Source organism: Gobius niger (genome assembly GCF_951799975.1).
Source record: "Gobius niger genome assembly, chromosome: 2".
Lineage (NCBI taxonomy): Eukaryota > Metazoa > Chordata > Actinopteri > Gobiiformes > Gobiidae > Gobius > Gobius niger.
Genome location: NC_136853.1, coordinates 16,519,498 through 16,663,676, shown reverse-complemented (window position 1 = coordinate 16,663,676; position 144,179 = coordinate 16,519,498). Strand labels below are relative to the sequence as shown.

The 144,179-nt window shown below is 41.5% G+C and overlaps 2 protein-coding genes across 3 annotated transcripts in view; one reads left to right on the top strand and one right to left on the bottom strand.

The window, feature by feature from the left end:
* rabgap1 (RAB GTPase activating protein 1) overlaps positions 1–11,028 on the top strand; it is a 33,161-nt gene extending 22,133 nt beyond the window's left edge. For both annotated transcript variants that reach the window (XM_079582564.1, XM_079582563.1), the window contains 13 exons: positions 761–874; positions 2,413–2,487; positions 2,984–3,109; positions 3,351–3,494; positions 3,716–3,757; positions 3,832–3,960; positions 5,293–5,385; positions 5,798–5,908; positions 6,077–6,181; positions 7,003–7,086; positions 9,759–9,830; positions 9,957–10,157; positions 10,239–11,028. In XM_079582564.1, coding sequence (XP_079438690.1) covers positions 761–874; positions 2,413–2,487; positions 2,984–3,109; positions 3,351–3,494; positions 3,716–3,757; positions 3,832–3,960; positions 5,293–5,385; positions 5,798–5,908; positions 6,077–6,181; positions 7,003–7,086; positions 9,759–9,830; positions 9,957–10,157; positions 10,239–10,361 — 1,419 coding nt within the window. In that variant the 3' untranslated portion in view covers positions 10,362–11,028. The remainder of the gene's footprint in view (positions 1–760; positions 875–2,412; positions 2,488–2,983; positions 3,110–3,350; positions 3,495–3,715; positions 3,758–3,831; positions 3,961–5,292; positions 5,386–5,797; positions 5,909–6,076; positions 6,182–7,002; positions 7,087–9,758; positions 9,831–9,956; positions 10,158–10,238) is intronic.
* A 20,253-nt stretch (positions 11,029–31,281) lies between these two features.
* Positions 31,282–135,431, bottom strand: strbp (spermatid perinuclear RNA binding protein). Its single transcript, XM_079582592.1, has 19 exons — positions 135,316–135,431; positions 103,379–103,473; positions 70,910–71,090; positions 56,281–56,549; positions 54,597–54,783; positions 51,931–52,240; positions 46,917–47,029; positions 46,239–46,334; positions 45,834–45,945; positions 44,603–44,700; positions 43,831–43,936; positions 42,898–42,981; positions 42,197–42,405; positions 40,333–40,485; positions 40,127–40,261; positions 39,510–39,650; positions 39,066–39,210; positions 38,269–38,325; positions 31,282–32,151 (listed from the first exon to the last, which is right to left on the bottom strand). The coding sequence occupies exons 3-19, from the start codon at positions 70,910–70,912 to the stop codon at positions 32,057–32,059; spliced, it is 2,313 nt and encodes a 770-aa protein (XP_079438718.1). The 5' UTR covers positions 70,913–71,090; positions 103,379–103,473; positions 135,316–135,431; the 3' UTR covers positions 31,282–32,056.
* Between the last annotated feature and the right edge of the window lie 8,748 nt (positions 135,432–144,179).

Genomic DNA, 144,179 nt, shown 5'->3' with positions numbered 1-144,179 from the left:
TGTGGAAGTCAGACTCCCAAGTCCTGAGAAAAGTAGTAGTTCAGGCGACTGAAATGGTATTGAAAATAAAGGGCAGCGATTAACAGTTGTCTATTCAGCAAGACTTGTATGGATTAATTTAGCAGTTATCATGATGGTAAATTGTTTAAAAAATAGTACTATTGTAATCGTTGCATACGTTCTGAATTGGTTGAACATATAAACACACAAATAATGTTACCCCCTACAAGCAGCCAGAAACACTTCTCTCATTTTATTATTTATTTAGCCAGGTAAAAAATGTACAATCTCTTTTACAAGCGTGAAAGGGGTATTGAAAATTAATGAAAGTATTTTACTACAGCTCTTTCTGTCATACAGCTAAGTACTGTATACAAAATATACAAAGATACGAAGTAATAATTCAGTTTTACTCTGAGTGGTTACATTAATCTCACCCAGACGACCATATTGAGTGAGTTTGTGAGCTAGTATTGAAGTGTAGCAACACAAAACATAATCTTTTAAAGTTCAAATGAAACACTGGGATGGACACGCCTGAAGCCTGTGTGTTAGACTCTCTGTCCTATGGGAGAGGACGCTCTGCTCCAGTTAGTCATGCGATCTTTGTGATAGGCCTTGTGCTGAACCACAAGATGCTGAATTTAACTGACCTTTGATGGGGAAGTTAAGTTTTACTTTTAGTAACGATAACACAGTACACTCCTTGTTTGAAAGTGGATCACATTTGTTTACCTGTCATTGTCTCTTCTGTTCCCAGGAGTCCCCTCAGGACAGTGCGATTACCAGAGATATTAACAGGACGTTTCCAGCTCATGACTACTTCAAAGACACTGGAGGAGATGGACAAGATTCACTGTACAAGATCTGCAAGGTGCCAAACACAATGAGTGCTTTATTGATCAAATTATTTCATCAAAGACACACCACGTAACATATCACCCAATAGAATGAGATACAAGCAATTCTTTTATTACAGGTATTTTTATGGTTGGAAAATCCCTGAAATGAACAAACAAACGTGTGTTTACTCTGTGTGGTTCACCTCTCCTAAAACCTGACTGTAACTATACCAGAGTGGAGGTGTCCTTGGAGATGTCGATAGGCAGCCAAATATGAGATTTGAATAGCTTAGGTCCTCATCCAAATCCATTCTTTGATTACCCCATCATTTTCTGTCGAGCTGCTCATTAGGAGCATGTTTTGTGCAACAGTATATTAAAAATGTTACGCAGTGTAGCTTTAAAGGCCTTGTACCTCATTTTTGCCTGTTTTCAAGCTAAATAATAATGGAGCTTGTTCTTTTTAAATGGGCTGCGTTCAGGTGACTTTACAGCATTCTGAACGGCCTGTAGTTTAATTACGGGGGTGGGCAGCTACAAGTTCATTGGTGGTATCTACAGGTGAAATTTGGAAATCTGGAATATCGTCTTCATTTAAAGTTCATTTATTTCTGTAATTTAACTTAAATGGTAAATGATAAATTTAAAATGTGAAACTAATATATGATATAGACTCATTTCATGCAAAGTGACATATGTCAAGCCTTTGTTAGTTATAATTTTGGTGATTATGGCTTACAGTCCGTTTTCAAAATATTCAAATTTTATTTTTATTTTAGGGTTTTTACAAGCTAAGCCATAATAATCTCACTTTGCATTTAATGAGTCTATCATATAATAGTTTCAGTTTAAGATGAATAACAGAGATGAATGCACTTTTTTTTTTAAACAATTTTCTAATTTTCCGAGTTTCACCTGTATGGTAAAAGCAATTTGAAAATGGCGGCTGTCTATCTGCATGAGAGTCTTCTCTGTCTCCATATGAAAAGCAGAAGAAAAATTTCTAAATGGTCTCCAAAAGTGGTGGCAGTATTTAAAAAACAAACTTGCTTGATGTTGGCCAGTGGAAATTCATTTCAACTTTAGAAAAAAAACAAAAAACAGTTTTGTGGATCCAAGTACTACCAAATACTGATCAGGACACACATTTTATGAAACTTTTTTTTATTTGAAGATTGTTTGAAGCTTTCCCTCCCGCTAATTTCCATTTGCCCCTCTCCTCCGTCTGAAATTATGATTATCAAATTCTGGAACAGGAACACAACCTAATGTTACAGTAGGTGTGGTTGAGAATAATTTCCAACTTTCTTAGCGTATACTTAACATTCCAACGCTTTATTGCAATATTTGGTGAAAAGAAATATGGTTCTTCTAGTTTTTGTTTGAATTTAATTGCATACTGTGTTGAAATGGTAAAGTAATACAATATATAATATGACAATTAACGAATAAGGCTTTACATTCCATTGAACAAATCAACGCAAGTCTCACAACTACAGTGTAACAACATTTTAACTCTGCCATATATATTTTTTGTTTTTGAATGATTCCCTCTTTGTTTTCTGCACAGGCCTATTCAGTCTATGACGAGGAGATCGGATACTGCCAAGGACAATCCTTCTTGGCTGCTGTGCTGCTCCTGCACGTGAGTTCACTGGATGCTGCAAAAATGTCTGCATTTCCAAATATTTGGAGAGGGGTTGTTTTGTTTTCATTTCGCATTTGTGACATTCTATTGGGATGACCAATGCTATATCTATCTAGCTTTGTCTTGTGTCTACTCTGGTGATAATAAACAGGACTCAGTCATTTTAGGCTCTGTTAACAATAGGATGGCATTATTTTCTATTCTATAACATATGTCTCTCATATTGAAAAGTGGCTCTCTGAATTACCCTCTGAAGTACTTATCAAGATAAGTCGCCTACAATTGATTTTGGGGAGGGAAAAAATCCTATATAATCAATTATAAGTGATTCTTTCTGCCAACATTATCAATGCTGTGTAGATGTCACATGTTATTATGATTTTTCATTTAAAGAAATCTACTTTCTCTATCCTACCAAATCAATGGTGCTCTCTAGTGGAGGTGTGTGGTAGTACGTTTCATAATGATTGACACTAGTGTCTTGTTTTTTCAGATGCCTGAGGAGCAGGCCTTCAGTGTGCTGGTCAAGATTATGTTTGACTATGGCCTCAGGGACCTTTTTAAGCAGAATTTCGAGGATCTGCATTGCAAGTTCTTCCAACTTGAAAAACTCATGCAGGTGTGTATTGTATTTTACAGAGTCAAAGTTTTATTTTCCCCACATATTCATTATTAAATTCTCAGTGGTCTGCATATCTATGCAATTAGACACTAAACTGACGAGCCAGCAAATTATTTCCATTGTCAGGTTTTTAGGACCGTCATATCACTCAAATGACCCCATATCATTCCGTAAAATCGCGTTTAGTTGTTCTGTTAAACACATCTTTTCTCTTCCTGTGAACGTGTGTGTTGAGCAGGAATACATCCCAGACCTGTATTCCCACTTTCTGAATGTGGGTCTGGAGGCGCACATGTACGCCTCCCAGTGGTTCCTCACCCTCTTCACGGCCAAGTTTCCCCTCTACATGGTCTTCCATATCATTGACCTGCTGCTCTGTGAAGTAAGCCACAACACACTCATCTACTTGGTGTTTTGACAGCATGCATATACTTTTATTAAGTACTGTGGAACACTGGATGATAGAGTTTGTGCTAGTTTTGTATCTTAAAACTGCTATTAGTTAGGAGTAGCAGGAGAAGCTTGTGTTTCCCCACCACGAACAGCACTGAGGTTTTGTGACTGACAAAATCCAAACACTGTTTTCTTTTCTTTACTTTCTAGGGAATCAGTGTCATCTTCAACGTTGCTTTGGCACTTCTCAAAGTAATTCCAGCTCTCCAATTTAATGAAAACTGTAGAAGTGATTTATTTCTTCTAAAAACATGTATATTTGGCAGACCTCAAAAGATGACCTGATTCAAGCAGACTTTGAGGGAGCACTTAAGTTCTTTCGGGTTCCAGTCCCAAAAAGGTACCGCTCAGAGGAAAATGCTAAGAAGCTGATGGAGCTGGCTTGCAGCATGAAGGTGAGAGAATATACACACCTTGACACTTGTAATTGCATCGACATCCTCTAGGGGGAAGTATTGGATTATCGGATGTTCTGTGGAAGAATAAAAATGGATGCAGACGCAGTGTTAAGAATTAATTTAAACTGATTTGAGAACTTTGTGGTAACTTCGGAGGCTGAAACTTTTTATTACTTTATTTTAGAGTTTTAGAGTTTTTCAAAATAAATATAAACAGTATACCATGACTAATATACAAAAACATACACACAGATATAAAAGAAACAAGCAAAAACGAGCAAAAAAAACCTAAATAAATCAAATCAGATCAGATCAAATCAAAAGAACAGCAATAAAATATATAACTAGGAGGAAAGAGTTTAGTTTGTCTTGTATACCATTGTTGATATAAATAATATAAATGGCCTTAATATAAGTTACAGCAACCAACTTTTCTGTAGAAACAAATTTTAGTAATTGCTGCTGTATAGCTTTTCTCGTTTATAATGTGCTATTTATAATAGTATTATTAAAGGTGCACTATGCAACTTTATATATTAAAAAAAGTTGATATGAATATGTATTTGACCTTTCAGTGACTTTATGGCCTTTATTTACCACCATCCCGATGTCCTGTAGGACGCTCCAGGATCAATTGTTTTTTTCAGGTTTTCACTGCTAATTTTACCATTTCCATGGTATCCATTCCATTCCGAAAACCTACCAGAAACCCTAAAAACCTGAAATGAGGAGCCACCAGGATGGAAAGTGAAGGTGCTAAACTAACCACCCATACAACTACTTGGTCACTGAAAGGTCAAATACGCACTGATTGAATTGTCTTGAATAAAAACAATTTTTGTCCAGATTTCATGATTTCTCCAGCACAAATATGTACCATGAACCATAGAGAGTTCCACACGCAGCAATAGGTCATGCTCTTCCCATTATGCCATTGTCGTTAATTAGGTTACCGTATTTTTCGCACTATAAGGTGCACATAAAAGCCTTTAATTTTAGCAGTGCGCCTTATATCCCGGTTTACAGGTAAACCAGCATTAATGAATGCGCCTTGTATTCCGGTGCGTCTTATTAATGCGCCTTATAATCAGGTGCGCCTAATGGTGCGAAAAATAGTGGCACATTAAACTCCCCTATCAGTTCTATATACTGCATTAGTCAAAGAGTTGTGTCATTGTGTTATATATTATTATAAAACAGCCTCAAGTGGAGACCAATATAATTTCACACTTTGATGATTAGCATGGTTCCGTTGCTGTCTCTTGACCAGTGATTTATTTATTTTTCTGCTCGGTTATTTGAATTCCTCTTTGCCCTTTACATTCGCAGATCAGTCAGAAAAAGTTAAAGAAATTTGAGAAAGAGTATCACACGATGCGAGAGCAGCAAGAACAGCAGGAGGCGCCCATCGAGAGATACGAGGTAACGTCACATTTTCACCATTATCGACTGTAGGAGTTTATTGATTGCCCATTATGAACCATTATTGAATCCCTGTTTGATAGAAGCTTAGGATGGAAATGCGGTACACTCCTTAACTTTCATATATTTAAGTTGTTTTTATGTTTCTATAATTGCTTGGTGATGCACTCATATAATAGTCTGCCTGTCTCCTTGTTTGCTTCCTGTAGAATCAGGGCGTTAATGAAGAAGCCTGGCACTGTTAATGATGTACAAATCAGTTAAACATTACTGACAACCTTCACTGTGTCGTCGTGGTCTTCCCCTGTGAACTGCTCCGCTCTCCATTCACACTCCTCCATATTCATCAGACTCTTATGATTAACTTCCCATTTCGTTTTGCCGCTTTCTCTTCTGTCGTGATTCTGTCCAGCGGGAGAACCGGCGATTGCAGGAGGCCAACATGCGCCTGGAGCAGGAAAACGATGACCTGGCACATGAGCTAGTGAGCAGCAAGATAGCCCTCCGCAAAGACCTCGACAATGTAAGTTTTGACATACACATCACATAATAGTAGCAATGGTGAAGCCCTGCTGAGGGACCTTGTGTTGTGTGTGTGTCCCCTTGATAAGAGAGAGGTTGGGAGAAGGCAGTGGTGCTGGGGCGACCTTGTGTGCAGAAGCTTACACTGTGGTGGTGTTGTGCTCCCCAGGCCGAGGAAAAGGCTGATGCCCTGAATAAAGAATTGCTGCTGACCAAACAGAAGCTGGTGGAGTCAGAGGACGAGAAGAGGCGTCTGGAGGAAGAGTCGGCGCAGGTCAGGGCTCTCTTTGAACGACCAGAGCACGTCACAGAATGCTTCACAAGGGATTTTACCGTATCATGTAATGTTAGATGCTTGTCTGAGAATGAAACGTTAAACATTGAACAAAAAATGTTTTGAACACAGATAAACTTTTACAGAGCTGGAGTATTTGAGACCACAACTATACGGACAAGGCTCCCGGGTTTGATCCCTGCATGTTCACCCCGAGTCTGCGTAGGTTTCCTCCGAGCACTCCGGTTTCCCCTACCACTAAAAACATGTACAACAGGCCAGGATAAATGCAGTGTGTCAGTGAGTGGCTGGTGGAGGTCGGAGGGCCACCACCGAGTAGCTCACCACGTGAATGTATAATGATTACGCTTTGAGAAACTTGGTAACACAGGCTTGTAAAGCACAATTTAAGTGTATTGTTGTTGTTATTATTATTATAGAGGAAGTTACTGTCCATCTCATCTAGTGGAAGCACGGATTCTTTTTGCTTCCCTTCTTCCTCAAATGAGCAGACATGATATAAAAATCAATCCTCCTCTCCTTAACATATAACTCTGGAGGTCACGCTGTCAATCACAGACAGATGAGGCAAAGGGACCTCAGGGCAGAGGATAGGTCCCATAGGTGCTCTCTCGACCTCCAGGTGTCCGTGTCTTAATGAAGGCTGATGTATGTGCAGCACAGGTCTGCCCTAAGCCTCGGCCTGCCAATAGAGCCTTTCTGTCTTCTTTACATCTACTGAATGTCACATGGTCTCTGGGGCCCCCAGTGTCCTTGCTCCCTGCCCTGCACACACCTAAACCTAAAATGTGTTTTCACAGCTGAAGGAGATGTGCAGACGAGAGCTTGACAAATCTGAATCAGAGATTAAAAAGAACGGCTCCATCATTGGAGAATACAAACAGGTAAGAACATTATATTTTTAAAGTCAAGAATCTGGAGTGGTCTTTGCACGATACAAACATGCATTTATCAGGCACAACATTAAACGTCTAGATCAGGGGTGCCCAAACTTTTCGTCTCCGAGGGCCAAAATGAAAAAGTGCCTGTGGGTCGCGGGCCAAACACGGCCATGTCAAGCGTGAAACATATAACTGCAAATAATACAAGTTACTTTATTTTCTTTTTTGGTTTACCTTTGCATTTATTTCAATCTATGCAATTAACCTCTTAACTCCCGTCTGAACCGAGAGGATCTTTTTCCTCACGTCATCACATTTTTTTTTCCATAATTTTTTTGTTGGGGATTCAACTCATTTTTGTAACTTTTATGTAACTTTTATGTCATTATTTTGTCATTTTTTGTCACATTTTGGGCATTTTTTCGTCATTTTTTTCATCAATTTTTGGTCACTTTTTTGTCATATTTTCAACATTGTTTTTTCCAGAAGCTTTTGGATTGGGGTAAAGCCAAACTGGAGAAAATGTGCTCGGTTCAGGTGGGAGTTAAGGGGTTATATGCTACAAAAGCCTAGTTTTAGTAGAACAAAATCAATTATTGTAGCAATATAGAGCAAAATGGAAACAACACCTACAGTGACTTTAGCTCATTCATTTCTTTAAGTCAAAGAAAATGCCACATATCATTTTGAAAGTGTCAGTTCAGCATAAATTCCTTTATAAGTCATAGATGTCAACGATTTTTGCAAAGAAAAAGTTGGAAAAATGGGAAAGCTGATGCTACGACGCTCTGTGATTGATAAACACCAAAACACCAGAACAGTGTTTCCTCAACTTTGCGAAAGGAGTGAAACAGCGCCCCAATTTGACGCTGGTGGACAAAAAGTGAACTGCCCCCATATTTGCCATTGAGAATGAACGGGAGAGAGAGTTATTAACCAGATGCGGCGCAAAAGTAGGTCACCCTCTGGCGGGCCAACATAATTGTTCCGGCGGGCCAAATTTGGCCCGCGGGCCCCACTTTGGGCACCCCTGGTCTAGATGAACCTAAAGTAAATGAGGCAAAGTAATGAAAAATGCCTTATACAGATGCTGTTGATTGTGAGTGTTTGATTTAATCCCTGGTCAGACGGTGAAAAGTCATCAAGTGTAGCTCTAAATATAACTGAACCCTTACTGAGTTGAGTCTGTCATAATTTCTCTTCCGGTTGTTTTCATCTGTATTTGTAGCTTCTTAAAACACAAGCCAGCCCTGATCAAGTTCCATTAGCGCCATTGCAGCAAAATTATGCAACGGTTCTGCAGTTATACAAAAATATACGAGCCATTTTTAGAACAGGCCTCATCTCCACCTGAGTCTAAAAATATGATCACAGATTAGACCTGACAGCCAATGTGAAAATTGGAGACAAGAGGATGCTATCATGTCATTGTGAGCCAGGCTGAGGGTGTTAAGTGTGTTTGTTCAGAAATAGTTTGACAGAAGAACGGTGATAGACCCGAATTCGAAGAACAAATCTGGCAGAGGCAGGGCAGCGCCATTCACTGCTGTTGGATTGACAAGATTAGGGTTTCTCAAAATAGGCTGCACTGTTCTGTAACTCTGAATATCTGATATAATTGTTCCAATGCATTTTCCCCTTTTGGCTACAGTGAATAATTGGATTCTTTTGGTGGGATTAAGGCAAAGATGGCTTTGGGTGCTAATTGCCAGGCTTGCCCTCAAAGAGCCTGTTGATGAAGCAGCTGAAAGGGCCTTCATTCAGCAGTGTGACGTCATTCTGTTTTGAAATCACTTCTGATCGATGACGACTCTGTATGTTCACAGCACTGGGTTGGGAGGCTTTTTAGTTGCCGTAGATATAATAGTGTGACGATCTGGAAATAAAATGGAGCACTGACTTTAAGTTAATGCTACCAAATCTCAGACTGTATAGTAGTGCAGCTTCCAACTACAAAGTTCTTAATCAGATTATATCAATACTCTGCACATTTGAGTCCAATGCTTTCGCCATAGAAGATTTGCAGCATGTGGAGTTTTGTTTTTAGTAACAAGTGGAATTAGGGATGGAGCAAATGAATGATCGAGGGCAAAGTCGCAGCTCATGGCGGGCAGCAGGAGAAACCGTGAAGGCATTGAAGAAGAAATGAAGAGGACAAAAAGCACAGATCAAAGGAGGATTTGGGCTTGGGGAAAAAAAAAACCTCACACAGAGATATCAGATTTCCACGAGGAAGAGAAATGTACAGCGTTTGCCACAGGGGATGAGGAGAGAGCAGCTGGAGCTGTCTGCTGAGAGGTGGGACGACCCGATGTACGCCAGGATGACTCATGTCACATTGATCTGCGTTCAGCGCAGAGTGCACGCTGTGGGTGTACGTCTGTGAGCATCCTCAGTATTTAAAATCAACAGAGAGAGGCCACAGCAGCACAGATATGAAAGAGCTGTCCACTCTGCAGCAAACATTAAGCCTAGAAGTAAACCAGATTTCAACTCCCTTGCGACACAGTTACAGTAGTGTGCGCTGTATCAAAAACGTGTCTACATTGGTTCACAACTGTCTTATCGTAGAAGAGGTTTTCAAATCTTGCCAACTGGATATTATTTGTCCAGTCGACCATAATAGAGCATGTACTACGATGGATAGACATTACATTTGTCTGTCATTTCTGTAGATCTGCTCTCAGCTGAGTGAGCGACTGGAGAAACAACAGACTGCCAACCGCGGAGAGCTGGAGAAGATCCGGGTAAGTCTCCAAGCACAAAGTAAGCTCTGATGAACACCAACAACTGCACACAGTGCTGTCTGAACCAGGCTATATTCACTTTAGATAAAAGTATGTTGTATGTTAACATAGAACTTGTTTTATTAGTCCAAAGTAGAGGGCTGTGAAAAGTGCAGCAGTCTTTTCAACAAAGAGGGTCGTGTGAGGGCCACGGTGAACACAGCACCCCCTGAAGGCTCTGAGGAATCTGATGAGGAGAAGGAGGCCCTGAAGAACCAGCTGAGAGAGATGGAGCTGGAGCTGGCTCAGACCAAACTGCAGCTCGTGGAGGCAGAATGTAAAATCCAGGTATGGCTCATTATAAGCACAGCCCACACATGGAAGGGGGAGCTTGAACCTAAACCTGAACATGTGGGTGTCTTCTCACAGGATCTGGAGCACCATCTGGGGCTCGCCTTGAACGAGGTGCAGGCTGCCAAGAAGACCTGGTTCAACCGAACGCTGAGCTCCATTAAGACGGTGACTGGGACACAGGGGAAGGAGACATCCTGAAGTGCTAACCCTCCACATGAACCACTCCAGATGGAGAACCTGTGGACCCCTACATTGTGCAGCCGCTTGGGCCATTCTTTAAAGTCGGGGACTGTACCTACAGATTTTTCCTCTCCTGAAATCCTCTAATATTGCTCCGCTAATCCATTTCTGTCCAAGTCCCAGACATTTCTTTCCCAAAGCCAAATGACTGCAGCGGCCTGCGCTGATGAGGAGGGGCCTGGAAAACCTGATGAGGCACAGTGTTACTTTAGTGTCACAGAGAAAAGTGTCAAGAGGACAATAGTTGCTTTGATTTGTGTCGGAACTGCTGAAATCTAACAAGACATTTGAACGAGGACACTCCGGTCTCACAATGTGTGGCGTACTCCCCTCTAACTACTGGCACAAACTAAGGTTAATTATTTTTAGGTACAGGTGATGATCGTCGCCTTGTCAGAGGTTTTCTAATTTACTTTGAACAATACTTTTTTTATGTTTGTATGTGAACGTGAACCGAGAATGTGTGTCTATATGTTTTCTTGTGAGAAAGGTTGAATGCATAATGACTGAACTGTTGTATATACAAGATGTGTACAAGTCCGAGGAAACTTAAAGCACTAATCTGAATGAAAAGCCTGCATGAATGAGCGACGAGGCTGTTCCGCCATGTTGCGTACATGATCTGTACGTCTTGAAATGGAGAAATGTCATTTGAACAATAAGGTTGAAACAAATAGAGAAATACAACACATGTAATTTACAGGAAGTGCAAATGCTGCTGTGGCAGATTAGGAGTTGGATTGCATTTCTCGCACAAGATGAAGATTTCCAAATCTTCCAAAGTGTGCATGTTTGGATGTAGGTGGAACTCTTGGTGCACATGTACAAATATACGATCCTATACATAAAGAACATACATCTCTTAGTACATTTATGATCCCTTTGATCTGTTCCTTAATGACCTTTGGCATTGTCACTTTGCTGCAAATATTTGCTCTTTAAAGTCACAACTGGACTTCATATTATACTGCGTAAAGGCTCAAAGTTCACCACATAAATAATTGTTTGAATCCACTCAGATCTCTGGTTGCGATCTGCAAAGACGCTAAAATTCCGATAATTAGGTCCTTCCGTTGTCTTATTTTATTGCAGCCAAGTGCAGAGCCAGTTTTGCGTTCGACATTAATAATTAACATGTCTCCTTAAATATAAAACATTTAAGGCTGGTCCTAAACCACAGTAATGTAACGTCCATTACATCATTAGGCCTCTCAAATGCTGCTGGACAAAAACTAGATGTGGCTTTTAATGTCTTTGTATTCAACCTGAAAGATCCCACAGACAGGGAGAAAATATTGACATGCCTTAATTCAATCATTACACACAGTTATTGTGCTAATAATGTGTGCTGCAATTTGTACATTTCAAATGCTATTTTTCAAATGTATCCACAAAGCCACCCCATGTTGCTTAACAGCATTCCTATTTATTTCAGCCCACACACACTTAACTGTAAAGTGCATCTGTCTTGAGGAAGGCTCTGAGTGATTGGATTCAAAGACAAGCCAAAGGAGGTCTAAAGAAACAAAGTGTTCCTCCAACAGCACTGAGTTTTATAAACTATTTACTGACTTTTGTTGTGTCTTTAAGTGTAACTATAGTGTTGCCCACTGTGTGCTACCGTTTAACCCACTTTTTATGTTTTTTTAATAATAGTTTGATCCATGCTTCTCACTCAGACTGCTGTTTGATTTAATTAACGCCAAAACGTAGCTTTGTCATTCAACAACAAATATATATCAATGTGTGACATTGTTATAGTGTAGATTCATTGTGTACATCATGACTTTAAATATAAAGATATATCAACACAAATGATCTCTGTGTTTCACGCTGTCGCTACAACACTGTGCTGAATAGGGGCATGGAAAGTTAATATAACCTGTTTTTTAGTGGTAAAGAAGTTAGACCAGAGCATGTTCTCTAACCACAGGTAAAACCTAGATGCAAACTCCACACAGAAAGCCCCCACCTGGTCCAGGAATCAAACCCTGCTCCTGAAGCAAAGACCTGTATATAAAAGATGTCAAGAATACAACACAGTTTGCTGTTTGTGCCTCTCAAAACACGCGTAAAGGGGCTAGATGAAAGTTTGCCATTTTATACTCACTACTGCCATCTCAGGTCATATGTGTAACTGCACCTTCTATATTAAGCTCGTGCATGACGGCACTTTAGACCCGAATTAACACCTTTTTGAGTGACAGTGCAGGATTTTAGAGGCAGTTGTGGTGAACAGGTCTGAGCTCATTCTATACCTTAGGACATTGTTGAAACATGTAGGGGGAGGAAAATACTTCATTTTGACATTTTTAAACTCAGTATAGTCCCTTTAAGATCTTTACGGGGACTGATGTTAAAATGAGTAACAATGTATTCCAACCATTGACAGTGGATTGCTTCCAACCCTGCAAGAAGGATTTATTAGATCTAGTTGCACGAGCAGAAAACTTTTACAAATGTGTTATTTATAGACTCCTCTTGACATGAAGCAGGAAGAAAGCATGTTCATATAACCCATTAGATTTAGTGAAAGGAGGTTCTGCCTGCTTTTTTTTTTTTTGTGCAAGGTATGAGCTGCTTTCTGCTTTGCGAGGTACACTTTACTGTCGCCCATTTGTTTGTTTTGAACATATCAGGTTTAGTGTTTATTACTGGGTGTGAGTCCATAAAATTAGCACCTCCTGTGATGATATCTAGGGTTTGCACATAGAGAAAAGCAAGGAGCCTGTAACCCCAGTACCAGCAGCGAGACGGTGAGCGTCAGCAGACCCCTCCTCCCCCGACACACACACACCTTGACCCCACTAATTTCTCTCCACTGTCCTGCCTAAATGCTAAAAATACCCGCTGAGAGGTAGCAACAGTCACTGGCGCTCATGTTGATGACAGCAGGGATGGTGTGTATGAGAGGAAGGGCGGGGCGGACCCCCGACACACCTGACCTTGTGACCTCTGTCAACTGAGTCAACTGATCTCCTGACAGCATGCACGCAGCATACATTTAACACATGAGGAGTCAGGAAGTCTTACAGTGGGCCAGCTCAGTGTTTCTCAATGGGTCGTCAGGAGTAGGGATGCAAAATTCAGGGAATTTTCAAAGTGGGGGATTTTCCATAGGAATTATCAGGAATATATGGGATTAATGGGAACAAACAGGGAATGAACACAACAGTCATGTCTGAGCACCAGGGTTTGCAGGACAGTGTTTTAGGTTGTGGTCAGTACAAAGAAAAGATTTTGCAAATGGAACAGACTCATTTCTATGTTTGTATCAATCTTATATATATTCATCATTGTATTACAGCTGTGCAGTATTACAATATTACATAGTTTTAAAAGTAATTTAGGTTTATTAAATGCAGATGCGCGTACAGTTCTGATCAGCATCTGTCGTGATCTGAGAGAGAGCGATAAAACAAAATCACTTCATAAGACTTTGCTGTTTGTCCCACCACTTATTAGAACAGGTTTTCAGATGAATGTAGGCTTCATTTAATAAAGTTGTGTTACGTTTTGACTAGGGCTTTAATCGCAAATAATTGCACTTGTGGAATTCGATTATTTGCGATTAATTGGGGGTTAATTTTTCTCTAACTATTAGATTCATTTTTAATACTTGTTCAACATAAAACACTTACATTTAAAGCATTTGATTATTGATTGCACATTTCTTTAACCAAATATTAACAGTTTCATAATGATGGGAAAAGCCCAACAGTTAAAGCCGGGATCTCTTCAACCCAAGGCTTTGATAAGTCACATTTTAGAAACACTTTCTTTGGTGCTGAACACAAACTTTTAGGTTCATACTGTAGAGTATGAGGACACAATTAAAGTCATGTTTGTTGAAATAGGATTATTAGACAAGTCTTTTTGATGCATAAGTAGCTCTTTGTCGCTATTGTTTCATAAAAGTGCCTCATCGTGTGAAAATCCTGGAGACTCAAGAGCTCTGTCTTTCAGGTCGTGTGTGCTCAGATACAGAAGTGTGTTTGGTCAAAACATATGATGTGATTGATCGCGATTAATTTTGACAGCCTTAGTTTAGCCATGACTATGTCGGGGTGTAACATTACTCAAATGCATGTTTTATGGTTCAAAAACATAATTAATGGGCACCTAATAGTTCATCAATTGATACTTCAACAAAACAAAAAAAGGTTTATTTAAGCATTTTGAGTTTTTTTTAATTTTGGAAATTCCAATTCCCAATGTTTGGGAATGTGTAAGTCCCAGATTTCATCTGTGTTTTGTTCCAACCCAAACTCACGTGGCTGTGGTATTTGTCAGTCTCCCGGCGGAGGTGTGGGTGACAGGACTGGACCTTTTGTCTTCTGGGGTGACTCCTCTTACCCCCGCCCTGCAGGTCTCAGGTGGTGCAGTGCATCTCGTTTGTTCTGGGGTCAGAGAGGTCCACCAGAGAGCTCTCTACTCATCTCTGTGCTCCAAAAAGAGACAGGCAAGTGTGGACTCAGACTGTTGAGTAGTTTGAGGCATAAAGATGTGCCTCAAACTTTACCTTTGTTTCCGAAGGAAGACTGAACCCAAAGGTGCTTTAGAGCAGTCATTGCTGAGAGAGTTTGGGAGTGTGTCGTCAGAGCACAAGGATTTCCAGGATTACTGATGCATTCCATGAAACAACAACAAACAAAAAACTTTTTTAAATGGGAAAAATTGTTAATATTAATATTAGTCTATGGACATGTTAATGTTCCTCCTGAAATGATGGATATTGATGGTAACAATTTATCCAAAACGTTACCACCACAGTGTGTGTGGCACTGGCATCTGAATGAGAAAATACTGCAGCAAATTTAAACGTTTTCATTAAAGAAAAGGAAAAAAGCCTTATGGTTTATGCTTTGAAACACAAATACAGGTGTCACCGTGTGCCAGCAGATTGTTTTTGTTTTTTCTCTTCCCACAAACTGGATTAAACGCATAAGCATACGTTGGCGGAGATTTGGGTATTTTATTGCTAAATAGCTACATACTGGGATGGCTGTGACTGAGAGGTAATGCCCGACAAATCCAAAGGTTGGTAGTTCGATCTCAGCTCCCACATATGCATAGTGTTGTTGTGCCCTTGGGCAAGACACCTCTCCAACCTTAGAGGTGCTAGATAATCAGCTACAGTTGTGCTCAAAAGTTTCCATACCCTAGCCGACTATTTTTCAAAGTTTTTTCCACTCATAGTTAGTGGTTGTGTGAAGCCATTTATGGTGAAACAACTGAGTTTACTCTTTCTGAATCCTAATGATAATTGAAAGTACCAAAATTACCCTGATCTAAAGTTTACATACCCCAATTATTAATACTGTGTATTGCCTCCTGCATCAATGACAGATTGGATTCTTTTGTGGTAGTTGTGGATGGGCCTTTTTATTTCCAGCTGGTAAAACGGACCATTCTTTTTGGCAAAAAAGCCTCCAGCTCCCCAGAGTGGCTCAATGATATTGAGGTCAGGACACTGAGTTGACCACTCCTGAACCTTGACTTTATTCTGCTGTAGCCAAAGAGAGGTCGACATGTCCTTGTGCTTTGGATCGTTGTTATGTTGGAACGTCCAAGTGTGTCCCATGTGCAGCTTCCAGGCTGATGAGTGACACTTTTCGTCCAGTATTCTTCAATAACATGCTGCATTCATCCTCAAATCAGTTCTGATCAAGTTCCCTGTAGCTCACACATCCCCAAAACATCAGCGAGCCGCCTTCATGTTTCACTGTAATAATGGTGCACTGTTCATCACAGGCCTTGTTGACTCCTCCAAATCATTCCTAATGACATTTACAGAAATGTCTAGACTTGTCTCTGTGCTGTTTGGCTTATTGTAAGTGGATATTTTGTGGGATTTGCGAAGTAATAGCTTTCTTCTGGCCATGCTGTCCATTTTTCATCAAGTGCCTCCTTATTGTGCATCTTGAAACAGCCACACCACTTTTTTTTTAGACAGTCCTGTATTTCAGCTGAAGTTTGTAGGCCATTTAAACCCCCTTGTGTCCACTTGTGTGCCTATTATCAGGCCAAGATCACCAGGGTATGTAAAACTTTTGATTAGGGTCACATTGGTACTTTCTGTTTTCATTATGATTTAAAAAGAGTCAACTCAGTTGTTTGACCATAAAACTTTTTGTTATCATTTATTTTCTTTGAAAAATTTGGCCAGTGTATGTCAACTTCTGAGCACAACTATACATTGATTCAGAACATTTGAGTAGCTTTTTAAAGAAATTGCAACTTTTTAATCTCTCTTACTTCTACTTGAGGGACATCACTTAGAAATATCAGTACTCTTACAAAAAGTTACTTTTCCCACAGAGAGTAAATCTTGGTGTGACCATTGAAATGCTTTATGCCTCATTACATATGAAAAATAATGACAGTTGGTCCTTCTTGTGTCTCATCTTCAGAATCACATGTATTATTGTTATGATGTAAAACGTATGAGGAACTGAAAAAGAAATAAATAGATATTTATTTGTGACACAATGCCTGTATAAATGGTCAGCATGGCACCTTTACTTTCCATCACAGTGGCCTCTACAATGCTCCAGGATCAATTGTTTTGTCTGTCCAGAAACAGCCTCTACCAGGGCTGCCCTTTGTCCTGTTCATTACCTTTATGGACAGAATTTCTAGGCGCAGCCAGGGTCCAGAGGGTGTCCTGTTTGGGAACTTCAGGATCTCATCTCTGCGATGTTGTTCTGTGGCTGCATCAAATCAGGACCTTCAGTGCGCTCTGGGGCGGTTTGCAGCCGAGGGTGAAGCGGCCAGGATGAGGATCAGCACCTCCAAATCCGAGGCCATGGTTCTCCACCGGAAAAAGGTCTTCAGGTCGGTGGGGAGTCCTTGCCTCAAGTGGAGGAGTGAAGTATCTCAGGGTATTGTTCACGAGTGAGGGACGGATGGAGCGTGAGATCGACAGACGGATCAGTGCGACGTCAGCAGTGATGCGGTCGCTGTATCGGACTGTCGTGGTGAAGAGGGAGCTGAGTCGGGAGGCAAAGCTCTCGATTCACCTATGGTCATGAGATGGTCATGAGAGAAAGGACAAGATCACGAATACAAGCGGCCAAAATGAGTTTCCTTCGCAGAGTGGCTTGGCGCACCATTCGAGCTTGGGTGAGGAGCTCAGTTACCCGGGAGGAGCTCGGATTAGAGTCACTGCTCCTTCACGTCGAAAGGAGCCAGCTGAGGTGGCTCGGGCATCTGTTCCGGATGCCTCCTGGTCGCCTTCCTCCAGGCATGTCCTATTGGGTCAAGGCCCTGTGGAAGATCCAGGACACGCTGGTGGGACTATGTCTCCGAGCTGGCCTGGTGTCGCCTCGGGGTCGCCCCAGAACAGCTGGAGGAGGTGTGCGTGGATCAGGAAGTCTGGGCTGAGACTGCTGCCCGGCAACCCGGCCCTGGATAAAGCGGAAGAAAATGGATGGATGGATCATTATCTTCTGAATATTTTGGTTACTCATCTCTGATATATCTTGGTGTGGTTAGTAGTGGTTTAACCTCTTACCACCCGCCTTAACTGAGCACATTTTCTCCTGTTTTACCCAAATCTATAAGTTTATTGACTGGAGCTTACATTGCATTTAGAGCAGCACTATGCCTCATTTGAAAGCTAAGACCAACAACAGGCTGCTGTGCAGTTCGAAATGATTCGAGCGCACACAGCAGTCTGGCGTTAGCCAGGTTATGTTTCACCTCTATTGCTTTATTTGTAACGTTTCGGTCACATTTTGTTACTTTTTTGCTCTATTTATCACCCTCATTTTTTTCTTGTTTGCGCTATGTTGTTTTTTACAGCCTATAGGAGAGGCAGGGTAACGCTTCATTTGAAAGCTAAGACCTACAAAACTGAACTCTGCTTCTTCTGTTCTTGTTATGATGTTTTCGTCCTTTATGGTTGTGTTTTGGTCACATTTTTGTGGCTTGATCAGTTATGTTACACACAAAAAAAATGTGGCCAAACGCTACAGAAAAGCTATGAAAATGACTAAAGTCAAGAAGCTTGGGTGACTGAATATTGTAATATATTTGGGCATCTTGAAATGTCCCATATAAATTCAAGGCATTGAACATAATGCAGTGACACAGATCTGTCATTAACGAAAGGGTGATTACGCTCATATTTGTCCATAAAGTGCGCGTACTGTAATAGGATCCAGCTGGCGCAAGCAGTTGGTCGCGGGGAGTAAATCAGGCTGGTAACCGAAGCCGGGTACAAAGACTTGTTAAGAATTTAGATGTGGTGCACTTAAATTGACATCAAACACTCACGCACTCTCACAACAAAATAATTACTGTGGATCTTCAGCCTTAACCCCGCAAGTGCCCGGGCAACTCAAACCAGACCACATTCACTATGCATGACTCTTCTTACGGGTATTCAAGGACAGTAAGTGGCATCCTCAGATGGATTAAGTTCTGTACGATACAATTCAACCCTGAAGGTGGTAGAGCTTCAATAATTTAGAGCACAAATGACTTTGGTATAAGGTGAAGATCAGAGGTAAGGAGAGAAGCCGACATATTTACTTCAGGTAAACACATTGGCTGATGAAGAGGTAGAACGTATTTACCCGAAGAAGATGAAGAAGAGGAAGAAGAAGAAAGAACAAAAAAAGAACAAAGAAAGAACAAAGAAAGAACAAAGAAAGAACGAAGAAAGAAGAACAAGGAAGAAGAAAAAGAAGAAGAAAGACGAAGGAGGAGAAGAGGAAGAAGAAAGAAGGAAGAAGAAGAAGGAAGAAAGAAGAAAGAGGAAGGAAGATGAAGGAAGAGGAAGAAGAAGAAGAAGAAGAAGAAGAAGAGAAAGAAGAGGGAGAAGGAAGCAGAAGAAGAAGAAAGAAGAAGGAAGAAGAGGGAGAAGGAAGATGAAGGAAGAAGAAAGAAGAAGAAGAAGAAGGAAGAAGGAAGAAAGAAGAAAGAGGAAGTAAGATGAAGGAAGAGGAAGCAGAAGAAGAAGAAAGAAGAAGGAAGAAGAGGGAGAAGGAAGATGAAGGAAGAAGAAGAGAAAGAAGAAGGGAGAAGAGGAAGAAGAGGGAGAAGTAAGAAGAGGGAAGATGAAGTAAGAAGAAGTAGAAGAAGAAGGAAGAAGAAGAGAAAGAGGAAGGAGAAGAAGGAAAAGGAAGAACAGAAAGAAGAAGGAAGAAAGAAAAAAGGAGAAGGAAGAAGAAGAAGAACAGAAAGAGGAAGAAGGAAGAAGAAGAAAAAGAACTTCATTTATATAGTGCCTTTCACAGACATAGGAGAAGGACATGAACTCTGGTCTATACAGAATGTAAATGCTGTGGTAATGTAGCAAATCAATAATAACCATCAACATCATCATCAACGTTCTGGTATTTTAATTTCATGTTTTCACTTCCTTGAAACGTTGAAAAAGGTTCACACATGACAGTAACATAATGCTGCCGCTGCTGCAATTGAATCTTAAAATGACGATGTGACAAATCGACTGTATTGAACCAGATGTAATGCTGACACTGCCTCTGTGATCCTTGAATATCTCTGGGTTTCTAAGCCTTCTAATAAATGCGTGGAACCACTCGCACGCTGGCGGAGCATCGTGACCGGTGGCGGTGTCTGCCTCTTGAGTGCCGGAGACTTGTGGCAGATGTCAGGAGTTTCTTAGACAGGCCTGTCACCGGTCTCTGTGGAGAGGAGCTGCGGATGATTGGCAGGTCATGGTGCTGAACCTCCATGTGCTCCTCATCCTCCGAGACACGCTCACCAATTATCGGCCATAACCCTGACTCTGTGATTACACTAATACCTGCCGTATTCTCAGCGAGCGGTCAAAATGCTATAGGTTTCTTTCTTTCAATATTTTTCTTCGTCTATTCTTCTAGGTTTATTTTGTAGGGAAAATACAGTATTTAATATGATATACAGCAAATTCAGTTCTTATTTGGGTCGCGACTTGCCATAATAGGATCCTGTGACAAGTTAATACTACAAAAACACTTGGAAAGCAGCCTCTAACTTAATAAAAGGATCGAGTCTCAATCCTGGCAGTCACCAGTGAAGTTTTCCAGCCCTTGTGTCCTTTCAGCGACACACTTAACACACGTAGCTTCCAGGTTTTCTCATTAGCCACTCATTGATATTCCCTCACCGTCTCCCATTCTTTAAAACCAGATTCTGTTTTATCTATTCATTGATGTCCATCTCAGATCAGGACACAGACTTGGCCACGGATAGCATGGCCAGCCAGACCAAAGGAAGTGGGCGTGGCTGTTGAGGCCAGGTGTCAAGGGCAGACCACTCAAAACACTCTGCAGCTACGTTTTGGTTCCACATTATAAGTGATGACAGTCTCACTGCATCAAAGGCATCTTTATACCACAGACTGCACTCGCATGAAGTGATTTGAACACATAACAATGGCTCAAATTTCCTCTCAAGGACTGTGGAAGCAGCTGGACTCCGGCCGCCCATGAGGGGTGTGGGGTGATGCAGTTTGTGCTGCTGACAGCTGTCTTAGCATTTTACTAATGAAATACCTGCAAGTGATCAAAATAACACTGTCCTCCTGAGATGTCAATAAGCATTAGGCATAGAATTAGTCATGCTTGAGTTTTTTAACCCTTTATAAGGCACTCATTGAAATACATTATTTCAATTTAAGAGTGTTATTGGGGGACACATTTTCATTATCATGCAGAAAATCTATGTGAGCGAAATTACAATATTACAATATTTAGGTCATTGCCCTTTAAGTGGTAAAAAAAATACAAAGGTTTATATATAAAACACACTAAAAGCACTTTCAGATCTGGGGTGTGCTGGTATTCAGGAGACGTTGTGTTTTGTGATATTGATGTTTGAATGATCACACCTGTCATAGGTAAGAGTTTTTGTAATGTGTAATAATGCTTTACATGCAGTGGGCAGGGTCAGTCACCTCCAATATTATTTGCCTTAAAAATCTGAAAATAACCTTTGGCAACATAAAAACATAGTCCTAGGGTTTATTGGTTCTTTTGTCAAGAAAATACTGTAAGTATGAATAATAGGTGCAATGGGCAGGTCCAAATATGGACAAAACGAAATAACCTTAAAGGAATAGGCTTCTGTTTCTACATACTGAGATATGTTCTTACCTGAGCTTAGACAAGTTCTTTTGTACTTGTCTGGTCTTCACACGTGCCCTAAATCACGTAAACACAGCACAGACGGCGTTAGCATTTAGCCTCTCCTCCTCTTTAGCTCCAAACGAGGTGAAGATAGCTCACGTTTTCCCTATTTTAATATGGCTATGTGAAGTGTTACACTACAAAAGTATAATTACACAAAATTAAACAATGTGGATTTTCTAAGCGGATAAAAGGGGAACTATATTGTAAGGTGCAATAATACCAGGAGTAGTTCGACATCCGCACCATAAACTGAAGATATTACTGGGCGGACTACTTTTGTAGTATAAGTGCAGTGGGCGGGGTCAGTCACCTCCAATATTATTTGCTTAAAAATCTTACTAAAAATAACCTTTGGCAGCATAAAAACATAGTCCTTGGGTTTATTGGTTCTTTTGTCAAGCACAAACTGTCATACTGTCAGTATGAATAATAGGTGGAACAGGCATGTCCAAATATGGACAAAACAAATTAACTGAAGGTTTAAGTGACCAGGGCGTATGATCAAATATGGTGCCTGCCTTTTTCATGCTGTAATTTCACTTATTTCACTACGTCCTCCAAAACCAACACATATATCATCAATAAAATGTGTGAGTTTCATCAACTTACCAGGGTTAGTTTTCAATTTATGCAAAGAAATGTACCATGAATTTAGCTAGACTTGTGTCTTTTACAGGAAGGTGAGAGCGCGACCGGTCTCTGCTGATTGGTCAAATGCCACAGCAGTAAGAACTGTGATGTAGGGTGATCTCTTCTGATTGGCTGAGTGAGGACTACATGTTTCTTTACCTTGCTGATGTGCAGCAGGGAGGCCATGTAAAGTGTGCGGAAATGACCAAAAATAGTCACTTGCCCTATAAAGGGTTAAGGGAAAGAGCCTGACCAAAAATAAAAAGTCACCACAAAAAATGTCACACGCTCATATATTTTGTTGGACCGCCTTTTGGTTTGATTAGAGCACACATTTTCAATAACCTTCAGCGATGTCAAAAGATCCAGCGTTGCATTCATTTCGCCAAGATCTTGTATTGATAATGGGAGAGTGTGGCTGTGCAAAGCCTTCTCCAGCACATCCCAAACATCAGAATCGGAATGCTTTATTCATCCACATGGGAAATTTATCAGTTGTTGCTGCTGCTCCAATAAATACAAAAACATTAAAGCACAGTACAAAACAACCATCAATAATAAAAGCCATAATAAAGTGCTACTGGGACCATGAATTTCAAATTAAAACGGATGATTCTGAGTCAACGTGTGAATAATTAAGGGCATCAGAGAGGGGAGTTGTACAGTCTAGTCTTTTGGGAGGAAATCGCTCCTGTAGCGCTTTTTGGTGCATTTGGGCAGGAGCAGTCTGTCACTGAACGTGCTCCTCAGACCCCCTCCCCCACCCCATCACTTGCCTTCTCAACGGGGATAAGATTTGAACTCTCCATGTGTGAAAATGATGTCACACACACATTATGTTGCTGAGCCTAGACCAACTGCGGCAACGCCAGATCATACGTTAGTTCAATCCAGGTGATGATTTTTGGTGTTGTTAGGTAGTGTTTTTGTATAGTTCTCTTCCCATCACAACCAACCATGTGACTGTATATGCAATACATGCTTTTCCCATGACATCACGCATGGTTTCAGCGGCCATTTTGAATACTGAAATAGAATTATGCAGTACCACAACATGTAAACATATCTCTAGTCAGGTTGAAAATGAAAGACAACTCAGTCTCAGTCTGTCAGTGTTTAAGCTGCTCAAGACGTTAGCATGTTACCGGTTAGCAACTGTCATCAATCAACTGTCAATGGCTTCAACACGATAAACACATGTTTGGCTCACATGTATGAACACTGAGGAAATACTACAGTAACAGCTCAACTCTGACCTCTGTCACATGTTGTATCCAAGGTTTGGAGTGTGGTTCAGGGCTTTCTCTGTAAATGCTATCTGGTAGCATGCTAACATCTTAAACACTGACTCACTAGTTTCTTCACATAAACGTGCATCTCTGAGGCCGTGTTTTAACTGTTTTCTTCTTGAGCAATGATGAGTATATACAAATGCCACTGTCAATCAGTTTTCATCCTGTGTAAAGATATTGTTACATGTTAGAGTACTGCATAATTCTACTTCGGTATTCAACATGGCCACCATAACAAGAAAAGTCACATGACTGAAAGGCATGTATAGGTACAGAATGTCATCCATAGTAATTGTATTCAAGGTGTGACTGTGAGCAGAGTCTACAACAGAACACCTGTGTTTCCCTCAGTTGAAATATCGTTTTGTGACAGAGGAATGTTGCTTCCGTGAACAACCTACAAATAAAACACACAATAAAGCTGTTGAATTTTCTCTTCTCTTTTTATTCCCAGTTTGTCAAGCATAGAATATGTCAAGAGCAGTGACAACTTCAACATCATCACTGTGGCAAATGTTGCTACTAAATTGAATTTCAAACCATACATCCACTTCCCACCTCTCTTTTTATGATTGGCTTATTGTTATGTGTGAATCACACCCCACCCTGTTCAATAAACATTTCACATCATGATTATACTCTGATAACTCAACCAATGCTGTGAACATATATAGCGTATTTAATAATAACCTCTTTTTTTTGTATTCTTTTGGGCGGCATCATAATTAAACATCTTTAATTTCACATTTGTTCAAAAAAAATAAAAATAAATAGAAAATCACAGAAAGAAGCACTCGTCACTTGTAAGACTCAATGTGAGATCGACGAAACAGAGTGGATACTAACAGCGTGGATGCGCCCAAAAACAGCTCTCACACAAATATTCTTAAAGATATATAGATGTATATATATGTATGTGGCCATATATATAGATTCTTTATATATGCTTTCTCTACGAAAGCTTTACTCTGGCTATGAGTAAATACATTCTACGCTACAGTCACAGAACAACAGTGTACATTCCCAACCCAAAGGATCCAAACTTATATAAGACAGATATCAGGGCTGTTTCTAGCCATCAGCATATAAAGCACATGCACCGGCCCCCCGAGCCAACAGGGGGGCTCAAGAATAAGCCTGTTTAGCATAATCTGTCGGCCATACTGTTTTTTGTTTTGTTTTTTTAGTTCAGGGACCTATATTATGCTTTACTTAGGATTTTTGAACTACTTTTACATTGGTATTATTTTACTTAGAAAATTGTATACGTGTCTAGAAAATACCACTACTTCTGAAATGTTGTCATAAAAAAACGCCAGTAGAGTGCTCAAACCTCCATCTGCTGCAGCATTGTAAAGAGTTAGTTCGAAATGCAAGGTAAAAACCGCTCAGAACGAGTCTGACGAAGGTGTCTGAGCTTTAAAAACGTGGAGAGGAGCTTCAGAGAGGTGTGCACTTTAAGTATAGAGTATTACTGAAACATGCTCGGATGAAGCGCAACACTGCATGGTTTTGAGGATTGATTATAACGTCTATTTTTGCATAATATAGGCCTTTTTTTTTTTTTTACCCCTTTCTTGTTACCATTATGTGAATGTAAATCTTTCCAAAACATAGGAGTTAGAAACAGCCCTGACGGATGTTGACCAAGAAGTGCGCCGAAATTCGAAATATTGTGTGTGTGTCGGAGCTTGACGGCCACGCAGATGCAGAGAGATGTGTTCAGCAGTTGGTCTGGTTAACTTTGCACGGCCGGTGGAAATGTGATCCACGGTCTATTTCTGCAGCTTTGCAAGGACTCGGGGATGAACTCTCTCAGCTCGCCAGCCTCTGCTCTCTCCTTCTCGCATGCTCGGGCTTTGCACACATAATTGACGGGAATTATTATTGCCTCAAGTCGCCCATAGGCCAGTCAGTGGTTTTCAAACTTGACACGACGAGAGCAGGATGCACCTTGGTTTAGAGGTGGCTTTCAAAACAAGTTAGATATACTAGAGCTAAATCAGGCCAAGACAGGACTCAAGGCCTAAAACAAGGGCTAAAAATGTCTTGGTTTAACCTGAAGAAGATGCAAACCAAAATCGGGTAGTAACAAATTCATGATATGAGTTTTGAAACGCTATACATTACCGGGACGAATACAAAAGACCTGCGTACCACGAGCAGCACACCCACCACCATTTGAGAACCACTGATGTCCTACTTCATAACGAATCCCCCTGAAACTGCCTCTCCCAGCGGATCTGTCCACCAGAAAACTTTGCGTCTTTGTTTTTTTTTTCCCGCGGATAACTTCCCAATCGCCAGAAACCGCTCCCTTCCGCGAGCCAATCCCCATCATCTTCCTCAAATTGCCTGACCTTTGAACCTGGCAGAGAGGATGAAGGGGGTACCGCTGGGAATGCCGAAACAGTCTGCCGCGCCAAAGCTACCTGGCAACGTTAGCCCGCAGAAGACTTCAAACTGCTGAACATATTGCATCTCCTGGCTCAGAAGATCGAAGCGAAAAGCGAATCTCCTGGATTCGCTGCCAGCAAAACTTCACTATGTTTGTTTTTTTTCTTCTTCTTCTTCCGCTTTCTGTTGAGTTATGTACACATAGCTGCTGTATCTGCCAGCTATAATGGCGAACTAAATTGAAATCTCAGCGCTACTTAGTGTAATAAGCACCAAGATAATAGAACAGGGCGAATGGGAGTGTGACGACTCATGGCTCAAATCCTAAACGTTACAAACAAGGCCAAACACTTTTCACTAGATACAGTACAATCATATGTGTTATAATATACAAACCACAGAGCAAGGTATACGCCATGCAGTCTCAATGTGCTCAGCTGTTATATGCTTGACAATGCACTAAATATTTACATGGTGTGTCTCTCTTTGCATACAGATGTGTGTCAGGTTAAGTAGCCCTGAGTTACGTGTGTCAATATGCCATGATCCCAATGGAGGAAACGGTTTGTGCTTTTTACATCTATTTCTTTTCTTTTCACAGGTGTAGCCAGTAAGGGGGGGGGGGGGGGTTGAATGTCAAGGAGGATGCTGAATTTTGGGGGGGGGAAACCATGAGGAAAATGGTAGAGCAAGAGTATCCGTCAAGCAAATCCGATCTGGCACAAACAGCTATTACTCTCCTAACAACAACGAAAAAAAAAAAAGATATTGATGTCGCCATTAACTGCGCGGCTACAAAAGTGACGAGACAGCGCACACTCATCACTGTTGGATTCAAGGACATTTCACGCAAGAATAATCCAAGTTTTGTTGTGATGCGCTCGCAATATGAAGAACCCCGGTGGAGACATCTATAAAAAAAAAAGATGAAATGATTATGACGCAGTAGCTTGCAACAAAGAAAGCAGAACTCATGTCCCTCCTCGCTCACGTTCTCTCTTGTTATATTCTGATAATCCTGTTGACTGGAAAAGGCCCGGGTCGCTCCACAGTTTTTTGAGCGCGCAAGCACAGAAACAGAATACTAAACAACGGTTTTCCTTTGTTCTCATCGATCTTGGGAGAGAATGGCACAAGCAGGCTGAAGAAAAGTGAGAACGTATGGACAACAACTTCATGGACGTTGGGTGAAATGAAGCGAAAGGACAACGCCACAGACTCATCGTTCAGATTTCTGAATAACTTAAGGGTGACTCAAAGGAGATTGCAGCGTGATCATCGGCTTACTTAAGAAATGGTACACAACAGAGCTGTGGGAAGATATTTTAGTTAGGGGGTGCTGAGGGACAAAATTTACCCCCAAAATACTTTTTCTGTGCATAAATCCTATTTATTAACCTCTTAACTCCCGCCTGAACCGAGAGCATTTTCTCCAGTTCAGCTTCACCCAAATCCTGTAGGCCAGTGTAACACCTCATTTGAAAGACTTACAAAACTAAATTAATCTTTTTCCTCACATCAGATTTTTTTTCATCACTTTTTTTGTTGGGCAAGTCATCTCATTTTTGTCAAATTTTCGTGACTTTTTTGTCACTTTTTCGTCAATTTTTTCTGCATTTTTTGTCAATTTTTTCTCACTTTTTTGTAAAATTTTGACCCATTTTTGTCATTTTTTGTCACTTTTTTCCGTCGAATTATTCACATTTTTTCGTCAAATTTTTCTCACTTTTTTGTACATTTTTTGTCCCTTTTTCGTCAATGTTTTCTCACTTTTTTCACATTTTCATCCTTGTTTTCGTCTCAGTTTTGTTGCTATTTTCCAGAAGCTTTTGAACTGGGGTAAAGCTGGAGAAAATGTGCTCGGTTCAGGTGGGAGTTAAGGGGTTGATATTGCCTGCAGTTCACTGCAGCGCCCTCAGCACCCCGGGTTCCCACGGCCTTGGTACACAATGACACAAATGTATCCTGTATTCAGCTTTTAGTTAATCAAAGTGGTTAGAGAGGTGGAATTTAATTGTTCAGCATCCAAACAAATCCCACAAGTTGTTCATCAAGGTCCATAAACCTGCTGTGTTAATCTACTGGCAGAAACAATGATGTCCAAACTATTTCTAATTAGACATTCATGTTTGTGCTGGAGTTTGTTGCACGTGATCTGGCGCAATAATCTCTGAGATATTAACCATAACAGCACGGCAACCTTCTGAAATCTTAGCTGCCTCCCATCCCAATATCGAACTAGGGGCTCCTTAGAGTATCACAGACTATTAAGAGTTCTCCCACATCGGGGCCAAAAGGGGGAAGCTGGAGTACATTGTAAATTATTGACACCACTCAGATACTAAAGGGCGCCCAATAAATGCAGCCTATTTTGACATGGAATATCGATGGAGCGTGTTCTGTCCGAGAAAGGAACAGCAGGTCGTTGTCCTGGGTGACCCCTTTCCCCCCCTCCCCGAATCTGCCAAGTCTGCGCGGTGAAAAAGGGACGGCTGCTGTCTGCGTCGCGACTGCCTGTCTTATTAACGCGGGCCATCTGGACCCGACGGGACAGGGCCAGGCCGGAGCAGAGCAGAGGGGAAATTGGGAGAAATTCTTTGGCCACGGGTGAAAAGTGCGTCTGTACGCTGCACACTGTCGAAACTCATCCACCGCAGCCAGAGCGCGGACCAGTCAGAGGGTGCAAATTTGGCCTTGCGCTCTGCTACCGAGACGCGGTGATAACGTACGGAATAGCAGCGGACCCAGTGGACATAGAAGAGGGCTTTATCACGATAGCTCGTTTGGAAGGCCCAGGGGATCCAGTTTCCGCAAAAGGCCTTCGCAGCAGGATAAACTTAACTCACTGACGCAAGACGATCCCGCCGCTCGTCGAGTCCCTGCGAATTCCGTCTGGATATGTTTCTGATAAGCAAGCAAAGATCACCAGATAAAGCAGAGATCTGTCTAGTCAAAATGCCTAGAGGTCTAAATGGCTGCTCGGGTTGCATTAATGGTTTTACATTTTAATGATATTCATGATGGGACTGAATATAAATAGTAGTTTGGGATTACGCTACTTATGAATAATATCTCATGCGCGTTGCTATGTTTTACGCACACAGATCGCCACATAGCGGTCTTAATTATGAAAGTTATTTTTGTTAATTTTCTGGGCAAGGCTCAATAAGGTATGTGGAAAGACAACTAATAAAAATAGGGGTGGAAATAGCATTGTGTGCGGGTTTAAAGGAGAAATAAGTAACTCGTGCCCCTACAGGCTATAAGCGCCACTGCAGGTGTCGTAGCATGTTGCGTTTTTTTACTCATTAATTGTCCGTGAGAGTAAATACTACGCTGACAGAAAAGACAAAGGGAGAGAGGGATATTGCACATCCAATTACACAATGGAGATGGGTTTTTTTTCTCTCAAACTTGGCTGTAAATACTGTTTAAGTGGTGCTAGCCCACAGATAGCTCTGCCTGTTAGCCTGTTAGCTTCTTCTTCGTGAGTCTATTAGTGAGTAATAGTTTTCTGGCCACAAGGGGGAAATGAAAGGTAAATAAGTTACTTACTGCCTTAATTGCGAGTTTCTTTTTTTTACTTAAACAAATAGCAACTTCTGAAGACTGAAAGTGGCCCGATCCTTGTAATAATATTTTCATTTTATCTTTTTTTTTTTTTTTTTTCCCATTGTAGCCTTGAAGAGATTCTCCCTTAACACCCCTTTATTTTAATCAAATGTTGCTCCAGACTTTGCCTCGCTTTGGGCAAGTTTGTTTGCGATGGAGCAGAAAAGCAGTAGTTTAAATGACCTTAAAGGAGAAAGTAAAGTGTAATAATGATGCAGCCGTTTGCTCGCTCTCGTGTGACAGAGAATATCTCCAAAAATTCAAGTGATGTAGCCGGGGGTCTGACGGCAGAGATCAAACTGGCGCCTAGATCAAGGTAAGCTTGAGAAGAATTGATTCTCATCTGTGGACCAAAGCGACTGCTATAAAAAGACAAACAAAGTGAACTATTTCTGTGGTTGCGGACAGTTCTGGGACACGCTGATTTGCTTTCAGCCAGATCGTTCCTTCGGAGTTGAAGAATATGGAAAAGGTTACAGCTATTTCCAATATTGCCACACTGTCCTATTGCTTTTACATCTAAACCAGACAAAAACAAACTCAACCATCAAGTAATCTTTCCTGAGTAATCTCCAATGGTTAAAATCTATCGAAGCATCCAAATAGGAATGGTGATGTTAGACATGCCAGTGTTAAAGGGGCTGCACCCATTTTCTTCTCCCTGTTTTCAAACCATGAGAAAGCATGGTAATATTCACAACAACTGGCCTGCTAATTCATTGTTTTTTAGCAATCCAACTGTCAAGAAATAGCTCAGAATATACACTGCATTATACAGTACATATTACACTACAAGCAGCCATCTCATTTTTTTTTACCCCTACAAACATCGACACACTACTGGGTAAAAAAAAAAAGGGAAAAAAAGAAGAAGAAACCGGTTCAGCCCCTTTGAGGCAGTGTCAGTTTTGCTTTAGAGGAATCCCTGCTGTCGTTTCTTGTTTTACTTTTTGCTGTACCACAATGGGACATGCATTGGCTATTCCATGGTATCTTTACTTTACAAATGAATAAAAACATTGCCAACACGCTTAGCATCAATGAGTGTCACCTTAAAATCAATAAATGATAACTAGAACACAATGCACCACATAAGAGAAGAGTTCTTTGTGGACCTCATTGGATTGGGGTCTTTCCCTGCTTATGATTACGTTAGATTACATTCAACAGGAGAGTACAGCCGCTCTCTCAGCTCATGCACATGTGGATACTGTTGTTCATTTAAAGCTGGACACAATAGGAGAGAGTAGCTGGGCATTTGCAGTAATGGCTGACTGTGGACTGTGCTTGTGGTCCAAGAGGTCAAGGGCAGAGCCGACCAAGGCTCTATAATGCGGACACAGAGAAGTGTGCACGTGGGAGCAACATCCGGATATTTGTAACAATAGTAGTTCCCTGCCAGCAGTGAGGCTATAGAAAGTGTGCTTTCTGACGGGGATACGGGTTGTGCACAGGTGGGGCGGGCGTGTGGATGTGAGCAGCGCCCCCTGTACCAAGTTTTATGTAAAGAAACTCGGGCTGCAGAGGGCATGCTCAGAAAGGCTCAGAAAAACGTCATGGAAACAAGAGGCATATAAAGCATATACTTGAGCAGAGGAAGAATAGTGGACCAACGCTCCTGTAAACTCAAGACGAAGCTGGTGAGCTATTGTAGATAATTCAACATAAATCAAACAAAGCATAAAAAAATTAATTAAAAAAAAAAGTGGTTAACTTGATTTATTGTCATTGATTTGATGCGGTGTGCATACTGTTTGGATACAAAAAAAAAGTGTGTTTTTTTTGTTTGTTTTTTTATAACTCTGACTAAAAAGGGCAATATTTTTAATATTTACATTATTCTGAGCTTGGAGTTTTCAGATGGTCCACTATAGCCCTCTGTGTATATGTCTACATCCAACAGTAGAGGTTAAAAGGGATAAACAAAGTCAGTATTGCATTTCCTAGGACTAGCTTCAATTGCTCAGTGTATATAAAATTTGAAGAAAGCTATATAGTGATATTACAGATACATTTCACTTTATAATCCTAAAATAATTTATAACAACATTAATAAGATTTGATAGAATATTTACATAGATACATCATACAGTAATATTATTGTCAACACGGCATTATAGAAACATACACCATACATATATGTGTATATAGTCTGTACTGTATATAGCCACACATACCCCACATACAATGAGTATACAATCAAATGAGATATTGCGACGATGTGTTGGGTAAAATCCGTAAGACATTCACATCTTGTTTAGAAGAAGTTCCCATGTATTGCTTTAAGAAAGACAGAATCCAGCCCAGTCTATTAAGGGTTGCAGCTGAACATTAGACTCCACATTTCCAAGTATTGCTTCTTGTACAGTCAGGCCCTTCTGAAGTGATAATCTGCTCGAGGGGGAAACAAAACTCAAAGCGTCAAAAGTCAGGCCAGGCTGCTGCTGCTGCTGCTGTTGCTAGACTGTGAGAGTATCCAGCTGCATTTAGTCTTGAATGGTTGAGTTCAGCTGGAGAGAAAGGCGGCCTGCGGTTAACCAGGCGAGCGACGTGAGCAGAGACGAGTCCATTTCATTCACTAGAAGTCGGAGAAGAGATCCTGTGGGCCCAGGTGGATGATGAAGGGAGCAAGGGTCCGCGGCTGGTAGAAGGGATTGTCAATGAAGAGGCCACCTGCAATGACACCACCGAGAGCGGACATTACAAGACTGGAATACAGCAGAAGTACAGTATCAGAGAGAAAGAATAGTTTTCATCTGGACTTCAAAATCTTCATTCTATTCCCCCCCCCCTCCCAATAGTAGAAATGAATGAGATTATCATTTCTTCTATTGGTGCCATCAGTCACTCACATACATTATTATTCCTACTACTATTTTTTTGTTATATATCTATTTACTGTATACTCACAATCCATATATATATATAAAAGAAGAACCGTCTGGCAACCAGTCATTTACCGATTTTACCAATATCGGTCCAATCATGCACCAAGAGACAGAAGCCGTCACACGTCACTCTTCCAAAAACACGGCCTGGCGACTGATACACTGTTTTTTCTTCTGCTCTTTCGTCTGTTTTAAATCATTAAATAAAAATATTAAATCCCTCAAACCGGAGCAAGAAACAGCTTTGGAAGCGTTCCTCATGAAAAGGACGTTTTTGAAAAGGCTTCCTGCCGCTTTTTCCTGCATCATATCCAGTGCTTCTTTAAGTGGTTGATCCCGTCTGTCTATTATGAAGCAAACGTATTTTATGAGATTGCTGTAAACAAGGTCGCAGTTCACTTCATCCAATGTATTCCCTTGCAGGCAGCGCAAGGCATTTGCATGCTCCAGTGTGGGATTGTGAATAATCATGTTATCTCAAATAATCTCTCTAAAGTCTGGTTTTGAGTTTCTGTGATCACCTTTTCGGTGCCCAAAGGCAGTTTGATACTAATGAAGTGCAAAAATAGTAACTTTTTTTTTTTACCAGCAGCAGAGAATAATAGAGGAGTAAAGGTTGGGCATGTTCCTGTAGTGTCCAAAGAAATCCAGTTACATTTAGTTTTTCATTGGATGGCAGATTTGGCCCACAACACCCCATGATGACGAGAGTTCTTGACTCTGCAGTTGAAATGTAGGACAAGAAGCTTCGTCAGCGACACCTAAGAATTTGGACCACACGAGGACTAAATATAGGCCACTGGGAGGGGTTGGTTGGTTGTAGTCCTACCCTTGTTTATTCAAAGGCAACTCTCAAGGCTGCTATTGCAACAACACATCATCACTAAGGAGCAAATAACCTGAGCTGAAAATCACGTTGCCTATTTGTGGGTGAACAATCCAACGCTTGGTGAACTTCAACTACAGAGCACAGATGATGACTCAAGAGCCCTCGTCTTATCCATTCATTTCATAACATTTGATTCTCAATAAATTTAGGCCTTTTTAAACACATGAGTACTTCTCTCAGGTACTCAAATAAAGGCTAAGTCTGATCTGAAACCTGTAGACTGACACTTTTCCTCTCTTACGCCTCCTATTGGTCAGTGTCTTCATACTCTGAGTGAGTTAAATGCCAAAGTAACCTGTGGAAACCTGTGGACTTTCGGACGTAGCAGTTCCCTTTGGTTTCCTCCTACAGTGTAATCAAAGCTATAAGAAAAGTGATTTTCTTTTTTTTTCATGTCAGATTGCCCTACCTTAAAGTAAATAAGGTAAAAGAACAACCAAAACAAATGCAGTGTCAGGTTTTCGTGTCAGGTTGATAAGCTGCTTCAAACTATAATGACCAGTAATGAAGAGGCAGAGCATAAATGTCTCAATCGGCTCTGGCGATTAAACAAGTGTAATCAATGTACAGAAATTAAGTGGCGCCGTTAGTATATTGATTCTAAATAAAGCAAACCAAGCATTGGACCAGCAGGTCCTTTTAATCCAATGGCGGTGTGTCACTGTAACCATGGAGATGTCACCAGCAGGTATCACTTGATGGATGTAGAGAATGATCACGTCTCTGTCATGGGAGGCACTGACCGGCGACTAAACTGAACAAAACCATTTCCTCTCTTAAGTTCAGTTCCTGGGCTGGGCTTTCATTGTGGACTTTGCATGTTCCCCCATGTCTGAGTGGGTTCCCTCCAGGTGCTGCAGCTCCTCAAAAACTAACACATGCACCATAGGTTCCACACTGGGGCCAGGAAAAGATTTGGATATTTGAGGGAAAGTAAAAGAAATAAAAAAGGAAAAAAGAGAATCTATTGATTCAAATTAAACAACATATTTGTAGAATTCAGTCACATGACCTTTTCCTGCTATGTATGCCATTTGTTGCAGTTCTGGCCATTCAGAGTAAAGATAACCAGAGTCTGATGGTTCGATACAGCGAGGGGACTCTGGTTATTCATACACCTGGATGTTTGAACTTTCCTGTTTCATTCGGAAGAGAGATTATTTAGCTTTAAACGACAGAACATGTGCTAATCCTGGTGTGATGAGATCGAGCGGCTGATGCATGATGCAGGACGTGACAAATGCTTTGCTCATTCAATCTGCGCATTTGCCTCTGCATGTGTAAAGCCCAGGGTCCAATGAGCCATCCACGATCGTGGGAGGATTATATTCAGCTCAAGCTGATACATCGTGAATTAGACTGATTGTGTGTACTCACTATGAACTAAGTGGGCTTCAGGCATGCAGTGATTGATGTAATAATCAAGCATAGTTCTCACACAGCTTTCTGTTTACCTGGGCTTGGAACAGACACAAAAAGGCAAGATTTGCGACAAAAACTTATAAATTTAACCAAAGCACAAAACATATTTAGCCCAGGCATTAATAATAATTATTTTCTATGAAATATATTTTCTGACTCATTACTTACCATGTAGAATTCTTTACATATAAACCTGTTCCTAATCAAGAAACTTAAAGGCCCTGTGTCTGATTGTCTTTTCCAGCTATGGAATAAAATTGGTTTTGTCCTTGGTATATTTGAAAACCAGATGCTTGTGAAAAAGATCGTACCTTTAAATTAGAAAGGATCTTTCTTGATAATTGACTAACAATCTCCCTGAAAGTTGTGAAAACAAAACAAACCAGGGCCTTTAAGCACTACGCCCCGACGCAGAGAGCCCTGTGTGAGATGAAACAGGCAGTAATTATTAATCAACTTGTAAAAGAGGTAAACTTTATTTAAATATTTCTTTACACCAATTACACAGCACACAAGTTTTACAGACGTGTGTTGTGTGTGTTTATTGCAAAGGCGATCCTCTTTGAAGCAAAAAGTAAAAACCAAACAAAAAGGCCAATATACAGTATATATAATTTAGACTCAAAGTGAGGTAACAATTCACAGTACAAATCCTTCAAGTTTCATCTTATAAGAACTTAAACCTGCAGTATTTTATATTCATAAAAGTTTTTTGAAAAAATAGCTAGAAAAAATAAAGCTTTTACAAACATTTATAGCTCATGTCCCAAATCCTGTCCTACTGTGTTGTAGAAAAGAAAAACAAAAAAACAGGCAGCGATTCCCTTCGAGAGAGTAGCGATAGGTGCGTCTCATTTCCCCTGTGCTAAAAGAAGTGGTAGTGGGGGACGGGGTAGGTGGGCACTTTCATGACAGGCAACAGAAGCATTCTCTTGGGCAAACCTAGAGGAAGACAACGAGAAGAGCACGCTGAATGAGTCCAAACACGACCACATGTTCCTACAGCTAAATCCATACACTACAGGTCAGCGCCACCATAGACAGAGCTCCCAGAAGAGGTGAGGGTGCAAAGGGGAGAGAGGTGCAAGAGTGTGAGATCAGCAGCAGGGAGTGTGAACAGGGTGGCAGCCATCGGCCCAGCGCCACAGACAGGCAATGAGGAAGACACACATTGAGCTATTTCGCACCCGGTCCGAGCTTGCCCGTTTGGTTCGAGGAGGTCAGGGGTCTCCGAGCTGTAGCGCGGGAGATGCCAGTTACCACCCACCCTTTTCCACTTCCATCCCCAGAGGCTTTCTACACAAGCTCAAGGAGCAAAATTGAATTACTGCCTTGGCAAACACTTAAACTATGCTTAATTGTGAACCATTTATTTTGTCTCTAGGGCTGGGATATAAAGAAGACCTGAAAGTTTGAAATAAAGAAGCAAACTTGCAAAATAAAGTGTATCAAACATTACCAACCATACTTTCTTAAAACTAACTATTGGATGACTTCTTATTTTTTGGAAGAGCCACTGAGGTCATTGCTCTCAGCGGAGTTACGCACTTGTCTCATAATAATGAAAAGTACATAATGGCAAGAAGATAAGAAAAAATCCCTGGTCCTCGGCCTTCCAGACACCAAGCCCGAAGCAGCACTGAACTACGGTCAGAGTTGCCCTCTCCATGAACTTTATACGAATCATTCCAAACTTCGAGTATAATAAAACCAAACCTTATGTCCATTGAGGGGGTGGAGAGCGAGAACGAATTTCGCCAATATCACATTAGCACACATAAATAATGGCTTACACTTGCATTGCACTTTTCAAGGCTGTGTTACCAAGTTTCTCACTGTCGTCATTATTCATTCACTCCATACTATAGATCAGGGGTAGGCAACGTGAGGCCCGGGGGTCAAATCTGGCCATCCAGTATAGAACCTCTGGCCCCCAAGATAATTTTGACAAATATTACATAAATCAGAGACCAATACTCGACAAAGCGCTTTAAAGATAAGGAAAATACTGTAATATGTATTTGATTTTCTTCCTGTAACCTCTTAATCCCCGCCTTAACCGAGCGCATTTTCTACAGTCGGTTTTACCAAATTCTAAAAGCTTCTGGACTGGAGCTGCCAGAGTAATGCCTGATTTGAAAGCTAAGACCTTCAGAAGTGATCTACGATTTTTCCATGTGTTGTTGTCACTTTTTCGTGTTATTTTTTCATTGCCTTTTTGTCATGTCTTTGCTACGTTTTCTGCATTTTTTTTGGTGTGATTTCTTTAAAAAATTTTGTCACGCTTTCATCCTTGTTTACGTCTCGTTTTCGTCGTTATTTTGTCACTTTTTTCCAGAAGCTTTCAGATTTGGGTAAAGTGTGGGAGAAAATGCGGGAGTTAAGACATGTATGATGTACAAAACTTGCAAAAAATGGTGCTTTACATGGGCTATCATTTTGAGGTTCGGCCCTTGGTGTTTTGGCAATGAAGAAAATCGTCCCTCCATGATGCAAATTTGCTTACCCCTGCTGTAGACTGACCTAAGCGAGGCTGCCCGACTGCGCCATCGGCCCCTCCGTCCACCACCACCCACTCACTCGCACTCTCATTCATTCTACCCTATTGTATATGTTTTTAAAACCGGTTAATTTGGCACAGGTGTAACAGCTGGTGCCCTTCCTGGATGTGACTCTGCCACAAAACACATCCTGTTCTGTTTACGTTAACACCTTCTTTCAGTATAGCTGCACAATGAGACGTATGGAGGAGGATGCGGTGGAGGTAACGACAACACTCTATGTAGTTACAAGCTTCCAATGTTAAACAGAAAGTTCTTCACGTACGTGGCTACTGAGCTCTCAGGGGGACAGTAAAATGTGCCTCAGGGCTTAGTCTACTTTCTGCCAACACAAGAACCATTCAGTGTCTGTCAGTGCTACACGTGTACAAGGCTCGGTCTGTTGAGGTGTCTGCAGTGTACATAGGGACGTATGGAGTCCACGTCGGACCAATCGCTGTATTTCCACCTATAGTCTGACAGCTCGGCAAGAGGTTTTTTTTCCCCCCCCCGCAATGTGACTCGTGCCCTGGGATAAGCTTTTAGCAACCGGAACAAAACAGGAGCGCTGCCAAACTGCCGTGCCACTGTGTCTTACATAAGAGTGTGAGCGAGGAAGTGACAGTCGGCTAAATCCCAACAGAAAAAACACTTAGAACCGGAGAACAAGACCACGTTTTTCTGTGGCGTGGATTTGTCTTGCATGAGCGTGTGGCATCTCGCGGCTATGGCAAAGTTTGGAAATGGACAGCAAGAGGTGAAGACGTACAAAGAGCGTTACTGGCAGCGGCGGGTCCGATCGCAAGAGATTAGCAGATGTGACAAAGGAGAAGAGCAAACAATTGTAAAAAGCGCAGAAACAGAGGGCAGCCAAACTTTAAACCCTGCTTGGGAGAAGAAGCATTGACTCTATTATTGAAAGGCTAACGGCGAATTGAATTGGAAGCACAAGTGAAGCGCCAGTGATGGAAGAGGGTTAATGTGTCTTAGTCATCCCTTGAGTAGCAGATTTGTTAAAGGCAGGGAGATGGAAGTGGTTGTTAGAGCTCACCATAGGCAGGAGCAGCAGCTGCAGCAGCAGGACTGTAGCCGTATGGAGTCCCAAAACCTGCGGGTCAAAGGTCACACACTTCAGGTCACATAGGCATTTCAAAGGGTGCACATTACACACACAGGCACTTATTTTTTACAAGAGCTCTGATCTGAGAATCATTATGCAGCGCATGCGCCTGCCACTGCACAACACTGTGGGCTACGGGAGACCTATTTCTGATATTTGCTGCTCAAATCAAGCATGACCGTTTCAAACCAGAAACATAAGCCTCAAGACTTGACAACAATGTTACACGACATTAACAAACTCCCCAAAGCATGTGTAAAAATCATGTCATTTATTTAATTATTTAATGTGGTACGATGTTTTAATTTTATGGTCCCAGAAGCACTTTATTATGGCTTTTATTACTGATTTGTTTTGTACTGTGTTTAATGTTTTTGATATTTATTGGAGCAGCAGCAACTGATGACTTTTCCATATGGATTAATAAAGTATTCTGATCTCATCTGAGCAAACTATACACCTGTTAATTTTCAATATATGTCCATAGGAGGCTTTTAGCTGAGTAGAGTTGTGCAATTTATACAATTTTAAATCAATTCAATCAGTTACTTTTAATACATTCCTACAAATAAATTTCAAAATAGCCTAAATGTGAGATGTTTTTGCATTAACGCTTAGCCCTAAACGTGTATTAAAATAAAATTAAGCAAGAACTGAGCACATCGCTAATTATGCAGCAGCGTTGGTACAACAGCAGGGTGTATAAGAGGTCAGCAGTGAGTGTGTACCTGGTGTGACATAGCCAGGAGCTGCAGCGCTCACAAAGGCTCCTCGGGCCAGAGCGGCTCTGCCTCGTCCTCTGGCGACCTGCGCTGCCACCGCCGAGGCTGCGGCCGCTGCTGCCAACGCACTCTTTGTCTGGGAATAAACACCCTGTGAAATGTATAGGATGTTAGTAACTCTTATACATGAGATACAAAAAAAGAGTCATGCTACATCGTGATAGTATGAGCACATGGAACATAAGCAGGTCTGCACACAGATTATCGACAGACTGCCGACAGAGTGATCTGATCAATGGCGCTCATTGATCTGATGCGACACAATGCATTGGTTACAGGCATTGGAAACAAAGAAGGAAAATACTGTGAACTTTAGTTTTTAAAGATCAAATGAGGATGTTTTACACTAATGAGTGTAAAACATCCTCATTTGCATGTGTGGGTCCTCACCTGAGGCAGGATTTTCTTCTTCTTGTTTGCTGCTGCGTTGGGCCCAGAGAACAGTTTCTCCAGAGCTGCCAGAGCAGCGCTGGCCTTTGCTACCTTTTTGTTGGGGCCAGCCCCTCGAAACTTCTGTCCATCTACCTCCACCTGGGTTAAGAGAGAGAGAACAATTATGGTAATGGGGTTTTATTATCACTCCGTGTTTTTCTTTTTTAATGGATGTATTTTAATGGATTTTGCAAAGCAGTTCATGGCCTTGTTGTTTGCACAGGGTTATCAAAGCTATCACAGGAACAACAATTTGGTTCAAAGAAATAGTATTTAGCAGTAAGTAAGCCGAAGAGTGCTTGAACCGGACAGCTTGTTAAGTGCAGCCCTGCTGTCAGGCAAACCTGCTAATCAGTCAGCCAGGCGATGGAGCAGAGAGGCATGTCTGAAAACAACACACCCCACAGAGAGCAGGAAACGGGGCTGCTGCAATACTCAACAAATCAGGCGCTTCCTGATACGAGGGGCATTTCTACCCTCAGACGTAACACTTTTCTCACACCCTGGTGTTTTTACATGTCTCAGACCTGAGAGGATTAGCGGCAGAGTTGAATATGCATTTGTGCGGCTCTCACCTCCATCACAAAGCGCTTGTCATGGCTGCCTCCACTCTCGGAGATCAGCTCGTATTTCAGACCTCGCCTCTTCTCGTTCAGCTCCATGACTGGATTCTTCCCACTCGCTGTCAGTATGGGACCCTGAGTTCTTACCTGGGACACACGGACAATATGCAAATCAGTTGAACACGTTTTGGGTTCAGAGTGCGGTTCTCCTCGCTTACCTCCAGCGTATTTGAACTGTCTGTGGAGTGTGTGGGGTTATTGCTTGAATGTGTGGATGTCTCACTCTTCCCCTCTCCGTCCGATTTCTCATCTGAACTCAAGGGGTCCAGGTCTGAGTCAAACCCTGTTGGATAGCCCATTGCCTGAAGAACCTGCCAAAACAGAACACATATCTAAAAGGAGCTGCAGACAAGTTATTAATAGATATAGCAAATGCAGATATTCTGTTTTTGACCTAATTTAGTGCTTGTGTTTCTGCAACTGAACTCTTCTTTCAGGTTGGAGGGTGAGAGTGCGCCGACAGCATATCAAATAGAATAGTGGAAGGAAAATGTTCAAAAGGTGAGGAGAGGGGAGAAAGGCAGGGAGAGAGGTGTATGAGAAAGAGCCTTTTATGGGAATGCAGCGGATGGGAGATTATCCCGGCTCTGTGCTGCGGAGAGCCTCTTTGTTCACCATCACTTTGGGATTACATGGATTTGACCACCTCCAAACCTCCACCACATACACACCCGAACACACATAATGCCAAAACACAATGGGCATGGGCTCACAAAGTACATATTGGATTGCAGACTAATCTTCAGACAGCCAAACCACGGATCAGACACGAATTTGGTGATTGTTTTCATTTTTATACAACGACCGTTATCACAGTCAACATCACAGAAATAAATTCATAAAAATAAACTGACATTTGAGAGGGCGCAGGGAAATCGACTTTGGTTTGGTTTAATCAAATGTGTTTCTGTAAATAATCGAGGCCTTTAAGAATTAGTCAATACTTAAAGTGAAGTGGTTGAGTTGGTCTGGATGTTTCAAAATCAATGTCATTATTTCAGATGGAGGGAAGGAGCCTGTTTATGGAGAATCAGAAAATCCATATATGTTGAAGCGTAGAATTTTTGTTACAGAGTATTAATTCTTAGTTCATAATTCCTTAGTTCATTTTTGCAGACAGAAAAAACATTGTGTAAAGGCCCAGTAATTATAAATACTAACCATAAATCAGGTCAAACATAAAATGAAGTTGGATTGGAGCATCCACATTACAACCGGCTCAGTGTGTGATCATCATAAAGGCTGTTTTATGTAGTTGTCGGTTTTATTGACGTTATTAGTGCTTAATACTTGCTTTCACCGGATTGATGCTAGTTGCTAATAGCTTGTTAGCTACAGGAGAAAACTGATTGTACCATTGTAGATGAAATGTGAGCAATAAACTTCAAAATGAACAAGCCCGGCTCGGTGATGACCACTGTTAAACTTTATGTAGATGGTGGTTTTATTGACTTTATTTGTGCATATTTCTCGTTTTCACTTAATCGGTCGGAGCTTTAGCTTGTAGCATTAGCTTTCTCTGATGGGAATGCTCTGGGTATTATCAAAGCCCAAACACAATCCCAGTGCAGATCCAGCCACTGAAATAAGTTTTCTTGTCGCCACTTTTAATCTTGGGTGTCTAGGTAAAAGAAACAGTGATGTGTGTCTTTGTAAAAGTCCCAGAGACCTGCTGTAGCTCCGGTTCACAATGCGATGAAGCTAAAATCCTGTTGACATCTGCAGCATTGGATTTGGTGGCTCCGCTCCAATGTCACTGTTGGGGAAAACTCCTGATTGGTCGACGCTCGCGAATTTCTCCAAAAAGTTCAACAATTTCAACTCTAGAGTCGGCCGCTAGAAGCATGTCAAAGCTTCCCACGCACGAAAATCTTCAAAACGTGCTGCAAGGGAGACGCGTGACGCACTACGTGGTCTCTCTCCCATGTATTTTCAATGTAAACTGCCATTACTTTATCTCACTTTTAATCTATGGGCTTCTTATGTATCACTCAGTAAAACAAATGCTTTGGCCATTCTTACTTTGACTGCCACATGGAGTTTTGCGGTCTTCTTGGAGGAGCCAGACGCCTCGTAGATGGTCCCGTCCAGGTCCACAGACATGGTGAAGACCGGAGCGTGAACCGGGCCCGACTGGGACAGCAGACGGTACTGCAGCCCCGGCCGGATCTGGTTCAAGCGCATCAGGGCGTTCATTGGCTGGTTGGAGTCTATGGCTTTGCTGTCCAGGACTGAAAGAGAAAAAACGTGAGATGTGTGTGAAATTACATTATAATAGATTTTCAAACAGGGTTTTTTAGAGGTTGTTGCAATTATCCTGTCGAAAGGGGACAGATTGAACCAATTTGTTGACACTGCTGGTAATAAATCACATTTTCTGGCCACTAAAGCAGGTTATCTAACGGTAAAAAAGGGGCTATTTTTTTCTCCTCTCCCCACCACTTTGTTCTATTCTACCAATATCTAAAAATGCCGTTCTTCTTCCATTAGCAGAGGCTCAACTTTGTCTGTTTGAAGAAGGAGCTGGCGAAGGCTGGGTGGCCTACTAAAACGTTTGCAATCAATACCATTGATCTTCCTCCAAGGGATGAAGGTAAAAGGGAGACAAATAAGAAGAAACAAATGGGCACAGTGGAGAGAAGTGGGGCTAGTTTGTGAGCGGTAGAAGCCAATCATTTGCACATATAACAGTGGCAGAACAATCAGGGCACAGGAGTGGATACCTTTCCGGAGATTTCTCTTCATCTTCTTGATGAGGTCCTTGTCATCCATCATGCCGTCCTCATATGGCCTCTTCAGCCCGAGCCCTGCACAGACACAGGTGACAGAGAGAGTTGCTAATCAATGGCTCCAGGAGTAGTTCCTCGGTAAAGGCACTTGTGCGTGACGGAAACCACAGTGTAACACTAAACACACGAGAGGCATGAAAATGGATAACATGCAGGGGAAGATAAGCGGAACACGGCTCAACAAAAGGAAGATGCACAAGGTTTTTTCCCCACGCGAATCCTAATCTGACCATCCTTTGGCAAGTTTCCATATCAATGACACAAGGCTCTCTTTCCAGGGAAATTAAAACGATAATGGGCTCTTAACATCTGTAGTTCTATTTGTGTTAATAATCTAACATTCATTCCGCCACTTGCTCACTACATCATAGATAGGCAAGGTTTGTTGAGTGTCTTGCCCAAGGACACAATAACCGTCTGCACCTCCAGGAGCCGGGATTTGAAGTTTCGAAATGCCAACCTCTCATTTAGAAAACGAGTCGACTGATGTTTTAATTGAACGTTTCATAAGATTGCTATTTTTAAATGTTTATATATGTCCCATAACATCTTGCCTGGGTAAATACGATCAGTCATCATGAAATCACGATCGACAGACCTGCCACTGCTGCTTATCTGATAAAACACTTCTAAATAGCGAAAGGTCATGCATTCTGTGTAAATGTTTGGCGTGCACCTTGTATTGACTTTATAGCACACACATGAGCTAGAAAACTGCACATGCTAAGGTTGTTGTGATAAGGAGACAGGAGGACAGTTTGAAAACCACTGCAAATAAACAAACAGGTAGAAACAGGAGACAGGAGACAGCGGCACTGACAAACAAGTGGGACTCAGAGACAGGCAGGTCGACAGCTGCACACACACCTTCTTTATCGGACCAGGGGAACTTCTGCAAGGGCTTGTTGTTCGGGAGAGGCTCCATCTCCAACACTTTGTAGATTTGTCCGAATGCCATGAGCCTGAGAGCATGCTGGAATTGACGCAAAAACAAGAAGTCGTTGTCAAAGGCCAAATTATTCATTAGTAAACTTGCACATTTAATTGGTTCAAATAGCAGGTATGCAGAACAGTTGTGTTTGTTTCTTAAGCCTGACCTACGCACACATCGAGATTTAGACAGAGGTGTGAGGTGGCACTCCTCCTATAAATCCATTAAGGAGTTGGAGTGTCTCAGATATTCATGAGGCACGCTGTAGCTCATTGACAGAACAGTTCTGCTCTCCTATCTGCTCTTGTATCTGCTCCAATACAATTATCCCCATTGACATTCAAGCCTTGTCCGGCCTGCCTTCAAAGGAAATGGACGGCAAGATCCGCTAAGCCATGCGGCTCAGAGGCTGCCCTGCTCACTCGACTGTGTGTGCGCGCCGGGTTATGGTAGCACACACATGCGAGCACTGTCCTCTGGATGTCAGAAATGGATTTATGGCTGGCACTGGCAGTAGTTTCTCACACTAATCATTAAAATTCAGTGCAGCACCTCTGTTAAGATGCTCCCTCAGATGTGTGAGTGCACGCCGTGGTGATAGGGCTATCTGTCTGGTAATAGGAGTGTTGCTTGTTGATTCTAACACACTGACAGCTCTGTGTGCGTGAAGCCTGCGATAACAGCATACTCAGACTGACGTGTGTGTACCTGTGCGCTGTAGGTGACGGCCTCAGCCTGCTGGTCGGTCATGTGGGCAAGTGTGTTTATGAGCTCCTTCTCACACGGGTCGTGTAAGCCCGGGCCACCTGCACAAGTGCCAGAGGAACACACAGATACGGCATGTCAGCTTCAGGTCAACCAAGGTCAGCATCATGAAATATTGAAACACACAATGTAGCACGAGATTTCCACTTTTTACAATAGTCATTCATGTTAATGTTCTCATTTACGATGGCAGCTGGAAGATTTTTCCTGCAACTATGCCGATTTAGAGACGGTCCAACATGCTATTGGGGCAGAACAGACCACATTTCAGTAAATATCCACCAAATGGACCAGTAAGCACTTCCAATTGTGCCATCCCATCTGATAACAGGAAATCCGCAAAACAATGACTATTGTGGGACTGCCAGGAAGTTATGAATCCAATGAATGAAACAAAACACAGTTGGATTTACATGATTGAGACACACTAAGGTATTACTAAGGATTACTGACTATGCTATACCCACTGCTACATGTAATGGGAGTCACAGCCATTAACTAAGCTCTGAAGAAGGTGCCAAGAAATCAAGAAAGTCCATTTGTGTTTTGCTTCATTCATTGGATTTATAGGAATGCCATGTACTTTCGTGCAGTGAAGAGTCATCATCTGTATTCTGTAGCTGAAGTGTTGCCTCTAAACACTTCAACACTTAAACTGCAACCGTGTACGACTCTACCATGCAGCTCGCTTTATGCCCTTGGATGAAGATCTGCTATAAACGTATGTAGTGATGATGCAAGAGAGAAATGTTTATGCACTAAAAATAGTTAAGGAATAGATAAATCAATAGGCGTAGGGCTTTTTGCTGATGCATCCCACGTTTCACATTTGCTAACACTTTTTTTGACCTTGAACTAAGTGTTTTGCCATTTAAATCGAACATCCTACACTAAATTTAAATGAGGTACAACAGCCATAATGAACGTGTCGTGCATTGATCATAAAAAGTCACGGCCTCCAAGTAATTTCTCAACATGTATAAAAAAAAACACCCTTGGCAATATCCCAAGCGCAGTCTAAATGAATCTGCGCTGTCCAATTATCACTTGTTTACACTCTCTCAAATGCGCGCATGTGCCAGGGATGCTAATGCGATCACATATGCGCCTGCTCTACCACTTTTAAGCCACCTTCAGCTCCACATTATCCAGCCGCTCGCATCGCGCCGCTTACCTGGCAGCAGGATGCCCGAGGCTACGCACTCCATGACTCGACGCAGTGCTTCTCCCGCCCCCAGAGGCCTGTTACAGGTCGCTATGGCCTTCTCACAGATAAGCTCCAAGGGCTGAGGAACACACACACAGAGCACATGCAACAGTGAGAAAAATACTGCTGGCTTGAATAGCTTTTCGCTCTCAGGGTTGGGTTGCCGTGGCATTCAACCGAGTCCTCGTGAGCAGCCACCACTGTTTAGGTTAATGTGCCTTCTGCATATAATACTTATGGGGCTGAGTGGTTATACTACATACACAAGAGCATGAAGAGACAACATGACTTCACAAAACGTACAAGAAAAGGTCAAATGATCGAGACAATTTAAGTTGAAGTCTGTGCAGGTAATTATAGACAACTACTCACCCATCCGTTGAGGGGTTCCCAAGTGGGATGTCTATTGCACATGTCTCTAAGTATCCTGAGAACTATAATGCAGGACTTGAGCCCGTTGACCCGAGCCTGGGAAAGGGAAAAATAGAGGCAAGATTAAAGTCACAGCAAGATAGACAATTCTGCAGAGTAAAAAAAAGTTAAAAAAAACAACTAAAAACAAACAGACAGCCTGCTTTACACCACAAAGGCACAGTTATAATGAAGTGATCTGAGCTTTCTACCATTTCCCTCAGAAACTGGATAGAGACACCCCTTCCCCCACCCTCATATTTTTGTTCTCTTGACTACAAAAGACTTCTTTGCAGAGCTATGTATGCATATGTTTTTGTAAGTAAGGTAAGTGTGCTGGAGACAGATGGGAAAGGGGGATGGTTTGGGGGGTAATAAAAAAGGGAAGCAATGGCATACTGTAACAGAGCAGGCAGGTTCACGTAATAGGCAAAAAGAAACAAAAAAATGAATATCAACCATTGCTTTTGTAGCCTTACGATAGAATCCACCGTTAATCTAACACTAAAATATTGGATATCTGGTGATTCGTTTGTTGCAACTACTGGTAGGTAAGCGTTCAATTAACTTTCCTCGCTAGAATTCGTCAGGCTACAAGAAGCGTCAGGCATTGAAGACAGGAAGTGAGTGGGTGCCGACCTGGAACCACTTGGCGTGTCGCAGCGCAGCCAGGGCCAGCAGACATCTGTGTCTATCCAGCACCTCCCCCTCCTCCTCCTCAGCCTCCACTCTGAGCGCAGCAGCACCAAACACTGCCACAAAACAATAACAACCCGATATAGAGAAGGTGAAACGCACACGTCCGCTCAGACAGACAGACGGTGTGTGTTTGAACGGTGCGTGTGTGTGTGAATGTAGGCACCCACACACACACACGCATGGAGTTTTGGCGTGTGAATGCGCACATACACACACACACATGCATGGAAATCTGGTACATACAAGGTGCTTCTCATGCCAGAAAGTTGCCCCCCTCTCGCCTTGTTCGAAAGTGCCGACTCTCGACGACCTACGATGAATGCTTTTTGGGGGGAAGGTTGCCTCGCATTTCTTTATGGAGTGCCATTTTCAACACCGTGATCAATCTCGGGCCGGTTAAGCGCAGCACACCTTCGCATCTCCGGTACGAGGTTTAAAAAACGGGGATGCGCCGTGCTTTGCTGCGCATTGATGTGTTGAAAATAACAGACATTACTCAACCCGGATTTCGCAGGTTCGCATCCATCCAGTCAACCGAAAAAAAAAATCAGTAAACGGGGGGGGGGGGGAAGCCTGGATCACAAGGTAGAGAGACAACTTTGTGGGATGGAGAGCGCCCCACGGACATACAACAAACAAATACTAAAAGAGTGCTTGATTTACAGGGATGCGGGCGCTGCTGAGACGTAGCCCAGCAAGGTAAATCAATCCCCTCTTTATGTATTTGAAGAGGATATTTTGATCCGGTCTACGCCAGGCAGGAGTCAAAATAGAAGTCGGCTGTTCAGAGGGATTACTTAAGGCGCACTTGATTTCACATTGTGGTATAGAGATGGTGTGGGAAGAGCAATTAAAAAAAGAAAAAGAAAAACAAAACAAAACCTGTCTGAGCAAACACAGAATCAAGCGCTCCTAAAGTAGAACTGAAAAATAAGGACAAGTCTACGAGAGTTTGGCCCAAGTCTGAGATAAACACAAGACAGGAGGGATCAAGGCAGGGTTTAGTCAGAGCATCATGTTTGGTACAGAGCATTTTGTTTATATGGAAGCGTTTGATGTATGCCCCACAGACACAATTAAACCGGCCACTATGACACCGCAATGTACAGTGAGTATATGAATGAGTGTGGTTACATGGTGTTTTTCCATTGAAGATTCTGGACATAGCGCTGGCTCACTTATTCTAGTTCGTTACGTAGCAGTCTCACAATAAAACCGATAGCAAGTTTATTTTATATTTATATATATAAAAAAATATATATAGACACTGATATCGCTACAATAATACATTATAAGTTCTGGGAAAAAATATATATTTATATATATACAAATTCACAGTGACTGAGGTAATCAGGCCCAATACAATATCTGCAGATCTATTCCATTGCTTTCATGGTTGTGATGATAAGGTCGATGCAATTCATTGTCTATCACACATAAATACCCATTATCTACATAAGTGTACAGTGGATAGATAATCTCAGACGCATCTTTGGACTTGCCCATATATGGTCATGTTAGAAGCAGCCAGACACCCTCTTCAGTAAAGGCCCATAAATAACGGCCCATAAATACTTAAAGGAACAGGCCACAGTTTTTACATAATGGAGATATGTTCTTACCTTAGCTTAGACGAGTTGATATATACCTGTCTGGTATGGTCAGCCACGCAAATGTTGTTAACGTTTAGCCCCTCCCAGCAAAGGTATAGCACGTAATAACACCAGCACCTCGACTTCCGCACCGTGATATCGTCAAAGTACTCCAGGTGTTCTTACGCCTCACAATATAGAGCCCCTTTCTATCCGCTTAGAAAATCGACATGTTTAATTTTGTGTAACTAGACTTGGATCGTGTAAAGGCTCACGTAACTGTATTTAAATAGGGAAAAGGTGGAACAGCTTGGTAGCTTCCAACTTCACCCCCCGTTTGGGGCTAAACCTTTGCTGGGAGAGGCAAAACGCTAACAACATTTGCGTGTCTGAGTGCACACACACCAAACAGGTACATATCAACTTGTCTAAGGTAAGAACATATCTCAGTGTAAAAACGGTGGCCTGTTCCTTTAAAAAAAACAATGCTAACCAGGAAGCTACATTAGCTTCATGCTACATTATGCTAACGAGTGCCGTTTTTCACTTCTACTGAATCCATATAGACCCGATCTTGGCTTGACTTAATTGGTGTGTGATAAATATGTTCATAGTCCGCCAGAAAACGGCTAAAAGAGGTATCAATTGTATTGTGTTTTCTTCCCCCTTGGCTAGACCACGCCCCCTTGTATGATGTGTTGCCATCATGTTTGTAACTATGTATTAAAAGCACATCCTTGAGGCAGCCTATATCTCGCATTAGCCCTGAGCTCATCTGGCCATTGCCGCAGTGCACTCTTCGTCTATCATCACTAATGCATGTTCTTGTGTGACAGTAAATCTCAAGGTCTACGAGGGTCCCGGCTGTGCATGGACCACTCTGCTGCTTCGGTGGATCATTATACTTCACCAGCCGCCCCTCTCGCTGGCGTCAGTGGCCGCTCGCTCACTCAGCGGGCCTTTTATCATTATCCTGCTTTGTGTTGCTGATAACATCTTATCATTTGGACTCATCAGAAAAATGTCCCGCTATCAAGTCTCGCCTAATATACTGTTGCAGCATGCAGCACAACTGTCACATGTAAAAAACTGTTCACATATATTAAAAGCCAGAAAGCACATATATATACATGAAGAGAATAGTAAATGCCTTATACAATCAACTTCAAGCTAAACCAAAGGCATCACTGTCCAACACCATTTACCAGCTAAAGCAATCACGGTAGTTTTCCTATCACTATATTGTTCTCCACTCACAGTAAAACATCGGACTGAGTTTACATTAACAATTTACAATAATATTTTTGAGTTTTAGTCTAGTTTTTCATCCAATTGTGTCAAAACAAGACCTATCACCTAATATTACGTTAATTATAATTTTCCAATATATTGTGCAGCTCAAGTTCATTTGCAAAATAAAAAGAACAAAGTAGCAACACTCCAGTCTCCACACAGACTAAAGATCATTGATATAATTTAACACAGCTAACTTGTGCAGGGTTTGCTTTATAAGGATTATAAATGGCAAACACCTTAAAGGGATATTTCAGGATTTTTGACGTAGGGTCTAATTTCCTCGTTATCCAAGGTGTTGTTGATTTCTGGATATATATTTCTTTTATTCATTCAGTCCTTATATGTGAAGAGCTTAGTGGTGCTAGGCTAGTGCATGTCTATAGTAACTAGTAGCCTGCATTAAAAACCTTTTCAAAATCATGGGGTAGTCCTCCAAACGTTGCCATATCTGATTTGCAGAAAGCCTCTTTGTGAATTCCACGTGTAGTAATGCGGCCGCAGGTAAACAAACTACTGTAGATCCGGTAATCTAGCAGATCACTCCGCCGCTGCGTAGCTTACAGCCAGGAATCTGATGCTGCTCAAATATAAGTTATTTTAAATGCAAAATGGTTATATTTCAAACATTATTCAGTCAACACAGACATGTATATGGGTGATCTGGTGTTATAAGTGATTTGCCTCAGGTGCTCTGTGCTTGGGTGTTTTTAATGCAGGCTACTAGTTACCATAGACATGCGCTAGCCTAGCACTAGCCTAGCACCACTAAACTCTTCAAATATAAGGACTGCATGAATGAAAAAAAAAAGAAAGAAAATCTCCAGAATCAACAACACTCTGAGTAACTAGCAAATGAGGCCCTATGTCAAAAATCCTGAAATATCCCTTCAATGTTCAATATCCGTAAACATGCAGCATGGAGTCCAACAGATGAACATGTTATTGTGGAATGTGTGGAAAGGAATTCAAGAAAATGTACTTTTAGCTTTAGCTGAAAACATAATTATATAAACCATACATTATCTATGCATTGCAATATAGTGCAATGAGCCCAAAGGTTTAAACTCAGTCAAAGAGGATTTAAAATATTTATTGCCTGGGGGATAGCTACACATTATTAGGAAATAAAGATTTATGATTGCATTGGATTTGCTGGACTGCCATAAACGAGATTAAGCGCATTGATTTTTTCAAGTGTTAAATTTAGTCCCCCTGCCTCTATCAAACACAGCAGTATATTTTCAAGGGTTATTTATACATTTGACAACCTCATAAAACATAGCTTAACCGCCCAAAAGTTATATTTGCTTGTCTATCTGAATGTTTTAAAGATAATATGGCTTCCTTCCTAGGACGTAACTATCTGAGACAAAGTACCTCTCGACCCCCTCCTGGGCTAATGAAGTCTGAGCAATTAGACCGCTACCGTGGTGTGACCGCCATCTTTACCCGACACTTACGAAATATGGATGTGTGTGAATTTGTCGGGCCCAGGGCTGCGCGTGTCTCTGATGGGTCAGGGAGAATATACGAGCAGTCATCTTCATCTCAGCGAGGCGCTTGTCGTGATGTACGGCTAACCTTCGTGCTATCGCTCATCTCAGACTGAACCCTGGATGTCTAAAAGGGGAAGGGGCTGCAGGATGGATGGGCAGCTGGCTACTGCTTGGTTATTGATTCGATTTGGGCTGCCTGCTGGCTGCTCTTCTCCTTAGCATCAACAACAAGCAATTATTACATGAGAACAGAACCTGCAGGCCGGAAGCAGGATTTGTTATAAGAAATCCTTCTACTTAATATCATTAATTCATCTAAAAATATTGACATAGTCAGCTAAAGAATGAACAACCTAACTGCTTCTCCATGATGAACCCACAAGGCAGTAATGGACCAATCAAACGTAAGCTGGAAGCACAGAAATATTTTACATACAGTATAACTATGCGACATAAGCAAACAACTAAACTGCGGTGTTTCTGAAACCTCAAGCATCTGTGAAAGAAATAATATGTGTCTGGTCGCCAAAATAAAGCAATAAGACAGAGAGTTTGTGTAAGTGTCCATACCAAGGCCATTGTTCATGTCCGGCTGCTCCTCTTCCTCCTGTACAGCCTCCTGTACAGCCTCCTGTACAGCCTCCTGTACAGCCTCCTGTACAGACTCCTCTACCTCCGTCACGCCTTCCTCTCCCTCCTCCGCCTCTTCCTCCACGTCCCCCTCCTCCTCCTCCTCGAGCTCTTCATCATCCAGGTCGTCCCTCATGGCAGGCGAGGTGAGTGTGATCTTCAGATTGAGTTTTGGATCTGTCGTCGTTTGTACTAAGATGGCCGCCTCGGGCAAACAGCTTGTGACCTCGTATTTCTCCTCTGTCAGCTTCTGCAGTGTGTCAAACAGACAGCGATGGATGGTCAGGGGCCAAGGACAGGACACAGAGAAGGAGGATCTCATTTTGTGTGGCCTTCATGGAGTCAATTTTACTATCTCTGTATACAGTATATGTGACATTGTTGTCATTGTAAAGAGGCTCCATCATTCAGTGTTTATGATGGGCCACCAAGCATAACCTAAGCTTGACATTAACACTTTTGTTTAGCTTTGGCTAGTAATTAATTTAATTTACAGAGATACAGCTCTATACTTAAACAGATACATGCCCTTTACATTTCCACAGCCCTATTGGCCAGCCTCCGTCATGCTCAGAGTGGATTTAACGATCAAAGTGAAGCGTGAACTACTCAAAGAAGAAGATACTAACTTTGAGATTGTAATACAATTTAACTCATAATCTAAGATCCAGTATTTTATTTCTACTTTTTGTTTGTCATTTTTGTAGATTAATCTTAATCAAGATGGAGCAAAATATGAAATTGTGAAAGAAACTAAAATCAATTAAAATGGGTTAATTCAGATAGCAATCCTAGTGGAATATCGTGGGCAGAACTGGGTCGTCAAAAGCTTCTTCTCGCTCTTGCTGTCAACTCATGAAGATCGTGCAGTTGATACTACAAAATTCCTGGACGACTGAGAGCCACCACATTCAGACACTAATGTTTCAAATGAATAATCCGAGTTAAAGGCAAATAAGTTAACGTCAAGCCTTGAGTATCAGTACATTTCTTGTGATATTTGTCTGAGGGAAGTCCACTACCACATTTTGAATTGCAGACTTTGTGCAGTTACGAATGGAATCTATCAAAAAGTGAGATTAGCAAGCAAGTGGTATCCTTCAAGTATTGCTTAGGTTGAAATGAGAAACGCAGCATCCCCTTGTGAGCTGTAAACAAACTTCAGTCAGAGAGAGCCTGTGATGCTGCCTAAGTGAACAGTGAGGCTGGTCTCCATTGACTTTGGCTCTGATGAGAAAATCAGACTGTGGTCACTGGGCCAAGACACGAGATTAGTCCTGCCCACACACCTCACTAAACACAAGGCTGCCCCCTTGCACCACGCGCCACTTAGCTGCTTCTGACAATCAGCACATGGGCCACATAATATTTACTCAATTCTGCCTATGATTTACAAGAATCACAAGGCAAGTAAAGTTTAATCGTGGGTATTTATTTCATTTCTTTCACCTTGTTGCACAAAGGCAAGTCATCACCCATATAGTTGGATTGGGAATAGCCTATAGTTTTTACAGTCCTCTTCAATTTATCCATGCATGAGGCTCGCTGTCACAAAAGTAAACTGAACTTCAGACCTCAATAGGTAATTAACATGGACATTATTAACAATCACCTATCAGTTAATATTGCCAAAACCACAGGCTGGTATATCTTAGTTCCTTCTCGAGTTCTTTACAGTTTAAAACATTTTGAAAGTTTTCATTTGAAAAATAAATACATTTTTGAGTATTGCGTAAACGTCCATTTGACGCACAGGAGATGAATCGTTTCTAACCTAAAAACACATCCCTCAGTAGCTACAATATTTGAAAAACCAAAATAGCATTCACACTATTTTCCCTGTTCTGCTGGCATGGAGAAATGACAGCTTCACTTTATGCCCCGACTCGTTAATGAAGAAACTCAACACTGATGTAGTGACGTGAGCTGTAATCACACATGACTCATCCATAATAAAACAGCTCCCAAGAACACCCACTTAATGATATTGCTGGCCCTTGAGTACGCAAACACTTTCAACAGACCGCTCTACACTTCTGTAATGAAACCGAATAGGTCATGAATTAAAACACACACTGAAGAAAGCGCCAATAAGACGGTGCAATGAGACAATTTGAAAATAAAGCTGTGTGTCATAAAGAGTAATCAGGGAAACTAAACTGCTCTACATTTCTGCTATCTGCTTTTTAGCCTCGCTCATCTAAGGCTCAAAGTCACCACAATATTATGCATCAGTCTTTATTCACTCCCCGCATGGCAATATGGCCACAGCTGCCCTAGGGTTCGCCGACAATATGAGGCTGCTAATCTGCACCATCCGCACACCACCAGCCACCCACTCATTCACACACCACACTTGAGCTACTTTGTATTCTAACACGGTCTCCTATCCCGCTATTAACCCAGCTCAGCCCTTCTTAGACAGGTCAATTGACAATTCTACCATAGAGATAGAGTCTTAGCCGTCTCTAGAGCTAATTTTTAAATCATATGTTCCTTATAATGATGTATTATCAGAGGAGTGCCACCTATTGGCCCCTAATTGCAGCTCACATGCTTCCCGCCTGCTAATGTGCAAGACTATTCATGCAGGGCGTGTCTCTCACCTCTATCTGAGCAGGTAAATTGTGGCAGACAGTGTCCAGCAGAGTCTGTGTGGGTTTGTCTCGACACATCAGCACCAGCTCCAGATCCATGTCGCCTTTGATCAGCAGGCCTTTAGCCACTAGGCCGATTCTCATCACGCCACACAGCACACCGCCGCCGCCGCCGCCGCCGCCACCGCTCGGCTCCCTGCGGGCGTGCAAATGACACAACACTTTACTTACTGTACTTTCAGAGCTGAAATTACAACTCAAAGGTTTTTTTCTCTTATGAGCAGAGGTGGGTAAAGCAGCCAAAATATTTAGTCAAGAAAGAGCAACGTTGCTTAAATGATATTGCTCAAGTACAAGTCAAAAGTAATGACTTAAAAAATTACTCAAGTAAAAGTAAAAAAGTCCTTTGAGTATATGTTACTTAAGTAGAGAAAGTAACTGCTTGTAAAATAGTAATAGTTTGTAAAATGGAATAAAATACAGAAATGACCATTTTGCCTTTTTTGGGGGGATCAGATTTAAAGCAGAACTAAGTAAGTCATGCCCCTAGGTGCCCCAGGTGTCGTAGCATGTTACATTTTTACTCATTAATTGTCCGTGAGAGTAAATACTACGCTGACAGAAAAGACAAAGGGAGAGAGGGATATTGTACATCAAATTACACAATAGAGATATTTTTTATTCTCTCAAACTTGGCTGTAAATACTGTTTAAGTGGTGCTAGCCCGCAGTTAGCTTTGCCCGTTAGCTTGCTAGCTTGTTAGCTTCTTCTTCATGATTCCATGTGTATTGGTGCTCTGGGTCGAAGCAAGGAAAGTGTGATTTTCTGGCCAGCGACACCAGGGTTAGATGAAAGACCCCCCAATCAAATCATTAACACTCGTATTACTGCCAGAGGGACTATGAAAAGGATTTATTAAGGTAAAAAAGTTACTTAGTTCTTTAAGACCAAAGGGCGACAAAAGTCCAACACTTTTTACATCAGACTTCAGAATTTAGGTTAATCACTGAATAACGTTGCAGACTTGCCACTCAATTTGCTGCTGTTGCCATGGTGAAATGCTTACTGCCATGCTGTTGCTATGTTATGACATCATGTGCATAACCTCTATACTGTGCAAAGAAACATAAAACCAACAGGGCAATTCTACATGTATGATTGGCCAAAGCTTGTTGGTACATGTCTTAATAGTCTCATTTGGTCCAAGGTAAATCAGAATATATCACCTACAGCCATCTTTAATGTAAATATAATAAGGTTGGGTCTTAAATTAATAAGGTTGGGTCTTAAATGAAAGTAATTTCCGGTCTGACAAACTTCATCCCTACAATTGCTGACATTTCTGTGTGTGGAAGCGAGAAATTGGGAAAGTCATTTCTAGTCTTATCTTGAAATATGTCTTAAGGCTTACAAGTCGGAGATGGTAGTTTGTTACATTAATGGTGAAATACATTTTGGTAATTGAAAGAGATCTTTTTAAATCTTGCTAAACCTGACATTGAAGCTCCAAACCGGAAAATGCATCCTGTCAAAGTAATAAATAAGGCCGGTTCAATGAAAGAGAGAGCTACAAATCATAGAAGGAAGAGACAGCCCCTTCAACAGCCCGTCAACGGTTTAATTGGAGTCTTTAAAATCCACTCACATCTGGTAACTTTATTTTTTTCACATTTGGTAGATGAATATTGCGTACCTGGGGCCCTCACTGGGTTCTTCAGCCTCATCTCCCGCCTCTTCACTTGGCTCCTCCTCCTTCTGCTCTTTGCTCTCTGCTGGTTGGCTGTCTGTCTGAACCCGCACATCCCCGCTGCTCTGGTCCAGCCAATCAGAGACGTGCTTGAGGGCGCACTCCACTGTGGACACCAGCGTCTGCACCGCCTCCAGTTCCGCGGAGGAGGGGTAGATGGTGGAGTGTTTCGCCATGACGTGGCGGTCATCGTTACTGAAGGAACGAAAGGACCTCTGCAAAGACAATATAAGAGATATCAATCATTTGAGTAAATTAGTGGTGCTCTACCAAAGTAATCTGTCGAAGTGGATTGAGTCATATGTATTATCACATTTCCATATTGTTATCTGTTAATGGGGGGGTGGGTACATGGGCTTTATTGGGATTGGACATGTGTGGGTTAGCATCCTCGTGGCAGCGTTTGGTGATGGTCACGCCCGATATCAGATGAGGATGCTCTTTGGAAGTGAAAAGGTTGGCAATCTGTCAAAACATAAGCCCAGTTGTCTCATTACAAGATTGAATTAAAGCAGAACTAATTAAACTCGTGCCCCTAGAGGCCATAAGCGCCACTGTAGGTGTCGTAGCACGTTGCGGTTTATTACACATGAATTGTCCGTGAGAGTAAATACTACGCTGACAGAAAAGACAAAGAGAGATGGTGATATTGTACATCCAATTACACAATGGAGCTCATTTTTTTCACTCAAACTTAGCTGTAAATACTGTTTAAGTGGCGCTGGCCTGCAGTTAGCTTTGCCCGTTAGCCTGTTAGCTACTTCTTCGTGATTCTATTAGCGTGTATTGCGCAGGAAAGTGGCAGGAAAGTTGCAATTGTGGTTTTCTGGCCAGAGACACCAAGGGGAGATGAAACCCCAATCATCCCATTAACACTTGTATTACCCCCAGAGGGACTACGGAAAGGATTTATTAAGGTAAATACGTTACTCAGTGCTTCTTTAACTACCTTCTAGTGAATACAGAATATGTCAACTTGTCAAACATAAGAGAAAGTAGTAATGGTTGTTATTATTCCTCATCACTCTGTCCACTTGTAAGCTTTTTCAAAATGAAAGCAACAATAGGTCCAAAAGTGTCCAAGCGCAAACCAAGTAAATTCACTTGAATCTCAACATTGCGATCCTCACAGAAGAGGAACTGAAGGGGACATGAACAGGTCTTACTCGAACCAATTCAAAAGAAAAGCAAATTACAAGGAACCAGCTTTTGTCAATAAGAATGTGAACAGGCAGAGAACCACTATTCATTTTGGCCCGGGAAGCGCAGAGGCAATTCATCATAGTTGGATTTCACTTTAACTCGAGTGTTTATCATGCAGCCTGGTGCTCTTCTCCGATACTACAAACAAACTCAGTCGGAACAGCCACGGGCATTTGCCAAATTTTACTATCAAAAACAGCGTGCATGCGTATTCGAAGTGGCGGAGACTCAGAGTGTGCGCATTAGCATATTCTACTGGAGATTTGAACTGGAGGGCGAGAGGGGGGAGGAAAGAGGTGGCATGAGGGTGACGGGGGTTTGTTTACTTCCAGTCTTTAGCGAAAGCTTTTTTCAAATTATGAAAAGGGTAGCGTCTAATTGCTTCTCATACCAAAGGGGAGAACTGACAGTGTTTAGCTTCGTTTCCAACAAAGATCAAAAAACACCTAAAATACTCTGTTGCCAAAACAAACAAGCGCTGAGACAAGTATTTAGAGATATTTGCATTTTTGTTCCAAGGCCTCCATTCGAAATCCTTTTGACGACAAGTATGATCTAACGGAGCGTCACTAGTGCATAAAACACTTGAGTCGTCTCCTGTCTAGTGCTCGATGTAGCGTATCAACAAAAAGCTTTCTGCTGCTCTCTTGAACGGAAAAGTATACATTTTTCAACCGGCAGGTCCATTTAGTAGCTCTGACCCAGCACATGCATGGACGGACACACCACCTTTATGCCTCCTCGCCCCCATCTCGTCCCATCCATCTGTCCTAATTCACTCAGGCACTCAGACCCTGGGAATACAAGACCACAACTCACTCACAGAAGAGAAAACAAAAACAAAAAAACAAGGAGGCTCAGGATCTCAGGTGGGCAACATCAAATGAGGCCAGCCCCGTAGAAGGGTAAGGAAAAAAAAGGGTAATAACGGAAGGAAGAGATGATAGGACACAGATGAGGACTGAAGGAGGGAAGAGTGCAGGGTCTTCTTGAGTTCTATTAGAAAGAACGGGACGGAGACGAGGAGCAGGTGCAGCCCAGGTCCCTCTGACATGCAATTTGCAATTAATCCTCCACAGATGGGCCCAAGTGCGTCTGCTGGCTTATCAACAGTCAAACGTTCTCGTACGAGGATGAGCGCTATGCCAATACTGGCCATAACAAATTAGAAATGACACACGGCGGTGCAACAATACTTGAATCGATTTGAGCGTAGGTGGACGACTGCAGAACCATTTTGATGTTGACAATGTGAAAGTTACAGGACGATTACATTTAAGGGGGGGGGGGGCACTGAAAGCTCTGGATGGACTGAGATGTGAGTTAATACAATAGATATGTGCATCCGGCAAAAACAAGTTGTCAAGACGCATTACTATGCCGACCACAATTTAAGATAATGATGAGATGCAACACAATGGGCATCGCTCCAATTTAAAAATCATTCAGAAATAAGTTTGGCTGGCGCTCGGTTGAATGAATCATAAACTACTACAGAGCGTAAACTGAATGCTGAAGTGTGCGTTCTCCTCTCAGCTGCCCCCCCCTTTAGTCATTTACATGCCGTACAGGGGCTCGCCGCTCTACAGGGAACATACGAATTCTTAGCACAGCATAATTACATTCAAATCGCATTATGATGTGTTCTTTTATTTATGCCAAACACTTGCCTTCAATAAAGGCAGCATTAATTCTAGGGGGCAGCTGCATAATTAATTACATAAATACTGCGCATCATGTAATTAATACTCAATAGGGCCTGTCACAATGCATTATTTAAAGTTAATTTATCAGCATGTGGCAAGGAGCAACGTCTTCTACAGTAATCCTATTGACATTATTACACTCTGATCTGCATGACTTCAATAAAACAGGTGTCGCGGTGCAGCTGCGCGCCTTATCTCTCGACTTAATATATTCAAGGTCACGACTTACCAAATCTAATTTCATTTAGTTGTTCTTTTATAACTTTCTGGCTTTGCTTTTGGAATATAAAACAATGGTTTGTTTATAGAGCAAGTTTGTATCAGTATCCGGAGTTGGCGTCATGCGGATTTTGACAATTGACAAATTAGCTCTTCATTATGGCGCCTACATGTAATGGATTTTAATTGGTTCAGGACAGTCCCACTGATATTTCAGATCTCGCTCTTTTTTGAGGTGAGATTGCCGACAAGTGATGCTTAATTGATGATCTAGCTTCTAAGGCAATACATAGCGGTTAGACGGAAAAGAAAGAGGTTTTTTTACTGAATTGTGGTGATCTCATCTCCTCATCTGCAGCTCTTGTGAGGGGATCTTTCAAAAGTGGCTCCATGTTGGATCAACCAGAAATTATTCATATGAACATCATTTGCGTCAGGGTGAAAGATCGATGAAAGAAAGAAGTTATGTTAACAAGGGTTTATATCAGAATCAAAGGCAATTTAATCATTTCAGACAGTCTATTAATGCACAAGCATAGACTCATGCATCTGTTGCTTGTGCTGAAAGTTTATGTGATGCTGCTATGCATGAGAGATGAGGGGTGGTTTATATAAGTTCGCTGAACTTCTTCCTACTCCTTTTGACCACAACAGTCTTGTTTTTGTCTTTTCTTCTGTAAAAAGATGTTTGAACTACCTTCTGCTCAAATGAATAAACACATGAATAACAGTCACAGGTGGAGGACTTGAGGCGCTCAGACACGATGGCAGCATCTAAAAAGTGTAAATAATCGTTGACACTTGTGTCATCGTCAGCCATGACAAGGAGCACCCAAAAGTGTCACTGCAGTTAGGAGGGAGTTAGGAAAGAAGGAGCTAACCCTCCTTAAGCATAAGAACCTGTGGATGTTCCTCATCAGCCCATAAGAAGCTAAGAACAATCCCACAAGCCACTGCGCTGCCTCCCTAAGGTTTCTGAACTCAGCCGATCTCTGCCTGAATGTGAAATGATTGACAGTTTTGCTGCATGATATTTCATTAAATAAAAACATAAGCTATATCCTATATATATATGAAAGTATAAAGCAGGTCATGCAGCACTAGAGCCACAGCAGCGTCTGAATGTTTTATTATAGGAAATGTATTAACTTACGTACATAGAAACATTATGCACTTGTTTACGTGATGTTAATAAAGAGTCTTTTATTTGTCATTTTCACATTTGTGCAGTTGCTCAGATTATATTTGTACTGTTGGTAGTAACATTCCATTCGTTATATGGAGCGTACATTGTGCGACGCAACTCCCTGGTTGTTCCCTCCGCTGGGTTAGGAGGGTTAAATCGTCCTGAAGGGCAGAAGGAGCAGCTGAAGCTCCTGTTCCTCACGGCAAAAGGTTCCTCAAGGTCGACCTCATGACGTTGGCAGTGAATGTTAAGGAGAAGGAGAAAGAAGCTGCCACTTTTTAGATGCAGCCTAAATTCAACAGGCTGAGGTAGTCCAGCTTTATCTGCTAACACACACTTCCTTTTTATTCAACACAGAACACTTTTTGTGTGCAGAACTTGAAAACCTGTCTGCGTAACGCATGGTGCGTTAGTCATTATAAATCTGCTCAGAGTCCAAGGCCTACCTGCACACTCACACACAAACACACCCTCCACGACCTGCTCCTAATTCAACCAGTGACATTTCCCAAGGTGGGAGCGAGATGAAGCCATTAACAGAGTGAAGTACAATTACTGCACAATGGGCCGGTGTTACTCAGTATGCAGAATGTGCCAAAACATTTGGCAGTTCAGTCGCTTGGGTTTGACTGGGACTTGTGTGCATCTCCAGCAGCTTGGCAAACGATACGCAGATGTCTGTGCAGAGAAGTGAGGAATATCTTACGGCGCACAAGCAAAGAAAAGTAAATGTTCCAGACAAACACACTAATAATGATCTCTGCCTCCCAGATTTAGGGCTAAGATTAATCATAAAACTGTAACTTGAATAATTGCTTATATTAAAATGCACTTACTAGTTTAGACCACTACAAACATGAACTAAAATGCCTTTTTGGAGTAATAGTTCAACAGCTAATACTTCTGAAAGTGTTGAAAATTTGCACCATGACGCACATTGCAATGCTAAAAATAAAAAAAAATACAAAATACAAACCTCTGAAAAGTGGAGGAAGTAACAAAGTAAAGCGGTTTGAACACATTATTCTCTAAGTGACCTCTTTGGTCGATGCGCTGCTGGTGAATCACATTTCTCTGAACAAATACAAAATGTTGGTGAGCAAAACAGTTTTTCTGGTTTTACATGGCATTCCATCCAGAAAACCTGCCCCAAAAAACACCCAAAAACCAATCAAATTGGTCTTGGTACTTATTATTTTTGCTCTAGTATCTGTACTATAATAAGCACATTTTGCCAGCTCCAAACAGGATAAATGGAAAAGGTTGCATAACAGCATCTGCAGTAAAACTGGGCTCTAAGACATAATGTCAGTCATAAATTTATATATATATTGGTGTATTTTCTCTTTTATTATGCAGGTAAATCAAATTACTACATCAATCTTTTCCCCTTAAAACCCCAAAACTAAACGTTAACACATTACAAAATGTAAAATCTGCATTTGACTTGGGAGAAGTGAAACATTTGCTGAGCGAAAAGGAAATAGTGTTTACTGTGACGACGTGGTGTGCCAGGCTGCATTTGAACAGTGTTTTGTGAATCTTAAAACTGGTGTGCCCGCACAGAGCTGTGTTTAACAGAGCAACATTCATGAATTTTATGAAGCGTTGCTAATAGGAGCTTCTGCAGCCATAAAGCAGAGAGCGAGCAGCGTGTATGGCGTGTGTGACTGGGCATTACTCGACCGTTGAGCTGTTAGTGCCGGCCGGCTCTGATCACCATGTAAATCACAGTGGTTAAGGAAGCCCCACTGACAGCAATCGAACCCCGAGGCCAACGGCGCTCAGATAACATCGTGGCTATTTAGAAAGGTGGCACACAGGGAGCGCTCAGGGTGAATGATGGATTTAGACAGGATTTTCTCATTCCCACTTTTCATTCATGCTGAGTGGGGAGTCAAGGGGTTGATGGTGATGTAAAAAACAGTTACTCAATACAAAATAGGGCTCGGCTGATATTTGTGTGTTTTCATTGGCTGACAAAAAGGCAGAAAGTGATAGAGATTTCCTGTGTTTCGCACTGTCTGGAGGGAGCTCTTAAATGAGCCCTCCCACAACCTCCTCTCCCTCAGGGGAGCAGAGGAACATCGCGTGAAAATGGGTCACAAGTTTGTACACCTATTTTGTGTCATTTATAATGTAGACCTCAAGTAGAGGAGTTCAAGTATCTCTTGTTCACGAGTGAGGGTCGGCAGTGATGCGGTCGCTGTATTGGACTGTCGTGGTGAAGAGGGAGCTGAGTCGATCGATCTAGGTTCCCACCCTCACCTATGCTCATAAGATTTGGCCGAAATGAGTTTTCTTCGCAGGGTGGCTGGGCGCACCCTTCGAGATCGGGTGAGGAGCTCAGTTACCCGGGAGGAGCTCGGAGTAGAGTCGCTGTTCCCTCACGTCAAAAGGAGCAGCTGAGCTGGCTTGGGCATCTGTTTCGGATGCCTCCTGGTCGCCTGCTCTCGGGAGGTGCTCCAGGCATGTCCTATTGGGAGGAGGCTCCGTGGAAGACCCAGGACACGCAGGTGGGACTATGTCTCTGAGCTGGCCTGGTGTCGCCCCGGGTCCCCCCCAGAACAGCTGGAGGAGGTGTGCGTGGATCGGGAAGTCTGGGCATCTCTGCTGAGACTGCTGCCCCTGTGACCCGGCCTCGGATAAAGCGGAAGAAAATGAATGGATGGATGGACATGTTGATATGTTGTTGTAGATGTTTGCATATAATTTCGGATTCATAAGAGATACAGGGCCAGATCTTGTGGCGGCGCACGGGGCGGCGCAGGCTCTTGGCGAATTATTTTCCGAGTGGCGGCGCTATATGTGCCATTCGCCTCCGCCACCTGTGAGGGGGCGTCACAAGAGGAAGTGACTGCACTGATGGAAACACGGCTGACATTCACTTCCTGGTTTACATTGCGCTGTCTTGCGTTCTTTCTTAAGCCTTAGGCTCTCACAGGTCAAACTAAAAACTTTATTTACCCCATCGTGAGCTAAACGATGTTCACGTCTTGAGAGAAAAAGAGCTACAGCGTCCGCTGTGGCGCGGATCGGCCCGCGCTTGGCGTGAACGCGAAGCAAAACAAAAGCACGTTCACTCCCACACAACCACTCTCCTGGACGCGGAGTCGATCTGGTTGGAGATAAATGTGTGTCTCCACCCACTTAAATGCGCTAAGTCTGGAATGGCAAGATCACAAAGTGCGCTACTACTGAGCGCAAAATGTCACGCTATCGTCTGCGTTTTGAGACACAAGATCGGGCCCAGAGACTTGCTTTGTCTTTCAAACCCCTCTCCCTGTGAAGTACCTACTAAACCTGAATATACAGCGCCCCCTGCTGTCACAGTTCAACACTGATACGTTTAGAAGCTTCATACACAGGATTATAGATGAGGCATTTAAAAAAAAATGTGGCCAAGCAAATCATCTGCGCATATTGACCGCAGCCAGATTTATTTCTATATATTTCTATGATGGAAAACTTTACTATAATAATAAATGCTTAACTACTGTATAGGCTATTTGAGAGATTACAAAATAAATGACATCAGATTAAATTACTTGAAATATCGGCCTATATATCATCATACAAGTATCGGACCCCAAAAACCCACAGGCCCTGATACAGCATATCAATGACATTTTGTCCATGTTGCATTTTTGTTTTACTTGTATTTATTTATATTTGTAAAAGCATAAGTAACACATCGAGTTTAGCCCTGTTAGTTGTTCCAAATACAGTCTCTTCACATACACAATAGGTTAATCCTTGATTCAAACCCCTCAGCCTGGAAAGAGACATCAGACGCAGAGGCCACTCCAACAGGTCAAAGATAGGCCTTACTTCAACACACATATTTTTTATACAATCAAATAATTCCAAAATGATTTCCCTTGAACAAAAGATCCTGCGCAAAAGGACAAAGTGCACACATACTCTATTGACCCCCCCCCCCTCTAACATCCCTTCCCTTTCACCGTTAACAAGCCTGTGTAGAGCGGCAGCCCTTGATATGGGAGTGGAGTATATGGTGCTTCAGACCACACGCTCACCAATTACACCCCATTTCACACTCCACTGAATGCAAAGCAGCGGCCGGGCCTGGGCCACAGAAGCACGTTACACAGCATTTACCGCTAATGTGTGCACAAAAGCCCGCCACAATGGCATACACAAAGACACAGGTGTCCTTTATCAAAACTGTATGGCCAAGCGTCCTCTGGAAGAAGTTCAAGGTGCTTCAGATAGACTTTATAACATCTATTGACTTTCCCTTTGGGTCGTGCTGCTTTCTCAGGCTTGGGCCGCGCCATCCGTCTCTCTCTCTGACCATCTGCTGTAAATCATCTGACCCCGCGCCAAGGACAAGACACGCTGGGGCAACATCAGCCTAGATTGGAACCATATTTTAGCACCATAAATTTGAAGGGAATTTACAAGGGAAGCAACTGTTGTGGATTAGCACAGTGAAATTAATTGTGGGGCTTTTTAATCGCCACATCTACAGCCAATTCTTCACCAATAACAACACCTCAGTTTGGGAAGTACGGAGGAATATTTGTGTTCCTGGAGCAGAAAGCGATGTTAATTTCGTCTGGAGGTCTTGGAGCTTGTTTTCAATACAAAACATTTAAAAAGGAACAGAAAATGAATGAAGATGAATCAATGTGATGATGTTTCTTAAATAAAGAAACAGAAAAGTGGAATGAGCAAAACAGACAAACAATAAGGAGCAGAGGTGAGGCTCATGAGACAATCCGCTGAAAACAGAGCAGCTTCTCTTTCTGCAGTTGAATATTATGTTTGTGGAAAAAATGCCCCAAAAAAAAGGACTCTCAAAACCTCTCGTGTGAAAAATATCAGCTTTTACAATTTGCACAAGAAAGGATTCTAGCAACAAAACCCCAGGAGAGCTCAATAACCCAGAATTCTACCTAAACTAGGCTCGTAGATTCAGGCACACAAGTGAGAAGTGTCCTCCGGCACCTAAGGGGAAGCCATGTAAAACATTCATGGTTTGATTTAGCTGTGCTCTGCCCATCAAATATCCGCTTTTATTGTGCGCTCAGTGTCTTGCACATCGGCACTCAGTCGCACAAACTGTCAAAAACCCTCAAAGGCCCAACATACTCAGCCTACGCCTTTAAGAATGATCATTTGACTCGGGCTGGGCATCTTTAAACGATACCAGGGTGGTATTAAAAAAGAAGGTTTAGGTACTACCGGTATCGGAAAAGCATCGAAAGCAGGTACCGAAAAGAAATATAAAATATTCATATTTAAGTTTTGATGCTGTTATAATCCAAATTAAATTAAAGCAACAAAAAAAAAAATTCAAAAGTGGGAAAAATTGAGAAAAACAAGTGGAAAAACATGGTTAAATTTGAGAAAAAAATTGAAGAAGAAACCAAAAAAAGAAAAAGAAAAATTGGGAAAAATTGGAGAAAAAATGTTAAAAATGGGGAAAAAAATAAGAAAAACGTGGCAAGTTTTTTCCCCGCCCTTTTGTCGATAAAGGAAGTTTCTTCTGGAAGGAAAAGGAATAAACTAATATAATTCATCTGTTTTATAGTTCTAAATAACAAACAATTTAGCATAGGTATCGAAAAAAAGCATTGTTCTGGTTTCGGCATCGAAAATCAAGCATCGTTAAAGGTGCATTATGCAACTTTTTATGTGAAAAAAAAGTTGATATTTGTGCGTGTTTGACCTTGTAGAGAGAAACTGTATGAGTGGTCAGCATGCCGCCTTTACTTTCGATCGCGGTGGTCTCTAGGACGCTACAGGATCAATTGTTTGGAAGGTTTTCGCTGCTGACGTAATATTCTCACCAGAAAACCTATAAAACAATTGATCCTGGAGTGTTGTAAAGACCACTGTGATGGAAAGTAAGTGCCAGGCTGACCACTCGTACAGACACTGGGTCACTACAAGGTCAAATACGCACAACCTTTTGTTTATGCATCAAAAGTTGCATAATGCACCTTTAAAGTACTGGTATAAGTAAGTAAAAGTAAAAATATGTAACGGTAACCAGCCCTACATTTGACATCGTTATTTTACTGCTGACCGAAATAAACTTAACTAAACACCAATACTGTTACTCATTAAGCCATTCACAAAAGATGAGCTACAATGTGAATGCCTTCATATTTCAGTCCAATAACTCTTCAATCTAAATACAATTGCACAGTCTCTTCAGTGTGCTGCCTTCAGGGAGGAGACTGCGGAGGCCAAGTGCCCGGTCCAGGCGACTTAATAACAGCTTCATCTACCAGGCTGCCGGGAAGCCCAACTCTCTCCTTCCCTAACAACTAAAAAAAAAAACATCTATTGATTTAACTTACATCTACAAAGTGACAAATGATTGCTGGTGAACATTGGTATTGTGGACCTCTGGAGACTCTTGGCCGGTACATGCTGAATTAGTATAACAAAACCACTTAATAAAGAAAAATCCCTGTCATATTGTACGTCGCGCTGGGACCAATAATCCATTCAATTGCACTATTGATTCTACTGGCACCTCTAAAGACAAACGAACCCGTTTTTTTCAAATCCATTATTTACATCTTTTGACCCATGGAAATAAAAGGCACAAAACGTGTTTGTGGCAAAGTTCCACTGGCTTCATAGTATTGCAGAGGAAATTAATGATGTTGCGTAGCCTCCAGTGCAGCAAACTCCAAAACACAATCCTCCAAAAACAGGAAATGAAGACCTTAAAGGAGCGGAGTCGGGACTAATTTGCAGCCTTGTGCAAATTGTGCTCTGACATCTTGCCAAGGTGACCCACACCGCATTTGCCGCATCACTATAACTTAAGACTAATCACTGAGCTGCGTGCGCCGAGTCTCATTACCATTGGTTATTTATATCCTCTCCGGCAAAGTCCGAGCTCAGCACCTTGGGCCACAATTTCAGTTTTTCAATCAGCTGTTTTTCTCTCTCTCTTCCTTGTTCAAACTATTTCCAGCTACCCTTTTATCCTCCACAAACCATGCTCTTCCCCCACCTTCCTTCTCTTGTTCTACTTTTTAATAATTCATCTTCTGCTCAGCCCCCCCTTGGGCCACAGCTCCCTCTGTCACAGGCTGAGCATTAATCAATTGCGCGTCTCTCTCTCCTGGCTCCAACCTCTCCCTCCGTTCCTGCCGTTTCTCCGCTATAGACCGCTCTGTTATAGTGTCCGCGCACCGCTCATTTTACACTGCGTTATCCTGCCTCGATGCTGACACTTCCTCCTTCTCAGTCCAGCTTGATCTTGCGGGACTATTCTTCTAAATTCATCTGTTTCCTAAGCACTGATTTTCAGCCGCAGAAAGGGACAATGTAGACGCATGCGCTGTGAAATGAACGAGCTTTCAAAAGAACTTTTAAGTGGTGCCTTGGCCGATATGGATGCCGATATGAAGGAGGATGGCATGACCGATGTATTTTAGTTTTATGGTTTTTTTCATCTTTTAACTGTGTGGGTGAGCAATACATCTGCTGAAGTTTGTTAACACTGATAATAGATGGAATATTCCACCTGGAGAACGTGACTACACTATGTACACAGTGGCACATTAGATTACACACAGGCACAAATTGAAATGCAGTATAAAGAAAATTATTTGGTGTTTATTACAAATGTGTGTCATTTAAAAATGTAATTGCTGATTCCTGAATGACATGACGGTACAAACAGGACACATGTTTCATATAAATCTATCTCAATCCATGCGTGTCCCGTTTAGGGGGGGGCCATATCCGCATCGCAAATCGTTATCGCAATACTATTTTTTTATATTGGAATTCTTATATCGTTGTGGACACGATATACTTGACGTTGCGCTCAGCTCCATCAGAGCAGCATAAACAGTGACTGCAGAACACGGGGACAGGTGCTTAAAAAGTGAAATTAAATAAAGGATTTAAAGTGCTTGAGTAGATTATACTTGCGAGGAAAAGGAAATTGTGTGCTGTTAAAAAAAAATCCCCCCAAAAAAATCACTGAATTAATCTTCCCAACAGGCGTAAGGCTGGAATTTTCAAGCAATTTGTCCATTGTCAATTATGTCGTCAAATATATCGTCATCGTGATGTTTCTTTTTTATATCGTGATATAGATTTAAGCCATATGGCCCCGCCCTAATCCTGCTATAGAAGACAAAGTGCATTTACACTGTGACGGTCCATTAGAGTGGCAGAAGTGTAAAAAGCACAAAAGCAGCATTGTTCTGGATAAATCATATTTAAAACATGTGTTTTTGGTGTAGACCTGTCGGTTAAAAAGCATCATGTCAATAATTGAGATTCATTAAAGGTGATAAGCAAGTAGCAACAACAGCGTCGTAACAGAATCAAACTGTGAGTGAGTGGAAAGAGGGAAATTCAGCAGGGATTCTGTTTGATCAGCTAATAAATGGGAAACTGCTAAATATGATATCTGTGAAAAATGAAATTCAACTTTAACTAATTTATTTTATTGTTGTTCCCTTTCACTGAAGATATGGACAGATTTAGAACAACTTTTTTTGCCCCTCTGCCCTTGGTCTGAGGTTATGAACAAATTAATTCCAATTTAAAATTCCAATAGCCACCAGCACAGCCCTCACTAAACACCACCTGGCAAACTCGAAAAGCCCCACTACCAATATCAATTGTTAAGACCTGTAAATGTGTGAAAATAAGATAAGATAAGATAAAATAAAATAATTCTTTTCTGATCTCATGTCATCAAATCCCAATCCAAGGATCAAACTTCAAACTGAAAGTCATATTCACCACCTTCATCTGCCTCCACACCCACAGTGAAAACAATAACACACACATCCCAAAAGCACATCGCTGACATTATTAATCTAATTCTGTTGTGGTTTGCTAAAATGTCAGACACAAACAAGCTTACCAGAGATGTTTAAAGGTCTTGCTTTCTGTTAAATCGCCCTCTTGCACTTTGAATCATATTACAATGGTGTTTCCTAAAGAGAAAGGCCCGGAGTTTTACTTCATTCTTGCCTGTCCTTGCCTTGCCTTATAAGCTGTCACATTGCAAAACATAGGGATTGTAAAATCACCTGTCTCACTGTAAGACCTGATTGTTTGTCGCAGACGACAAAAACCCCCGGCTTTGCAGCTGTACTAAGTGACTCATGCCCCTAGAGGCCAGAAGCGTCACTGCAGGTGTCGTAGCATGTTAAGGTTTTTTACTCATTAATTGTCCGTGAGAGTAAATACTACGCTGACAGAAAAGACAAAGGGAGAGAGGGATATTGTACATCCAATTACACAATGGAGATTATTTTTTTCACTCAAACTTGGCTGTAAATAGTGGCACTAGCTCGCAGTTAGCTTTACCCATCAGCCTGTTAGCTTCTTATTACGATTCCTTTAGTGTGTATTGGGGGGCCCCGGTGCAGGAAAGCCGCAATTGTGGTTTTCTGGCCAGAGACACCAGGGGGAGATGAAAGACCCCCCAATCATCCTATTAACACTTTATTACTTAGTACTGCTTTAAGTAGTCCATCTATATCTAGTCCCACTTCCTCAAGAGCTCACAACACTCCACCTAATCAGCTGATGGCATGAGGTGATGCCCTTGATCTCGAGTAGGTTTTCTTTTTATTGCGATTCTCATCGGTTGGTATTCTAGGGGGATCAGTTCAGAAAATATTATGTGCCAACCACCAACAGAAGGGACTTTTTCCTGGCAGCAAATGTTAGAATATTGAATAGTCTTTTTCCATCTGATGGGTTCCATTTCTATATTAGTATGAAGAATACTTCAGCCCAGGATCGCTAAGGTTTATGACAAGACCAAAAACAATGAGTGAATGTTCCCACATCAGTTTTACACAAGACACAGAGGTGGTTATCAGAGTAGTACTACATTTTCTATGGGACAGCGGAGACTGTTGAAAACGAGCAGCACTTGAGCCACCTAATATCCCCTCAGGTACACACGAGGCCTGTTTACTTTCAGGGATCTGAAGGGTTTTGAAACTTCATTCAACAAATTCAATCACTAAACAAATTAGTAAAAGACGTGTTTGTTTGTCCTTAATGATAAAAATCAAATGGAATCTTTATCATTTCGCCCTGCCCTATAGCTATGTAAAGCTCAGACACCCTACAACAGAAATCCATGCTTTTCCATCATGTTTTCACTAATCACGTATCTGCACCAACTCCCTCACTGACACACACTGTTACCACATCTCGAAGCTGTAATCAAATTGAACTCTGTGACCGTGCAAGTCTGGAGAGTGTGTGTAAACAAGTTCATTACCATGGCTGCAGCAGGAGTGGGCGTTCGTTTCTTCACTCGGGACGCCCAGGTCTGGAGATGGGGAGGTGGGCGCGGAACGGGTGGAAAAAGCAGAAAGTACTGGTCAGGATGCAGAACTCGAGCCGTGTCCGCTCCTCATGTGCTCTGCTGATACCCGGGCCACCACGCAGTCACTGGAGCTCTGGAAGTAAAGCATAAATGCAGGTCAGTATTTGAGAAGGATATCTAGTAGTACCAGAGTATTTCGTTAACGATCCCAGCTTAAATATGGGTCTGAGAAATTGTTAGTTGAATGTTTCACTGCATTGACCACCAATCTGTGGCCCTTCACAAATATGGCCCTCGAGGAAAAAAGTTTAGGCCCCCTGGTATAATGGAGTGATTTATCACTCAAGGAGTGTTTGCATAGACTGGTGCTGGGCTTTTGCAAAAATGCGTAAATCCATGGTATTGTTTATCCACTTTTCTCTAAGGCCATTTCTTCATTCATCTGCAGAATTAAACTTTTTCTCATACCAGGCAGATTTAATCTACATGGAAATCTTTCCTGTTAACCTTGCCTGCAACCGGCAAGGTGGGAGCAGCTCTCTCGCTTCACAGCAAGAAGGTCCTGGGTTTGATCCTGGACCAGGAAGGGCCTTTCTGTGAGCAGTTTGATTGATCTCTCCGTGTCTCCCACTAAAAACATGTACAGTAGGTTCATTCCTCCAGCCAGGTGATTCTGACTATTAGCCTCAAGATTGGTCCCTGGGCACTGCCCACTGCTCCTTATGTGTTACCACAGCGACATCAAAGGACAAACGTCCCTACAGGGTTTAGTTGTACGCCTTAAACTAAACTTGACAAAAAACTCCAAACAAACATAAGAACCACGTTGTGCTTCGTTTCAATCTGCACCCAGGGCGGTTTGAGCCAATTGCTGAATTTCTATTTCTTGACAACAGGCCCTTTTATCGAAACGATGATGCCAGAATAACACAAGGTATGCTGCAACACACTTAAAAACACAAAGAACATTTTGGAAACTAAAAATAATTCAAATAAATATTATGTTTATATGTGTATTGTAGTGGTCTATTGTTTACCTCCATTTTGAGAGTTTAAGCCTAAATTTTCACTGGAAGCCATTCCAAATGGATATTACAGAGCTGTTATGCCAATGTTATGCCAACATACCCTGTGTGAGAATACAAAGTGTATATAGTGCTATGGCTGGGGCTGGAGGTAAAGATACACACACATAACTCAGTGTTTAAATGGGTTTCAGTCACATGAAGTTTTCCGATCATGAATGTATCTTTCATTAGAATTCTATGCAAATCCAAGCTTAACATCGCTTAAAACTTAGCAGTATGATCACATGCCAGGGAAAATGGAAGTGCTCCCTATGCTGCAGGGAGGGCATCTGGTGTAATAACCTGCATAAATACTAAGCTAAATAAAAGCAGCTGTAAAATATTTTAGAAAAAAAGGGGGGGGGAAGGCTGGTCACAAAAGCAGAGTATTTGATTGCTTTACAGAACTGGTTAAGGATTAGGCCTATTAAGGTCACGATGAATAAAGTATTTGCTAGGTTTCGATTAACTTCACTCATTCACAAACACCCTCGCTCATACAGCCAAACACCAGGGCACAAGTCAGTTCAGAGTCAGTCAGTTACATACCAGTGGGAAAACCCAAAGAGCTGAACTCAAGGAAAAATCTGCCCAGCTAAAGGACAAATGAAAGACAAACATTTTCCTCCAGATTCCTTTCTAGCAAAAAACGAAACTCTCAAAACATAAGCAATTTCTGCACATAAAACGTATTGATTCTCTATATTCACATTGTCTCGCCTTAAAACCAAAACAAGTTTACAACTAAGCAACACAATTAAGGCACTTGCTGCGATTGCAACACAATGAAAAGAACCATCAACTGGCCTAACATCAAACCAAATTGGACCAAAGCCGGTTGCTCACGGGAGGCATTGGAGGTATAGCCTGTCCTCGTCCTTCAGGAAAGATCTGACAGAATGGTTAATCGTGCTGCACATACACATACCAACATACAGCCCCTCATTCATATTCCATGACCTGGCAGCGGCTGCTTTACTCTTCATCAGCCACACGCGCACACGAGCTAACACACACTGCATGCGTCATATTTTCATCACAAAAGGAACAAGGAACGGCAAGTCACAAGGTCGGACTAACATGAGGTAGAGATACTTCTATTCACGAAGTCGACAGGTCCGTATTTTGTTAAATGGACATTCTTGAGACGGCATTGCGTTGGGAAAACACAATTTTTCACTCTTTTTTCCATTTTCTGGCAGAATATAAACTTATTTATCACATACAAATGAAGTCAAGTCGGGTCGATATGGATGTTTTGTCACAGCAGCTTGTTCAGTAGAAGCGAAAAACGGCAGTCGTAGCTCGTGCTAGCTAGCGTTAGCATGCAGCATGATGCTAACATAAAGCATTGTGATAGCATTCTATGTAATTATGGGCTGTTGAACCACTTTGCTCCATCCCATGTCTTTGTGTCTTTATTCAGTAGAAAACTATATTCATAATTCAGCATTTGTTAGAGAGACTACATGCAAGGTGGTCATTTTATACTCGCTACTGCCACCTCAGGTCTTATGTGTAACTGCATCTTCTATATTAAGCTTGTGCATGACGGCACTTCGGACCCAAAGTAACAACTTTTTGAGTGACAGTGCAGGATTTAGAGGCAGTTGTGGTGAACAGGTCTGAGCTCATTCTACACATTAGGACATGGGTAGAACATGTAGGGGAGGAAACTACTTAGTTTTAACATTTTTAAACTCCGTATAGTCCCTTTAAAGTAGTTTTGAATAATTAGAGAAAGCTTAGATTGTTCTCTAAATTGTTTTCCCCCTCAACTGCTTCAAAACATGAGCATATATGGGCGAATCCAGAGATGCCGTCTGTATCTGTATATTGTAGCCACTTAATCAAAAACATAGTTCGAGTTTTGTTTCAATCGTGTACTGTATATTTGAGTAATTCTTTACATTCAGTTCGTCTTTTGATCAACAGCTCTAAAGACTGTGTGCAGCTCACCTCAACATTGACCTGGTATGCATTTCGGAAATGAAGAATTGTTTTTGCATTTTAAATGTGCAGTGCCAGGCGCTTTGAAAAAAATCAATTTAAATCTTGTGAATTTCATCTTATCTTATCTGTGTCTCGACAGTTTAACCAATAAACCATCAATGCAAATGTACATCAGGCAAGAGAATTGGAAGAAACAAGAATGCAATGCAGTAAGAAAGAGGAAGACGGCAAAGAGAGACATACAACTAGTTTAGTCCTGAGTGAGAATTGCAGCTCCATGCCCCTGGGAACAGCATTCAGCACAACATGTGACAGTAATGGTCCGAAGCTTAGCTTGTCCTGGTTTTTATTCTCCTTTGTGAACAATAACAGAGGTGACAGCACAGCTAAACTACCACTGAATCTACGGCCAAGCAAATCATTTAATGTTTTCAAAGTGGCCAAAGATGCGGGCTGCCACTCCATATAAAAGTGCAGAAAAATAAAGTTACTATAAACATATGGCTTGTCAAAAATAAGTGATCACCCACTTTCCATTTCAAATTTAATTTTTTTGTTGCATTTTATATCAGTTTTAGCTGGGACTGTCAAAGTTAAAGCTTTAACTCACGATTAATCGGAAAAATAAGAATGACTTAGGAATTGTTTTTACACAATATAATCTGTGAAATGGAGTCATGCGCCCCCCATCCTTTGCCCAGCTGTGGACAGTGGGCGGGGCAGATAGGCACCTGTCACTGTGAGCACCAGGCCTTCAGTCCACACAACTTACAGTCCGAATAAAACGCGGCCCTGAAACGACGCTCGGTTTATTTATTAATTGCGTTTCGATCGGTTTGTCCACTCCTCACAGAGTAGAAACAAACATTTTCACAGTTTCCACACTTCCACCTTGTGTGAGGGGCTTTCTTTGCAGGAAATAAAGCATCTCACCTGATCGCTGCATCACACGAATAAAAGAAGTGATCTAAGTACACGCAGCATTTATCTGTCAGATAAAAGCACATCACCAAAAAAGGACTAAGTTAGTTTCTCCTGCACGTCGCACACGAGTGTCCCAGAGACTGCCTCGCAGAGAGCGGTGTATATTCACACTGCCACAGAGCAAGGGAGAAGCTGCCTCTGTGTCTCACTGTGATGAAGCTGCTCTCAGATAAAAGGTTTGTCTCACACCTTGGTTTTGCTGATTTTGTTAAAACACAAGTCTTTTACAAATGCACAACATGCGCTCTGGCTCATGACAGCAGTAGGCCACCATTATCTGACTGTGATTTTTCATTATCATGCGGTTTATAAAGTGGTTTCATTTTATTGTTTAAAATAATATATTTTTAAAAACTGCAGGCAATAATGTGTACATGATATAACTTACACAACATCCACTTTGTTTGAAATGCTATCGTAATATTTTATTTTGAAAGGGAGGGACTGACAGAAAAAAAGGAGGCTTGATTAATATCAGAGGGAGCTGAGGTGAAGAGATCCACACAACACATCTATCCACAGCATGAAATGTCAACAGCATCCAGGCACAGATACAGTACACACAGATGCTTCTGGTCAGCCTCAAACCACACTGACATGTACACAACACTGCAGCGTCTGTGTTTGACTGAGGTATCGCGCAAGAACAATACAAGTGAAACCAACTGCATTTTGTGTGTGTTTTTTGTGTAGTGTTTATTAAAATGCATATACATTTTTCTTGTGGTATCCCTCCAGTCAACCACCACCAGTCACCAAGTAAACACTACAACATTATCTTTAATAATTAACTGGCATGCTTCTTATCAAAACAGATAAGGTAGGATATTCAATATTTACATACTTTTGTGATGGTTAAATCATTAAACTTATTAAATAAGATATTTAACAAGTATTTCATGTACAGTATATCTCGAAATCTAACTCTTTCCTTTGATAAAAATACCTGAGAATACAGTTATAATTGGTCTTTGGAACGACCAATTACCGTGAAAGACCGTTCACAAAAGCAGTCTTTAACAGTGCTGCTCAAAGGACTTAAGAGCCATATTCATGAAATTTCAATCACTTTAAGTTCACGAGTTACATTATTTCCCTGCTCTTATTTCTTGCCAAAAGGCAGGCAGAATAATGAGATCTCTACTCTTGAATGCTGCTTGATAAATAGTGGTGTCTGAGCTTTAAACCGTATCTCGACACCTATAGGGACTGCACACAGACTCGGGGCTTTACGAATGAAGCCTGGGGACACTGATAACCGTATGTGCCAGTGGCCCCAGTGGGGTCCTGGCCGAGGATTAGAGTGCGGTCATGGTACTGTCTCTCAGTTAAGGCTTAGTGGCGGAGTAAAGGGGGGGTAGGCGAACAAGGTGCGGGCAGACAGTTGTGAGAGACAGACACGAGAAGCCAATTGGAAATGGGCATGTACTGGAGCAAAAGGGCAGCCAAGGACTGCTGGCCGAATACAAAGTGGTACAGGGGACAGAGGATCAGGGATAAACAGCACAGGCTGATATTGAGCCGGCCCCTTGGGCAGACTGACTCCACCAGAGGCAGCTCTCCTTCTCTCTGCAGCTCTGCCGCTGGGACCACTGGACACCATCCCAGAACACTCCTGTTCTCTCCTCAGCGCCTGCACACACTGTGATTCACTGTTTTATATAAACAACAGTGGGGCTGCTGCGAGCGGTCTGCTGAGAACAATTATCCAATTTACTTCTAATTGTAGAAAGAGCGATCATTAAAGTAAAATTAAGATTTGTAATGATTTTGTCCAGCTTGTGTTAGCTGCCGAGTAAGTGCCAACCAATGCCAACATTATATTCATTTATGGGTCAGACAACTCATGGGCCAGTGAGTCACAGCCTATGGAAATTCATTCACCAGGGTCAGTCCGGCTTCACAAAGAGCCTACACTCACAACTTTGTAAGATTATTGTTTAGGCCAACTTCTGGCTGAAACTCATTACCTCCGTGGGCACAGTTAGTCAGAAAGCACTCGTCATCCAAAACAATGCCTCCTAAAACTACCTCCAGATCAGTGCTAACAGTTAAAAGCTGCCTTCCTCTCCAAAGCTGCCGGCTCACACAGTCCCACAGTATCTCACAACATAAGTCAAGTACTCCAGTACCAGCTCCCTCCGTGCTCTGTTTATTCACCGTTTGCTCCGCTGGCTGCCTGGATATGTCCTGATGGGTAATTATAGGTGATTGTGTGTTTTCCTCCAGAGCGGGACGAGAGAGGAGAGGAACACTAGCAGCCCCACAGCCTCATTAAAGCTGGCGCTGCCTCCTTCATGACGTTAGCATGCGCTCACACACCTTCAGCCACCAATACATACACATTACCGCCCTTCTTCAGCATGGATGCCTTGTTATTTAATAGGCAGGATTGGACGCAAACGGAGGCACACCTCAGCTTCGGCTCGTCTTCTGCAGGAGCCACTGATTAGATCCATCCAGAGCTCCACCTGCAGATGAAAAGCAGCGGACGACGTGGAGATATGTGGAGCCCGGGATATGCTGATGTGGCTCTGAGCGGCAATTTACACCTTTCTCTTCAGATAACCATCACAGGAGATGAGCAGTGCGGACGACAGCAGCTCATCCACAAAGGACTAAGTATGTGCTAATTAGAGACGGAGGAACGCTGTCACACAGAGCTGCTAGCATTTTTATTTAAATATTAAGGCTGCACAATCTATCGCAAACCTATTGTTATTCCACGTTTTGTCATATTCCCTACATAGGCCGGCTCCAGGGAGACTGACAAAGTGTGTGTGTGTGAAAAGTCATCAGTACAGGGCACAGGCACGTTGATTTAACCTGTCCCGACATGTGTCCAGATTGTGATGTCATCATCTATAAACTATATTTCTTACTAAATAGGTTGGCAAAGCCCAACTGCTATAAACTTGGATCAATTAGTAAACAAACTGTAATCTGTAAAGATGAATAATATAATGATATGTGCTTGGAGTAGTAAAAAAAGTCACGGCTAAAACTGTGGACATTGAGACCGATTTTAGACCGATTTTAGAGATAATTTTTTGTGTTTTGGGGTAGAATCCATGGGACTTTGATGATTCTGAGTTAGTGCAGGACATAGACTCATATAAATAGTCTTTTTTGCTTGATTTATTTCTTCAGCTTTTTTCCCCTGTGTAATGATTTTTTAAGCTTTTAAATAAACAAATGCCTCTGTCTTCATTCAGTGAGTGTTTCTGTCATACTAAATGTGATGTTACATGGTTAACTTTTTGCGTGCTGACATTCCATTGCAAGCATTTTGGTGAGGTTACATCCGGCTGTTCATGGTTTTCAAAATTCCAGTAAGCCTTGACCCCACACGGTCAAGTCTTGTGAACTGGTGTGAGCGAAACCACTTGTGCTTGAACACCAGTAAGACCAAGGAGATGGTGATCGACTTCAGGAGGAGACTACCACACACCGCTGAACATCCAGTACAGTTTCAAGTACCTGGGTGTTCACCTCAACAATAAACTGGACTGGTCCCACAACAACAACGCCCTGTACAAGAAGGGCCAAAGTCGCCTCCACCTTCTGAGGAGACTGAGGTCGTTCGGAGTGAGCAGGCCTCTGCTCAGGACTTTTTATGACTCTGTGGAAGCCTCTGCTCTCCACTACGCTGCCGTGTGCTGGGCCCCGGGCAGCACAGAGCGGGACAAGAACAGACTGAAGAAGCTGGTCAGGAGGGCTCCGTCCTGGGCTGCCCCCTGGACTCTGTGGAGGAGGTGAGGGACAGGAGGGTGTTTGCCAAGCTCACCTCCATCATGGACAACACCTCCCACCCACTGCACGGGACTGTAGAGGAGCTGAGCAGCTCTTTCAGTGGAAGACCGAGGCACCCTCAGTGCAAAAAGGCGCGCGACCACAAGGCCTTCATCCCCACTAGTGTCAGACTGAACAACAAGACTGTAAAGTAACATGTGCAATAAACCCTTTGCAAAAATACGTGCAATGATCTCTGTATCAGCGTCACTTCATCAACCACCTGCACTAGGACTGTACACTTTGCACTGCCAATGCTGACCTTTTGATATTCTACATTTTATATTCTGCTCTAATTCTATTTCTTATTATTTATACTTTTTGCCCCTTAAAGTTTTAAACTCATTGTATACAAGATACCTCTATTTACTATATAATTTTCACATTTCCGGTCTATTCTGCACACCCTGAGTGTTTCTCGAGAGCTGATCTAACAAGTGAACTTCTCCATTGTGAGCTCAATAAAGGATTATCTTATCTTATGTTAGATTCTCAGTGTGGCTTTGGCCGAGGTGTCCCAGCTCCTCAGTGCGTCTGGACCAGGCTCGGTCAGGACCTGGGGCAGAGCTGGTGCCACACTCGGTATGGCTTTTCCTGAGACCTCAGTCAAGTACAAAACATAAAATTGCTAAATTTTACAAATAAAATATATTGTAGAGTTATCACTAAGCATACTGTGTAAAACGTAGTCAATGAAAGCCAGTTGGATGAATGCGTTTCATTTGGCAGCAGTGGTGAGCACTCCAGCACTCTGATAGATGACTGGGAGCCTGCCAGAGGCTGGAGCACAAATCACGCTGCGCAGCCACAACAAAAATCTGACGCCGCTCAATAAATCACACAATTATTAACATCTCACTATTTTATGAAAGCACATCACTGTTTTAGGTGTTTCTGGGACAAAGAGACAACCGTAAAATTGAATTTAAATGGGCCAAAGAATGAACGAAGGAAAAAACAACAACTATTGGATAAAAGGGATTTTGCAGCGCTAAAAAGGAACAGGCTCAGCAGAAGCGAATGCCCTTTTCCTCCCAGCACATTGCTTGCTCTTCACAGATGTTTGTGGAGCTGCTGGTTGCTGTCAACCGCTCTGATTAATAGCTCTGTTCCATGTGACATCCGCAGAGAGCCTCCTTATCGGTGCCCGGGGTCTACAGGGACTGCACTATGGATTGGGAACACGGGGGAAGATAAAAGGTTCAGAAAAAGGGATTCCGTAAGAGGCACACAATAGACTTAGACGTATGTGCAGCTAAACAAATCAAATGCAAGCGTGTTTATTGCATTTACAATTTATACTTTCAAAACAAGATTTAATTTACAGTGCATAATGTGTCACGTTATAAGAATGAAACATGAACAGCTTTGTTGATACAAGAATCCCCTACAATTCAGAATAAGTTTAAATTAGTGTGAGCAGGTTTAAATAATAAGGCCCTAAATGCATAATAGCTTTGTGATTCGCTAACATTGCAATATTCATTCACTTGCAATTGATCTTGCAGACAACCATCAAATATACATCCTGTAATAATCCACCAGCTCAAAATGTAAATGTATTTCACATGCAAGGGCATCCTCGAGGCTTTATAGGCAACAAGAGAACAGTGAATAGTTCATTATTTTCTATATGTCGATGCCGTCATACAGTGTCTGATAAAGTAAAGGATGAAGAATATGTATACGTTGCATATAGTAATAATTGGGCATTTCAGGAAGCAAGTGCCAACAATCCAGACCATTTTTCATGATATTTGTAGCACCACAGCACATACTATGTTATAGTTATGGACACATGCTCTGGCTTGTTTGAAAGGTGAGACTTTAAGCTAAAATCCAAGCTTAACAGAGGCTAGTTTGATCAAAATCACTGTTTTTTTTTTCTAGAAAGGGAGAAAACGGGGGTTTTATGCAACTCTCTCCATTCTGGTTAACTCCTCTCTCCTCCTCTCTCCTCCTCTCTCCTCCTCTCTCCTCCTCTCTCCTCTCTGGACTGACACAAACGTGATGGGAAGAGGCAAATGTTATATTAATATTTCCGTTTCAAGTAAATTTTCAAGGACAACATTGTCGACACATTTTGAAACACCGCGTGTTATCAATCGCTCATTATCACGTGTGCATTTAAACAGCCTGGTTCTCGGATTGAAGACTTTAACAGGATGTTTCTCAGCCGTCCTTGGACCGATTTTGACCATTTAAAAACTCAGAGAAACGTTAAAATCTCAACTGTTTCGATCTGTCCATGGTCAAACGCGGTCCAGAGAGCGTCGGGTTTACAGCTTCGCTATGCAAAAACACGCCCCCCGGACTAAAAAAAAGAAAAGAAAAGAAACGCAATGATATATATGAAATGTCCAGATCTTGACTTTTCACAAGTTTTTGATCGTCATTTATTTCACTTCTGTTCATCACAGAGCTACCAAAATAATTTAAAAAACAAACAAAAGCAAAAACGAGTTTTTCCGTTTTTGGCACTCAATGTGTTAACTGCAGTTACCGCACACTTTCCTTCTGTTTGGTGCGTGCCGAGCATCAAGTCACAATCTTTTATTGCGCTTTCCCGATGAATCACCCAAACAAGACAGTAACCTCAAGAAGGTGTAAATTTGGATTTGGCACCTCTGACAACACTCATTTATTTCAAACCTATTTTAAGCTCAAGTGTTGTTGTTTGTTGTCACTATTCCTGACGGTGTATTTTTGGCCCCTGCCATTTCTCCTCAGATCATGTTTAAACACCCCAGAAGTGTGCAAATAGCCTGGACTGCATATTAAAGGGGCTTGTAAATGTGGCTTGCCCAAGGGTTACCGATGCCACAGTGTTTGCAATTGGTGAAACATCTACAAACACGGGGAGTAATGAGATGGACAAATACGCACACGCACAAGAGGAGCCAAAAATAATGAAACGGCGAGATCCAGTCGGGGCTCTATCAGCAGAATGCATGCAGGCTCACGCTCACATAAAGCTGTTGTTAAGAAGGCAGTCATGCGGTGGTAAACAGGTGGTGGGAGGGACAGGCCTATAGGGAGACAATGATCTGTCTTTGAGAAATGATATGGCATTACACAAAGACCATGCATCCATTGTTTACAGTGTGAGATAGAAATACACTACACTATATTCATCTTATTTCTCATACAATAGAGCTTTAAAATTACACTTAAACGGCTCAACTCTATTTGCACATGAAGTGTAAACAACTTGCAATATGAATGCATAATATACAAAGGGAAACATGAGAATTATCATTGTTTTGATCCTTTTTGTGATAATTGTGTTTTGTACAGTTCTCCGCTGTAGCTGTGTTTGATAAATGGATCCATGCAGGGCTGTTGAATAACAAACAACACTATACAACACACAGTAATACAATACATAAGAAATGTTTGTATTCACCGGCAAATGGACCACATCAATACAAATAGTCTGAATGGGCTAAAAAGTAAGTTGCATGTTGAGTAACTGCAAGTGTTGAAGATTCATGATCATACATGTAATTAGTGCCAGTGAGTGGCCGCCAGTGTCCATTAGGGCGAACGATATGGACAAAATTTCATATCTCAATATTCATGCCAGATATCTCAATATCGATACGATATAACTATGGGTTAGGTGAAAACCAAGCATTTTTTAGAAAAAAAAAACATAATACAAAGTGCAGTTTCATTGATGAAAATCTATATTGTCTATATCTTACTTTTTCGATTTTAATGTTTTTATCTCGATATCAATATGATAACGATATATCGTTGCTTTTTTAATATTAATATCTTGAATGTTCATATCTCTATATCGATACGATACATCTTTCAGCCCTAGTGTCCATATAAGGTAACTCATATTTGTTGTTGCCATCCTTTGTTGACACTGTGTACGACTCAGTGTGTCTTTAAAGGAACAGGCCACCGTTTTTCCATACTGAGATACGTTCTTACCTGAGCTTAGACGAGTTGTTGCGTACCGGTCTGGTCTTTGTGTGTGTGCTCAGTCACATTTAAAAAGGGATACTATATTGTGAGGTGTAATAATACTTTAGGAGCACTTTGACGTCCACGTAGTCAAGTCGAAGTGCTCCTAAGGTGTTATTACGCCTCACAATCTAGTACCCCTTTTTATCCGCTTAGAAAATCGACAGCTTTAATGTCGATCTAGTTGCGCGAATAGACTTGGATCGTGTAACTTTTCACGTAACTGTATTTAAATTGGGAAAACGTGAAACAGCTTTGTTCCTTCTAACTTCACCCCCGTTTGGAGCTATAGGAATATGCTGGGAGAGGCTAAAACAACGTCTTTGGTCTATTTAAGTATTTAAGCTCACACTCAAAGACCAGACAGGTACCCATCAACTCGTCTAAGCTCAGATAAGAACATATCTCTGTATGTAAAAAACGGTTGCCTATTCCTTTAAGTTGCCCCAAAGGGATAAATGAAGTATTTTTAATTAATTACTCCATTAGAAAATAGTTTTTGCAGACTTGAAAGGTGGTATTATAGGAAGCTGTGATCATCTGTGCCTGTACTTCTCTACTCCAACAATATTAGTGGATGGTTGCCCTCTAAACCTTTTGACTTCATGAATGGTTCAAGCTGAGAAAACCTAAACGAAATTCTATCATTTTTCCTTTCATGTTTAATGCCTTCATTAGGACTGTTTTGGCAATTCACACTGGGCCTCTCTGAGTGAGTAACAGCTCATTGTCTGCCTCGTCTTTCTGCTTTCTCATCTCAACTTTCTTTTGATGTTGACAGAATAAAAAAAACAACTACTTCAGATCCTCAGAAACCCAGTAATAAGAGATATTCAGATTGATGATAATGCATTGCTTTATTCACTATACTTGGGTTGCCTTATTTACTGCTATAAAAGTGATGGCTTTCTAATGATGGCTACGCTTTAAGAATATCTGATGCAATCACCCACATCACATGTCTACTTTGAAAAAACAAAACACCATCTTGTTTAAGGTATTAGACCCCAAGTACCAGCCAGTGTCCCTCCTGTTATTTTAATATTTGATTCATGTGCAGAGGCCATTCACTCTGAATTGAAGAGGTACAAGAGAAGCCAGTTCAATTACGCCCCTGTGGAGGTGACTCAGCCCGTCCCGCAGTCAGGAAAAGACAATGTGATTCACTGAAAGCGCAGAGAATCATTGCGAACAAGTGAATGTGCAAATGGAGCCATCAATGTAATATAAAAGGGATTTCAGAAGATTGACCAGCACCGACACAGGAGAGCTCACTATTTTTTTAAATTATAGACTGAAGACAGGGGCACAGGCTCTTCTGACAAAAGACAGAGGGGTTGTCTTTCTCCATTCATTTCCAATTGATGTCATGGGAAGGTAAAGCTCCTGTACTTTATTTCCCTCTCCTATTTATTTATTGACTTGTTTCTTTGACAGGGAAAGTGCAGCTGATCCAGTGCACAAAGAGTTTACACCTTGTCATCGATCACAACTTCAGTACCTTGTATCAGAGTACATTTCTTCCATAGAGTATATTACAAAGACTAGAGTTGGGCAATAAGTAAAAAAAACAAAACAAAAAACAAACACGTTGGGGCCACTGTGTGAACAATTTAAACTCTGCTACATGATCCTCTCACTGGAGAAAATAAAAGCATAGTGCAGATTTAAATGTACTTTGGGCATGAGGTGGTATACGGACATCTAAATCAGGGGCAGGCAATGTCAGGCCCGGGGGCCAAAACCGGCCCTCCATCATCCAACTCTGGCCCTCGAGATGATTTTGAGAAATATTGTGACCCAAATCAGAGATAAAATGCCTGTTAAAGTACTCTACAAATGTTAAAAATACTGTCAATTCCTTAAAATGTCTTAGCAAAGCACCCTTTTAGGCTATAATCCTAAAAGAATACTCTAAGAATACTAAGAAATGACTTAAATCTACTTGAATTAAGAGATAAAATCTAAAGATTGAGTGGATTTAGTCTGACCTTAAAGCAGATAAAACCCATTCTTGCCAATGGAACAAGCACAAGTTTTTTCTTAATTCAGATTATTTTGTATAATTTCAAGTGAAAATAAATATTCTTTTTTACAGTAAAAGTTGATTTCTTTGATTTCCAGTGGGATTTCTCTTTGTTCAATTGGCATTGGTGTTTTTATCTGATCTTAGATTAGTTCAAACCGACTCAAATTTAACATTAAAAAACCTTTATTCAAGCAATTTTAAGTAATTTATCTAATTTACGACAGACATTTGTCCAGTGTGTATGATGTACAACACTGGCATATGTAGAAAGTGATGCTTTACTTAAATTGCTTCAATTGGGGGGTCCGGCTCTTGGTCTTTTGACGATGAAAAATCCCGGCCCTACACCGAGCAAACTTGCCTACCCCTGATCTAAATCATTACCAGCTTGAAATATTAAAATACACAATCCTTTTGAACATCCAAATTCTCATCTCCTTGATATGTCCTTCAAACAGTCTATATAGCAGTAGACTGGAAAGTGGCTGCTGTAGTGACTCAATATTCAAATCAGGTGCTAAAATTAACATGTCCAACTATCAACCTATAAATAAACTTCCCACTACACCAAAAATAGCCAAGAAGTGGGTTGTCAAACTGTTGACAGGAAATTTGATGTCAAATCCTACGCAGACACGGGAGGAACATACAAACTCCACACAGAAAGGCCCCGTCCAGATGGAAATCGAACCCGGGACCTTCTAGCTGTGAAGCATGACCACAAACCGCTGCATCATCGTGCCGTAGCGATGTTGGTTAGTTATGCTAATGCGTGTCAATGTTTTGTCAACCACATTAGGACGCCATTAGAATGTGAAAGCTCTGGTGTCACCATGCAAACATACGGATGCAGTTAACAGGAACATACACAGTGACAGCCTCGCCAGCCGATACTGTAAGCGTGTTTACATTCAGTCTGCCCAATTACAGTCCCTGCAATGACATGTCCCTAAATGTGTATGGACAAAAGAACAAGGACACACAGGCAGCACACAGACACAAAGCAATTACGTCTTCCAATGACTATCGCACTGATTTCCCCACTGGTGTCAACTTATGCACCTGCTCGAGTCCAATTTATCCCATACTTCAGCCGCGATGTCGGGACACAGCTCCTCTGTGTTAAGCCGACAGAGCTGCTGCTTTCAACTGGATCGGCTCAAAAACAAGCACATCATATTATTTAAAAGGCAACATCAGTATGCATCTTTTAAAGTGGATATAATGTCTATATTATAGTAGTGGCTGACAATATAAACTATTTTCTCATAGCTATATATTGAATAAAAGATCCTCTGTAGCCTATTTCTACAGCTTCTATTACAAAAGTGGTGCTCTGTCGTTGTGGGCAGTCCCAGGGAAAAGAAACACGATGCTCGCACCACTGCAATACGCACAATAGACTAATTAGGGCAGCTGAAATAAAGCAAGGAAAGTCTGGGGGCTGCAAGCTGAACACTGGACAAATGCCGCCTTTTGATGGAGTTGATGAAATGATTTGAAAACATCAAGCTAAAAGCAAGCGGAAAGAAGCAGCTTAAAGGATGAACTATAAAGATGAGCTAACAGGGCAAATGAAATGATATGCTAACTGGAGCTGGCAGTCACATACTACAACCGTCTTCAGAGGCGAGCAGTCTGTTCACGTCACGTTAGAATCAGAACAGCTAAATGAGCGAGGATCAGCCCTGGTCTGACACACGAGCAGGAAGTCAACAAGAGCACGTGGGCACGGTGCAGTGTGGGTGGAGACATTGGAAAAAAAAGCTATTTGTCTGCATGGAGTTTGTTGGTCTTTATCTCATTGTTTAGTTGGAGCTCCCTCTTCAGGCAGCAGAGGGGAGTATAAATATTTAGGCTATCGAAAAGCTTACAAGCAGTAACCTTTTGATAGCTTAAGTGCAGAATCGCTAGAGCGGCCCCGGGCTTTTAAAGTAGACTTCAGTATTATGCAACAAAATCCAGGAGACAGATCGAAGCACTTCAGCAGGAAAAGGACGTCTTCAGTAAACAGGATTTACCAAAACTGTGTGAATGACCCAAAATACTACTCCAGGTATAGTGTAAAGTCGATTTTGCACAGTGTGTGAGTGCAGAGATGAGCCGTTTATGGATTGTCAAAATGATAAACTGCATAATGTATTAAAGATGGTAATGGGGATTGACAATGCAGCAGTGATTAATGTTGTGTAAGGTGAATAATGTTCAGCCCAAATCTTTTTTTTTTTGTTGCCGAATTGACATTTTCATCTACTCATTTTCTGTTTTCATTGCCGTAGTCCTTCAGTTAGAAGGCTTGTGGTATGCTCAGAATGAAATGCCACATTATTCCCTTATATAACTCTTGCATTATATAAATATCATTGCAGAGCCCATCTCTCTGCAGTCTGAAAGTGAAATCATAGCATGTATGTTCAATTTGTCTGGTTAACTACCTTCAAATTCCTTCCAAAATTAAAGGCAAAACTCAACGATTTTTCTGAATTGTGTCGTAAAAGGACTGGAGTAAAAGTGCAACCAATATTTTTGTGAGACACTGGCGTTGTTGACTCTTGGTGCTCAGTGAGAGAGGTCAAAGCCCTGTGTATTGATGAGACGGCAGAAAGCAGAGGAAATGCTGATGTAGCTGGAGGGAGGGAGATAGATAACATTGACAGGGGAGTGGAAGTCCCTCTGGTCGATTATTAAAATGGAGAAAGCTGCAGATCCTGCTGACACTGGGTCAGACTGGAGAGGATAGGTGGATGTATCCGGTACCACAAACATGTGAGTAGACAGGGGCAGGGGTATGTGACATCAGGCCCAAGGGCCAAATCCAGCCCTCTGTCATAGATCCATTATATATACTTTACTTTACTTCCTCCCACTCCTTTTCAAGTTTATGCACAGTATTATGTATTTATGGAAGCATGTGGAAATGTCATGAATGCATGTTAAAAATTTGCAAAAGCTGCACATGTTAATGTAAACAATAGACATGTGTATTATGTAATGTACATTGAAATAAATAATCGATCAATTAATAGACAATTAAATGTAAGCACATGTCAATATGATTACACCTGGCAGGGATCTAAACACCAGTTAAAGAACTACAAATAACTGAAACAGCATCAACCTCTAGTCAAGTCTACAACAACAACAGTGTTCAAAAAAAACAATTACAAGCCATTTTCATCACAAGATGCAATTGAAAATGCACAACCCGCAATCAGTCCTATTCAACCTATTTGTACAGTCCTGTGGAACAGTTAAATACAATTTCTAAAAGGTCACATACTGTATAGTTGTGTGGGGGCAGAAAACACAAAGAACTTCACAGCAAGGAGCCATTCAGACATTTATACATTACTGTTCGCAAGGCGGTTTCAGTGAGAGCTGGAATCAAACCACCGACATTCGCAGCACTGGGGGAATTCTCTACCAAATGATGATATTTCTATATTGTTTTTTTTCACAGAATTCAAATTAATTTCAGTAATAAGCGAAGGACAATAACACAATTACAATCCACCGATCACAGCACTCCGCTCCCACAGCAACTTCACTCAACAAGGGAACACAGTATGGACTCTTGGAGACGCGGGAACAGCAATTACCATTTCAGTTTTGAGACATGGGATTTATCGGTCTATCTGTGAGGAAGGTAAAGAGTCCATATTCATTTCATTGAGAGGTCCTGAAGTTCATTTCAGCGAACACGCTATTTTGATGCTACTTTTCTGCGTTACATCTGTGACCTTGACATTGCTCTACTTGTTGTTGTCATTATGTTTTTGGGAGAAGCTCATAAAAAGGGAATGCCGGAGTGTGTCCTGCGTCAGTGTGTACACAAATAGAGTGTATCGTACTGTGCGTGTCAGAATATTGTGTATATTGTGTGTGTGTGTGTGTGTGTGTGTGCAGGGCCCTGCTGTGCTGACTTTCAGCGGGAACAGATGGCAGTGCCAGGACTGCGTCTCTGAAAGGACGTGTGAATGTGTGTGCACTTCCTCCTCTGTAATTCTACAAATATCCGCAGCCCTCTGTCTCTCAAGTGTTTTACATAGAGCGCGCGCCCCGACATTCCCACGACGATTGTCACAGTAAGTGATATCCCAGCGGTCTGTGGCCTACTTGTCTCCTCTATTGACACCTAGCGGCTTAATCCTACTTGAAAGCCTTTTCATTGCTAAGCTTGTGTGTGCCAACACACAGACAGTCACATGACGAGCCTTTTCAGTGGTTGTGCCAGGGAGCCTAATATAACGTATTAATCACTTACACAATATAAACTATAGATCCAAATGGTGCGAGTCAACACGGAGAGTACATATGTTGAGCTGTTTTTTGCCTTGGAATCCAGTCCCAGTGAAAGAGCAACATGCATATATCGGAGCCAATACTGGAAAATACCATATCGGGTACTGGCTCCAAATATCCGATACTAAACAGATACCTATTTAGGCTCTTACTGCTTTAAAAACTGCTTTCACCAACTAGTTCTCAGTGAATATGGGCATGCTGTGTCTCAATTTAAAGGCCAGAAATCAATTGCAGACTTTTAACCTTGGCAAAGTTTTTTGATCGCTGGTGGCGGTCAAATGGTATGCCAATGCTAGCGACAACTAATCAAAGCTGGGACAGAAAAAATAATTGAATCACCGGATAAAATAAAATAGTCTCTGCTGGAGTGGCCAATGCACATTTTGTAATGATTTTATCACTTCACGCTGTGAGTTAATGTAACTTAAATAGCCTAAATAGGCTTATTAGAAGAAAAGTCCAGTGATACTTCTATAATGCTTTTTTTTTAAATTAGTTTATCAATAGATATAATTAATTATTGAAAGATAAGACTTTATTGATCTCACTCTAGAGAAAAGAGGGACATTCACTTTTTTCACTCACAGCAGCCATTTTTAAGAAGGTCTCTTGGTATTGGTTAAAATCAGATATCGGCAGACACTCAAACCCCCAGTATCGGCATCGGTATTGGAAGCAACAAGTCTGAATCTGTGCATCTTTTCCAGAAATAGAAGGATGACATTTAACATTTATAACAAAACAAAAGAATCCGAGTACCTAAACTATAGGTTTATATCATGGCTGTCAGATCCAAACTTGAGCTGAATAAGATCTACACAAGGGTCTAAAATAGGTCTAACTCATGGCCCTAGAGGCCATAAGCGCCACTGCAGGTGTCGTAGCATGTTACGTTTTTGTACTCATTAATTGTCCGTGAGAGTAAATACTACGCTGACAGAAAAGACAAAGGGAGAGAGGGATATTGTACATCCAGTTACACAAACGTGGCTGTAAATACTGTTTAATTAGCACTAGCCCGCAGTTAGCTTTGCCCGTTAGCCTTTTAGCTTCTTCTTCGTGATTCATCGTATTAACACTTGTATTACCCCCAGAGGGTCTACGGAAAGGATTTATTAAGGGAAACAAGTTACTTAGTACTGCTTTAAGTAGTTCTTAATGACTAATACAGAGCAAAAAAAAACGCAAGAGTACCGTCTAAAGCAGCCGGAGTAACTACAGTCGGAGAACACTGACCTATGCATCAGGTGAAATACATATAGAGTACATTACTTTACCTCCTTGTTAAAACAATACCTTTTCAAATACTCCACAGTCATTAAGGGGGCTGACCCATGACTCATACCGAGACTGCTGACTGGGCACAGAAGGTGCTGTTGTGTCAAATTTGAGGTGGCGCTTAACGTCCCAAATGGGTCAGAGTGGGATTAAAATACTTCATTTGGTGAGAATTGAGGTCACAAGTTCTGAAGTGTGCGAAGTTTTAAAGCCTCCTGGTGCCGAGACACCAGAGGACAGTGTGACAGAGGTAGAGACAGATGTGCACTGCTAATTCGCTAATGGATTTTACCCCTCGCACAGACCCACACACACACACCTACACACACACACACACACGCACAACACTGCCTTGTTCTAGTAATGAGGTCCATTCTCTCATTAAAACCAGCTCAAGTGCAGCAGATGAGTGGATTAGAGGAAGGCATTATGAAATCCCAAACACAAAATGATCAGACACAGGAAAAAAATAAACACTGATCACAGCATTTTAAAAGAAGGACAACCTTTCGTTACTTCCTGTAGAATTATTTATTAAAGTGGTCCAATTTAGCGGGTGCAAAAAAGCTAAAATGCTGTTCACACTCACAAATACAGCTTCTGCATTTTCTTGGCGATCAATGCTGTTTTCCCTGAATTTTGTCGTAATTTGTCAGTTGCTTTTGGATTATAAATTGCAATGAGTCATGAAGAGTCTGGGGATGTAAAATAAAATTGCAAAACACAAGAAAATTAACATCGAGACATCCATAAGAGCGGCACAATTATTGTAAGGAATAAGGGAATTGACTCACTGCCATACAGCTGAAAAAGAACCGTTTCTATAAAGCTATTCTGTTGGAAATAACAGGACAATAGGGTTGAGAGTGTGCGATGTTTACATGTTAATTAACAGAGAACCAGCGCCATTAGAGCTGGTTCAACTTCAAATGTTGCGTTGTGTGCCAGCTCGCTCCCAGCTCCAGCGCAGCTTCAGCAGGAGCACGTCAGTGACTCTATTCATCCCAGGTCAATTTGGGCAGTGTTCTGGGTGATAAGGCTGTTTGATTACACCCTTCCTTCCTGTCTGTGTGGCTCAGGGGCGAGGGCGGACCGGCCGTGGAGGAGAGAAGGAGGCAAGTAAGCCGTGGAAAAGGAAACCGGGGGGTCAACACAGAGAGAGGCGGAATAAGAAGTGACACAGATGAACATGAGGTCACGGGTGCAACGCGAGGACAGAATCTGTGAAGTTCATTATGTTGAGGCAGAAGACTATTGTGATATAGCCTGGCTAACACCAGACTAAAATCACAAGTGATATTTAGTCTGGGGACCACCAATTCATTTTCTCGTAGGAGAGGTGTGGTTTACGATCGTCCATACTCGTTTATTGGGCGATACGAAAAAGAAAAAAAAAGTCTATCATGCGTCTGCACGTAGCCACAGCCAATCGTATCATCGTATGAGATGACGTATGACGTATCCGCTGTAAACTTTTGAGCTAAATTATTTAGAACAAGGTCTAAAGCTTGATCGAACAATAGCATCGCGTCTGCTGCTGTCACGTTGGATCCGTAAAATAACTTTTTTTTTTTTATCCGTAAATAAACTACAAGCTTTCGAATAGCGCGTCATCGTCTTGCGTCTCTCCTCGTTCTGTGATTGGTTCCCAAATCCACCGGAAAATTGGGCCATGGTCTCCAGGCTGTTGTGCAGTTCGAAATAATTCGAGCGCACACAGCAGCCTGGTGTTAGCCAGGTTAATTGTGATATACGATATTATTGAACTCCTTAAAATGCCACAGAAACAAACTCTAAATCGTAAAAATGACAGTTGCGCTCTGTTTGAAAGCTTAATCCCACAATGAACATGAAATACAATGAGACACAGCTTACTTTTGCTAAAAAATAAACTATTGAAGTAGAAAAAATGCAAATAAATGTACTGACGATAAATATTGTGCCCAAAATTGCAGCGTCCATCTGTCGTTTATTGAATGATGAGTTGATATAGTAATTATCAGTCCTATAAGCAACACATGCATAATGGCTTCTGTTCCCAATACAAATTTATGTTAATAGACCATCACCTTAGCAATTAACCTCGAGCTTAAAGTTGTACAGCCAACTTAATGTAAAACGTTAGATAAGTATGTGAATATGTACAGGATTTGAATATATATTGTATATTTGTACAATTGTAAAGACTGCACATCAATTTGTCATGTATTAATAACTTAATAAATAAATTCAATCAATCACCCTCTTCTAGCCTTTGTTTGAACAGCGAGCTCGAATACTAAACAAACTGTGAACATATAGACAGGTGATCGGTCCCAGAAGCTAAATCTAGCCCTTTAATATTGATTCAAAACATTAATTCTAGCCCCAAGATGATTCAAGATATATAATTTCATCCAATTGTGAGCTAAACACTTGTTAGAGGACTCTCGCCTTGGAGAAACCCCAGATCTACCTATAAGGTGTCTATAATGTACAATATTAGCATCCAGCACTTGCCTACCCCCTGATGTAGAATAATGGTCCTGTTATTTGTCCATTTTATCTTAAATTACAATTTATTTATTTATTTATTTATTTATTTATTACTGAAATTGCACTTAATTTAAAATTTATGAATTACTCATAATGTTCAAATGTATGCTTTACAACTGCACTTCAAGTAAGCCAATCTGACATACAATATTTTGAAGAGTCAAGATTTGTACCACACCCAAAATATGTCTCAATTAGTGGTTGGACTCAAATAAATGCTTTAATCGAGTTAATATGGCCCTTAATTAATGAATCAATCACAATTAATTGCATTTAAGCATCATTCATTTAGGGGTTGCATTTATTTTTGATGCTTCTTTGTATTTTCCTGCATTTGAACTTATTGAAGTGACAATGAGAGGCCACTTCAAAGACAATAGCCGTTTATTCCGTCCTGCCCCAAGTCATTGGAGAATGTTCATTTTAAATACGTTTATGTAGGCTTAACTGTGTGAATGAACAACTCCGATTACATATACTCAACATGATAGTAGGGTTTGCTAATGAACATGTCACTGTCATCTTCCCAAATGGGGTAAAAACAATGAAGGATAAGAGGTCTTTCACAGTCATTAGAGCCCAGCACTTTAACGCCAACAGTTAATAGGATTCAGCCGGGAGAAACCATAACACAGTGACTCACACACCTCCTGTCACTGAGCGCAGAAAACGGATTCGGTTGCAACACGGCAGCGATAGACAAAGGAGGGAAAAGAAGCGCGAGGAAGATTCTGCCTCAACTTTTCCCCTTGGGACTGGTCGCCATGGATACGCACGCATTTTCACCTGAAGGTGGGACAGATCTTCACACGCACACACACAGACACACACACACACACACACACACACACACCTCACCACTGGGGGATGAGTGAGATACAGACGTGCAAATTCAAATGTTTCAGCACCTTGTCAGTGATATCGCTTTTGACATTCTGGATGCAATTACAACAGCACTTGCACCATATATAGTCGCGGCAGGCTGCGAGCCGCCTGCCTGCCACCCGATATCTCACAGATAGCAGGTAAAGAAGAAGAAAAAAAGGTGGCCTGACTTCAATACTATGATATCCGATGGAGTAATGGAGAAGGAACAGGAACAAATGGAATCGAAAGACTATAGGCTCTCATCTTACCAGCAGACAATCAGGCCCCATGTATATTTCAGAGGCTACGGAAAACTGTGACAATGGCCCGGCGTGATCCAAGATTAGTGTAGGGCACTTTTAATGAGGAGGAGGGCGCGGGGAGGATGGGGTTACCGGGACGGACAGGCAAACGACAGGATCACCTGAAGGCAATTTGTCCGCTTTCGGTAACAAACCTCAAGGGAGAGGGCAATGCTAAAACTAACTGATCTGCCCCCGCCGCGTATGTTTTAGTCGAACTCTTTTAGTGCACAGGCTTCATTCAAATACTTAGATGATGGAAAATAACTCAACAAGCAACAAAAAAAACCTATACGAAGCAAATATTGTAGATAGATATAGATAAATATATTCAAAGGGGCCGCACAATATGCCCACCGCGAAGTCTGCACTTATATAGGCAGAACAATATCTCGTCTCCGTTATTTATTATGCACAAAACATGACTGTAGTTGTGATTATTATATTAGTTTTGCAGGACATAGTTTTCTCTAAGTTGTTCATGTTTCCGAATTTGTTAAAGAAAAAAAAAAAAATATCTTAAAGGAACAGGCCAACGTTTTTGCATATTGAGATATGTTCGTACCTGAGCTTAGACGAGTTGATGCGTACCTGTCTGTTCTTTACACGTGTGCCCTCAGTCACGCACAAAGACCAAAGTGTTGTTAGCATTTAGCCTCTCCCAGCATATTGGAACCAAACGGGGGTACTACATTGTAAGTAAGGGGGTACTATATTGTAAGGCGTAATAACACCTTAGGAGCACTTTGATGTCTGCACAGTAAAAAGAAGTCGAAGTGCTCCTAAAGTGTTATTACGCCTTACAATATAGTACCCATTTTTATCCGCTTAAGAATATGGACATGTTTAATTTTGTGTAACTATACTTGGATTGTGTAACTACTCGCGTAACCGTATTGAAGTAGGGAAAACGTGGAAGAGCTTGGTCGCTTCTGACTTCACCCCCCTTTGGTTGCATAGGAATATAGGAATAGACCAGACAGGCACGCATCAACTCGTCTAAGCTCAGGTAAGAACATATCTCAGTATGGAAAACCGTGGCCTGTGCCTTTAATTGCTTGCATCAAATGTGCACCATATCTCTATGGTATCTATGGCGATGGTAATGATGATTATACAACTGTTAATCAGCTAATTTCATATACATAGCTTGTGTTTGCAGCGGAGTGAGTGATTGGACATTCTGTGCTGCTTTGGCTGTATTAGTGTGTATCATGTGTTTGGATGGCGGGGGGGTCGAAGGGAGAGGAGAGCAGCTGTGGGAGGATCGGGGTTTCGGGAGGGTGCGATTGGAATTTGTACATGGCATTTTTCACTTGTATTTGTATATGGTGACTTTTATGACATCTTTCTGACCTCACGATCACAGAAACACGTGTAAAAGGAAACTTTCAATAAAATTATAAAAAACAAAACATCTGCTACATGTCTTGAAGCAAGAAACCAAGTTCAAATTTCCACGCTCTTTTTAGTTAACAGCAAATTTGCATCGTTGTGTCTGCCTAAAAGCCTGGCACTGTAGGTGAAAGCAATCATTTGAACATCCTTCATAAAATGCAAAACAAATAGTTTCCCATTTAAATCAGTTCAAATTAATTTCCTGCAATGTCTTGGAGCTGTATCGTGTGTCAAGGCAATTTGCTGAGAATGGAGTTGTTCCTTTAAAGTGCGGCACACACAGAAAATACAGCACTATCACTTCTTGAGCTCATATTTGCATGAAAAAAACATCCAAACTTATAGCAGATGAATAATTTAGAAGGGAGAGGGGTGTGGTAAAGGTTGTGCTTGACAGCGTTGCAATGGCCGAATGTGAATGTGCGTATGTGAGGGAGATGGAGAGATGCGCTCGGCTGCACACACTGTCAAAGTCACTGCGTTCTCAAGGACACTGCGGCTCCGGGCGACCGTCAGAGAAGACACTGACGAGGTTGGATGAAGAGGAAGGAAGAAAAGCAGCGAAGGCCAAAGCAGAAAAGACTAAATACACAGAAATGGAAGAGCAGGCGGACACCGATTGAAAAGTGAGAGAAGGAAATTGACTAATCCAGCCCGATCTAGTTAAAGGAATTAAAGGGATTTGCTGCTCTAAGTAATGCAAAAGAAAGTAGTAGCACTTTAAAGGGATATTTCAGGATTTTTTACACAGGGCCTCATTTCCTAGTTATCCAAAGTGTTGCTGATTTCTGGAGATATTTTTTTTGTAATTCAAGCAGTTCTTATATTTGAAGAGTTTCGTGGCGCTAGGCTAATGCAAGGCTAGCACATTTCTACGATATCAGCTATCCTGCATTAAAAAGTGTCTGACCCGCTCCACAGAGCACCTGAGGCAAATCACTTATAACGCCAGACTAACCATATAAATGTCTGTGTCGATAGAGTAATTTTAACCATTTTGCATGTAAAATACCTTATATTTGAGCAGCAACAGCTTCGTGGTTGTATAAGCTACGCAGCGGCGGAGGGATCTGCTAGAAAATAGTCCCTCAAAATGCATTTATATCGTTAGTCTGGCGTTATTGTGGAGTGCGTCAGACTTTTTTTGATGAAGGCTAGCTGATACCATAGAAATGCGCTAGCCTAGCACAAGCCTAGCACCGCGTAACTCTTCAAATACAAGAACTGCATGAATTACAAAAAAAGAATATCTCCAGAAATCAGCAACACTCTGGATAACTAGGAAATGAGGCCCTATGTCAACAATCCTGAAATATCCCTTTAAGACCTTATAACAACAACTAATTTACATACACTGTTTTAGTATTCAAAAGACAAAAACACTCTTCATTTGTCATTAAAAATACATTCACGCAGTTCGGACAAAGCTGTTTCTTCTTCTTTTCTGTACTTCCTGGACATAAGTATTTGCAGTATTGTTAAAACCTAAAACTGTCCTCCACATTATACATATCAGACAAAATCGAAACCAGGGCTAATGGTCAGAATCACCTGGTTGGAGGATTCACCAATTTCCAACCTGCTAGGAAAAAAGCCCAAGAACAAAGCTTGTAAATCCAACAAACTCAAAAGTGATCCAAATTCAGAAACGAGTTCAACTGTATTACAACAATGGCGGCCATTACAAGGTGTTCCAGGTTGCCAAAGAAAACACAGCATAAGACAAACTACAGCTGCATAACTTTAATTTCCTCTGATTATTTCTCAAACTTTTATCGCAAACTTAAGGCAGGTGTCAGACCGCAGAGATTTCACTTCCACTCATCACTTCCACCAGGCATCACTGTCACTTTGTCTTTGTACACACAGCGGCACCTGGGCCTGTTGCGGTGATATTCATGAGTTTCCTCATTATAATTCCTTGTGTCATGCACGAGCACTTTTTTGTTGTTGTTATTTTTATGCAGTGTATACCCTGGCTTTGAGGCGGCGCGATTCATGCGGATGACTTTGGAGGACAGCTCAGCACATGACAGCACTTAGCTCAGTTTCCTGCATGGATTTTAGATTGGTTTATGGACCAAATCACTGCATACATGACACTGCATCCGACGTGGCTCTGACACTCTATGAGGAGCAGAGGAAGCCGCTTTTTTTGTGAATTGTTCAGACTCAACCCCGATGCACAGAAACCTCTGCAGAAATCAATTATTTACACCCGAGCGTGCACTGGCAGAACCCGCCACTCTCCCGCTGAGATGATACTGGGGAAGGCCACAGGGTGAATTGCATGAAAGCTGCTTAACATACACAACAAGGCAGTTTATCACAACAGTGAGTGACCCCAGCAGTCCACACCGTCCAAAGATTCCTGACCACGTGAGGTCTGATTTGCCACAGTAAGCTGCAAAACAAACCCCAGAGAACCAGGGCCAATCTTGGATAGACCGATTTATCCCTGGTGTTTACTAGTGGTAGAAAATAGCCAGAGAAGCGTTTTGTAAAGCTCGAGTAACCCTTTGTATTCAGTCTATCTCCTTAATTACCTCAAAACATTTATCCTCCACCTACTCATTTGTAAGTGCTTTGAAACGTGTTTACCATAATAAATCCTTTACGTAGTCCCTCTGGGGGTAATACAAGTGTTAATGGGGTAATGGGGGGTCTTTCATCTCCCCCTGGTGTCTCTGGCCAGAAAACCACAATTGCAACTTGGCTGCCTCCAGGTGAGAGCCACCAATACACACTAATGGCAGAAGCTAACAGGCTAACGGGCAAAGCTAACTACGGGCTAGCACCACTTAAACAGTGTTTACAGCCAAGTTTGAGGGAAAAAATATCTCTCTCCCTTTGTCTTTTAATGCCAATAATTTGCAGTACTTGCTATTAGCTATATTTAAATAAAATGATTCCTCCTGTGCCAGTTGAGAGCAAAGATGGGTAGAGTAGCAGTTAAGGCCCAAATATTTACTCAAGAGAAAATAAGTACTTGGAGAAAATGCTACTACTACTGTGTGTACTGAGTAACTGTTTGAGCTCCATAAAAAACATGTCTAAAGGAATCATAATGAAGAATTAAGTAAACAAAACACGAAATAAACCTGAATACACTTATGGGGCGGCGGTGGCGCAGATGGTAGAGCGGGTCGTCTCAAGATCGGAAGGTTGGGGGTTCAAATCCCATATCCTGAAGACGCACATTGTCGTTGTGTCCTTGGGCAAGACACTTCACCCTCCTTGCCTCCAGTGTTTGCGTGCATTGGTGTATGAATGAGAGTGTGAATGGGTGACTGGTTTCTTGCTGTAAAGCGCTTTGGGTCTAATGAAAGTAGAAAAGCGCTATATAAATGTGACCATTTACCATTTAAAGAAGTACTCATAGTGGCACGGGGCACTATTTTTTTACTCAAGTAGAAACAAAAAGCACTGTATGAAAAAAAATACTTGCAAAAGTAGTTACTTCAAAAAGTTACTTAATGTAACGGAATACTACCCACCTCTGGTCGAGAGTCCTGGCGTAATGCACAGGACAGTCATTCCGGAGGCCTTTTTATAATATTATCTCCCACAATTCCACACTGTTGATAATCATTGAAAAAACGATTACAGTATAGGCTAAAAAACTGATTCAAATGAGTGAATTTGAACACATCTAATTTCAAAATAGCTTTATGTGTATATGCGTGATGTGAAACCACTAAAAAGGACTTGTTAATATGTTCTTATTATAGCCAGACCTGTGTGTTATTTTGTACCTGACAGTTTCGGCAACTGTGGCCTTCCTCAGAGCTCGTTGCTATGACGCTGTAAGAACATATTAGCATCATTACTAGACGACCTAATGAACCTAAATGGAGGACTGCAAAATGTTAAATTATATGAAATGAATTACATGCTGCTATAGTGGAACCCTAAATGAAATTGGATTTTAACAACAACAAAAAAAGACAATTTACAGCCGGCCTAAGGCTTTGCATGAATTAGACACAGTGGTGACCTGCATACAAAGGTGGCAGAGTTAAGAACATGGAGCGAGTGGTAGCAGCAGTCCTTCTGTTAATTAATAAACACAATTCCAGGCAGTCATCTGACCATTCAAACTAACCTGATCACTGCACAGTCAGAAACCATGAGCTCAAAACACATGGCGGGTGTGCTTATCCAATTTGGGACGCGCTAAATGTGCGAAAGGTTAAAACAGTTTGGGCTCCATGGAGCTATAATGAGGTGTTTCCTAAGAAAATACCACGTTTTGACACACCACAAGTGCTTGGTTATTTTCGAGTCAATTTGCATGTGATTTCAACAAGGCCAACAGTGTTCCCGGTAGCGTGTAACTACACCACGTCCTGGCACGGCTCATCCCGATCGCAGACGTGAGATTCATTACAAATATTTTTAGTGCTGTATCGAGATGGCTGCAGGATTAGAAAACTAAATATTATTTCTGCTATTTGAAGAGTGTTGGATTACTGTGTTTTCAGATCAACATTCCTCAAAAATACAAACATGGGACTATTTTCAGCCTCGCGCCCAAAGAAGCAATATCTACTGAGACCCATCACTGCACTGTGTACCCAAACCGCCAATGTGTGCACCATGTGTGGAAGTCACTCTCACTGCAGCCTCTTCCTCAGAGATAAGCCAGTTAGCTAAAGACAAATGGATGCGCTTTATAGTATATTTAAAGGGTTACGATTACCGAACCGATACTGGTTTCGGATATCGGAGAAAAAATACAATATCAGGTATCGGCTACAAATATCCGATACTGAACCAATACCAGTTTTGGCTCTCAACGCTTTAAAAACACAACTTTTGGGCTTGCTGTATATAATTTTAAAGGGGAGAATCAGGAGAATTCAACAGCTGAGTTAGTTTTAGCTGTATTTATGATCGCCATGCAAGATTCCGTGGTTAGAATCAGTATGCTAAAGGTGCAGGAGCTAACGCTAATGCTAATGAAAACTAATCAAGGCTGGGTCAGAAACTATGGTATATAGAAATACCTAAAGTAGACGAATAAAGAAATAACTGATCTAACATATTTGTAATGAACAGATCACTTTATGTGAGTTGTTTATATTAATGTCACCTAAAGCCTGTCACATACCCAAAGATATTTTGTGTAGAAAAGTCCAGTGATCCTTGCTAAGGCAAGACACTGCAGGTGAATAGAGAAAAATAAAAAATGTAGAGACTTTTTTTTTTATGTAGAGAAACTTTTGCTGAATATTACTGATTACTGATTATTACTAATTCAGTAATTTTATGTTTTAATTTCAAAATAAGGCATTTTGTGCATGAAAATGGCCCAAATTGTGTATATTTTGTGCAACGAAATCTAAATAATGGACTGAGCCGGATTAAAATGTATGGTTTGATTTAATTGAGTTACTAACTAGTATTAGAAACTAATATTTTTTCAGAGCGGATTTTGGATATCTTCTTCATTTTTTCTATAAAATAATAAGTGAATAAGTGAAAAAATCTGTAAAAACTCAAATTCCACCTTGTTTTTTTCGGTTCAAAGCTCAATAAATCAGGCTAAGAATTAGATATTAATAAAAAAAAATCTTAAAAATCTGGTTAAAACCAAGACTGGAAGGTTTGGAGTCTGTGGGAGCAACAATAAGGGCTCACCTGCTGCCCAATTTCCTTCTAGATAGATAAATAGATAAAAATCTCCACTTCGACCACTGCGTGAAAAATCAATACTTTAACCTGCCGTGTCTCGCTTTAAATGCTTATCCTAGAGTTGATCAAGAGATGTTATTGATAATTGATCTGTCATATCATAACAATAAAATATGACTTTACTGATCTTAAATTGGGAAAAAAGACTCAGTGAAAGACATTTTTAATAAAGTCTCTTGGTATCGGTAACCTATTGGTAGCCTCCCCGGTAAGGTCTATTCCGGGGTGCTGGAGAGGAGGATCCGGCCGATAGTTGAACCTCGGATCCAGGAGGAACAATGCGGTTTTCGTCCTGGTCGTGGCACACTGGACCAACTCTATACCCTTCATCGGGTACTCGAGGGTTCGCGGGAGTTCGCCCAACCAGTCCACATGTGTTTTGTGGATCTGGAGAAAGCGTTCGACCGCGTCCCTCGTGGTGCCCTGTGAGGGGTGCTCCGGGAGTATGGGGTCCGGGGCCCTCTGCTAAGGGCTGTCTGTTCCCTGTATGACCGCAGCAGGAGCTTGGTTCGCATTGCCGGCAGTAAGTCAGACCTGTTCCCGGTGCGTGTTGGTCTCCGCCAGGGCTGCCCTTTGTCACCGGTTCTGTTCATTACTTTTATGGACAGAATTTCTAGGCGCAGCCAGGGGCCGGAGGGTGTCCGGTTTGGGAGCCTCAGAGTCTCATCTCTGCTGTTTGCGGACGATGTTGTTCTGATGGCTTCAACGAACCAGGACCTCCAGCACGCACTGGGGCGGTTTGCAGCCGAGTGTGTAGCGGCGGGGATGAGGATCAGCACCTCCAAATCCGAGGCCATGGTTCTCCACCGGAAAAAGGTGGCTTCCCCTCTTCAGGTCGGTGGGGAGTCCTTGCCTCAAGTGGAGGAGTTCAAGTATCTCGGGGTCTTGTTCACGAGTGGGGGACGGATGGAGCGTGAGATCGACAGACGGATCGGTGCGGCGTCAGCAGTGATGCGGTCGCTGTATCGGTCTGTCGTGGTGAAGAGGGAGCTGAGTCGGGGGGCAAAGCTCTCGATTTACCGATCGATCTACGTTCCCACCCTCACCTATGGTCATGAGATTTGGGTAATGACCGAAAGGACAAGATCGCGAATACAAGCGGCCGAAATGAGTTTCCTTCGCAGGGTGGCTGGGCGCACCCTCCGAGATCGGGTGAGGAGCTCAGTTACCCGGGAGGAGCTCGGAGTAGAGTCGCTGCTCCTTCACGTCGAAAGGAGCCAGCTGAGGTGGCTCGGGCATCTGTTTCGGATGCCTCCTGGTCGCCTCCCGCGGGAGGTGTTCCAGGCATGTCCTAGTGGGACAAGGCCTCGTGGAAGGCCCAGGACACGGTGGTGGGACTATGTCTCCGAGCTGGCCTGGTGTCGCCTCGGGGTCCCCCCAGAACAGCTGGAGGAGGTGTGTGTGGATCGGGAAGTTTGGGCATCTCTGCTGAGACTGCTGCCCCCGCGACCCGGCCCCGGATAAAGCGGAAGAAAATGGATGGATGGATGGATGGTATCGGTAAATATCGGATATCGGCAGATACTCAAATCCCAGTATCAGTATCGGGATCAGTAGCAAAAGGCTGGATTGGTACATCTCTAATTAGGATCAAAAAACAAAAACAATGGCACTTTGCTCATCACAATTATATTCTAAAACAACCTCCACAATTACTAGTGCTATAAAGGCTGATTTAGCAGGTGCCAGGCCATCCCAGCTAATATAAAGAGCTACGATCAAGGAAAAACATTAAAAAAAACATGCATATCTGAGATGGTCAGTAGAGTATCTGTACAGCTAAAAAGCTGATGCAGGAGGGACAAGCACCAAACACAAATCTGTAAATCTTAAGAACAGCCACCCGACCACACAATAATCTGTTACTGTCACATAACTTAGCCAAAAAGGAGGTTTCTTCTCCTCAGACGGGCGCGTGATTAAATTTAACCCTACTCTCACAGTAGCGCCCTGTCCGCTGGTCTGTGAATGCCCCCGCCTGTTCACGCTCTGCTTATGTTGCTTGTTGTGCGGCAGCGAAATAGGACTCTGCGTCTCCAGCTCAGCGGGGGTGACAGCCCCAGCTCCGGGCCACAGGGCCGCTCTTGTGTTCCAGGAGACGCTGATCGAGCTCTTCCCCTCAACCGATCACTCAGCCAGCGGTGCACCTTTTCACCCGCAACACCGGCGCAAAAGAAATCTCCACAATTGTCTGCAGTGCCAAAGATAAGGATGGATTCCCTATTCACCCGCTCACCTCCTTCTGTCCTCCTATCCCGATCTGATCTGTCCGCTCCTCTCTGAATGTCCCGCGGCCAGTGTGATGTCTCAGGGTGTCACCGCGTTCAGCACCTGAGAAGAGAGGAGTTTGGGATGGTTAACCAACACCATACTGACCGCATTTAGGGGTCATGTTGTTGCTGAGGTAACACAGGCGAAAGCAAATGTGTTTACATAAAAAAGCTTGGGGCATTTACCTCGCAGCAAGATGGATTACAAGAGGGGGTGAGACCCACAGGCCAAGCGGAAGCCCTAACAAGAAACTGTAATAAAGTGGTGCTGACTCACTTAAGAAGACACGCACTGCAGACTCATATTCGTTTCCTCTCTGTTGCCCACCGACAGCCAGGAGGTATTCAAAGCTGCCACTGGTTGGTAGTTTAAGTTAACTATTTGTAGAGTTGTTTACTAGCTTACGGAGCAGAAACTAAGACCATGTGCTGGCAGTGGCTCCTCCAAATTAGCATTAGCTACAAATATGCGCTTACTCCAGCAACTTTATTTTCACACCGACAGCCTGGTAATCACGTTACTGAGACCAAAACGATGTGAAGAAGAGCTCAGAGCCTTTTTATTTTATTCATAAACATGGGGATTATTCTGAATAGATAAATAATTTGCATTGGCCGGCTGTGTTAGTTCATTGCCAAATACATATTCAAAAACTGGATTCACTCATTTTAATTCGATCAGTTCATTACAGGTGATTCTGTGCTCTATAAAACAGTGGCTGTGGTGTTTTAAGTTGAACATATAGATTTGGCATGTAGTTAAGTTTGTTGTCAGGTGACCGTGACAGAAAGCCAAGCAGTACAGTAACAATTTAAACGGTTAAGCACGGTCCAACTTATTTTCTAGCTCTCACAAATCTTCTAGCCCTGGCTTTGACGTGCTGGAGCTCACGTTACAGCCGTGTCACTGAGACGTGAGGGTGGCCACAGTGGCACCTTGAGCTCCACTGATCCGGGCTCCGCTTCTCAATGGTAGCCAACTTATAAAAATAAAATAAAAAACTGAAACGTTAGAAAACTGTACCAGAGAGCCATTGGTAATTGTACTTTTGCAAAAAATATGCATATTGATGTAGCACAAAGCATCAAAAATAGATGGCAGAAAACTGGACATGGACTCAAACCCCTGACGCTGATAGGGGCTTTGTTCCTGACTGGTGAGATAGTGTTTTTGCTGCAGTCAGGCCTTCAAAAACAAAGATTTGTCACTTTTAAATGTCCTTAGACCAAGACAACTTCCAGCCTTACTCAAACTTCACATCATTTCAATTGACAGACCGAACAGACAACAACAGATGAACCCATGCATACCAACACTGCCTGCGAAGGTGCATGAGAGTGTGGGTAAAGGTGTGACAGCAATAATCTTGACAAACCAGAACCAGGACAAATAAAAGCGGTGCACCCTCCCACAAAGAAGACACACTCCCAGCGCCAAGAAAATCTGAGCAGAACAAATGAAGTGTTCTGTGTGGGATTGGAGGAAGAGGTCACACCTTAGAAAAGACTGCAGCATTTCTGAAGAGGGAGGTGGTAAGGTGTAATAGATGTAATGTCATGGTAGCACAAGATAAACTGGTTCCCCTGATAATAGCAGTGCCAACTGAAAAAAAAAAAAAAAAAAGGGACTCCAGATAAAAGCGAGTGGTTCTCAACTGGTGGGTCTGATCTGTGTGCCAGAGGGAGAGAGCAAAGTGAAGTTTCAAGCAAGTGTAGCAAAAATTTACACAATTGTATGTACTGATTATAAATAGGGAAAAGAAACGAGGACCCAAAGCAAACCTCTGCAAAGACACTGTCCCCACACACACAGCACATTCTTTATTTTCTCATGATAAAAGGAGTAAGTGTCTTGCAATGACAGTAATTCTCTTCAGAAAGTATCTTTGACAATACGAAAAAGTACAAAAAGTAAGCTTAGTAACGTTCATTCGGTCTAACTTCATTTGGTCAGACACTAGGACCAAATGAAGATAGCGCAGATAGCGGCTGAAACATGTAAAGGTAAAGATTTCAACATCTCTGGGTCACAGATTCAATGTGGGTTACATTATGTTAGCCAATAGCCATATAGGGGCAGTTTATAGATCAAGGATTAATAATTTACCAAGTCTTCAAAATGTCTGATATTACAGTGAGACCTTTACATGTCACTGAGGTTAATAGAAACACAGTGGCAGAGATAATGGTCTTCACAAACACAATCACAACTTATTTCTCAAAAGAAATCCTCGCGAGAGAATAAAGAAAGACCTTACTGACCTGCAGGTAATTTGTCATTCTGTGACATCTCATTTGTTAGCCATTACGGTCAGAGGAGCAACAATTTAGGTTTCAAACTGAGAGTCACTGCGATCACACATAAATTGCTTTAAACTGCTCCAGATCTTCAATACAAAACCAAATGCGATTTGTCATTACACTGGTGTTCAGGCTGATTTTACATTGTGCAATTATGAGATGATGAATTATAGTAGCTGTATTTCAGATCACCTTAATAAAAGTCATGGATGGGAATTCTTCACTGGGCTACTGCACCTTTGCTCTACTTGGAATAAATATGAATGCCAATTTTTCAAAAATATTGTATTTTATTGTATTTTTTTTTTTACCAATACTGTATATTATGCGGTATCCGCGTTATCAGCCCGTAGCAGCTCATGGACATAAAACACCCACTCTTTACAAACTGACAGAAGCCGTCTTTCTAGTATTTGGTGTTTTCTTTCTTGTAAAATATTTGCGATGTGGTCAGTTGTTAGCATATGGACAACTAGCCTCCATCATGCTTTTAAACTCTTATTACAAGAATTATTGTGAGATTTTGAAAGGGATTTTTACTTTGGGCACCAAAGAGATGAGTAGAGTAGAGAAACAATAAGAATGACTTTGAGAATCACATGGAAGAGGGGAGCTAAAGCTAAAACAGAGCACAGTTGAGCATAAATCACATTTTATTAAGACCATGAATAACTATCGTGAACACTATTCCCAAAATGACAGCCCATTTGGAGTTTGGCTGCAGCAGAGGTGCATTTTACAATAATGTTTAGGCATCATACAAAGTCTAGCCTTTTAATAGGCCTTTTGGAAATGTAGATCTCATTAGAGGTGGGCAATATAACTGCAAATATTGTCATTGCAAGATATTAAAATATAACAGATGGCCCCAAACAATTCAGAAAAACTCAGAAAAGTATAACTATCAAGTCCCAACTATGAAGCTCCAAATCTAGAGAGTGTTTGCAGCCTGATAATAGAAGATGAACAGATTGATCACGGACATTTACCACAGCATTTCAAACACATGTAAAGGTCTAGCCATAAATCCATGTACAGATATGTAAAAAAATGTCCTTCTGACACACCACCACAGATTTCTGTAAAAGTCTATCAACATGTACAGGAGATGGACACACGAGAGGACTACACCTACCAGGGTCATACGGACACTGTTAAACCGCCGCAAGAGCAACTTTCACAATCTCGCTCTTTCAAAAGCTTTTAAAGCGTATGTGGTCATTAAGGTCATCATGCTCACCGTTGATAGCAGGGCACATTTTCATCTTCAATTGGTGTGATACATTTAGGTCCATTCATGTCTGTTTGTAAGTAATGTTGGAGTGTAGGTGCCCCGGGGTGACCACAGAACGTTTCAGCGTGAATGATCAAACAGTGTTATCCAAGCGATACACTCCATTAAGAAACTAGAGCAATAAGAGTCTGCATGCGATACACAGGGCCAATTTACAGATAAAAGGAAGAACAATATATGCCATTAGAGATGTTGCATTAGCTATATTGTTGTTTATGATGATTAAAATTACAGTCTCCAAGCAGGAGGTCCTTTTGGAGTATGAGCACCGATACTCATAAACACTCTCAATATTTTCTGCAGCTCGCGTCAACATTCTGTTGCCGCAAATAAGTAGAGGTCAACCACTATGGGGTTTTCTAATCCAAATATATTTATTGAATTTACAGTTAAAATCACATTGGTCATTCATACTTTGTTCACTCATACCCTTGACTGCATTCATCCAGTCACTCGCTCACTCTGTCACGCACACATGCACACTTGAGGAGAGAGGCGCAATCGAGACTTCAAACTAAAGGCTCACAGTGGTATAGAGACATTACATTATTTGAGAGAGTACTCAGATATTGTATATATCCATCCATCCTGTACTGGCTCAGGATCAGCGAAGGATCCAGTCCATAACAAGATGGATGAATATTGCTTGGCATCAAGGGGGCCCAGGAAGCAATCGCTGGATCCCTTCCTGGGGACCCCTCAGCCGTTCACACGGAGGCACTAAAAAGGGAAAGAAAAAACAAAACAAAAACAAAAAAACAATAATAATAATAATAATAATAATAATAATAATAAATAAAGTAAAATATATATATATATATATATATATACACATATACATATATTCACCTTCATAACTATACAAAAGTATAACAGTAAAAATTATTTGAAACCATCATACGAAGACAAATAAGTGTAAACATGATAAACATAGTAAAAAAAAAAAAAATAAAAAAAATAAATAAATAAAAAAAAAAAAAAGGAATTATATGTAGAAAATATATATTGGTGAGAAGAGAAAAACAAAAAAAATATATATATATATATAAAATAAATAAAAAAATGCCAACAAGTTAGGATTCAATATATTTCAATAAAGGATTCCAGGTTATTTCCCATTTGTTCATATTTGTAGAGTTTATAAATCTTATTTTTTCAAGAGTCATTACGTTCACAAGTTCATTTAGCCAGTTCCTGAAGTTCGGTGCAGATGAGGTTTTCCACTCTTTGAGAAGGAGTCTTTTGGCCAAGACAGTCCCTAAGAGCAACACAGCCCTAATATGTTGTGGAAGGTTTTGTGTTTCAGAAGACCACCCAAACAAGACCATATCCCTGTCAGGGACAAGATTTCTCTGATACACTCCTGAGTAAAAGAAGAAGATGCTGGACCAAAATGGTTGAATAATAGGACATTCCCAAAATGAATGTGACAGTGATCCTTCAGCCAATTTACATTTATCACATAATGGAGATACGTCAGGATAGAATGTGTGTAGTGAAACTTTGGAATAATAGAAACGATGAATCACTTTGAACTGCATGAGCCTGTGTCTGCTGTTAATTGAGCAATTGTGAATTTGAGAGAGTGTCCGTTCCCATTGTTGTTTCGATATTGTTGTTTTTAGTTCCTTTTCCCATGCTTTTTTAACACCATCTGCTGATGTGACGGGTACAATGAAGCAACTAGCAAATTTAGCAATAAGCTTTTTGCTTGTGGGTGGTAGGTTTAGTGTTTCTATGAAAGGGTGATTTTCATTTAGCAACTGAGAATTTGATAGGTTATCTTTAATAAATTTCCTAAACTGCAAATAGCGAAACCAACTAGATTGGGACAGATTGAATTTCATTCGCAATTGCTCAAATGACGCCAGACTGCCCTCTAGGTAAACATCTTTTATGCATTTAATCCCATTTAAGTGCCAATTAAGAAATGTTTTGTCTGTTGTAGACGGAATAAATGCATGATTGTGGCATGTTGGTGAATACATAGTTATATTGGGAATATTAAATATTTTTTTAATTTGAGAAAGAATTTTGATTGAGTTTCTCACCACAATACTGCGGCTTGTTAGTTTAATAGAAGAGACTGGTTTAGTAAAAAGTAGAGATAACAATGATGTGTAAGGTTTAATTAATGATTGCAGTTCCAATTTCAGCCACAAAGGAGCAGAATTAAGTGATCCATCGTTTGGAAACCCTATCTTCCAATAGGTTAAGACTTTCAGATTTGCTGCCCAGTAGTAATTTTTGAACATTGGAAGGCCCAGTCCCCCCTCCTTTGTAGATCTGAATAAGTGCTTCTTTGATATTCTGCGTTTTTTATACCCCCACACAAAATCTAGGACCAAGGATTCAATTTTTTGAAAAAAATCGCTAGGAATGAGAATTGGTAGGTTTTGAAAAAGATAAATAAATTTTGGCAGGGTGATCATTTTGATAGCATTCGCTCTGCCTATCATGGAGAGGGGAAGGGTCTTCCAATACTCAATGGATCTTTTCAGTTTCTCAAAGGCTTCATTAAAATTTAATTTTAGTAATGATTCATAATTCTTGGCTATTTTCAGACCGAGATAGGATATATAGTTTTCTGCGACTTGAATAGGGTTTTGACTGATTTTAACATTTTCTCCTATAAACATAAGCTCGCTTTTGGACCAATTTATTTTATAACCGGATATTCTACCAAAAGAGTCTACATGTTTTAAAAGTAGTGGTAATGCAATTTCTGGATCAGTAAGTGTAACAAGTACATCATCTGCATAAAGTGAGATGAGACTCTCTGATGAGCCCACTGGAAATCCTCTAATATTGGGGTTCATTCTTAAACCAATAGCCAGTGGTTCTAAGGCTAAATTAAAAAGTAAGGGAGAAAGGCAGTCGCCTTGTCTCACTCCACGATGCAGTTCAAAGCTATCCGATACCATATTGTTGGTTATGACATATGATTTTGGTGCAGAATAGATGATTTTCACCCATTTTATGAAGTTTTCTCCAAACCCAAATAGTTTGAGAGTATGAAATAGATAAGACCACTCAATTGAGTCAAAAGCTTTGTGAGCATCCAGAGTCAAGACGGCTGCCTTTTTGTTTTCTGTGCAGTCTGAGTACAACAAATTCAACAACCTCCGCACGTTACCGAATGAAGGCCTGTTTGGGATGAAGCCAACCTGGTCCGGATGGATAATTTCTGTTATGTGGTTGTTTAATCTTGTTGCAAGTACCTTAGTTAGAACTTTATGGTCTAAATTAAGCAGGGAGATAGGCCTATAATTGGCTGGATCGAGTGGATTTTTCCCCTTTTTCGGTATTACACATATATGGGCTTCATACAAGGAACTTGGAAGCTTGTTGTTTGAGAAAGAGTCATTTAACATTCTAAGTAGTATAGGAGACAATATTTCACTAAAAGCTTGATAAAACTCCACTCCAAATCCATCGGGACCAGGACTCTTGTTCACGGGGAAGGATCTCAATGCTTTTACAAGTTCTTCAATGGAAATACTATCGTCTAAAGAAGTCTGCTGATTTGGACTCAATTGAGGTAGAGTTAATGTAGTAAAGAAATCACTGAGATCATTAGCCGATGTAGCTGAATTGGATTTATAAAGTTCTGAATAAAAGTCTTTGAAGACATTATTAATATCCTGTAAATCTGTACATATTTCCCCTGTTTTTGAGCATATTTTGTGAATAGCAGTTTTGGCTTGATCTCCTTTGAGCTGTCTAGATAAAAGTTTTTGTGGTTTATCGGATATTTCAAAGTGTTTTTGTTTATTTTTTAGTAAAAGTTTGGATATTTCCTCGTGAAGAAGAGAGTTATATTCGTTTTTTAGTTTCAGTAATTTATTGTAGTCAGACTGCAAGAGGGAATTTATATGAATTACTTCCATCTGTTTAATATCTTTTTCTAATTCTTTCTGCCTTTTCCTCGTTTCTTTTCGTTTAGAGCTTTCAAATGAAATGATGTATCCTCTCAAAGTAGCCTTTAGAGCTTCCCACAGAGTGGAGTCTGAGACCTCTCCGTTATCATTCACCTCAAGAAAATCTTGGATACTCTTATTCATATAGACTTTAAAATCTTGATATAGTAATAATTGTGGATTAAATCTCCATTTTTGTTTAATTTTAGGAAGATCAATTTGGATCTGCAGACTCACAGGGCTGTGATCTGAGATGACTCTACTGTGATACTCAGGGTTACTGATATTGGAGAGCGCGGAAGCGTCCACTAAGAAGTAATCAATTCTTGTATAAGAATTGTGTACAGCGGAGTAAAATGAATACTCCCTTTTATCTGGATGTTTTGTTCTCCATATGTCTATGATATTTCTTGATCTCATGATATTATTGATTGTTTTAGTTGAATTAGCAATTACATGAGATTTGGATGACAATCTATCTATAGTGGGATCTAAAAGGCAGTTGAAATCACCACCAATGTAGATATGAGAGGATCTATCATCAGGGAGTAAACCAAAAATTCTATGATAGAAGTTTGGATCATCGGTATTTGGTCCATAAATATTCAAAAATGTCACTGGGTAGGATGTAATATGACCATTTAATAAAACAAATCTCCCATTAGGATCCATTATTTTTGATGCAAGTATAAAAGGCACATTTTTATGAAATAAAATGGCTACACCCCTAGCTTGTGAAGTAAAAGGTGCATGGTAGACCTGAGATATCCAGCTAGCTTTAAGTTTGTGTTGATTGTCATTACACAGATGTGTTTCTTGTAGGAATAGAACGTCTGCTTTTAATGAATTTAAGTGTGAAAAAACCTTCCCTGCTTTGATGTTTTTAGCTAACCCCCTGACATTCCATGAAACTAATGTGATTTTTTTCTTATACGCTGACATTATAGTAATTTGAGATATCTTATCTTTACATGAAAAACCTTAGTACTTGTTAAGTCGAAATATGATTGTGCACCTCTCTCCTCCACATTCAAACCCAAATTCACACACTCATACCATTCACACCCCGTTGTTCCCCCCTCCCTCCGTCCCCATCGTGTGTAAGCCAATTTTTTTGAATTAAATCTCCATTGTGATATTGTCCGTAAGACGTTGTGTCTATCGAAGATCATCCTGATTCCCCAGTCCAAAGGTCCCCCACCCCCATAGTCAGGCGCAGGGCGCATGCTAGTAGTTTGCGTTCACTGCCTCAAACAGACGTTTGGCAGCGAAGTGTTTTTTATCTCCTGCATCACTATGGGGTTTTCTAAGGCCGATTCCGATTTTTGGGGATTATTATTGGCCGATTTGCTCAGCCGCTATTTTTGATTATATTTCCAAATGTCTGGTCTATAATTCCGTAAAAACCTAAATACTTGGATTTTATTTTATTACTTTAGGTCATTTAATCATAGCTTCTGTCCCAGCTTGTGCTGTTAGCATTAGCATTAGCAAAAATACAATTGCGGAGGTTCAAACTAACTCAGCGATTCAATTCTCTGGGTTCTGTGATTCAAAATGACATACAGCATGTCTATATTGACCAAGGTTAAGTGAAACTTATTTTTAACAAACTTGTGGCTGACCATTTTTCATTGTGATGTTTCTCTGTTCGCCTGAGGCCTGGGGAGTTGAGGGAGGACTCGTTTGAAAGCCATGGAAGTCTCTATCACTTTCGGTCCCGGAGATATCGGCATGGTACGGCACTAGATCGGCCGATATCCGATATTGCAAAATCCCCAAATATCGGTCCGATATATCGGCCGACCTCTACAAATAAGACAAATAAATAGCATTATACATAACTCTAGTCACAGTTGCAGTCGTCTGTACTGTACAGGCTCTGTCTTAGAACAACAAAAAATACTTTATGCATTTAATGATTGACTTTTTAATCCAGTGCAACTCACAATGATAAATCCCTTAAACACAGCGAAATGACAACATTCCTTTATTTTCATAATAGCATGTAACCTTAATCCTAATAATCTCTTCTAGTATTATAATTACATTAATGGTATGCTGTTACAAGCACAAATGTACAGCAGTTAGATACCAATGCAGCTTGGGCCGGATGAAAAACAAAAAAACAAACAAAAAATCTTAACTTTTAATAACATTTTATTTAGTTATAAACAAATAAGTGTTCTTTATTATAGCTATTGTTCATAATGTTTCAAACTACACCTCAACAACAACAAATGAATGCTTTTGACTTCGATCCTCAAATTCTGAACTACTCTCCAAACAAGGAGCTATTACATCCATAGAACTGGCTGAAGATCTGTTTAATTAAATAGCACCGTGCCGATTATAGACATTGACCATAGATTTAATCACAATTTGATGACATCATACTTAATTGCCCAGCCCTAAAACTAGCTGTGCCAAAATGTCCCTGATATGAACTACAGTCTCCACATGTACTGCACAGCCGCTGTCTCGGAGAAAATGGGAGATTAGCGATGGTCTTGTTAGCGCTGACACACACAAGCACCTTTCTAGCTCACACCTCACATCGGGGTTGAAAGCCATGGAATTACTTTTTTTCTTGGTGCATGAGCGCGGCCGAACCATAGATCGTTACTGATTGAAGCTGGTCTTTGGAATTCCAATCAGGAAATGACTGGGAACCGAGGTCTGAGCGGGCTGTGGACTGTAACAGGCTGAATGATTGGAGAGACGGACACAGGCGGATTAGGAGTCGGTCAAAAGGTGAGGAGCGGACAGGAGGTACATCAATAGAAACTGATGCCGGTTGTAACAACTGGACCCCGGATGACAACTCCACACACCGAACCGCTAATACGACGGCGGAAGGAATTCAAGCGGTATTCAATGTAGTCATTACATCTAACCCGGTTAATCAGTTCTTGACCGTGCACTGTTAGTCTCAGGCATTGTCCACCTCTTAACACAGACGGGGACCAATTAGTAACTAGTAAGTAACACCAAGTTAACAGAAAACCATAGCATAACACATTTCCATTTATCATTGATTCTCATTGGCAGTGTGCACCAAACCGCTGGACTCAGACACTTGTGCAGTATAGTGCTTCAATGACTATGTCTTCAATTATTACTATAAGCGTTCCAGTAAGCTACACCAAAGTTGTTGAAAGCTAACAACGCAGGAGCAAGTTGGAAGATGAAAAAAGGAGATTATCTTGTAGCTCTGCATTCCAGTGAACAAGGAAGCACTGATCGAATTGTTTCAACAACAGCCATTCCATCTCCAGAAAAAAAAAACCTGGCACAGTCTTTTACTGCAGACTACCGAGACGATAACCATCAGCACTCTACCAATAGACAGAAATAGTCTTCACTTGTGCCTGTAATGCTTCAGAACAACATTTTAATTGAATTACAGTCATTCTGTATAATGGAGAAACACCAGCTAAGAGAGACAGAACTTAACCTTGATATCCAGTGAAAGCCACAAGCCCAATTAGAGACACAGTGCAACTCCTATGTATATAAACAGAGCTGTGCCATTTGCTGCATTTTATCTCTGTGGCATTAATAACAGAGTTGGCTGTGTTTGTTCAGGGGCATCTGTGCTAAGCAGAAATGAAGTAACCTTTGACTCTGGCAGCGCAGTGCTCATCCCCGCAAATGCACAGAACACAGCAGGCCCCATTCTGCAGTCAAATGTACAAAGACTGCTCTCTTTAAGAGTGATAGCCCCACTGTGTTTCATACAACCCCACAGTGACACTGCTCCCCTCCACCCACTCGCTCTGGACACAAGTGCTCTGGATGCTCAACACACAGCCATTCTGTATTACACAGTACATACTAGTCTACTGTGGTATACATGAATGTGGTGCACTTTAAAAATATGTGCAGATATTTCAGCTGGCCTGGTTTAAGAGTGAGAAATAACTTGGTACAATTGTAAATGATTTAAAGTTTTTATTTGTTTCCCCTTACTAGTTGGTGTAGCTTAGTTAATGAAAGCCACAGCACTACTATAGTTCTATTGGTAAAAGCAGCAAAGTAATAGTAATGGGTTAAAGTGCAACATGTTATTCTAGTAGCACTATAAAGCAGCAGTAACATAATTGTTTATTTAATATTAATCATAAAATAGTTTTAAGCAGTACTAAGTATTTCTTGCCCCTAGAGGCCACAAGCGCCACTGCAGGTGTCGTAGCTATTGCTTTTTTTAATTGTCTGTGAGAGTAAATACTACACTGACAGAAAAGACAAAGGGAGAGAGGGATATTGTACATCCAATTACACAATGGAGATTATTTTTTTCACTCAAACTTGGCTGTAAATACTGTTTAAGTGGCGCTAGCCCGCAGTTAGCCTGTTAGCTTCTTCTTCGTGATTCCATTTGTGTGTATTGGGGCCTCCGGGTCGGAGCAGGGAAAGCTGCAAGTGTGGTTTTCTGGCCAGAGACACCAGGGGGAGATGAAAGACCCCCCAGTCATCCCATTAACACATGTATTACCACCAGAGGGACTACGGAAAGGATCTATAAGGGTAAACAAGTTACTTAGCACTGCTTTAATTGTCAGTACAGATTAAATACAAAAAAATCTTTGCTGATGATAAAAACAGGAAACTACAAAAGATGTTACGCATGACTCACTATAACAGTTTTGGCGTGTCATGCATTCACACTACAGCGTGACAATATCATGTTTGTCTGGTAGGCACAGAAATGCAAAGAAATTATGTTCCCCAGTTATACATTTTTTAATAACCAACTTATACCAAAATAGAAAGACGCCTTCAAATAATATTATCAGCCTCAGCAGAAAATGAAAAAAGAAGGCCTGCTGGAAATGTCCTTTGTTGCAAAAGCAAAGCCTAAATGCTGCCTCTCTGGTGGGACAATTGGCTATTTTATGGTGTGTGACTGCTTTGTGGTTCCCCTGTGAAGCATTTCATTAATTCAATCAAGAATGTACCTGACAGAGCGTTCATACAGAGGCACAGCAGGCACTGTCCTTCTTCCCATCTCACACTTTCGTATTAGCCTGCGCCATAAGCACAAATGAGACCCAGTGACTAAGTCTTTCCCCAAGGCTTTTATACAGTGCTTCTTAACAAATCCACAACATACCCAATCATTTTCCTGTTCGCCCGGTTGCTATAGCTACAGTCTCCCTCCCTGTCTTTAGTTAGTCGGAAAGGGTGCGATTTCTTCCACGGAGTCTGGTGCGTGATGATGGTGTGTGCGCGCGGACATGCCCGCCTCGCAGTAACCCCACCGAGTGTGGATCAGCAAGCGCTTGAGACAGTAAGGTGTGAGATAGAGCTGCAAAGAACTAGTGTGTGGGGACAGAATCACTTACAACTACATACAAAACAACTAACACAAAACTAATTGTCGCATCATCGAGACAGAGGGCGGAAATATTCTGGAATGCATTCATAGTTGCAGGAATTAGTGAAGGACCATCACAATATATCGCCAAATTATCAGCGAAATATACGGACATATACGGAGTACCAATTGACGCAATTCAAAACAATAATAACAATACTTTAACATGCTTTTTTGACCCCAGGCCTGATTCACGTATCACAATCTGCACACTGTAATGTAAGGCTTAACTTGCTAAGTACCTTATTGTAGTATGTATTGTTTCATGGACACTGTAACAGGATACATATATCATGTCGTGACAGTTTTGGCAATACCCAGCCCAAGTAAAGAGGGACATCATACAACATAAGCTTGGATAAACTGCAAGCCTATATACGTAGACAGGTGAGTTTCCGAGGCCGTTCCTGGTCCCAAAATAAAATATGCTGGGTGGCAAAAAGGGAAAAAATGTCTGCGTCATCATATTTGCATGTATGGACGGCAGCCAGTTTTGTTGTACAATAGAACAATAAAAGACATCTCCTCCTATTGTCTCTGTACTTGCATCTCAATGTGAAATACATTGCTGTGGTTTGTAGAAAAAGCTGGCTACTTCAACACACTTGTACAACTTTAAAACATTATAACAGTAACAGTGAGTCTACCAAAGATGAACCATCTGAAACTGCTGCGTTTTCAATACTTAATGTTGTTGTTCAATATAGCACAAGCTAAATGTTTGAGTGCTGAAAGCTTTGCAAGAGAATCGGCAGCAGATTGAAAGAAAGGTCTCATGAGCTGCTTTTGTAAGCAGGTCAGTGCATCCTGATCTCACAAAGATAGGCGCTATTGTCCCCACAGAGATAACTTTAAAATTAAACCAGTGGTTACAAACCAGGGGTACGAGGACCCCAGGGGGTATGCAAGAACATAGCAGGGGATATTTCGGATCTAAAAAGGCAAAAACGAACAATATTTCAATACTATTTGAAGAGAAAATAAAATAAATTAAATACATACCAATAAATCTGAGTTCAGCGGATAATTTTCTAAATTAGAGCTAAGGGGTACTTTGAGTATGAACTAAGGACTCCAGGGGTACGCGAGACAAAAAGGGTTCAGAACCACTGTTATAAACAAAATGCACAAAAAGTGGCAGTCAAGAACAAGGCCAGGTTTGACCGAAAAAACACGGTTTCCGAACTTGAACCTGGGGATAGGTTCAAGTTCCTATGCTAACAAGTAGGGCTGCTAAATTATAGAAAAAATTAGAACCACGATTATTTTAGCAATAATTGAAATCAAGATTATTCAAACAGTTAAGATCTGCTCCTGAAAAAGAGTTTTAGACTCTTCTAGACACAAAACCAGTGCCAGGGCAAAGGATGTCGAGGTTTCTAAACAGCTGTTTGCCTTTCAGCACAAGGTGAGCATATGATATTGTTCACAGATCTATCACGCTGCGCCAGTATTTCAGAGGTCATCCTTGATAACCGTTTTTTGTCGATTATGCTATTTCTGCCATCGTGTAGTGTAATAATCAAAATCGCGATTGTTTCGATTTCGATTAATTGCACAGCCCGACTAACAGGTACTCCACAATGTGTAGAACAAACCCTGAAAATGTCATTTATTTTGGGCAAACTACTGAGAAACAACAGCTTGTCAAACTTTTGAAAAAGCCATGATTTTTGCCTTGACTCATCCACAATTTTAAACCCAACAATTTCAAACTACAAAAGACACCAAATGCAACTATTGGGCTTACTTCACAATCAGGCCAAATTTGAAGCAAATCCAAGCTGGTTGAGGAGAATGAGTGGGTGGAAAATATCAGCATCAACCTTTCCAACCCCCTTCGTATCAACATCGGAACCCAAAATCCCACACTGGCCGGGCCTTTCCTCCTTGAGCCAGATGTCACCTAAATAGTCTGCTAAAACGCCACAACACCAAAGAGCCCGTGTGAGTTTGTTTGTTCTCAGGTGGATGACAGTAATGATAAGCCCTGGCAGATCAGCATAACAGAAAACTCTTGCCATCTGCTCCAAACATAAATACACTTCTGGTTTCTTTATCTCCAAATCGTATCGCTCTACTTCTCTTTCCCTCCGTCCTGGTTCGCTCCACAGTGGCACTATCCGTCATCATTAGGAGAGGGATAGATGACCTGTCTACACCTGCACTATAGCACTGCACCCACCCCCCACTCAGGATAAGGGAGGCGGGGGAGGGACGGGGGGGGGGGGCGAGAGAGGGGAAAGGTGACGCACTGACGGACGCTGTGTTTACCTACCACAAGGAGATCCTGGCAAGGTGAAACACGCTAATGCAATAAATTAAGTCGTGTTGTCAGCGTAATTCGGTTAATCACGGCGAAATTAGATTGATTACTGCGCAAATGCTGCTCTGTGGGAATGAAGCGCGGAGCAAAACGGTGTAACTACATAAATGCATGAGCGTACAGTGGGAGCCGGACCGATACGGCGTGAAACGTTTTTTTGACTTGTGTCGTGTTGTATTGAACAGGCAAAGATACAAACAATCAATACAGCAATCTTCCTGATCCGCCTCTGGGCAGTTTCACATGTTGGATTGATTTGATTTCTCCAAGGATAGAAAACCATTATAGTCAAAGGGACTTGCCGCCCTGGGAGTCATTTAAAGTTTTCATCCTCAACAAACAACTTTTTTTTTAAGTTAGTGCAAGGGTCATGTAATTCCTTAGGCTTGATCAGAGCACTGCGGTGTCCGGCAAAAAGTAGATTCTTTTTCATCTATCCGCAGATGTCGAGCGTTTTGGCTTTCTTTGTACTACTGAGCGACGATGGTTCTTGAGATGAGTTCTTTGTATTACTCAGTTTTGTTTTAAAACAGTCCGTGGGCAGATTTTACAGACGCTTTGTCAACAAGCGCTTCCTGCTGTTCCCCCGTTCAACATGTTTTCCCTGCCGCAGGATTGGCCAATAATTCTGTTGGTTAAAACGCATTGCGCAATTACTGAGATGAGGCCTGTCACGATAACAAATTTGAAGTTCGATATATTGAGTATCGCGAAAAGTATCGCGATAAACGATATTATCGACTCCAACAGTGCTGTCAACTCTCAGGCATAAAAATGACAGTAAACCTTTGTTCTAAAAGTGCATCATCATATCCTCAAACACCACACAATCTGCAATGAACATGAAATATAATGCAACTCTTAAGTTTTACAAAGAAAGAATTGGGGGAAATGCTAATGAATGTACAGACGATAAATATCGAGCCCAAAAATGTATAGTTTATCTTTTATTTATTGAACGATCGAGTCGATATAGTAATTATCGTGACAGCCCTAATTGAGATCGACCTTTATTAAAATCGCAATTAGATTAAAATTTAGAAAAAAATATTGTTTAGCCCTTGGTTGATTCATTTGAATTTTAGACATGCCTGTAATTTGAAGGAAGGCGTCTCCATATCTGAAAGATGTCTGTATTAAATAAAGTGTCAATGTTAGCATTTTAAATTATTAATCAAAAGCTCATTAAGAAATAAATCATGGCTTAATCGCAAATTAATCGCATCATCTTGTGACGTAACACACTCCTGTGTCTTGAGCACATTACCTGAAAAACAGAGCAATTGATTTAAAATATATATGTATATATATCGACTGACAGAATCAAGCCAAGCTCCATAAGGTCCATGCTGCAATGCTAAGTTAAAACAGACTAAGCTACATTGTTTTATGGGCATATTTACTTTTTTGGTCTGTAAGCGCCATTCAACAGGACAGAGTGAAAGGTGGTAAAGAGTGGGGAGAGACGTTAGGCAAATTGTCGTTGCTAGGACACAAAACCACTGCTGAGGACAGATGTGCAGATAACATTAGACTATTGGCTGCATGGACACACTCACTTGTTTGAATAAAATGCCATTGCACGACTTTTCCTGGAAATTGGACACATAGTAGTTTTACTTTCGGACAAATTAGATTTCATGATTGAGTCATCAGCAAAACCATCATTTTGTTTCATGATCAACTGCCTGTGTCTTTTTTTCAATAGACCTCTCAAAATGTCAAATAACTTTAATGAATCTAGCTTCACTTAAGTCACATGGCTCATTTAGGACAAAAAAAAGAACGAAGCCAGGCAGTTGAGACTAATAGGCATGCATGTAGTGTAGATAAATAAGTACAATGTTGTATCATAGTGTCAGATATTTAGTACTGGAAGGATTACAAAGACATGGAAGTGTTTAATTAAATAGAGGACATCCAGTTTGAGTTGAGTCCTGTGTTCAAAGCTCATCAGATGCCCGCTGCCTGCACGCGGTTTTATGACACTGCGACAAAGGACTTTACAACTCTCCAAAGTGAACACAGACAGCACTTTCAAAGAATGCCAGTCACAAAGTCCCCAGCATAAAGACTAGGCATAGCAGAAGAAGCTCCCAGGTGTGTGATTAAAAGTAAATATAACAATGCTTATTCCGGCACTTGCTAAAATGTTGCGCTATTGAACAATCGAAGTGCACCATCTGCAGTTGAAGAAAACCACACTTCAAAGACACGGGAAAAATTATGTGAATTAGAGAGAGTTGAGAGACGGAGACGCAAGATGAAGAGAAATCAGACGTGAAGATGAAGCTTTGGAACGAGGAGAGGACAAGGGGAGGACGCGCAGCATTGTCTCCAGTTAATATGTAAAAATAGCTGCTATGGCTGCTGGTGCAGGAGCTAAGTGGGTCAGACAATTCCCACAGAGTGAGAAGCGAGCCAGAGAGGACAGAGGAGTGAGGAAGAGGAGCGAGTGAGGGGTGAAAAAGAGGCTTGAAGGTGTGGGCCACATTGATTGGGTTTGTGGTATCAGGCTAGAGCAGAAGTGGCCTCTGTTCATCTCAGGCCGTCTCACAGACATCCTCTCTCTCCCTGAATACACTGGAGTGCAGGGCTCTCCCTCCTAATAGCCCCGCTCCTTTCATCTCCACTGCTTCCTCCTGTGCTTCCTTGTTTACCTATTTTCCTTCCCTCTGCTGGTAAACACTATCCGGGCTTTATTGCTGTTCGCCAGACTTTTATCTTTGGCAGCAGGAATAAGAAAAAAACATTTAATCAATCTATTCAAGATTACTCTATGTACAATTAGAGCATATCTGACAACAGGTAACTTTAGGAACATTTGGGTAAAGCCCGCAGGAAGCAGTTCTTGTTCCCATTTTGCTTATTTCAATTTTTCAAACACAACACCTGCACTGCAAGGAGCACTTTATAATCCACTTCTCTGCGCTTATGTGTCCACATCCATAAGACTACCCCATAAACACACATTGTGTGTAGGTCAGCGTTTCCTAGCACTAATTAAATGTTTTATTGATGAAGAATGCTCTGAGCATACTAACTATTCTGGGACCTATTCATCACAGTTATGTGCCTGATGTACGACACAGCAGAGTGTGACCTGTGTCAGAAAGATATATTTATTTAGCCTTCACTGAAGGTACTTTTTAAGAACTCTTTGAACAGCTTCGAAACCAAAACCATTGTGTTGGCCTACATTGCAGATGTCAAAAGTTGAGATGTTTACTTCTAAGACTTGGGAGGAGTAACCTGCGAAGAATAGCAGCCATTGCAGTTGGCTGAAGATCTGCAGTCAGTGACAAAGCACATGGTAGCAGAACTGCACGAGTAATAAATATTTTACCGAATTATTATTCTTGTGCCACAATGAACATATGGCTCTCACAGTATTGTATGGAAGACTCCAGGCTCACTTTTTCAACTTGGAGTGTAGTACTAGCCTTTATAAGAGCGTGTGCGAGTTGGACAGGTACTCAAGGCATACGGTAAGAAACTGCTGTCCGCCAAACATCTCCTCAGCAGTGAATGTCGGACCGCATCATATAAAGTGAAGCAACTACTTCGGTGCATACAGTGTGTTTCATTGTGTTAGGACTTGTCACGTTTTTGTCAAAAAGTAAATAGTATGATAGTTTTGAGTGCATGAGGCAGAAACCCCCTTGCTATTCGTTCTTCCTAACTGACAGCACAGTAATGACGTCTAATTACGAGAAGGTGCCCATGTGTGAATTTGTGTAAGTCTGCTTTTCATCAATTATAATATCACAGAGCAGGTCCCACCCACACACCGCTCCGACTGCTATAGAACTATCCGTCTCTTTCACTCCAACCCCTGCAGACATAATAGCACGCTTACATCCACAGCAATTAGCAACACCTACAGTGGAGTCCCGACACAACAAGGATAGACTTCAACGCTGTTATGACTGACCATAAGTACAGCAATTTTACATTCACTCTTCAACAACCCAGACAACCCCAACTGCAGAGTCTGTGCTGAAATATGCCTTTTGACTGCAACTGTATGTGAGTAATTTATGTGTATTTTACATAATCCAGGGATGACACGGATTAGACACCTAAGAAATGTAAATGTAGGGATATGAGCTTAGTTCCTGAATTTTATAAGGATGCTTTTATTTCAACCTGTACATTTGCTCATACCATCTTTATAATAACAGCTGTACACACTATTTGATAGTGATTGGATTCACAAGCCACTTTATTCTCATGGCTGAAAGTCCTTTCTACTGGCCAACATTGTCGTTAATTTTGGACGCTGTTATGAGCACTGGAAGAGAATGACCTGTTATGCAAGATTATTGTACCTGTATAAACAAACTCACTATGAATTATAATGTCCTATGAAAAGCCCTGCACTGGCCCAGCCTTCACAAATGAAAAATTCCTCTGTGCTCTCTTTCTGTCTCTACAACTGGGCCCCAGGTTATTTATGGACGTGTCCACAATATGCTGAAGCAGCAGGGCAAAGAAGCCAGTGCACGGTCTCTCTGGATGGATCACCATAACATGCAGATGCTAAAGGGACGTGTCTAATTGTATCGGTGCACACCTCGATATCTGTGGTTGGTTTGGGTCAGTCCGTTCCAGTTAGTCGTGAGACAGCGCCAAGTTTGGCTGTGGGGGAGATCTCGCACTTCAGTCTGATCCTAGAACAAAAAAAAATGTTGTTGATGAGATGCCCATTCACACACACTGTTCAAAATGCTCCCTGGTGTTTTACGGTGTTCGTTCCCAGACACAATACAGACGGTCTGTTTTTCTTTTCATGTGGTAGCAATTGGAAGCAGGAAACAGTAGGCAAAATATTACAACTCAATTCAGGGTCAAAGCAACAGCAAAAAGCAGAAAGCTCAATATGGGACGTATTTTCAATCCTTTTTGGCCGCAATCACAATTCACAATTCACAATTCACAAAGCACTATGAGCCAGGGATTCAGACTCTGACACCAGCTTTTAGTTCTCCATGAAACTAATTAATTTAATTGAAATTATTTTGCACATCGGAACAGAGTTATGGTTGCGCCATGCATTGTAGAAATGTGTAGAAACCCTTAAAAAAAAAGAAAGAAAAAAAAAGAGGGATTTTATGAGCAAAACACCTTTTAAAACTTTCTGAAGGTTGGATACATGTGGAATATTTATGGCACAAGAGCAGAGGGAAAGTCAGCAAGAAAAGCAGAGTACAAGCACTGCAAATCCATCAAATATTTACCAAACGCCTACGCTGTATGGCATACAATGGCAGGAACACCTGATATAATGCATCTCAAAAAGAGGATGGGAGCATGTCAAAAGCAGAGACAAAAGTGGGGCTTGTTGTCTATCACAGGTTTTGTTACATAAAATAGTTCCTGCTGCATTGAAAATGACATGAACAGATGGCACCTTTCAGAGGGTATCTAAAAAATTAGTCGTGTAGAACAAGCTTCACAGCTGACAATGTGTTATCTCTCAGCCAAGACGCTTGCTTTTTCATTTCCTTATTAGCATCTTTTGAAGCAGAAGCAAGAAGGCATTGGTGATTTTGATTTCAAATGGTGTTAGTGAATGGTCTCGGTGAAAACATCCGAACTCCTTGATTTGGAAAATGTATTTTGTAATATTGCGATAAAATTGCAAATGCCAGACCCCTCCAATAAAGCAAAAGTGAACATTTCAGAATGGTCTTTTATTGTAGACAGCCTGTGCCATATTTATGCGGTCTAACTAGAAACGCCACCGCTGTGAGGTGGAATTATCGCTGCAAAGAAACTTTGATAGAAATGTGTGTATTGTATAGTATAGACATTTTTTCATATCCTTGCGTTTAGCGCATGAACAATGGGAGCAAAAACAAGTGTTGCATTTACATTGAAAAAGTACCAAATGTTTTGTTTGTCCTAAGTTGTAAATGTGTTGAAGTTGCCTGTTTTTGATTGAGCTCAATAATGCCTTGCTCTTGGCAGGTTGTATTAGGAATTTTTATGTGTCTTTATGTATTTTTTTCTCTATGGCCCAAATAAATATTCATTCATTTATTTTTGTTCAGGTTAATATGTTTGTTTACAGATACCGGCTTAAGAACATTTGGTCTATTTAGGTAATAGTACAGTCCTCTGAAAACAACAGCCTCCAGGATTTATGGTGTGAAAAAAAAAAACTCTACAAAAGATGTTCTGAAAGATGTTTTTATAATAGTCTAGCTGTTCATATTTCAGCCTCCTCTCAAATGTTAAAACAAATGCAAATCACGAATGACAAAACTAGCTGCAATCGTTATACTTATTGTTCTGTTTTGTTTCCAAAGCTGTGCATCCCTATAGCGACGGGTAGTCCATAACATCATGACTGTCATAAATGTGCAGAATGCCAAGTTGTTCTGCCCGTTTGCAACATAGCATTACATTCATTGTCTTCTTATTTGCTGAAAATGAGCATGGATTATAGTTCACGGCCTGCTACCGTTGTTTATCATTTATAGCTTATTCAAACAGTACAAAGCCCGAGGAGGGAATCATATCAGCCCTGTTTAGCGGCGCTACACTGGCTGCCTGTTATTAGATTCAATTTGAAATTTACCGATAACAATGATGGCCTCCGGCGACATATCAAGCCTCTTTCTATCACTTTGCTCTGCACTCAGATACACTTAGGCCGGAGGAGGCTGAGCGTGGCTTCTGCCGGTTCCACTGGCTGAGCGGCTAACAGGAGGTGCGCTAACCCTCACTGTCATGCTCTAATGTGTGCTGCCAAGTGGGCTTATGCTATGAAGATTATGACACGATATGAGAGCGGGCTGGACCGGGTCAAGTGTTGCAGAGATACAGTAGAAGAGAGACTCTGTGGATCATGGCCGTGAACCTGTTGACCTTTGCGGACTCATCTAATAAAAGGAAAAAGCTAAATGCATTACGTTTGAAATCAAAATTCAGTTCACATTTTTATCTTCTATTGTTTGTAAAGTGCAATAATAGTTTCCCAATTATCTAAAACATGCACAATACGCCTTCTTTGACGGCAACCCTGGAACAAGAAGTGTCCTCAGGCAGTTCTTTGATTGACAAACACTTTCTTTCCTTTATTGTGATTCAGTTTTATCTTATAGTAAGAAAAAAAAAAACACAAGGCACTTTTCCTGCATCAAAATTCTCACTTTACATTTACTACAAAGCCTTTCATTAAGGGGCTGGTTCATTTTCTGGGTGTTATTTTATCCCACACGTTATAAGAGGCCAACAAAACAGCGTTCTTCTCCCTCAAAAAAGCTGGTGCATGATTTCTAGGAACAATTTATACTTTTGGAATTTATCTGAGCAAGATCAATCAAGTCCTTTCAATTAGTGCTGTCCCAGGACCTACCAGGTATCAAGTATCTAACTGAGACGTTTCATTGTGTTTTTCGGTAGTATCTTTCTTTTTGCGATACTGGTACGTTTTAACAACCGTGCCTTTTTTAAATGCATCTTCCTTGAATCATTTCCCCTTTTTTCCCACAATCATCATTATAATTTAAAAACATCTTAAAGCAGTAACTAAGTAGCTCATGTCCCTAGAGACCATAAGCGCCACTGCAGGTGCTGTAGCATGCTACGGTTTTTCACTCATTAATTGTCCGTGAGAGTAAATACTACGCTGACAGAAAGGACAAAGGGAAAGAGGGATATTGTACATCCAATTACACGATGGAGATTTTTTTTTTTACACTCAAACATGGCTGTAAATACTGTTTAAGTGGCGCTAGCCCACAGCTAGCTTTGCCCGTTAGCCTGTTAGCTTCGTGATTCCATTAGTGTCTGTATTGGTGACTCCGACCCAGTGTGGTTTTCTGTCCAGAGACACCGGGGGAGATGAAAGACCCCCCCAATCATCTCATTAACACTTGTATTACCCCCAGAGGGACTACGAAAAGGATCTATTAAGGTAAACAAGATACTTAGTTCTTCTTTAAATAGGAGGGGCCACTCCTATTTCAGATGGCTCCTCACTTAGGCTGACGATGGCCTAGTTGCCGAAACATTAATAAATTGTCTCCCTTTTGCCAGTTTGACAGTGTGCTGGAGATTTTTTCTGAGGTAGCTATGCAAGCTTTACTCTGTTGTAAGAAATAGATGTGCAAAGCGCCTTCTTTTTCCTAAGTATTAACTTTTAAGAGTACGCACACTTGTTTGAGAGAAAGCCCCGTCCTCAGCAACTTACAGAGATGACGATGGTGGAAAGTGCAAACAATACACTACCTTGATGAAAGTCTGTAGGCTTAATTCCCTTTATATTGCATTATCATTTATGAATAATTTATACCCAGGAGTGCCTCTGTGTTAGTTCATGTCAATAGGATTACAGATTTATTAAACGCCGCAGAGGGGAGGGGAGGCAGATTTGGAAGAATAGGCCGAACAGGGATTTTGAATTGAAGCGTTGTGCGGTGTTGCCTGGAAGATACGGCCGCTCAGAGTCTCTTTGGGTTCATTTTACAAGTTAAACTACAGCACGTCCCCCCACTCAGGAAATTATGCTCACGCTCTTCCTCGGAGCTGTTTAAACGTCTTCCAAAAGAAAGTCCCGAAAAAGAAGTGAATTAAAAATACTTGGGAGAAATGATGATTAACACTAGCCATGCTTGAAGAAACTTGCAATGGCAAAACTGTCAGCTTTCATTTTTAATTTAACGTAATTGTTTGCGGCGATAAGTAGTTACACATGGATTAAATGTCACGTTTCAAGAGCGTTTACTAATTGAGAGCCAAGTTAGATTAAAAAGCTGGCACTGCGACTATCAGAAGTTGATGTATTTTCTAAGTTATTTTGTGCCAGAGGACTTTGCACTATAAATTCTATATACTATTCTATATTCTTTAGTGATCTCACAAAAGAGAGCAGCTGTTAAGAACACACAGTAGGGCAAGATGTGCAATCAAAAAAAACAAATTAGAACAAAAAAAGAGCACTATAAGCAGACACATAGCAAAAACGCACTTTATGTATCTGTTGTTTATTGGGTCGGGACAGAGCATGTTAATATTATTCTGCGAGCGCTCGTGTGTGTCAGCATGAGCATCGAAAGTGGAATCCTATAAATCCTGCTTTATTAGATAAACGCAGTAATCAGATCAAGTAATCTCACCCAGCCCACGCACACAAAGACTTTGCATCTCACAGATAATCTCCATTACCAATTACAGGGCGATACGTCACGGCTTAACATGAAAGCACCAATTAATCTTCTCGCGCTGGACGGCCACTCGCTAACGCCACTATAGACCGTCTCCACATGCACGCGTTATATCACGCGCTTAATCGTCTGCAAATCGTTGTGCATGTTGCATCAGCGCGCAATAAATCCCGTGCCTAAGCGGTTTCATTTTTGGTTTAGATTTGATTCATTACTTTTTTTTTAAGAAGCTATAGTTTCAGGGTTTGAGTCTCTCGCGTTTGAGTGACGTGTTGCGATTTGTCTGTGACTGAAATGCAAAAAAAAAATGTCATATCCACTAAATGTCTGTAGTGTCGTATTTTCAAATCACACCAACTTTTCCTGGAAGTCAGGAGAAGGGCACGCTTTAGTTTCCCTGATCTAAGCTCTTTTTGACACAGTAAGCAGAGCCGGGACGTGGGGGAGGGGAGAGAGGGCAGCGGAGGGCACAGCGTGTGTTTTGATTTTTAACTATCATACTGGGGACACTGTGGACCGTCGTCACTGACAGGATTATGGACCAGGATGCCGTAATGCCATAGGTGGAAGCTTTGTGTTGATTTTTTGTGTGTGTAATGATGTGTGCAACTTGGAAGTCAGAGGAATAGGGAGCAAACTGTATGTACTGTCATGTTACTGCATGTGGGGCGGACGATAGGTGACACTCCTAGAGCCTCTGAAGGGACAGAGCAGATGGGACATGCGCATTTCACCGTCAAATGGAAGCTTACCTATATCTCAGTACATATGCAAATAAGCAAAAGAGCAAAAAACAGAGGGCAAAACAAATCCATAAGTTCTTTAAATGTGTGAGATTATACTGGGCGCCACCATGTTTTGCCATACAAAACTTTGTGTTGTTGTTGATTTGGTGAGAGTGCATGTTCATGGCAACAAATGGGATTCATGTAGTATGTAAACGCACCATCAGTGGCCCGCACCTCACTCACTCTCTCATTCATCCAGGCCTATGCTGCATTTATGTGGAAGGGGAAACTATGCAAAACATGCAAACTCCACTCAGAAAGACCCACGCTGCACGGGAACCCAAACCGGGCTTCGCTGTGAGGCAGGAGCGCCAACCCCTGTGCCACCCACTACTGAAATCGCCCAATAATTCTCCACACCAGAAATTATTGTTTTGTCCTTGACCCATTTGATTTTCACAAGAAGCATTAATTTATCAAGTCTGGTATTTATTAATAAGCACTCGCTGTAAACAGCATTTTTCACACCTCACTAAAACACAAACAGAAAAACAGCAGACGGCTAAACTAGGGCGAATTGAAAATATTATCATTATAAAGTTAAAAGTCCCCATCATCAAATATTTAATAGCTGGGTGATGTCACAAACTGAGTGAATCTGAAAACCAAAGCCCTGACTTTTGTTACAGTTATAGCCGTTAAAAATAACAGCGGCTGTAACAGATCTGCCGTACAGGGTGACTGCACCTTTTAACACCACACATCAAATTACATGTACACATCCATCACTCACAGGTTACAGCAACAGGCCAAGAGAGCAGGAGTAGTGCATCAGCAGCACATGGCAGCAAGGGCAGCAGTGGCAAGGCAGTTGGCACTCTCGCTTCACTTTCAGGTTTGATTCTCAGGATGAGGCCTTTCTGTGTGGAGTTTGCAGGTTCTCCCTGTGTCGGGTTCTCTCAGAGTCCTCTGGTTTTACAACTAATGCGTGTATGATATGCCAGGGTATACGAGCATTTAAAAAAGTCTTAAAGATTAGGGGACAACGGTTGAAAACAACTCACGCTGTGTTTACAACATTTATAAAACTGTAAAAACTGGAAGACATTTTCAACAACAAACCAACGTAAATTAATTATACATAAGCAACCTTTTTCTTTATGCTGACTCCAAATGGTGCTTTCTTTCGAGGAAATTAGTTTGCTCTCATGTGAGAACTGAACATCAGTCTTTCTGCACACAAATAGTTTCAACTTTGCTTTGGAAACACAACTGGCTCAATGTAAGCTCTATATTGTGACTGTACAGAGGCAAAGTTCAAGCCAACCGTGAGCGGACGAATGCCACTCCCGCAGTTTACAGATTATGTTGAACTGAGCCGGACTGAACCTCGTCTATACAATACTATACTACTACGTGTCCTCAACATTTCTCTGAATGGACAGCCTCTTTAGTCCCTCCATCAGTCTCTTTGTCACTCCAGCTGTGCGTCACTGTTTCACACTACGTCTACTCTCTATGACTGTGGGCTATTCCTGGATTCCTCAGCGAGGTGAGAGGAAGCAGGGAGACTACAGCTGTGGCTGGCAGCAGACTTTTTCCTGCTTTTCTCCCTGTGTCTGTAGCACATAAACACATGTGAAGAAAAAGGAGGCTCTAGCCTTTGTTCTTGTGCCAGTTGATGATGTTTCCTCAAACATGGTATGCATAATGAAAGCCTGGCTTCAGATAGAGAGCTGGGAGTTTGTGCTTGGAGTATTTGCATGTCTGTGAGTGTGTGCGTGGCCAGCAGGACAAGTCTGAAACACACTCATGGTCAGCTGGAGAGTGCATGAGGAAGGTACAGATGGCTGCTTTTATGATGCCGTGTGGAGTGATATTCAAAGCAGAAGCTCTCCCGCTTCTCCCTTTTGTTCAGTGACGCACCACTGCACCTCTGGGACCCCCCGAACTCTCTGTTGTGTTTACAGGAGCCAGAGAAGGCTGCGGCACGGGCCAATTAGAGAAGCTTTTACTACTGCCCCAGCCAATTGGATTAGCACTACATTTGCTCACCAGATGAGACTAAATGTGCTGTTGTGATAGAAAGCTGGTAGGCACCGAGGCAGACGACTGCAGTGCACTCCAGTCCACACATTCAGATGCAAAGCCAATACAGGGAGGAAAGAGAGGGAGTCTCAAAAGTTTGGAACAGGACATGGCAAAAGCAGGAAAACAATCAGCACTTAGGTTATGAGGATACAGCGGGCATAAAAGGGATGTTTTGCATTGAAAAGGAATTAAATACTAAAGGGGGAAGGTAAGCACGGCCACACTGTTAGCATGTTCAGTTCCTGCTGCAGTGGTATCTATGATCTGGTTTCACCTGCATGCAAAATGTAGATGCCAGTAGTGACAAGGGTCTAGTTTCTAAACATGCAACTGAATAACAATGCATTTATCCAATCCAACTGTATTCATAATGCACACAGATTATGAAAAGCAATGACTAATCATGACATTTTGGGGGGAAATAAATCAGCATCATGAATTAGAAGTTCATGAGATCTACGACGGCCCTATAACATAACAAAACACAAAATGCACGTGACAATAATGAGGAAATAGCAGTGCACACAGTCAGGACGTAACCACGAGGAGGATTGAAGTGTGATGAAAACAGAAAACATGACAATTTGAGAAAGTGTGTACGCTTCCCAGTCAGCACCGCCTTCCCATCGCCTTTATCGTTCACATCTGGGTTCCCCACTTCAAGGTCGACGCTTTCTAGAAAGAGCGCATGAAAAACGCAAGCCTGGAGGCCCACGGTATGTAAATATCCTTACATATGATTTTCCTTCTCCATTTCCACTTGAATATAATTTCCTTGCTCAAACAGAACAGGTGTGGCAGAGTGTCAGGGGGGGGGGGGACCTGTGTGCACGCAAATGGTAGGAGGGTGGAGCGCAACAAAAATAACCTCAAAAACTGTACTCAAGCTGCGATCACCAGACTCATCCAAGTGCAACCGAGCTGACCGAAACCACTGGACCACAGCAGGCAGTTAATAGAATGCAACCGCAACATGCTTCAGGAAGATAAAGGCTAATTCACTTAGGCGGGTTTTTTAATAGTACTGGGAATCTGGAGAAGTGGCGACAGGTGAATACTTTAACCAAACTTTAAAAGGCGTGGGGCAACAGTAATGACAGTGGTATGCCATCAGGCGGGTTAAGCAGGAATGGGGAGCACACGGAACTGCATTTCTTTGCAAGGCAATCAATGTAAAGGAGGCATTATTAGTTAAAACAAAGTAAAAGAGTAAAAACAAAAACAAAATAATCAAAAAAGTTGCAGGTTGTACAAATGAAGTGTGAACTGTGTAATGTTTTTTTTAAAGTAAAGATATACAAGATATAATAATATGGAAGCAAGCACTGTGAATGGGTTGCAGGGACTTAAATGGGAGCACTGTTAAGAAGGCACAACAGAAAACAATGAAAGGAAGTGAGGAAATGCCAGCAATAGTTACATTAGCCATTGCTTTTCAACAGTGTGCGTAAGTCTCATGCGTAAAACTAGGTGTCCTCCAATACTAGTAGGCTAAAAAGCTCAGTTGTTTGCGCAAAACAATCATAATTTTCAGAAGCAGTGCGGAAGTGGGCAACACGCGCACACAGACACCTGCAGTAAAAGATGAAGTACGGCTCGTGCAGCCCAGCCTAGTTCCTCTTTCGCAAATAGAAACGAAGACACATATGTTCATTTGCAAAACTGTGGTCGGTAGAAACGGACTCCAACCATGAAACCGCTTTTGTAAAAATCACATGGAATAAAAAATCCTCGTTTGATCCGATAAAAAAGAAACAGCCACTTCAACACAAAAACATGCGCCTATTGCCACAGCGCGTGCTCCGTTTCTAACAACCACGGATCGATTGAAATAGTCGGTTACGCGAACTTTCAGACTTCCCAGCGCAGTGAAATCAGAGAAAAGCAAAGCTCTGCCTCGATATCAGATAACTTACCAGGAAAGCACCGCAAAGGCTGCCCCGCTTCCCTTTTCAAATAGCTGTAAAAGTCCCCCAAAAAAGGCGATATTGTATCCAAGACGCTGCGCTGTTGAGCAGAGCAGAGCTGTCACCGTCCGGCCGCAGCAGCACCAGCAGCACCGAGGGTAAATGAAGTGTCTCCAGCCAGCGTGCCTTGACAACCACCGGCAATGAGCGTCGAGATCCCGAGAGCCGCCTCCTGCTGGTGCACGGCTCACTCACACGAGGCTCCGGAGAGGACGCGGAGCCCTGTGCGCATGCGTGGATTCGATTCATTTAATGGGTGTAGAATCCCAGAGCAGAATGGATGCAAATGCCCCCCCCCCCCCCAATTATTCATCTATTTATAGACGTGAGAATGCGCACATTTATTAAGGTGAGACACTACAGGCAAAACTCAATTTTTTCAGTTTTCAGGTTTTGGGCCAAATTAGTCTCTGAACATACAAGCTTTCACCCGGAAACAGAAAATATACCTAATCTTCACAATAACATGTTTAAATATTGCGCTGATTCAATGTTCCCCCATAGACTTATATGGGACAATGCAATTTCAAGGGCCTTTTTCTCAAAACACATTTTTCTGTCATTGTGGCGACACTATGTCCACGTCAGTCGGACCTAAAGACTTTCCAGCCTTGGACTGAACAATATTTGGAAGATTTTTTCAGAGGGATTTTTTATTATTTAATCCCTGGCCCCATTTATTGAGTTTTGAATGTCAAAAAAGTCTTGGTAACTCATTTATCAATAAAATGAAACCATAAATTTGAATGTAGCTCTATCCATTATTCAGATTTCGTCGCCGGACGTTTTACTCCTCGTATCATTACGCCTCACAATATAGTCCCCCTTTTTATCTGCTTATAAAATCGACACGTTACATTTCTGTGTAAATATACTTCGCATGAAAACACTTCACGTAACTGTATTTAAATAGGGAACACGTGGAAGAGCTTGGTAGCTTCTATCGTGAGCTTTTTTGGAGCTATGTGACATGTGGGAGAGGCTGCGTATGTGCTCCGTTTGCGTGACAGAGCGCACGGACAAAGACCAGACGGGGATATATTATCTCGGCTAAAGTGAGGTAAGAGCATATCTCAGTATGTAAAAACGGTGGCCTATTCCTTTAAGAATATGCTGTCCTATATGTAAAAGAATAGTTCACCCTTTTTCTATACTGAGATGTGTTCTTACCTGAGCTTAGACGAGTTGATGCGCGCCTGTGTGGTGTTTGTGTGCGCTCAGTCACGCAAAAAGACCAAAGATGTTGTTAGCATTTGGCCTCTCCCAGTATATGAACATATCTCAGTATGGAAAAACGGTGAACTGTTCCTTTAAAATGTAGACCTAAAGGAAAAGAAGAGGGGGAGAGGACTGGATGTATGCCCCACTCCCAAATCTGTATTTTGTGACCTACTCTTGAATGCAGCTCAATACTGCTATGGGCCTGTGTTTGGGGGTTGCTTGTCCCTATTGTTATTAATGGTGTTTTAGGCACAAACATGAATTTGGAAGTTTGAGTTGGCTCATGCATTGCTTGAACGCTCAATTATCGTTCAGTTCAAAGCTATGATTTATACCTTTTTGCTACATTTTTTGTATTCTAAAAACATGAGGCAGTTGAGAAATTGTCCAACCCCCTCCAAAAGTGACAAGTCCTCTCATTTCAAAGTTTTTGTGTGAATGGAACATAAAGCAGGACAATCAGGATGTAAAAGATGTTCAATAATAATATCAAGTCAGTATTTTCTGCTACTCTTTTTGGTCTCAACATATTGCTGTCATCTTTCCACCTGGATAAGAAACAAGAGCAAGGCCGTATGTCATAGGCCTACACAAAGTTTGTGTAGGGGTCTGTTTAAAATGCAAATTAAGATAGATTCTGCTAAAACTGCTGGTCTGAAATAAGGGCTCACAGTGTATAGGGCGCAGAAGAGTCACACAAGTTCCCGCTGCCCCTTGTGGTGACATCGGGCAGACTGGAGCTGAGGGACAAAAGCCTAAACTACACTAATCTGTGGCTAATAATGATAAGAACATTGTATTCTCTGCCAAAGTCATAGGCTTAATGACTGTGTCAGCCATGGCGTGGGATTGCCTGGGTACACTCTTTTAAGAATAACCATTAGCTGCATTGACTGTGGCACTTTTCAGATCAAAAATAGACGAATCTTGTGCCCAAGCTGCCGCTCTCCATCTCCGTGAAGCATTACTCTTCCCCAGACAGTCTTATAAATAATTCACATATAAAAGCTTGCCTCTGCTTGCCTCGCTGAATGCAGTAGGGCTACCAAAGCAGCACCGTCTCCTCAATTCATTAATGCGCGCCACCATTGCAGGCTGGCGTCGCTATTAGGACAAGCCACGGAACAAATAAAAGTTCAATCAACATTCTTGTTGTCCGCGAATGCCCGTGGCCAGTCAGCCAGATTAGTCCGGGATTACGCGGCTTCTGTCAACTATCAATAGCCTCGTGTGGCCGGGAGACGTGAGGGGAGAGATAGAGAGACCAAAAAGGGAGGGAGGAGCTGCCGGGACGAGTTAATGCGCAGACGGTGCGGAGCAACTGGCCCGTGATGCTGTTCGTCCTGTCCGTGGACCATCACAAGCACCAAGAAACCCTCCTCCAAACGAATATCATGCGACGCGTCCCAAAGTCATGCCCCTCCCTCACACAGTGTCCCAACAGCGCCAGGGAAAGAGGCGCGCGCGTGAGAAAAGAGTGAAACCACGAAGCGATTTACCTGCACACGTCCGGGCCGCCGCTGGGACTTCTGCTCCGCTGTGGCTCTCTCGGTGCAACCGCTTCTTCCGAGCCTCTCTTCGCTCAACGGGAATTTAGACAGCAGGATTTGTTCACGTGGTCACGCTCCGTGCTCCTAATTGGAGGAGCGAGTCCATGCGCCGCTCTCTCCCGTACCTGTGCTGAGGGAAAACGGTACGGACGTGCACATGGACGCAGAGGGATGGGAGGACAGGGAGGAGATGCCATAATACTCTCATTTTCACTCCGAGTTCAAGAGTCTACTACGATGCAAATATAGTTGGTCTAAAGCTGAGCTACGTTAAAGCCCCTGGTATTTATCTAACCAAAAATAATAAAGACAGTTTCTTAGTTATTTGACGCACACATTTTGCCATTAGAGGGATATAGGTGATTGTTATTAAAGTTGTGCCATGCAAGCGCAGTCATAGTCTTTATTCCTGAACTAGATTAAAAAAAATATATATAAAAATCCAACAACTTGATCAATTTGACCACAGAGATGTCTAACAGGTGACACTTTTGACACGCGCCATTGTTAAGACTATTAGCCGATGCTTAACCTACACCTAATCCTTTCAGCCCCGTGTGGAACATGAGGCATCAATGGTTTGCTTCTGCATCTGTTAAGGCATCCTGTTCTGCCTCTCCCTGGACTTTTCTCTTCTTTATCATTTATTTATGTTCTCCTCAACGCATGCAGCCATCTTTGTTCAAGCTTTCCAGCTGTGCACCTTGGAGTCGCACACAAGACACTGCAAAGACTCACAGTTTCACAGTAGAGTGAAGTAGTATAGTATTTCAGGGCTGGATGCCGTTATATTTAATGTGGCACAGTGTTTTAAAAATATCAGGGGTATAATTTTAAACCCTAATGATGCTCATAAATTCTAAAAAAAAAACTCAGATTCTAATTGACTGCCTCAACTTCCTGCTGCCTCAGGGGCCATGACACATATCAGGCATCAAAACTAGTTGCTAGTATAAAACTATATTTTTTTGGTAGGGATAAACCGATCCAAAACTATTGGATACTGGAAAAAAAATACAATATCGGCTCCAAATATTCAATACTGAACCGATACCTGTTTACCTACCTGATACCTGTAGTTTAACCTTTGCAAACTTATTTCTGATCACTGCACAAAATGCCGCGGCTAGCAACAGCATGCTAATGCTATCGGCAACTAATCAAAACTGGGATAGAAATTAGGATTGGATGACCTAATTAAATACAATAGCCACTGCTGGAGTGGCCAAGTGTTTAGGAAATGCAATTACTGATATTATATTTTTAATGCACAAGTTGTAGCCTAATGATCTGATCACTTTAGTCTGTGAGTTAATGTAACTTAAATAGCCCCAAGTATAATTAGTAGAAAAGTCCAGTGATGCTTGTGTTATGTTTATTTCCATTAGGTTATCAATAGATATAATTATCTGTAACTTGTCGTTTGCTAGAAAAGATAAGGCTTTATTGATCTCACACTGGAGAAAAGAGGGACATTCACTTTTTTCTCTCACAGCAGCCACTTTAAAGAAAGTCTCTTGGTATCGTTTAACATCAGTATCGGTTTTGTTTAAGCAAAAAAGCTGAATCGGTGCATTTCTAATTTTTGGTTTCATAATGAAATTGTGGAAGTTTAATAATCCAAACCAAGAGGCAAGCAGTAGACTGGTCTTCTAGAATGCCCGCATCCTCCACCAATCTGTGGAAGTTCAAAAGACAGAAAGACTCGTGCAGAGGAGCGGATCGTGTCCAGGGCCAGATTTATTGACAACGGCAACAACCAGAAGTTCACAGATTCAGAGGCGACATGCTGCTTTCAGAGCTCTGTCCCATATCTCTCTTACACGCTCAAGCGCTTCACGGAGATTCACAGAGCAGTAATAGTTTAGTGTAGTTGTTAACAGGCCTTAATGTAGACAAAACATTTCAAAGGTATCATTCTTGGCGAGACCTTCAGCTCATATCTAATTGTACAAAGCGTACAGTGTCTGGGTCAAATTAACCTTAGAAACATAAAAAGGTTAAAAACAAAACTGAAATATTTCCAAATCCCCCAGTACGTGACCACTTGATAAAATGGTTCAAATTAAACTTCTAAAAGTATCAAACAAAAAGCAAAAAATCATCTTTTAACTTGAAATTTGAAAGTATAACAAACCGAAAAGCATACAGAGATTGTTGACCAGATCTTCATTTCTGTATCTAACAAAAAGTAACAATCACCTCAATGAAGACACCATTGGACAATGTTAAATTGGACACCATTATTTTAGGAAGGGTGAGGCACAGAGCATGAAGAATGATTCAAAGTTCACCTATATTTTCGGTATTACTTATACAAGGACTTTGTTCTATATTAAGTTCATATTAAGCCAGTTTTAACTCTATAAGTAAAAAATATTCAATTACAAACTACTTTACTACTACTAATTTCTAACCAAACAGTGTATGAATCCCTACTGAACTGTGTATCTGCTTATTGTAAGCTACTTCATTTTTTCAAAAGTTCAATTACCTATCTTCCCCTGAGGAAATACCTTTAATAATCTAAAAAAAAAACACTGCACATAGATTACAATACTTCAAAAAATACACTGAACACATTACTGAAAAGTTATTTCCTCAACAGATAGAACTAGTTTATACCCAATGCAGAATTCTGCAGCTTACATAAAATTTTACCATAACTTTACTTTAATCTGGACAACTTATTAACAGCTTTTTATTTTCATATGGGTCTGAAAAGGCACTGCATGTGTCTCGTATATTGTATTAAAAAAAAACCTAAGCTTCTTCTTGCTCTGTGTCTCATACTTGTCACATTGTTTTCAGTGAGTGCCATTTCTTTGTGGTTTGGTTTGGCATCAGTTGTTATCTGGATGGTGTGTCCATTGTCTAATGGGTCACGTGGGTTTCAATAACCAAAGGGCTACAAAACACAAGAAATATCACAACATGAGCAAATATACACTTTCAGGGATAAAAACACACTAATAAAACATGAAGTGAGATAAAATAAACTTTTAAAGGCTATCAATGATAAATGAGGTAAAAAAAAAAAAAAAAATTGTCAAAATGATTAACATTACTCCCCCTTTCCTCTCTTGGGGTCCTCTGGGTCTCCAGGTTTCAGGCTCCAGCAATGTCATGGTCCTCCTCAGGGGTCCGCTCCATGGGGCTGATAGGGATGTTGATATCTGGGTTGATTGTATATGTCCATCTTGTTGTGGTTCACTTTGTTGCTGTTCAGGGCCATTCCTTCCCCAATATCCCTAATTCATGGCATCCTCTTCTTCTTCAGCCTCTGTCTCTGAAGTTTAAACTGTGTCTTTAACCTCCATTGTTGTAGATTATCACGTTTGTTGCCTCCCTAATGAAGCAGGTGCAGTAACCGGTGCTGCAGCGTTTTGGTTTGTCGTAGTTCTTCTCTGGTTAGGGATCTGGTTTTCTTAGACTTGCCTGCATTTCTCTGATCTTCTTTTGGTGCTCTTCTCTGTTCTTCTTCGATTGCCTGCCTGTCTCCCTGCCCAAACAGTTGCTCTCAAAGTTGGACATGCCCGAATCCTCCACCTATCTGTGGAAGTGTAAAACTCCCAGAGAGGAGCGGATCGTGTCAAGAGCCCGATTTACTGACAACAGCAACAAGCAGAAGTTCACAGATTCAGAGAGGCGACATGCTGCTTTCAGAACTCTTTCCCATATCTCTCTTACACGCTCAAGCGGTTCACAGAGATTCACAGAGCAGTATATAGTTGTTAACAGGCCATGTAGACAAAACAATTCATAGCTGTCATTCTTGGCAGCTGCGTTGAGACCTTCAGCTCATATCTAATTGTACAGATATTGATATGTGTATACTGATACAGTTGGCGTGAAGTGAACATGCCTAAAACAATGAAACTGCCCCCGAAAAGCCTTGTCACTGGTTTTCCATCCCAGTTTTGACACACTCCTGGTCGTAACCATGAAAAGTAAAACAGGTTTGTCGTATCTCTGTCTATCCCTGTGATCGATTGGTCTCTGAGTCATTCGTCACAAAAGATCTAGTTCCGTCTTCCTCCTCTGACTGCAGTGAAGCCCTACGGTTCACCACAACACCTCCACGTGCACCAATGATAGACATTCGCGGTGACAAAAAATTGCAATATAGTACATCCTGTGACAGCATTACATGTTTGCAGCTCCCACGAACACGCGTGGCCTGAATCACATTTCAATTCATGTGGGGGGCCATGGTATAGTAGCAGTCAATGATGGGCGAATTATTTTTAGATTTTATGTGGGTTGCAGATGCTGCTCCGCACAAGCAGGTCGCAGCGAGAGCAGCAACATGTTCACGCCTCATATAGACATTGTATTTTGCTTTTTGTGCAGCCCGAGATAATGTGACGACAATGCAAACTATCGGGCATGTCAGAGATCTGGATAACGTTCCATCATGATGTTTTGGGAGGACATCCCCAACCGCAACCCCCGGCACTTGGCAGCCACATGCCAGCCTCTAGATTTAGCCTGAATTAAAAGCGATATAGGCCAAACGCGGGGCATTCATAATTGACAAGAAGATATCTGACACAATTGCCGTTCCAAGCACCCCCCCCACACACACACACACACACACACACACTCTTCCCTCAAAGTGGCTAATTTGGCTTGCGACGCTGCCAAGACACCATAAAAACCAGGCCACTAAATTGGTGTCCTCTGTTGTCATAAGCAGAGCTGGGCTGCAGGATACTCGTGTTCCCTTTGCTGGGGGGGGGGGCTCTCCCCGCAGGTTCTCTGGAGTCAGGGGGGGCGGATCGAGTTTTTATCTCGCAGAACAAAAGCTCCGAAACGCAGAGAGAACAGAGCGGTCTTCCCTCCTCTTGTTTTTAACTTCATCCCAGCCTTCATCCACCCCCGTCCATTCAGCCTCCCCCCTGCTTCACACATGCAGGCCTGCCATATGACACCCCTTTGAGGAGAGCGGTTTGGAGTTGTCTTTGCAAAATGCAACATACACATGCTGCTGCGTTGTCTCCATCAAACAGACAGTGTTCTGGTAAGAGTTTATTTTGTGTATTCTTTCAATCTACATTACCCACATTACTTCATTATCAATACGTTTGACCCCAACGCTCCACGGAGGAGTCAATTGTGAAACTGTGCTCAGCCTCTTTCAGCCGAATGTTAACAATAATTATTTTGTATTCATTCATTTATTCCAGGCAATAGCACAGAGGAGTACAAGGTAAACAATAATCCACACATGTCTGTATTAAAATCATGTACTTTGTAATTTCATTTATATGACGTTTGCAAGTTCAACATTTCATTCGACCAATAAAGTAAACCTAAGAAACAGACAGATGGGCAGACAGACATTGTGAAGTATGTAGCGGACGCACTATACTGGCCACCGCATGTTTGTTAATCCACAAATGGTGTTTTGGTGAGGAGCCACTTGGACCATAGACCGTAAGCAAGACAGGAGGTCGAGGGGTGTGTGTGTGTGTGTGAGAAGTCGTGCTGCGGACTATAATGGACTGAACTGGGACGGCCAGCAGATGGTGGCACCACTGAGAAATGGGCAACAAGGCAGGTTTCCCCACTAAGATGTGCCCGCAGAGCCCTATTCTGTGGCCAGGGTCACTGAAAGGTGATCTTCTCTGGCCAATACATGCAACCTTATGCAAAACAAATGTATAAAACTTACAGGTGGTTTATTACCTATCTCTTTCTCATGCATTGTGAAGCTGGATTTGGGCCTCAAGTGGAGTTCAAGGGTTCAATTCCATCATTTTACAAAACTTTATTTTAAACATTGATCAGAAAGACATGCACAAGTCCCACTCCCCACACAGCCCTTTACAAAGCAAATCTGCTGGGTATTTCAGTGATTCACATATTGAGTGGCGAAAAGTTGTTTGTAAGATTTTCCTCAGCTTTTGAAACTTCCCTTGGTGTTAGTACTTGCAGGAAAATTAAGTAAGATGGGTAATTCCTCAGACGTCAAATATAAAAAAAAGCAGCATCACACACTCCAGTAGCCGATAGGTATATTTATTCACCCCTGAGTCCTGACAAGAACCAGGAAATACGACCATATTAGTCCAGTGCTCTGGTCTCTGCACTGGCTTCCTGTCGCTCAGAGAATAGAATTTAGAACAGCTCTGCTTGTGTACAAGTCTCTTCATGGTTTAGAACCAAAGTGCATCTCTGACATGTTAGAGCCGTATGAACCATCGCGGGCCCTGAGAACGTCAGGGAGGGGTCTCCTGGTGGTTCCCAGAGTCAGGACTTAACACGGTGAGGCTGTTGTTTCAGTTTCATGCAGCTAAAATCTGGAACAGTCTTCATGAGGATGTGAGACAGGCCTCAACTCTGACAATGTTCAAATCCATGTGAATATGACAACTATTTTATCTGCACTTTTGTTTTACTGTAATTAATATTGTTTTATATTGATGTTTTATGGACTGATTTTATCTGGCTTGTAATTTTATGCAACTGTGAAGCACTTAAAATAGCCTTTTGTATGAATAGACGTGCCTTGTCTTGCTTTTCTCAGACATTGTATTGAGAAGCATCACTGACACATTGTTTTGTAGAAAAAGGCTACTATTAAAACACTAAAAGCAATGGATAGTATGAATAAAATTACAATTCATTTTAATTTTGCTAAAAGGCTTGACATTGACATAATAATAACAACTGTGTGTGTCAAAGCAGTGAAATTACAAAAGTCAACAATGATTAGTCCATTGATAAAGCTGTCCATCTGTGCCGTGAAGTGTAGTCAAATGACCTGTTTGGTTTGTTTTAACTATTGAAAACACAACAACAATCAACAGATGAATGATACAAAAATGCTCACATAAAAACCCGAGAAGGAGCTACAATTATGTTGATTTGATTTGATCAAACACAGTCAAGAAACCAAGTGTTCAAGTCAAGACTCATTTCCTTCTCATTAGTGGCTCATCCATCACTCGGCTGTTTCAGATGTCAACAGAGCCAAAAGTGACGTACATAATGATGACACGCGTACGTACAATGTCACATTTCAAACATTTCCAGGTGTACAGCCTTGGAAGGTGCTTTGTGTTACCTGCTGATTTCTGTAGGTCCAGTTTCCCATCAGCGTCGGCACAATTTCATCTGTGCTCTTCAGCTCTATGATTCCTCTTTACTGATTATTACCACTCGGGATTATTCTGCCCACGATTCTAATTTCTTTCCTAATTAAAAAGTTTCCTGGATATATTACGGAGGAGATGACATGTCAGTGTCAACAAAGGGATAATCAATCTCTTCAATGCTACACAAATGAGTACAGTTTATAAAGTACAATGGAGATGTTGGGCTGTGCTTTTGCTGTCTGGATTCTTTGTAAAGCTCAATCTTTGATGAATTAAATGCTATTGTGCACACGCTTAAAGGGGAACATATCCACAAACAGCCTTTTTGAGGGTGTGAGAGAGCAGCTGTCTGGGGAGGGAACGACATCTCTATTGTTGGAGTGTGATGGATGAGATGGGAGCTTAAAATGCAACCCTTTGGCAGACTATGGACTGGGGGAAATATCTACTCTGTCTGCACTATGTTCCTTCATTATTCAAGCAGTTGATGGAAAAATGTCCACAGAAGCACATTGTCTGTAAGAGATGCCCTTCACCTTTTCAGCAAGAACAAGTGCAATTGAGCGAGGATTACACTCAATGAGCTGATGTTGACACAATGTACAGGATGGTATATACAGGGAGGTTAATGTCAGGAGAAGAGCTTGTGAAAGTATCATATGTACAGAACAGTATATGATTTCAGCATAAAGATGTGTGTACCCTGGTTTAATCAAAAGATTTGATTAGAAATGCAAGACATGTTTGTATAGAGTCTATTGGAAAAAGGCAGTTACCGATATTCATCAATATTTACCAGCAAACTTTAAAGCCTTAAATAAACCAATACATATGCATTTCCAATGACATCATTGGAAATGCCATTTTGAATACTGAAGTAGAATTATGCAGTACTGCAACATGTAACAATAGCTGTACTCAAGATATAAAGACAACTGATTGACAGTGGCATATTTATGTACTCGTAATCATTGCTCAAGAAGGTAACAGTTAAAACACGGCCCCAGAGACGCATGTTTATGTGATATAACCAGTAAATGTGGCACAGACGTACCAGCTCTGTCTGTCGAGCTACAGCAGGAGTTACTAAAGATCTGCTTCACTCTGAAGACTAAATTAACACATCAAAGAGGGAACAGAAAACCTTTCTCTGTGATTTTTACAGTTTGTCATGTCAACAGAGCCTCAGTCTGAGTCAGTGTTTAAGCTGCTCAAGACGTTAGCATGCTACCGGTTAGCGACTGTCAACCGTTGACAGTTGATTGTACCAACTGTTAATGGCTTCAACACGATAAACACATGTATGAACAGTGAGGAAATACTACAGTAACAGCTCAGCTCTGACCTCTGTCACATGTTGTATCCAAGGCTATATGTTTGGAGGCTGGTTCAGGGCTTTCTCTTGGAGAGGCTTAGCGCGTTGAAGCTAAATGCTAACCGGTCCCTGCGTTGCTTCCTGTAATGCCTCTTGTGCTGCCTCCTCTGTGCTGCAGCTGTGGGGGGGCTCTTGGTGCCTTAGTGTTTCAGAAGAAGACATTTGTAGGTCCCAAATGGGTTTAGCTGATGAGCTAGCTGTTTACCTTAAAGGGGGGGTATTATGCAAAATCGACTTTTTCAAGCTTTACATCATGTTATTAAGTCATTCCCTCATTAAAACCATGCCTGAAGTGTTGCCTTGGCACATTCACGTATTTTCGAGTAATCTGTAGA

What these genes read in the sequence shown, in the direction of transcription:
- strbp (XM_079582592.1), bottom strand. An exon ending in ATTTACCTGCTCAGATAGAG is followed by an intron (nt 52,241 to 54,596) that starts GTGAGAGACACG and finishes GACACACTGCAG; the next exon opens with AAGCTGACAGAGGAGAAATA. An exon ending in GAAGAGAAATCTCCGGAAAG is followed by an intron (nt 42,406 to 42,897) that starts GTATCCACTCCT and finishes TTTCTCTTTCAG; the next exon opens with TCCTGGACAGCAAAGCCATA.